The 135,624-nt window shown below is 49.9% G+C and overlaps 3 protein-coding genes across 12 annotated transcripts; 1 reads left to right on the top strand and 2 right to left on the bottom strand.

Annotated features, from left to right (window-relative positions):
* Positions 1-5,738: 5,738 nt before the first annotated feature.
* RBM22 (RNA binding motif protein 22) lies at positions 5,739-16,524 on the top strand. Of its 3 annotated transcripts, XM_004280342.3 has the most exons (11): positions 5,749-6,007; positions 6,437-6,490; positions 7,459-7,488; positions 8,089-8,221; positions 9,497-9,597; positions 9,702-9,874; positions 10,690-10,890; positions 12,071-12,235; positions 12,989-13,077; positions 13,282-13,413; positions 14,187-15,309. In XM_004280342.3, the coding sequence occupies exons 1-11, from the start codon at positions 5,954-5,956 to the stop codon at positions 14,315-14,317; spliced, it is 1,263 nt and encodes a 420-aa protein (XP_004280390.1). In that variant the 5' UTR covers positions 5,749-5,953; the 3' UTR covers positions 14,318-15,309. The 3 variants fall into 3 exon arrangements, with proteins under 3 accessions (XP_012392391.1, XP_004280390.1, XP_033262622.1); XM_012536937.3 differs by lacking the exon at positions 12,989-13,077 and having other exon boundaries at positions 5,739-6,007; positions 14,187-16,524; XM_033406731.2 differs by lacking the exons at positions 5,749-6,007; positions 6,437-6,490; positions 7,459-7,488; positions 8,089-8,221; positions 12,989-13,077 and adding an exon at positions 8,231-8,477 and having other exon boundaries at positions 14,187-16,524.
* Positions 16,525-20,381: 3,857 nt separating this feature from the next.
* Positions 20,382-34,247, bottom strand: MYOZ3 (myozenin 3). 2 transcript variants are annotated; one of them, XM_049707849.1, is made up of 8 exons: positions 34,037-34,244; positions 33,709-33,903; positions 32,217-32,278; positions 26,073-26,227; positions 25,055-25,108; positions 24,812-24,950; positions 24,208-24,370; positions 20,382-20,990 (listed from the first exon to the last, which is right to left on the bottom strand). In XM_049707849.1, exons 3-8 carry the CDS (start codon positions 32,275-32,277, stop codon positions 20,822-20,824), a joined length of 741 nt encoding a protein of 246 aa, XP_049563806.1. In that variant the 5' UTR covers position 32,278; positions 33,709-33,903; positions 34,037-34,244; the 3' UTR covers positions 20,382-20,821. The 2 variants fall into 2 exon arrangements, with proteins under 2 accessions (XP_049563806.1, XP_049563807.1); XM_049707850.1 differs by lacking the exon at positions 24,208-24,370 and having other exon boundaries at positions 34,037-34,247.
* Positions 34,248-35,916: 1,669 nt separating this feature from the next.
* Positions 35,917-89,507, bottom strand: SYNPO (synaptopodin). 7 transcript variants are annotated; one of them, XM_004280345.3, is made up of 4 exons: positions 89,428-89,507; positions 72,005-72,624; positions 43,719-46,057; positions 35,917-38,656 (listed from the first exon to the last, which is right to left on the bottom strand). In XM_004280345.3, exons 2-4 carry the CDS (start codon positions 72,399-72,401, stop codon positions 37,967-37,969), a joined length of 3,426 nt encoding a protein of 1,141 aa, XP_004280393.2. In that variant the 5' UTR covers positions 72,402-72,624; positions 89,428-89,507; the 3' UTR covers positions 35,917-37,966. The 7 variants fall into 7 exon arrangements, 6 of the variants coding, with proteins under 6 accessions (XP_004280393.2, XP_033262623.1, XP_049563745.1 ...); XM_033406732.2 differs by lacking the exons at positions 72,005-72,624; positions 89,428-89,507 and adding an exon at positions 66,281-66,386; XM_049707788.1 differs by lacking the exons at positions 72,005-72,624; positions 89,428-89,507 and adding an exon at positions 65,463-65,658.
* Positions 89,508-135,624: the final 46,117 nt, after the last annotated feature.

A 135,624-nucleotide genomic window follows, 5' to 3' on the forward strand; every position in this document is an offset into this window, starting at 1 on the left:
CAGACAACCAATATTTGTTAAATAAATTAATACCATCTTCCTTTTCCTTGTTTACGTAGCTGTTGGTCTTTTATCTTTTTTAAAAATATATATACATATGCCTCTTTTTGTCATAAGCCAAATATCTTAACTTCCCTTGAGCTCTCTTGTTCCAGTGTTAGCTCAACCTAGGCTACTCCCTAGGTATCCTACTCCCATCTAGATGTGGTCTTAATCTGTAGTACTTAACCTCTCCAGGGCATTTACCTCTGCCTAGTATTGGGTTTTGTATGTGTATAGTTCCTTTGCTGTAATGCACACCCTTGCAGAGCCAAATCCAGGCCCCTTTGTCATCTCTTTCTCCTATATTCCAGTCAAAGGGTAGCCTGGAATAAACTCAAAAACTCAGAGCCAAGTCACTTGCTCAATTGCAATATAGTTGATCCTTGAACAATGCAGGGGTTAGGGACACTGACACTGGGGCAGTCAAAAACCTGTGTATAATTTTACAGTTGGCCCTCTGTATCCAGGGTTCTGCATCCATGCATTCAGCCACGTGCAGATCATGTAGTATTGTATGTATTTAGTGGGGGAGAAAAGTGTGTGTAAGTGGACCCACGCAGTTCAAACCTGTGTTGTTCAAGGGTCAACTGTAGTTAGCTTTATTTATCCCCATTTTCTGGTGGTCAGGGACATCAATAGTGGAATATATTTCACAATACAAACCATCTACACAAGACAATGACTTCAAGTGTTAAATGAAAGTAACATTAAATGATATGGAATCAAATAGTGAGAAAGTTGTATCATTCTCATGCCCTGCTCCCCTCTCCCCATCCTTCTGTCAAATAAGGATAAAGTATCAGTTCTCTTATGTAGCACTTTTTTTTTCTTTTAAACATAGGCTTCTGTCTCAGAGCCTTTGGCAGACAACAGAGGCTTACTTACTAAAAAATATTGTTTCATTTTCATTGTACTTGTTCTTAAGGCTACATCTACACAAGTGATACTAATTTTCCATTTACAGAAGTGATAAAAAATGTTCCTCTTAAAATATATTTAAGTAACATGAGGAGACTTAGGAGTTCCACTTGTGCCTATGATGTAGATGTGTGGAAAGAGTGTCACCCTGACTCAAAGTGGATAGATGACAAAATCATAAATTTTATTGGCTCTATATCAGATAGCTGATGTGGCAGGGCAGTCAACTAGCCTGAATTTCAAGGAAGGACAGACCCCTCCAAGGAGAGGTGGGATGTAGACTGGCTCACCTGTAGCAGAGCATGGGAGGAAGAAGTGTTGACCAACATATAAGCAGGTAAGAGGAAATCAACTAAAAGAATTGCTAAAGGCCAAACTGGGGCTAACATGACAGTATAAAACCCCTGGGAGCCTGAGATACTAGGGGACCTTGCATGCACTGACAAGCTCTTTCCAAAACCTCCACCGGGTGTTCATGAGAAAGACCTGGGGGGAGTGTGGTGCTGGAGCTCTACAGAGCCTCCCTTGGTTTGGAGGCATGCAAAGGAAGGAGGAATAGGAAAGGCATGAAACCTTGCCTCCCCCTGGCTAGGCCCTTCCCTCATTAGGAGCAAAAAGGCCTAAGCCACTGGGGGAGGAGCAGAAAACCCTGTCTCCCTAGAACACAGGTAAAGACCCATTGGTGCTGGGACAAGGTAAGAAAAAACCTCTACACTTGGGAGGGACAGGATTCAGTCCTGAGCCCCCCCCAGGATTTTATACCAATACCATTAAAGGCTTCTTGCCAGTGCAAGAAGGGCAAGAAACTCTCCCCCTTCAAGACCAACCAACCACAGATACAAGTCAGGGTTTGGCTGCCACAGAGAGAAGGGGCAAGAATGCTGAGAAAAGACCCATTCCCAAGGCCTGGGCACGAAGGACCTACTAAAGACTGAGGCTTTGGGACTTCCCTGGTGACGCAGTGGCTAAGAATCTGCCTGCTGTACTTCCCTGGTGGCGCGGTGGTTGAGAGTCCGCCTGCCAATGCAGGGAACACGGGTTCGAGCCCTGGTTCAGGAAGATCCCGTGTGATACAAAGCAACTAAGCCCGTGCACCACAACTACTGAGCCTGCGAGCCACAACTACTGAGCCCGTGAGCCACAACTAGTGAGCCTGCATGCCACAACTGAAGCCCTTGTGCCTAGAGCCCGTGCTCCGCAACAAAGAGGAGCCACCGCAATGAGAAGCCCGCGCACCACAACAAAGAGTAGCCCCTGCTCGCCGCAACTAGAGAAAGCCCACGTGCAGCAATGAAGACCCAACGCAGCCAAAGATAATTAATTTTTTAAAAATTAAAAATAAAAAGACTGAGGCGTAATTAGAACAAAGAATCCCTGAGTCCTCCCTGACTCCCAACGTAGCAAGCAGCTGCTGGGGGCATGGGCAAAGGCATAGAGACTTAACCATATGGTGCAGGTATGCAGGACAGCTGAAAGCTAAGGATGAAGTATGAACACTTGAGAAAAATTCTTCAGCTCCAAAGCACAAAATTAGTGGATATGAAACCTGTGGTTTCAAACACTGAAGGAAACCATCGCAACAACAAAACCCAAACCTAGCTCAATTTCTCACCAGGATGACCAAACCCCACACGAATGGCCTGACAGAAGAGGCTTGCCTATTTCCAAGCATTAATAATATTGATTTCAGTCTCTGCTGTTACATAAGTAATGACTGGCATTCAATAAAAATTTTGAGATACACGAAGCAAGAAAAGTCAACCCATTTGTGATAGACAATCAATGAGACCCTATACAGGTATGACCCAGACGTTGGAATTATTGGTCAGGGACTTAAACTCTGATTAACATGTCGAAGATCTAGTTGAAAATAGGGATAATATGCATGACAGATTTCAGCAGAGAGGTAGAAACTATAAGAAAGGGACAGATTGAAATGAAAACCACAGGATCAGAGATGAAGAATATTTTCTCTGGGCTCATCAGAACACCTTGTCATACCTGAGGAAATAATCAGGAAACGTGGAAATGGATCAATAGAAATTATCCAAACTGAAACTCTCAAAAAGAAAACAACAGCATATTCAAGGTCTATGGGATGATATCAAATAGTCTAACGTGTAATTGGAGTCCCAGATGGAGAAGAAACTGGGCAGAATATTTAAAGAGATGACAGTTAAGAATTTTCAAAATACAATGAAGGACAACAAATCACAGATGCATGAAGCTCAGATAATCGCAAGCACTTTCTTATACAGGAAAAAACCATATGATCAAGTAATCCCACTCCTAGGTATTTACACATGCAAAATGAAAACCTATGTCTGTACAACAACCTGTATGTGAATGTTTATAATGCCTTTATTTATTTATTTATTTTGGGGTTTTGTTTTTATTTTTTTTAACATCTTTATTGGAGTATGCTTACTTTACAATGGTGTTAGTTTCTGCTTTATAACAAAGTGAATCAGCTATACATATACATATATCCCCATATCTCCTCCCTCTGTGTCTCCCTCCCACCCTCCCTATCTCACCCATCTAAGTGGTCAGAAAGCACCGAGCTGATGATCTCCCTGTGCTATGCGGCTGCTTCCCACTAGCTATCTATTTTACATTTGGTAGTGTGTATATGTCCGTGCCACTCTCTCACCTCGTCCCAGCTTACCCTTCCCCCTCCCCGTGTCCTCAAGTCCATTCTCTACGTCTGTGTCTTTATTCCTGTCCTGCCCTTAGGTTCTTCAGAACCTTTTTTTTTTTTTAGATTCCATGTATATGTGTTAGCATACGGTATTTCTTTTTCTCTTTCTGACTTACTTCACTCTGTATGACAGACTCTAGGTCTATCCACCTCACTACAAATAACTCAATTTCGTTTCTTTTTATGGCTGAGTAATATTCCATTGTATATATGTGCCATATCTTCTTTATCCATTCATCTGTCGATGGACACTTAGGTTGCTTCCATGTCCTGGCTATTGCAATAGAGCTGCAATGAACATTGTGGTACATGATTCTTTTTGAATTATGGTTTTCTCAAGGTATATGCCCAGTAGTAGGATTGCTGGGTCCTATGGTAGTTCTATTTTTAGTTTTTTTTTGTTTTTGTTTTTGTTTTTTTGCGGTACTCGGGCCTCTCACTGCTGTGGCCTCTCCGGCTGCGGAGCACAGGCTCCAGACGCGCAGGCTCAGCGCCCATGGCTCACGGGCCCAGCCGCTCCGCGGCATGTGGGATCTTCCCAGACCGGGGCACGAACCCGTGTCCCCTGCATCGGCAGGCGGACTCTCAACCACTGCGCCACCAGGGAAGCCCTATTTTTAGTTTTTTGAGGAACCTCCATACTGTTCTCCATAGTGGCTGTACCAATTTACATTCCCACCAGCAGTGCAAGAGGGTTCTCTTTTCTCCACGCCCTCTCCAGCATTTATTGTTTGCAGATTTTTTGATGTCCATTCTGACTGGTGTGAGATGATACCTCATTGTAGTTTTGATTTGCATTTCTCTAATGATTAGTGATGTTGAGCATCCTTTCATGTGCTTCTTGGCCATCTGTATGTCTTCTTTGGAGAAACGTCTATTTAGGTCTTCTGCCCATTTTTGGATTGGGTTGTTTGTCTTTTTGATATTGAGCTGCATGAGCTTATGCCTTTATTTATATTCATTCAAATCTGGAACAACGCAAATGTTCATCAACTGGCAAGTGTGTGTGTTGGGGGGGGGCGGTGTGTGTTTAACCCCAGGTGCATCCATACAATGAAATTCTCAGCAATAAAAAGGAACAAATTACTGATACATGTAACAATATGGATGAATTTCAAATACAATATGCGAAGAGAAAGAAATCAGACCCAAAAGGCAATACAGGATTCCATTTATGATATTCTGGAAATGGCAAAACTATAGGGGCAGAACACAGATCAGTGGTTGCCGTGGATCAAGCATGGGGAGAAGTGGATTCACTCAGCACAAGGGAACTTTTGGGGATGATAGATGATAGAACTATATTTGTATGACTATATGCAAAAATTCATAAATGTTCAAGTAAAAAGGGTAAAATTTTACTCTACACAAATTATGCTTTAAACCTAATTTTTAAGACATAAGGTGGCATAAATAAAAGTATTTGATGATAGGATATGTCAAAAACTATGAAAGTGATACCAGGACGCTTGAAATTCATAAAATATCGGCAGTGTGGTTATGAGTTGTTCCAAAAACGATGTAACAATACATGTGTTGATCCACAGGACCCTTTTCATTTCAGAAGTTGGAAACACAGCACTATTGTCTTTGGATTTGTGGCTTCACCATTTTCTAGCTACACGACCAGAAGCAAGTTACTTAATCTCTCTAAACCTCAGTTTCCTTCTATAAAAGAGGTACAATACTACTTGCCTAGAGGGTAATGGTTGCCAGATAAAGTACAACACATCCTGATAAATTTCACTTTCAGAAAAACGAGTCATTATTTAGTGTAAGCATGTTTGGAACATATTTGGAACTAAAATAGGGTTCGCTGTTTATCTGAAATTCAAATTTAAGTAGACGTTCTGGGTTTTCCTTGCTAAATCTGGCAACCCTACAGAGAGAGGGCTTATTGTGGGAATTAAGTAAGACACGGTAACGGCAAGACGTTACCCCACCGTTTGGCATAATAAGCGCTCAGTGGGGACCAACGCTGTTTTAATCCCAACCCCTCATTCATTACTTGTTCCTTTATTCTTTCACTCAAATATTAAAATAAACCGATTGTACTTGTGACTCTTCGTCCCTTGCTGTCACCACTCTGAAGAAGCACCAGGAAGCCAACTATCAAGCGAAGAAATTCTGAGCGGGCGACGTCATGACGCACAACGCCCGTCCCCCGCTCAAGGGCGCACAAGACGCGTAAATAAGACGTCGACGGCCGGCAGGCAGCTTCGGGGCCTGACGGGATTGTGGCGGTCTTCTCTCCCAACTCGGAAGCTGCGGCTACCTCCAGACGCTCTCAAGATGGCGACCTCTCTGGGTTCCAACACCTACAACAGGCAGAACTGGGAGGATGCGGTGAGTATGCCTGCCGATGGAGGACGGAAAGAGGCAGCGAAGCCAGGCTTCCAGCGGGCGGGCAGGGACATGGCTGTGGCGCAGCCGAGGGAATTCCCGGGAGAAGCCAGCACCGCGGCCTAACTCTGCCACGGCTGAAAGCTGAAGGGCGGCCCTCCTGCGGGCTTGGAGGGAGAGGGCTTAGCCAGGGTCCGGCAGCAGCCCCCTTTCCATCCCTACTCCCTCCACTCTTTTCGAGCGGGTCTTTTCTCCCGCCGTCTGCCGGAAGTGCAGACAGCACCCCGTACGCGACCCGGCCAGTGCTGGACCTCGGGTTCCTGCCCTGTTCCCCAACCTCGCTCCTCGTCCCCTCCCCCCGCCCCATCACTGTGGCCGAGATGGCAGGGTCTTCGGAGCCTGGCGTTCGACCAGATTTCCCATTTTCACCAGGACTTCCCTATTCTGTGCCAGACGTGTCTTGGAGAAAACCCATATATCCGAATGGTGAGTAATCGTGTGTGAAACGGGACTTACTGTCTGTGTTCTGTCAGTGTTGTGGTACTTGCACACTGTCGGTGATGTGTTTGTCTTAGCTGAGAAGTAATAATGCCACTTTACTAACCCTAAGAGTACGACGAATTTGCAAAGGACTGTCATGCTTGTTCTCTCACTTTGGAACTCAGCAACAGTCCTGTGATATAAGAGTCATAATAATAGCTAATATTCGTTGAGCATTTACCTAGGAGATAGGTCTGTTAACCAGAGGCAAAGGGAGTTTATGTCTTTTCAATATAGCAAGTAAGGTGTGGAGCTGGGATCTAAGTTCAGATATTCTGACTCCAGGTACCTCAGCAAATTAGGCGCAGACCCAGGACTAAAAATCTAGGTTTCCTGACTCCTAATCAAGTGCCTTTTGGCCTCTGCACTTTGTAATCTGTTTAGTATAAGGTACCCTCTATCCTTACAAATAAGGATAAAATTAGCAGCAGTTAACATTTAATACTTAGATTAGGGCTGTGTTGTGATCAGTCTTGGAGGTATTGGTTGACTATATGCAGGGGACCAGCACAGGATGAGTCTGTAGTAGTTAACTCTGACTAAACTTTGTAAAATGGGCTGGCCATGGCTGCATCCTCCATTTAGGGACTGTGGAAACCATTAGGAAATTGTTCTTGGGAGAGAACTTCGGAGCCAGAAATGAATCTAAGAGTTGCCTTGCAGTTGTGGAAAGGTACATACTTACCTGGTGTTAGATCTGTAAGATTCTTAAGAGGTTATAACTTGTAGGTGACTAGATTATATCCCCAGCCCTCCCTTACCCCCCCTCCCTCCCCAAAAGGGTGGATATTTTCCTCCTCTCTTCAAGATGCCAGGGATTTCCAGATAAATTTCTTAGGTCCTATTTAGAGAAGGAGCAGGCATTAGGTTTTCTTCTTTCCATAACTCATTCTTTTCTATTTTTTCTATTTCAGACCAAAGAAAAGTACGGGAAGGAATGCAAAGTAAGTATATTTAAAGAGTAATGATTTAATTTTATTTTCCGTTTCTCCTCCACTTGTTGAGGTATGAAGTCCTTTATAAAAGTGAGTGCTACACAGACATTCATGTATCATTTACATACTCATTGGCTGTTAACTATTTAGTGTAGGGGTAAGAAAATGAGCCCTTTAATGTAAGGATTCTTAACTTGGTGTCTGTGGTTGGGCTTTGAACCCCCTGAGACTGTATATACCAAGTATTGTTTGATTACGCACATGAGCATTTTAGCTGAGGAGGAAGGTCATAGCCATCGTAAGATTCTCAGAGGAGTATATGACACTCCCTACTCACCCCGTAAAAGATTAAGGGTTATATCATTAATGGTGGTGACCTCTAGGGTGGGGAGGACTTTGATTTTTGAGTATTTTATTTCTGTACTATGTGAATTTTTTAACTACTGGGGAAGGGTGTTGTAAAGGATTGAAACATCATATGGTGTTTAGACTAGATGATTGCTAAGATCTCTTCTACACCCTAGATTCAGGGATCCTTTTATTAAATCTCCTGGATTGATTGTCCAGATCAGGACCATTAATACTCTGTGGCTTTATTTTGTGTTCCAGATCTGTGCCAGGCCGTTCACAGTGTTTCGTTGGTGCCCCGGGGTCCGCATGCGTTTCAAGAAGACTGAAGTTTGCCAGACCTGCAGTAAATTGAAGAATGTCTGTCAGACCTGCCTCTTGGACCTAGAGTATGGTATGTTTGCTCTGTCCCGTAGGTCTGAAAGTGTGCAACTACTCTACACGACAAACCAGTTTTCTTGTCTCCCACTTCTCACCCCTTCTCTGGTTCTCACCCACTTTGGAGTGTCTGCTGTGCTCTGCTTTTCCCAAGAAGAAAAGAACCATACTAATTTATTCTAGCGTTCTGAACAACAGTAGGGACTTAAAGAAAAGTTGGTAATTGATCAGCACTGGCCGAAACCTCCCTTCTGTATACCTTTGTAGCCAAGGTAAGTTAAAGGCATTGTTGCTATGATAGGTAATTTCTTTGCCTTTGGCTTCTTTCTAAATCCAGAGCTTTTTTTCCCACAGTACCTGACAAAGTTCTGGCTAATTGTGCTCTAGATTTTTGTATCAAATATATTGTTAGGACTGATACACTATATTGCTACTGTTTCAGAGTAACTGCTTTTGGGAGTGATTTTTTTAACTGCAGATGACTATTTATGCGAAAAATATTCTTTCAACAAAAGTTTCTACTATACAGTAAAATAAAAGGGAAAAGGAAAATACAAGTTTATCTATGTGAAGTTCAGAAAGTTGACTCTGCTAATCAGAGTCCTGGTCACATATTGTTTAATATTATTTGTATGTTTGTTAAGGGGGTGTTCTGATTCTGGAATATAATGACCCTTACATGACTGATTATCCAGAGGATGTGTAGGACAAGCCTAAAAATAATTCCTTTTTTTATATTTATTTTAAATAAATTATGGCATATTAAAAGCTAGATGCATTATTAATTGCAGGTCAAATCTAACTATAGTAAAAGTTTGTTCGTCTAAAAGATTTTCTAAAACATTAATTTCATGAAATTTCATGAAAACTCAGGAATTTGGATAATTTCTTAGAATGCTCTGTAGTAGTATTGGCCTGATGGTGCTAAAGATTTTGAATTAAAATAAAGCCTCTGGGGCTTCCCTGGTGGCACAGTGGTTGAGAGTCCGCCTGCCGATGCAGGGGACACGGGTTCGTGCCCCGGTCCGCGAGGATCCCACGTGCCGCGGAACGGCTGGGCCCATGAGCCGTGGCCGCTGAGCCTGCGCATCCGGAGCCTGTGCTCCGCAACGGGAGAGGCCACAACAGTGAGAGGCCCGCGTACCGCAAAATAAATAAATAAATAAATAAATAAATAAAGCCTCTGGTACCAAGTAAGAAAGTGGAGAAAATGATGTATTCTGTCTACATATTCAGTTTGGATATGGTTTAAAATGTATTTTGAGTTTTTTCCTCCTTTCCTTTGTTCTAGGCTTGCCCATCCAGGTTCGTGACGCAGGATTGTCTTTTAAGGATGACATGCCAAAGTCTGATGTCAACAAAGAATACTATACACAGAATATGGAGCGAGAAGTATGTTGCCACTTGCTTGATGTAGTTTTATATTTAATGAAAGAATCCTGGGGGATTGATACAACCTGTGTAATTTATCTTTTGAATGTGTCATTCCTTTATAGATTTCTAACTCTGATGGAACACGGCCAGTTGGCATGTTGGGGAAGGCCACATCCACCAGTGACATGCTGCTCAAACTGGCCCGGACCACACCCTACTACAAAAGAAATCGGCCCCACATTTGCTCCTTCTGGGTGAAAGGAGAATGTAAGAGAGGAGAGGAGTGTCCATACAGGCAAGAGCTGAACTGCTTTTTCAGTTTTTGCTTTCAGATGATTAGTCATCTAAGAAGGGGGAGGTGCTAGCTTAAACTATTTCTGCTTTAAAATGTAGAAGTTTATAGAACTAGTGTCATATGTCTTATATCTTAGGACTAGAGCTTGATCAAATTGTTTTTACTTATAATGGAACTTTTACTTACAACCAAGCCTTGGGAAACTAAATTGCTCTGCCATAAAATATCAATGTTGACCTCAAAAGTTTCTGCCTAAGATGTAAGTCTTTGCCATCAGGGTATGATTGGCTTGAATCTCAGTGTATAGTTGAAATCAGATTAAGACCAGACTTGTAAAGAATGTGTAAGCGTGTTTGACTCAAGACTGCCAGGCATCTGGATTAGGAGTTCTTACTTTGGGGTTGGTGAAGCCTACACCCAACAAAAAGCTAGTAGCTATGTTTTTTTCTGGGGTTGGGTCCATAGATTTAATAAGACTCTGAGTGGAATGCAAGACCTCAGACACATTAAGGACCCTTGACCTAGAGGAGGGTAATCATGTTTTGGTTACCTTTTGTTTTGGAGTGGATTGTGTCAAAAACATTTCTTTATAAGGAAACTCTGCCATGCTGTGGCCGTTTAAGTGGCTTTTCGGAGGCTAGCGAGTCCTTGTGTGATACAGTAAATCCCTTGATATTAGCTCTGTTTTAATAGTATGTTTTGGTATGGCCATGGTTTCTAGATCAAAAGGGGACTTTTGTAGCTCCTGTTGGGTGGTATCTGTAAAATTTTTTCCCTTGTTTCACCTTTATGCATTGTTCTTTCCTGAACCATAGACATGAGAAGCCAACAGATCCAGATGACCCCCTTGCTGATCAGAACATTAAAGACCGATATTATGGAATCAATGACCCTGTGGCAGATAAACTTTTAAAGCGGGCATCAACAATGCCTCGTCTGGACCCACCAGAGGACAAGACTATCACCACACTGTATGTTGGTGGTCTGGGTGATACCATTACTGAGACAGATCTAAGGTTTGTGAATATAATTTTATGAGTTGTTTTTGCCTTCACCTTCCCTAGAATTTTTTTTTTTTTTTTTTTGGCAAAAACATGATAATTCTGTATAAGGTACATTTTTCTTTAGTTGCTCTAGAGTTAGTATCATGCTGACTGGAATTTTTATAAAGTTGTCCTTTGTGATGCCACATAATGTTCCTCAACAGTGCTTATTCCATGTTTGTGTAGGGTATTAATTACATGAGCTTCCGTTTGGCCTAATAGCCATTAGAATTTCTAAAGATGGCACATATCCAAGTATGATTAATTTTGTAGGGGAGGGAGAGCTTTGCAATTATAAAACCTTATGGTTTAACTTGTTGGCTTTTTAAAGAGATTGGTATTTGGTCAATTTGTGTTATTCTTGGCGTGTATGTTGCATGGCTAGATGAAACATCTGGGCAGATACTGATGGAAATTGCCTCTTGCAAGGAGATAGAGGGGAGAAGAAACTCTTATAGGTGTACAACCTGCCCTTGGTAGCTTGTCTGCATTAAACCCTAAGTGAGCGAGAGTGTCCCCAGGGGGTGGCAGACTTTTTCCCACCTGCTCTTTCTCTTCTTCTTTTTTACAACCTTAAAAAAGAATTTTTTTAAAAACGTTCTTGGCTCATCAGCCATGGGGGCTGTAGTTTGCCAACCCCTTATCTAGGGTTTAAGGTCTTTAGGGAGCCTTCTGGAGCCCCTTTTCCTCCATGGGAAAAACCCTGAGATGTTTGATAGCCTTTATTTACTCATTATTTTTCTTTCCCTTCCTCAATACACAGCACCCACAATAGGGTTTGAGGTATGGGGGAACCACCTGCAGGTAATTAGGCAGATCACCATGGGGCCACCTGCCTTGTGGTGAATCAGTTAAAGAGTTAGTAATCCAGGGCTTCCCCGGTGGCGCAGTGGTTGAGAGTCCGCTTGCCGATGTAGGGGACATGGGTTCGTGACCCGGTTCTGGGAAGATCCCACATGCCGCGGAGCTGCTGGGCCCGTGAGCCATGGCCGCTGAGCCTGCGCGTCCGGAGCCTGTGCTCCGCAACGGGAGAGGCCACAACAGTGAGAGGCCCGCGTACCGCAAAAAAAAAAAAAAGAGTTAATAATCCATATTCAACTTCCTGGGAATGTCTGTGTTATTAACTCATTTTTCTCTACCTGTATCCCTTCAGAAATCACTTCTACCAGTTTGGAGAGATCCGGACAATCACTGTTGTGCAGAGACAGCAGTGTGCTTTCATCCAGTTTGCCACAAGGCAGGCTGCAGAAGTGGCTGCTGAGAAGTCCTTTAACAAGTTGATCGTCAATGGCCGCAGGCTCAACGTGAAATGGGGAAGGTGAGCATTAGACTGTATTAAAATAGCATTATTGAGATTTTCAAGAACCTTTTCATTATCTGGGGACTAGTAAGCTTTCGGTGAATAGGCTTAAATCAATAGGACCTTTAAAAAGAATTTTTCATTCTGTCTGGCACTCCATTCCTGTGGTTATTAGGAAGATGCTACTTTGGAAATTTATTCAGGGTTTTGGTGATCTGATCCTTTGAAGGTTCATGTGTTTTTTGACCAGCTATTACAGGCCAAGGCTAATGCCAGGGCATGAAATGTGGCCTGAGAGTTTACACAGGAATTAGAACCTAGATTCTGTCCTCTGTAGGCCAACTATCTAGTGAAGAAGAATAGCTAACATAAGTTTGAAAGTGGTGATTGCATAAGAGAGACACAAGTAAAATGCCCTGGACATTCAAAGGTGGAACGTGTTTCTGGCTTGGAGCCAGGGAGACCTTTCACAGCAGCAGCAGCAGCAGCAGCAGCAGTCCTCACGGAGGGCTTTCTGAGCACTGGGCTCAACACATGGGTGTTGCCTCCTCCATCCCCTACAGCAGTTCTAGTGAATTTTGAACCCAAGTCTTTCTGGCTTCAAAACCTTTGCTCTTATCCACTGTGCACAGTGGCATTTATGGGAAAAGAATGTGTGCCGAAAAGGAGGCAAGGAGTGAAGGAAATCCGTTTGTCTAGGAAACATGAGAAGCAGAGGTGTGAGAGAAGGTGGGACCATGTGCTGATGGCGTAAGGGTCTGTGTCTCCCAGGTCCCAAGCAGCCAGAGGAAAAGAAAAGGAGAAGGACGGAACCACAGACTCTGGAATCAAGCTAGAGCCCGTTCCAGGGCTACCAGGAGGTGAGTGCAGACTTTCTGCCTACCTGGTAGCTTGCTAACTTCAGTTGCTCACACTGCCCTCGTGTCCCACGGACGTTAGAAGAGACCCAGGTCTCTGGCTCCCAGCAGCTGTGTTCTCCCAGCAGGACCTCCCAGGATTTCAAGGCAGTGGAAGCACTGTTGCACGGTTGTCCTCTGCTCTAACCAGCTGTTTCTCTTCTTTAGCTCTTCCTCCTCCTCCTGCTGCAGAAGAAGAGGCCTCAGCCAACTACTTCAACCTACCCCCCAGCGGTCCTCCAGCCGTGGTGAACATCGCCCTGCCACCCCCGCCTGGTATTGCCCCGCCCCCACCCCCAGGTAACCAGCTTCCTTCTGAGGAAATCGGGAAACCCTGGCAAAGTCCTGTAGGCTGTGGGTGTGTTTTAGCTTGCAAAGCCTTTACTACCTGCCTGCAACAAGGTAAGGAGTTTGCACCAAAATGTAAATTCGTCAAGAAAGTCGTGTTACCAAAAAATTGTCAGATGAACTAAACAGTGTGCTTGGTCATGTAATGAAGTTACATTTTGGCTCAAGCTCTTTATCTTGTTCATGACAAGTAATAAACAGTTCAGGGACTTGCACTTTGTATAGCACTGCTCTTTATAGCACTGTCAATGCCAGTATGAGCAGTGTGAGTAAATCACAAGCAGCAGGTTCTCCTGGGCAGAGTTCCCATACTCTCTGGAGAAAGTTCTGGTTTCTGAACACCCTTCACTCGAGTATAAAGCATTGAGGTTAATGATGACAGGGTCTTGCCATCAGCCTGATTTCTCCCTCACCTCCCCAATTCTGATCAAATCCTGTCTGATAGGCTTGGCATGTTTGATAGATAGCAGAGGCTCAGATGACATACTAGCAATACCCGAGACATGTGGAGTTTTTTTTTTTTAAGCCATCTTGAGGGGGAAGGTTTCTAAAACCAAGGAAGTCATGCAGGTAGACATTCCTAAGCCAGTCTTGTGAACTGACATTTTCTGAAGCCCCATGTCAATTTGATTTATGTGTAGGTGGTATTGACCTTAGAAAATTCAGGGTTTGAAAGGTTGTCAAGAGAACTGCAAGCCTAACAGACTTTTCTCTCCTATCTGTAGGTTTTGGGCCACACATGTTCCACCCAATGGGACCACCCCCTCCTTTCATGAGGGCTCCAGGACCAATCCACTATCCTTCTCAGGACCCTCAGAGGATGGGCGCTCATGCCGGGAAACACAGCAGCCCCTAGCACATTATCACCACTCTGGGGCTCTACAGAAGAGAGGGCGCTTAAAAATCCCAGTAAATGAATCTTGGAATAAATATATTTTTCCTTCCTTTGTAGTTTCCATGATAGCGGAATGTATTCAGATGTGGGCAGTTGGAGAACAACAGCCATGCTTTCCTACATGTGCTCAAAGGATTGATGGACCTGAAATAAGCTGCCATTAACATATCTGGTTACTACTATAACATTACTAATAAAGTTTAATGTCTCTTCCCCTTATCTGTGTGGGGAACAAGCAACTGGGTAAATTGGAATGTCCAGCGGAGTTACCATCCCAATTAAATGTTCATTTGTATCTTTTCTGGGGGGAAAAAGTTGACCTGCAGTAAAAAAACAAACAACTTTGACCATTTTTATGTCCATTGGATATATTCCTTTTTATCATCTAAAAAAAGATTACTAGTACTAATCATTGTAGTGGCAAGAGTGTGATTTAACGCTTCTAAAGTCACACTCAGAAAGACAAGTAGAAACCAGCACCCAGCACAGCCCAGGTCTTTTCTCATCTCTCCTTTCCTCATTTATTACTAAAGGAATCTGGCTGATAGTTTTACTTCTTTATGCTACCAAAAAGAGACAAAGATAAAAATTACTTTTTATTCCTGTCAATCGGATGGAAACACAAATGTCATGGGGTTTTGTATCATTGAAGAAACCTGGTGTCTAGGATGAAATTATTTTAAAGAACTTCCAGTAAAACACTTGAACAAACTGTGAAAGGAAAAGAATTAGAGTGTGTTTGAATGGAAGACTTGTGACCTATAGCTGGAACTTTGATCTTCAGCATTCACCTTTGTGTGACTTCAGCGTCTCGTTTTAATTCCCTGCTTCTGGGCAGGGGACTCCGGTCTTAGAATATTTGGATATACCTGAATTGTAGATGGCAAAAAAAAAAAATTGATGTTGTGTTGTGGTTTTGTTTTTAAAAAATTAAAACGGGTCAATTTTCTAAATGTTGTCATAGGTTTATTTCTGTTTTCTTTATCCTTGGTAACTGAACTTGAGGTCAGTGGGAGTTAGAAACAAGTTATATATAAATATGTTTTTGCTTTAGACTGTTTTGATTCTGATCTCTATCCATTCTGAAAGAACCAGGCCTTTTTAGTACTTATGTCAAAGGTTAGTTGTGGGCTTGAAATAGGAATACACAGAAGGCACAGCACAGAGCCTGTCATGTGGTTGTTGATACATGGTAGCTTTAAAAAGTTGTCCTAGTATTATACACGTCATTTTAAAAGGAAACAGGAAAAATTTATCTACAAGTGCATTTTTCCAGGAGCCAATTCCCATGTCATTTTTATCTAAAATACCTACTTACAGAATGGATATACCCCTTATTACCCTATTTTAGCTTCTCTGGAGAATTTTTGTTGTTTTCTTCGAGAGGACTTTATCTTGCCTTTCTTTTTTTAAGATCTAAAATTAATCTAGAAGCACTTAGAAATTTTTATTTTAATTCTAGTAATATCAGATGTGAAGCAATGTAGGGGTACTTCCAAGTATTTTGACACCCTTTTGGGTAGGGTTTTTTACTTTTGAGCAGGTGAGAGGTTTTTAGCCAATTTGTGAATAATGTGAAACATAGTGTTTTAATAATTGCTAAATTCAGTTATATCTATACATGTTATATACACATGTAAATATGACTATCCAATTTGCATATTCTTGCCTTTTTGCGAAAGATTCTAAATTTTGTGCCCTTACCTGGCTGTGGATGTGTATTTGTTTTTAAAGCATAAACCAACATAAATTGAAGTATAGAATAGATGCTTGATTAGTCTTTCTTATGGAAATCAGAATTATGAGCAATTAGATTTTGGCGAAAACTCGTAGGTGCTTACCAAACTCCATTTCCTTCTCTAGGGCATACAGCCAGGGGTACACTTGGCAAAAAGTAAACTTTGCCATTCCCAGACCTCGGTAAAAAACATCTCACCCACCCAGTCCTATGAGCTCTTTCCCCATCTGCTGGCTGAATGCACAGGAGGATGATCCCTGGAAGATGGCAGAGTCACACAATGGAAGGAGCCTGGGTTACTTTATCACTGCTTCAAGGAGAGCATTGTGATAAGAGGAATTTTTGTTACAGTAAGCCATTGAGACTTGGGGATCTGTCTGTAACAGCAGCTAGTGTTACTCTCATAAAAGATGTAGTCAGATCTGATCACCCATTTTTGTACTGAGTAATGGTGATTTCTTAAATTTATTTTTATTCAAGTATAGTTGATTTATAATGTGTTAATTTCTGATGTACAGCAAAGTGACTCAGTTATATACATATATACATTCTTTTTTATATTCTTTTCCATTATGGTTTATCCCAGGATATTGAATATAGTTCCCTGTGCTATACAGTAGGACCTTGTTATTTATCCATTCTATATGTAATAGTTTACATCCACTAACCCCAAACTCCCAGTCCATCCCTCCCCGCCCCCACCTTGGTAACTACAAGTGTGTTTTCTACGTCTGTGAGTCTGTTTCTGTTTCGTAGATAAGTTCATTTGTGTCATATTTTAGATTCCACATACAAGTGATATCATACAGTATTTGTCTTTCTGACTTACTTCACTTAGTATGATAATCTCTAGTTGCATCCATATTGCTGGACATGGCATTTCACTTTTTTATGGCTGAGTAGTATTCCATTGTATATATGCACCACGTCTTCTTTATCCATTCATCTGTCAATGGGCATTTATGTTGTTCCCACGTCTTGGCTGTTGTGACTAGAGCTGCTATGAACATTGGGGTGCATGTATCTTTTTGAATTACAGTTCTGGCCAGATATATGCTCAGGAGTGGGATTGCTGGATCATACAGTAACTCTAGTTTTAGTTTTCTGAGGAACCTCCTTACTGTTCTCCACAGTGACTGCACCAACTTATATTCCCACCAACAGTGTAGGAGGGTTCCCTTTTCTCCACACCCTCTCCAGCATTTGTTATTTGTATACTTTTTAAAAAATAAATTTATTATTTATTTTTGGCTGCATTGGGTCTGTTTCTGTGTGTGGGGCTAGTTGCGGCAAGCGGGGGCTACTCTTCATTACAGTGCGCAGGCTCCTCATTGCGGTGGCTACTCTTGTTGCGGAGCACAGGCTCCAAGCACGTGGGCCTCAGCAGTTGTGACACGTGGGCTCAGCAGTTGTGGCTCGCAAGCTCTAGAGTGCAGTCTCAGTAGTTGTGGCACACAGGCTTAGTTGCTCCGTGGCATGTTGGGTCTTCCCGGACCAGGGATTGAACCTGTGTCCCCTGCATTGGCAGGCGGATTCTTAACCACTGTGCCACCAGGGAAGTCCCCCATTAACTTTTTTAAAAGGAGGGATTGTCTTGGTAAAATGTAACTCATGTACAGAAAAAGTGCATAAACACAGAAGCACAACTAAGTTAAATATTTTTAAGTGAATATCTGTGTAACAATCACACAGATCTAGAAATAGTCCAGCTTTCCCCAGAAGCATTTTATTATGTCCCTTCACAATCACAAAGCTTTCTTCCTCCAAAGTACCACCATCCTGACTTTTATATTCAACACCTCCTTGCATCAGTAAACATATGTTTGTATATGTGCCTTCCTTTGCTCACCATTTTGTTTCTGAGATGCATCCATATTGTTGTATGTAACTGTAGTTCATTCATATTCACTGATGGGAACTGCCATGTCTATTGTCAGGTTTCCCAACGTTTGGGCTATTCTCAGCCCTTTTCATTTCCATGTCACGGTCTGATTTCATTCATGTATAGAACAAAAACAGGCCAAAGCATAGAGTTTATATGAAGGGCCTACTAGGCCCCCAAATTACATGAAAGGTTAATGACCTGCTTTTTCAGGATCGAAATTTTACTTGTTGAATGAAGAAGCAAAACACAGAACAACAAACACTGTATGATCCCATTAAAAGGAAGATATATCTTTGTATTTATGCATCTATATACATGTAAATATTTATTCAAATAAGTCTAGAATTCTAGAGCGACCAAACTATTACCACTGGTTACCTCTGGTATATGGGAACGGGGCAGAATGCAGGAGAGTGGGAAAGTCTATGTATGTGCATGGGAGGAGCTATGTGGGCAGATACCTTCACATTTTACTTCTTCATTTATTTATTTTTACAGTAGGCTTCTTTTTTTTTTAAAACAACATCAGCAAAAGTCACATCAGAATAAGGAAGGAATGAGAATTTACTTTGGGGTGCAGCAGGCTCCCTACCAGCCTCTCCTCTTCCGTCCCTGGTGGCTGCCGTTACCCTCAGGGCACAGCAGAGCCAACCCAAGGCAGACCAAATCCTCTCTTCTGTGTTTCAGACACTTTAGTGGTTGGCTTTCAGCTCTTGGAAACATGACTTTAAATGGAAGCCCCCGAATTCAAGCCAACACATCAACTGCAAGCAAATCTGAGTCAGCTGTTGGCCCCTTGAAACTGTGTGGGGCAGAGTGAAACTCCAGAGCAAAAGGAAAATGCAACCACTATCCCGTGCACCTGGGAACCAGCTAGATTCCCAGCCTTCTCATCTCCCCAGGAGAGGGCGTCAGGGTGGAGACCGAGGGAAGCAGCGGGGAAGGAGGTGAGCCATGTGCAACAGAGCCCTACGGTGATCAGAGGCTTTCCTTCAGGTTTCAGCTTTACGGACCCCCAGTGACATTTCCACGAACCTGCTTCTCAAGGTGCACTCACTGCAGGAACATCTTATCAGCCAAGAGTAGCAGCTGCGTGGAATCTGATCATGACTGAGTGCTTATCAGGTAGGTGTCCATAACTATGCCCACAAAACTCTATGCAGGGGCTTCTACTCTCGTCCTCATCTTACAGGTAGAGAATTAGAGGCCCACAGGCGAGAAATGACTTGAGTTCACACAGCCAGTGGTGGCATTAGAACCCACCCCCTCCAGTCTGACCCCCAGCCTGTACTCTTAACCTCTAAACTCTAAAGCAGGGCACCATGACTAGGTGATTCCAGAGTGAATGGGCTTGGCTGCCCAGTGGGGTGAGAAGAAACATCCACTGGAATCGGACAGATCCCCACTTGTCCCTGGACAAGTCACTTCCCCATTGTGACCCTGAACATGCACATCCGTAAAACGGGACCATACCTTCGTCTCAAGGTTGTACTGAAAATTAGAAATGGGGTATGGAGAGAACCTACTACCGGCCCAAGCCCTGAGGCACCCAATAAGAAGCAGCCACAATCATCATCATCACCACCACCTGCAGTGAGGCGTTCCTTGCCCTTCTCTTCCTAACGAGCCAGCGTACAGGCCGAAAGACTCCTGGCGGAGACTAGCACAAGATCTACCCTGGCGCCTGCTCTAAACGGTGAGTGGAAGGGGCTGGAAAGGGGTCGTCCTTGTAAGCACCCTACTCTGCACCTGTCCTGTGAGGTGCCGAGCGCTGCCCCTTCTTTCTGACCCCATGGCCGCCTCCCTAGTCCAGGCCTTGTTCCTTCAAGGATCCTGGCGTCCAGCTGTACTCCTCTCCAGTCTGTGCTGCACACAGCAACCAGCGAGACCCCTTGCTCTCCAGCCTAAGAACCTCCCCATCTCCTTAGTGCAGCCCACCCCACTCTGGCCCCCTGAGGAGTCACTGACTCCTCTGACATCGCCATCTCCCTTCTCCACAACACCTGCCCCCATGACAATTCTGTACCTTTGCACTTGCTGTGCACTTGCCAGGAATGCCCTCCCCATCACACTCTCCCCATCATACCCCCTTCCTTTGACGGACTGTCACTCCTCTGCGGCCCCACTCGAATCCTCTGGGAAGCTTCCCAGAATCCCACCCCACACGCAGGGTTAGAGAACCCCTCCTCTGCTTCACTGGTACTTTGTTCCTCAGTAGTCAACTAGCGTGCTTTAGGGAAAATTAAGATGACTTCCTGCTTTACAAATCTGTCTCCTCTACTGTCTTTTCCTCCCTAGGCTAGGGCCTGGGCTTACCACACCCTCTCCCTGGAGCTGGCCCAGCGGCTAACACACAGTTGGTGCTTAGTAAATGTTAACAGCGTAAATAAGGACCATCTGTGTCTCAGTAAAAGGAAAATCTAATTATCAGAGTGATTCACAGGTAAATAGGCGGCTAGCGAGCTCCCTGTCATTGGGGCAGCGTAGCTAGACTACAGGAGCAGGAAAGAGTGGAGGCTTGGACGTGAAGTCATTGGTGGTTTGGATTCCTAAAGATACAAACCGGGGACGAGTTTTCCTGGAATCAGCTGGGAGTACTGGTTACTAATAGAGACCCTCCACTCAGGAGATTCTGATGCTGCAGGTTTGGGACGGGCCAGAAGTCTGTATTAAAACACCTCCAGGTAATTTTGAAGCACACCACATTTGGGAACTGCTGAACTTCGTGACCTTTGAGGCCATTTGTGTGTGATGGCCCTTCATAAACTGTGAAGTGCTGTCCACGAGTCTTGGCTCCAGGTGTTACCCAAACTCTGAGATGGGGGAATTGAAGCGGCTGGGGCTACAGCTCCTCAGACTCTGGGAGGTTGCGGACCCAGCCCTGGGCCACCCGGTTGAAGCTGGGTCTGAGGCGGAGGAGTTCCAAGCCACTGGTGAGCTCCGGGACGAAGGGGGTGCCTGCCCTCGGAATGGTTTCCCCCAGCAGGGCTCCTCCAAAGGGCACTGGTGTCCTGGGGAGAGAAGAGCAGCAGGGGAGGAAGGCTGTGTGGGAAAGGGTGGCGGAACAGACCTGTGGGTCGCCACGGGAAGCCCTTCCCCTCCTCTCTCTGGGCCTCAGTTTCCCTGCTGCTCAGCAAGGTTTTGTACTGTCTTTAACAGGTTTCTCCAGCTCTGCCCATTCTCAAATCTGCCCCTAGTGGGATGGCTTCTTGCTTTGAAATAGGAGTGAGGTTTTCAGTGAGAACTGGCTTGTCCTGGCAAAACTCTAGGTTCCTGTTAAGGAAGGTCCAGAAGGGTGTAGAATTGGAACAGAGTTTTTCCCTCCTCTTGTCATCTCCCCTTAAAACAATATATCACAGGCTGGAGAGAGAAAGGGGGGTTAGAAAGAACACTGAGAATCAGAGACTACAGATTACCCCAGAGACATGCGACTTCTCACCCATAAGAATGGCAAGAATAAGTGATTTGGTAATGGGGCAAAGTTAGTGAGGCGGTGGGGCAAAGTCTTACTCATATACTGCTGGTTGGAGAGTAAATTGGTGTTGCTCCCTTGGAGGGCAATTTGGCAGGATCTTTTTTTCTTTTTTTTACATCTTTATTGGAGTATAATTGCTTTACAATGGTGTGTTAGTTTCTGCTTTATAACAAAGTGAATCAGTTATACCTATACATATGTTCCCATATCTCCTCCCTCTTGCGTCTCTCTCCCTCCCACCCTCCCTATCCCACCCCTCTAGGTGGTCACAAAGTATTGAGCTGATCTCCCTGTGCTATGCGGCTGGCAGGATCTTTTAAACCTGAAAAATGTGCAAATTCTGTCAACCGGCGCTCTACCTGTAAGCATATGGCTTAGGGAAGCGTATGCACAAGGAAGCAGATATGAGCAGCGATTAGTGACAGACCAGAAACAAGCCATATGCCCACTGGCAGAGGAATGGATAAGATAAATATAGTATATTCACATGGCAGAGTACTATATAGCAACTTAAAAGGAATGAAAAGAGATATAGTATTAGAAAGAGGAGACTGAAAAGACATAATGTAGAGTGAAAAAGCAAGCAAGTTACAGGATGAAATACAGAGTAGCAAAACACACACATGCACACCAAACAATGCTACATCCCCATAGGTATGCAGCTGCTGGTAGAGAATGTTCTCTTGTAGAGAATGTTCTGAAAACGTACATACCAACCTGACAACAGTGTTCCCTTTGGGAAGGGAGCTGGGATTGGAGCATGGGGAACAAAGGGGCCCTACCTTTATTTGAAGTTGCCTAGGGTTTTTTTTAAACATAGTATAAATACATGATTTTCAAACTATTTTTTAATTTTAAGAGAATAAAGAGCATTGCTCATTTAGTGTTCTCCCTGCAGCCTGGGACCAATGGAGAGAGGGGAATGCCTGCTCTGGGGTAAAAAGGCAAACCTTGGGCCAGAGCCTGGGTTCCAGCCAGGACAGTGTTTCTGCCTGGACCACCACAGCTGTGATGGCAACAGCCAGGGCCCCGCAGGAACAGGCTGGGCTGTTTCCAAGTCAAGCAGGCCTCACGGTTGGGCCCTTGATCAGGAGCCCAGAGCCCTGGATCCTGAGCACAGCTTGGCCACCAACACTACAGTTCCTTCTCTCTCTGCCTCAGTTGCCTCTTCCGTCCTAGGAGGGGTCTGGGTTCAGGGGTCCCTAAGACCCTCCTTATTTTTGTGGGAACGTGCCTCAGCCTGTCAGAGCTGAGGCATGAGATGGGTGGGGCTGCGACCTGCAATGGCCAGCCTGGAAGCTGGCTGCTAGCCCTGAATGTCAGCTGAGGGTTTTAAAGAGCTGGACAGGCAGGGTGTGAGGGCCCCAGGAGGACAGCAAAGTCCTGCCCGGCAGGAAACCCCCAAATGTCTGCCAGTGGCTCGTGGTTCACACGAGGCCTGTCGGGCCCATTCTTCCCATCATGGTCCTCCCTGGCTCTCAGCTGTTTGAGGGCAGTCACGTCCCTCCTGAGCAGTCTCCTCTCAAGGCCCATCACCCCCAGTTCCTTCAGCCCTTCCTCAGAGGGCTTGGTCTCCAGGCCTAGCAAGACAGACACAGTCTCCATGTGTGGTCTGAGCAGGTGCCAGAAGCGCTGGACTGTGGCCTCCTCTCTGTGGACCCTCCCCTTTCTCACTTAATCCAGCCCAAGCCAGAGGAGCATTTTTCACGAATAGCAGCACACTAAGGAAGCCAATTGAAATGCGGTTGAAATGCGTCCCCCAGCCCACAGCCTTCCTTCCTGCCTGCCAAGCTCCTGTCCTGACTGCTGTGATTTGTTTTCAGGCCCCCAGGGCGGGATGTTAATCTATCCCTTTTAAGTTCTCCCCTGTTGGCTTTTCCAGCCATCATTTCAACCTGTAAATAAGAATAATAATAATGGCAGCTACCACTTATTGAGAGCCAGAAATTTTGCCTAAGGCCTCTCATGCCATCCTCATGACCATCTTATGAAGCAGGTACTGTAACAGTCTCATTTTACAGGTGGGGAAAGGGAGGCCCAGCGAGGTTAAGCCACTTGCCCAGGGTCACACAGCCAGGGGTGGAGATTGCATTAAGCCCTCCTCCGTGGAGGGCCCACTGTGCTAAACACTGTGAGTCACTGCTTTGTGGCTCTCACCTCTGGTGTCCAACATTTCACTGTCACTCCCCACAGTGGTACAGCCTCAAGATCACTTTCTAGGCCTCTTCCAGACCACTGATGAAAGTGAGGAAAACGCTGAGCTGGCCTAGGACTAGTGAGATCTGGGGCCCCCACCCAGGGAAGGACCCGCACCTTGATGTCCATCAAGGAGATGGCACACAGCAGTGATGGAGAATAAGCAACTGGACTCTGGAGTCAGACAAAACCAGACTTGGATCCCAGCCCCGCCACTGCTTCCTTGCTTTGTGATTTTGGGCAGATTGTTGATGATCCTCTTCTCCAGCAGAATAGGAAAAACTGTGGCACCTGCCCCACCCTGTTGTGGAGGAGAATCCAGCAAGGCGTGTGCCACATTCACCCATTTATTCCCGGTACATTTATTGGGCACTAGTTAGTTGTGCTAAGGCAAGAGCTCTACTGTTTTAGCAGGGGCTCAATAAATGTATATAAGGCGTTGGGGTAGAGCCCGGCCTGTAGAAAGCGCTCAGGAGATGCAGCTACTGCTGTGGTTGTGACTGGCTCCAGCGCATCCTCCCTCCAGGTCTCTCCCTAAGCAGCCCGCCTTGTCTTACTTGTTGAAATTTCGATACTCCTCCAGGCTGGGGGTATGACTTCTGCTTTCACCCAGGTCGTCCTGGTAGCTGACGAACTCCTGCCATGGGCAGCTGTAGCCCTTGGGGATGGCCGTGTGGTTGAACTTCTCGGGAGGGACGCCCTTCAGTGGCTCGGCATAGCCTAGGGGGTGGAGCATGGCACGTGGGAGGCGGGCGAGCGGGACGCCTGGGTTCCTTTTAACCTTGCCGCCACGCCCCGCTGCAGACACTGTTGGGGGGGGGGGGCTAGGAAAGGGGAGTTGGGGGAGGGGGTGGAATGTGATGCTAAAGTTGCTCCAGCAAAGAGGACCCTTCCCCATCCCTGGAAACAAGGAGGACGGAGCAGAGGAATTGCAAGTTGGGGCGCAGACTCTGGTCTTGCCTCGGACCCTGGCTGGCTCTGTGACCTTGGCGCATTGCTGCGCTACTCTGGGCTTGTGTTGGGTCTTTGGAGTGGGGTGAGTGTGTGTGTGTGTGTTGGGAAGGAGGTGGACTAGACGCTCTCTGGATGCTCTTCCTGCCCCACCGTGGAGCTCGCCCACGCTACGGTCCCCTGGTCCTGGGACGCGGGCAGGCCACTTACCTGGCGCCAGGGCACTGGGGCTGTGGGCACTCACTGGCCGGGCGGTTGTGGGCTGGGCATCCTCAGGGCCCCCGTGCCCTGAGGTCGGGAAGATGTGGAGCTCAGAGCGGTAGTTCTGCCCCTCGGAGCTATTGGCAACCTAGGCACAGGGGCGGGAGCTCAGAGGTGGCGGACCGGGGAGTCTGAGCTGCCTGGCCCTTTCCCCCAGGCTTCCGCCACTTCGGGGTCTCTGTGCACGCTCACCATCCCAGGTTCCGCTGTTCCAGTCACCTTCTCCTTGGCGCTTCCTGCCACGAGCTGGGGGGAGGGGAGGGGCAAATAAACCGCAGGAAGGCTCAGCGGGGCAGGAGGCCAGGGTTCTCCCTCCACTAAAAAAATGGCAGGGGGTGGTGGGAGGTCATAATGCTAGAGCCCACCTCCCAGGGATGTTTTGGGGGGAGGATGAATTAATAGTGTAGAGCGCTAAACCCTGGAACAGAGAAGTGCTCTTATATACGTTAGTTGCTATTATAGTATTGACCCTGGGCATATAATACTTAACCTCTCTGAGCCACAGTTTCCTTCTCTGTAAAGTGGAGATGATGATAATATCACTCTCTGATCATTAAATGAGATGATGCATGCAAACTGCTTAGCTAGTACCGTCATAAGCACGTAGCAAAGGTAGGTGTTTTGTCATTTTTATTATTCTGCCACATCGATCCCTCTCATCATCTCCTGTTTCATCCAGAAATTGAGTAGGATGAAAGTCCCCTGAGTTCATTAGAAGTACCTGAAACTGCCTGCCACCTTTTTGAAGCCGGGGGACAAGCCATTCTTGCCTCCTTTCTCTACCAGCTGACTCTCTCGTGGCCTTTGCCTTCTTCCAGTGGGAAAAAGGACGGCATTCTGCATTTTCCATCTTAGATCAAGCTCAAGTGTAATCTAAATCCTGCTTCCTGCAAATTCAGCCCAGAGCACCTGACTATTCTTCTGCATTTTTTGTAGGAGTCAGAGTCCCTTCACTCCATGGGGCATCCTGTCCGATACACTTTATGTATTGTATCTGGGGAAAGGTGCCTAAAGGGCTAACCCTTTTCTAGGATCACCTAGCAAGGCAGAGGTCAATCTGATGGCAATATCACAGCCGTCCCCGGCTGGAACTTGAGGGACCCCCCCATAGAGGGCAGAAGTCCTATCTGGCGCATTGTTTGGCTCTAGGCTAACGATTGGCCCTCTCTGGGCCTCAGTTTCCCTGTGAACACAATGGAGGCTTACTCACCGCACGCGGGCTGGCTGCAAACTCAAAGGTGAATTTCTGCACGCGGCGCTGTCTCTTCTGGAAGAGGAGGGATCCTCGGTTGTTACGCAGTGATAGCTCTTCCATCATCAAGTCCTGGGGCACGCTCAGCTTCTTGCCCAGGTCCAGCAAAGGGACTGCCCAGAGAGGCCAGAGGGAGCTCTTACTACCAAACCCTCCGGGCACTCCGGGTTGCTGCCTGTAGGGGGACCTCCGCACAGCACCATCCGCTGTGTATGAGAGTGCCGACTTTGCCCCACACTTGCTGACCCTGGGTGTCATTATTCTTAGGAATCTTTGCCCACCCAATGGGCGGAAATGACTCCTCTGTGTTTAATTAGCATGTGTTTGACACTCAGTGAAATTGAGCATCATTTCAGGTGTTCTTTGGCCAGGTATATTTATTCCATGCATTTCCCATGAAGCTCTTTGCTCATAGTGGTGGAGGTAGTGAGTAATGATCAGATTCTAGGTATCTTTTAAAGGTAGGCCATGGGTGTGGGATGTGAGAGACAGAGAGAGAGGTGTGGGAGGTAAAGGCAAGGTTTCTGGCCTGAGCCGCTGGGAGGATGGAGTAGCCGCTCTCTGAGATGGGAAGGCTGGAGGAGGAGGAGATGTGAGGAAAGACCAGGCATTCCGTTCTAGACATGTCTTCTTCTAATGTTAAAATAGCCTTTTATTATTATAGAGACAGCATATAAGTGCATTGAAGAAAGTTAGAAAATATAGACATAAAAGAAAAGAAGGGCTTCCCTGGTGGCGCAGTGGTTGAGAGTCCGCCTGCCAATGCAGGGGACGCGGTTTTGTGCCCCGGTCTGGGAAGATCCCACATGCCGCGGAGCGGCTGGGCCCGTGAGCCATGGCCGCTGAGCCTGCGCGTCCAGAGCCTGTGCTCCACAACGGGAGAGGCCACAACAGTGAGAGGCCCGTGTACCGCAAAAAAAAAAAAAAAAAAAGAAGAAAAACACCATTTTCTACCATCCAGAGGTTGCCACTACTAACACTTTAGTGTATATCCTTTCCCGTCTTTTTCACTGACTATGTATTCATATGTGACTTTTTAACCAAAATGAAATCATAGCACAGCTGCTTAGTAACTTGCTTTTATCAGTTAAAGATCTCCACCTTTCCAAGTGAATGAATTTTTTTATATATATAATGCCTAGTCTATATTCAAACTCCCCTAATTGTCTCCAAAACTGAGTATAATGTTTGCAGAGCCTTGTAGGCATCCCAGCGGAGATGCCGAGTAGGGAGCTGGATATATGAGTCTAGTGTTCATGGGAGAAAATTGACCTGGACGTAAAATTTGGGGCATCAGGAAATACAAATGGTATTTGCTGTTGTTGTTTTTTAATGAAGACTGTCCCGTTTATTTCTTTTCTCATAGTGTTAGGACCAGTCATTATAGCCATGTAGACGGATTCCAGGGCGGATGACCATCCTTAGTAGTTTGGTAGCCCATCCATATCCTTGGTGCTTTCCCCACCAGCAAAACACATACTCTTATGTTGGTGCCACAAGGGAAGACTTTTGGAAGAAAGGTGAGGCATGGTGAGGACGTTGGTAGGAGAGGGATACGTATGGGCAGCACGGGAAGACTTGTCATCTCTACAATCAAACACACATAGGTTCATATTCCAGCTCTTTGAATGGTATTTGGAGCCTGGAGGCTAGGTGAGATCTCCAAGGATATGAGAATGGATAAAGAGATCCAAAGACTGAGCCCCGGGGCCTCCAACATTTAGACTGAGGAGATGAGCCCCAGCCCTGGAGCCTGGGAGAAAACACCCAGCAAGTTAGGAGGAAATCTAAAGACTGTGGTGTCCTAGAACCAAATGATGAAAGCGTGTTAGGCAAGATGGACTGATCAACGGAGTCAAATGTTGCTGATATGTCAAGTAAGAGGAGGGCTGAAAACTGACCATTGTATTTAGTAACATGGGGTTATTATTGGCAGTCGCCGCAAAAGCAGTTTCTGTGGAGTATTTGGGTGTGAAAGCCTTATTAGACAGGGTTCGAGAGAAGAGGACAGAGGAACAGTTTGACACAACACAAGGAAGCAATGAGCCAAATCTAGGATGTGGGACGTTCTACAGGGCAGGTGGCCCGGTGTCTTCAAAGGAGTGAATGACATGGGAAAAAAGGAGGCGGGGGCAGTGTTTTAGATTAAAGGAGATTTAAGAAACATAGCTACCAAATAAAAACAAGGGCCCTTGAGGGTACAGTTATTATGCTAAGTGAAATAAGTCAGATAGAGAAAGACAAATGCCATATGATTTCACTTATATGCGGAATATAAAAACAAACAAACATAACCCAAAATAAATGATCAAACCAAACCAAACATCAACAAACATGTAGATACAGAGAACAGAGTAGTGGTTCCCAGAAGGGAATGGGGGTGGTGGGGGAGGGTGAAAGGGGTAAAGGGGATCAACTGTATGATGAAGGATAGAAACTAAATTTTTGGTGGTGAGCGTGCTGTAGTGTATACAGAAGTAGAAACATAATTCTGTACACGTGAAACTATCAATATGTAACGTTAAATATGAACCAATGCTACCTCAGTTAAAAAGTGTCTCTTATTTGGATCCCCGTTAACTAGAAAATTGGAGAAAGTTGACTATAGGACTGGCTATTAGATAGTATTAAATCAACATTTACTTTTGTTCAATGTGTTAATATCTTTGTGGCATGTAAGGAAATGTCCTTTTTATTACTTTCTGTGAAGTATTTGGGGGATGAAATGACATGCTCTTTGGGATTTGCTCTGGAACCCAGGAATAAAAGGAGGGCCACAGGGATTTGCACTCTCAACGTGTGTGTGTGTGTGTGTGTGTGTGTGTGTGTGTGTTTAAGTTGGTTAATAAAATGTGAAAAAGAGAGAAAGAGAGGAGGGAAGTATAGACAGCTGCTTTGAGGAGGTGTGCTCTGAAGGACCATGGCTGGGGCAGCTGTGGAAGCAAGAGTGGTTTGCTCGCTTGTTGGTTTGCTTGCTTGCTTGCTTGTTTTTAAAGAGGGAGGAATAATAGCATGTTTGTTAGCTGATGAGAAAATCTGACGATGCAATAAAGAGAGGGGAGAATTACTGAAGGAATGTCTTGAGCAGGAGAGAGGGCAGGGAGGGTGTTCAGTGCCCAGCAAGAAGGGTTGGCTTCACACAGTGCAAGGAGAGTTCATCTATCATATCAGGAAGGAAAACAGAGAACAGGGACACAAATACAAACAAGTGGACAGATGTGGAGGCGGGAGCTTGCAGAAGTTCTCTTTTGGCCACTTTACTTTTCTCGGTGAAATAAGAAGCAAGGTCATTAGCTGAGAATGAAGGTGGGGAGGAGGTATTGGAGGTTTGAGAAGAGAGGTTGCTAAAGTTATCTCAGAGAACAGTAGGGGAGAGTGAATGGGTCAGGGATGGGTGATGTGGTCACCAGGCAACACTGAGGGCCATTCAGGTGCTGTGATTCATCCCATTCAATGGAATCCTAAACAGCCTTTTAAAAAAGGAGGCTGATGTTTCTTTCATTCTTACAGCAAATATAGAGACAGCACCTTCTACATGTTAGGATCAGAAAGAAATCCACTGTAGATTAAAAGGGGGAAAAAATGAAATTTCAGAAGAATCTGTATTCTAAGATCCCACTTGTATATTTTTAAAAATAAACACATGTTTATGTATGCATTGAAAAATCTGCAAGGAGATATGCCAAATATTGGCAGTGACAATTTGGGGACCTAGGAAGGAGGAGGGCTGGAAATTGTTTGCATTGTTTTTGTATTTGAACAAGAAAACCTACTGCATATTTAAACAGATGAAAGACCACATATACCTAAATACATAATAAAAGTCCCCTGGCATCATATTCTCAAATGCTGTTCAGATGAACTGAGCTCAATATTAAAAAAAAAAAAAAAAAGCTATAGATAAAACCTATTTGACTAAGCAATTCTACTTCTAGGCGTTCGTCCTCGGGCAGAAAAGATGAATAAACATGCCTGAAGATATACATACAAGGATGTTTACTGCAGTGACTTTTCGAATTGTGAAAACTGGGAATCAGTCTTGCGGTGCATGCTGCCCGGATGCCCTTTATCAGTGACTAACAGCTCACAACTGCCACCTCTACAGAGAACTGCCCTGGTGAGTAGAGGCTGCAACAGCCCCCTTGCTGAAGATGAGATGAATTCTGTAGGGCAATTAATTTATGCTTTGGAGCCCACATCCTTACTTAGCAATTTCCTCTGCCGGATTGTGCTTTTGTCACTTCCCTTCTCCTAGGAGTGGGAGCTCAACAAGTCACTTGTTTGGGAATCCTCAGGCTCTACTCCTAAGGGTCCCAACCTGGGCTGAGACTTCATGGCCTCCCTTAGGGGATGTGCATGTATAAATATATATAATATCTTATATGCTGGGGGAGCGAGGGGAGGGGAGGGGTGAGATAAGTCATACTAGGATGGAAAGAAGTCTGTGGTGTGCCGCTAAGTGAAAAAAATTTAAGATGATGAACACAGTGTATAGTATTTAGCCCATGTGTGTGTTTATATAAATACGTTTATATATGAACAGAAGAAGGATTTACACAAAACTGTTAATAGTGATTCTCTCCAGATGGTTTTGTTATGAGGAACTTTCACGTTCAAAGTCATTCATGTCTGCTTTGTCTGAATATTCTATAAAATGAATGTTTCATTTATATAACCGTGTGGTAAAGGAGCAGTTTTGGAGACAGATCTGGGGTCAAATCTCAGTTCTACCACCTACTATATATGTGACTTCCTAGCTTCTCTGACCCCTGTTTTCTCATCTGCAAGATGGGTGTGATCGTATCTAACTTACAGAGTTGTTGTGAGGGTTATATATATACCGAAAGGTACAAATGCTCTTAGCACAGTACCTGAGACATAGTGAGCACACAGTAACGGTAAGTGTTTTATGATTATTATTTTACGATGGCTATCTTTCGGCGGTGACACCATGAGATTTTTTCCTTTCTACTTTTCTTTAGTTTCAAAATTGTCCTTAATTAATACCTTAGCAATCGTCAACAATTCACGTATTTCCAGTCTGGCGTAAATGTTGTGTGTCAATATTTGGGGGTCTGTAACTAATTAATTACTTAGACAAGAGAAAAGAAAATGCATTGCCTGATTCTTCTAGTTAGAGCATCGGTACCTCACAAAGCTTGTGTATTTCAGCACAGAAAATCATGGAATAAAAAAAAAAATGATACCAACAAAAGGAGGCAAGAACATACAAAACAAGTTAAAAGTACGACTCACACATAAAGTCATACACATGATTAAATACTTCCTAGAACACTGAAGGAGTTAAAAGTGCAGCAATGCCCTTAGACAGGGGTTTATCAGAGCTTGGTTCACTTCCCACCTGCATCAGAATCACCTGGGTACTTGGCTAAAAGGCTAATGTATGGCCTCCTCCCCAGGTCCCCTGAATCAGAATTCCTGGGGGTTGATGCTGGGAATCTGTATTTTTAACCAATAACGCCATGTCGCTGCGATTCACAGTGAAGTTTGAGAGTCCTGACTTAGCTTAGTTTGTTTTTAAAATATTTGAAATGCTCTAAAGTAGGCCAAATCAACAGACTCCAAAATTATGCCAAGAGGTCTTGTAAAGTTGATAATCATGTATTTTAGATGGTTTATGCATTGGATGAATGTGCTTTTAAGTGAAATGGTTTGAGATCGGGCAGCCTATTCCTGCCCCCCTGCCCCGCTCTCCCCTGACCCCTTGTCTCTTGCCATGGGGGCTCAGGGAGACGGCCCAGTTAAAACAAGCAGGGGCTATCTGTGGGACGCTTGGGCCATTGTTAGGATTGAATCTGGGGCCAGAGCCCTCAGAGCTCCATCTGGGGCTGAGGTAAGGACTTAGGTGGGGGCAGGATCCAGTCTAGGGCACTCAACCTCAGCTCTTGGGGGTGCAGGCATCAGAGCAAGGCCCTTCCCAGTGCTTCGGGAAGCTTCCCAGCCCAGGCGGCAGATTCCACAGGCCGGCCTCGTACTCACACCTGTTTGCCCAGGCCTGGGGCCAGCAGGCCTGAGTGGCTGCAGCCTGGGAGCAAGAAAGCATGGGATCTGAGGAAGGCTCACGGGCTGGGTCAACCTTACCTGGTTCAGTGAGGTCCCCCGTGGTAGTCATTACCGGCCCCTTCTGCTCCTTGGGAATCATCCTGTGGAGGAGAGACCGCCACAAATGGTCCAGGCTGCCTCCGTGCCTCCCCAGACCTCCCAATCCTTGGTCTACCCAACCCCGGCCCTGCGCAGCCTTGGCCCACACCAAAGTCTCAAGCAAGGGTGTCTGAGCTGGAAAGAGGAGGCTGAGGTCCATGGAAGAAAAAGGAGATGCTCAGGGTCACACAAATCTGCTTCCTTGACGCTAGGGAAGCACACACGCATTGGGGGCAGTTTCTGGGACCTCAGGAGAAGGGGAGGCGAGGGTCTCTGACTGTTGTTGTCCACTGACTCAAGTGAGCGCTAATCAGAGGCTGAAGGAGGTTGGAGGTTGAAGTCAGGGGGAGAGGAGCACGGGTGGTTAGGCTGGCGCTGCACTGGGGTCTGCGAGGTGCGCCCCTCCTCTCCTCAGGACTCGGCCCTGAGGCTTGAGGGCGCAGGCTGGTCCAAGGACACTGAAAACAGCCATCAGCCGCCTTCCTACCCCCGTCCTTCAGCTCACTTACATGGTGTCCTTTTCTCCCTCACTCCTTCTCTCCCTCTTCCTCCATCCCCCCATTTGCCTCTTATGGCGTGTCCCAGGAATCTTGGAGGTGATTTACAAATAAAATGAGGTCCAAAGCCCCAGAGAAGCCCTGCAGGCCCCAAGTCCAGATCCCCTAACTCGCCCCCAGGAGAGAAGGCAAAGTCCTTGAGCCTCCTGACGGCCTTACCAACCCTTGTGCCCCTCTGCTTGGCTTCCAGGTTTTTCTATATTTCTTCTTTTAGAGAAACAATCTGCCTCCATCTGTGCCCCCCACGCCCATACCCAGCCCCAGGTCCGTGGGCGCTGAGCTGGGCGGCCTGGCTTCTGATCGGTGTCCCTGACTCCCTCGGTAACTGTGAGCAAGCTCTCCTGTAACCTGAGGAGACTGGGCTACATCGTGGGTATCCATGGATGTGCTTCAGGGCGTACACGGACCCCCTCAAACTGTGTGCAAACATGAGTACACATGCATGCCTTGGCGGCGATGCCCACGAGCTGGTGGCCAGTGCTCCAGCTGGGACCACTTAGGGTTCCACAGTCCCCGGATCTGTTTCTTGACAAACACTCTCCTTATAGAAATTCACAGACATTGGGAAGGACCCCGCCCCTCATTTTACAGACAGGGACCCTGCTTCCCTCTATTGCTGAAAGATCTTGGAGTCCTGAGCAGAGCCATTACCTACCCCAACCTTGAACCCTAGCCACCCCCTCTCCACTTAACCCAGAGTAACCCAGAGCTTAGAATCCCTCCCTTCCCAACTCAGGATCCAGGCTTCCACGAGGCCCCACCCTCCCCGGACCCCCTTGGGCCCTTCCTCTGCTTGGGGGAAGGGGCTCTGGGAATTGGCTCCCCCCCACTGCCCACCCCCGACAGCGCCTCGAGCTCCCCTTGAGTCCTGGTACCTGAGAGATGGAACCACAGTGGGCAGGAGGGAGTGTCAGACCCTCAGATTAACACCTCTGTCGGGAAGCTGAGAGTTGAGTGGTCGGTGTCTGCGCAGGCGGTCGTCAGTGAGCTGGGTATGCCGTGCCTCTGGCTCTGGCCTCAGCTGACGAGAGTTGTCCTTGCCTTGTCGTGGCTCATAGCCTTATTTCGGGCTGCAACAGGATCCAGGGACAGATGCTAAAAGCACCAGGCCCCAGGGAAGACAGGTGCCCCAGCAGCAGGCCCTTGCAAACAGAAGGCCTTGCACACGTACAGTACACATACATATGCACACACCAAAGTCACCTGGAAACGCTGAGTGAGTCACCGGTCCCCTGAGCTTGCGAATTGTATCCTTAGGGCCTAGATCGGGGCCTGGTAGGAACTCAGTAGATATTTGTTGAATGAATGATTGAATGGGTAGATTGATGAATGAATGAATTGTCCCCCAGTAACTTTGCTTGACTTGTTCATTCCCCCTTTCCTTTCTTCCTCTGCTTCCTTCCTTCCTCCCTTCTTCCCTCCCTCCCTCCACCTTCTCACATTCTCTGAGCCTCTCTCTATGGACTGAAAATAAATAAGGCAGGGCTCTGTCCTCAAGGAGCTCAGCCAGGCCTGTGTCAGACCTGTAAACAGCCTTTGCGACGCATCACGGAAAATGATCTGGGAGGGCCAGGGAAGGGTGCCACCAGCTCGGCCTGGGGGTGGGGAAGGCCTCCCAGAGGAGGAGACATTTGCGCTGGGCCTTGAAGTCTGAGTGGGAGCTCACAGGCAGAGAGGGGCACGGGCACTGCAGGCTGAGGCCATGTCACCCATAGGATGTGAGGGGCCAGCGAGGAGAGCTAGAACTGGGGGCTGGGGTGGTGCTGAGAGATGAGGCCAGACAGGTGGGCAAGGGCCAGATCACAGCAGGCTTTTCAAAAGTACCGTGTATCTTATAAAAGGGCTGTTGGAGTTTAAGGCGGTGGAACGGAGCAGTCACGTGGTCATTTTCCAAAGATATCTCTGGCTGCCCTGTGGAAAGTGGGTTGGCGGGAGTTAGTCTTCAGGCAGGAGGATTTCACTGTGGTCAGGTGAGACCTGGGAGTGGCTGGACCAGGGAGGTGACAGAGGGCATGGAGAGGAGGAGAGGGGCTTGAGGGGTATTTGAGGGATCACCAGGTCCCAGTTAGAGACTGGATGTGGGAGGTGAAGAAAGGGCCGCTCCCGTTTCTGGATTGCGTCATTCAAGGAAAATAATGGTGAGGAGTAGGGGGGATGGGGGCAGCTTGGGGTTGGGGGCAGAGACTGAGTTCAGTTTGGGGTGAAATTGGTTTGGCGTGTCTGGGCACCAGGATCACCAGTAGGCAGGGGGATACTGTGCTCAGGAGAGGTTCCTGCTGAAGATAAAGATTGAGTCAGAGGTGCACTAACCACTACCAGGGAAGGGTGGGATCAGCAGGGATGCGCCGGGTCCAGGGCAGGGAGCTCCTGTACCTGTGTGCTGGATAGACTGTCCAAGGGCATATCTCTTAAGAAGAAGCCTGGACTCTGCTGTGGACCACCTGAACTCAGCCTCCTGCCCGTCAGAGTCCTTTGCCCAGCCTCTGCAGGGCCTGAGCTTTTAGAGAGGAAGGTGAGGGATCTTGGCCTCACCTGGGAGTGGGGCCCCAATCCCCTTCTCTGGACAAAGGACGCCCCCATCAGGAGAGGAGCACTCCTGATGGTCTGGATCCTGAGTTCTCTAGGGTTGGCTGGACTCTGATGTTACCTCTTGTAGGGGCTCCTCCTCCTGTCTGAAGCCCCGACCTGCCATCAGGAAGCAGCCCCAGAGCACTGGGCCCTGCTGCAGCTTGGCCCTGGCCACTCCAGTGACAGTGTCCTGGGATCAGGGCCTGGGCAATACCACCTTGAGACATCACCTCACCAACTCACTCATTACACAGATAGGGAAGCTGAGGCCTGGAGAAGGAGTGGGTTTACCCAGGGTCACCCAGCTAGTAGATGATGGGACCAGAACTTCAACCCAGGGACTTCTATGGCCCAGAGTGTTTTCATTGTTCCCCATCTCTGTTCATGATTGTTACTTCCCAAGCTCCCATCCCATGTGTATCATTCTCATCCACCCAGAATCCCATGGACTGTTCCATGGGTGGGGAAAAGGGAAGGGCTTTAGACATAGCTGAAAATGACACAGGAGACAGAAAGATGCAGGAAGCATTTATTGACAGGCAGAGCTGAATTCTACAGGAGGCAAAAGGCATGACACAGGCAATTTCTAGTGGGTTAGAGGAGAGGACTGGGAGAGAAAGCAGTTACAGGGAGAGAACAGCCAGACAGAACTGCAGCTTCCCAAGGCTGCCTCCTGCTGGCTCTTTGTGGGAAATGCAGGTAGAAGTGGATTTTCTCTGCCACTGCATCAACTAGTGGCCTGATAGTGTCTTTTCTCTGAAAGAGGCCCTTAGCCCCAGCCTCCCATGCTACAGGGGTCCCTGAAGCAGGTGGGGTCTTCAGTAATGTGATCACTCATCACTGACAAGTTGGAGCACCCTCTCATCTTCCTACCAACAGGGCCTATGTTCCCAATCTTTAGGCCCTGGGAATCCTTTGGGATCAGTCCTTTATTCCAAAGCACCCCACCCTCACCCTGACTCCCATCCTAACCCCAGCTTGCCCTAGCCTCAATTAGGGGTTCCTGGTCTAAATCACCCTGAGGGATGGGTAAGTCTCCTCCTAACCCCAAAATCACCCTCTGTCCCTCATCTTTAGCAACATCCTGGTATCCTTTCACTTACATACATATCTTTGATCCTCAGCCAATTCCAGCCCCCCTGCCCCCCCACCCCCACACACTTAGTTTCCTGAAACTGATATTCTGAACCTCTAGAGGACACCACCAGCCAACTCTGGAAACTATAGGACCGAGGTACATTCCTCCCTGTGTCCCTCCTGGGGATTGGAATCAGAGTCACTATAGCCTAAGGGACAGGCTAGGGCCTGCAGCCAGGCTCCCCAAGGTCACTGGGCACCAGACACTGGCTAGGCCAGAGTGTGATGGGAAAGAGATGAGGCAGAACAGGGCCCCATCATCTGGGCACAGTATGGATGCTGGGGCCTGAAACTGAAGAGTGGAGTACTTCCTAAGGAACCAGAAACACAGGCAGACTCTGGTCTAACCCCTCACTCACCCACCCAAGCTCATCTCCCTAGCCAATCCTCCAGCACTACTCTCCCTCCCTTCCTAATACTGTGGAATGCATTTCAGGACTGGAAGAGCCCCCAGAGGTCATCTGAGCCAGTCCATTCCCTACTAGAATCTCCTCTATGCATCCTGGCCACTGCTGGTATACCACCCATAACAAAGAACTCTTTGCCTCCCTCTTTCCAGATGGGCAACCTCAAACTCAGGGCTACCAGGTAAAGCCAGAGGATAACAGCTCCGTATCAACTCTTCTCTGCCCGGCTCAGCTTTGAGCCCAGAGCCTGCCATGAAAGGGCCCGGAAGGGATAGATGGGTTGGAGACACCTATAGCATCATTCCTGGAGACCCTGGGAAGCCTGAATTGGGATGGAGAAAAGCCTGAGAGGGATCTGAGAGGAGGAATCTTCCCTCCTCTTCTCTCCAGAGAAGCCAGCAGGGCACCTTGAGCTGGCCTGGGAGACCCTCTCTAAAGGTCACCATGGTAAAAATAGAGCTTGTCTGGGAAGGGATGGAAAACAGCTGCTCCTGCCTGGGACTTGGTGCCAGGGAGGCAGATGGTCAAGCCAGGGCCTGGACAAGGAACTCAGGCGTAGGATCCTCTGAACACACCCCTCATTTACCAGACTCCAGACATCAGAGCCAGGAAGGGGGGGTGGGGGCGGAGAGTATGGAACCCTGCAATGCAGCAAGTCTAGGGGTCCATACATACAACACCCTGCCTCTTCCAAGGCACTAGTGTGTGTGTACTGATAGAAGGGGTAATTTAGAAGTTTGGAGATTGCCTTGGCCAAAGCTCTATTAAACAGATGGGAAAGCTGAGGAGCAGAAGAAGGGTCTTTCCCACAATGACTGAATGACAGAGCAAGGGCTAGAACCCAAGCTTGGATCACCACCCCACCTCCAAGCCCAGAGCTCTCCTCCCCTGACCCCTTATCTCTGGGGCTATCAAAGAGGCCAGACCCTTGGGGACATGGTGCTGGGAGCTCCCAAGCCCCACGACACTTCTTCTCGCTCGGCTCTCCCGGGGCAGGGATGGGGTGTGGGCGGGGAAGCCTTTAGGTGGTGCAGGAGGCCTCCGTGGGTAGGTTGCCACGCTTGAGCCTCAGGCTGCCGTTCCATCCGCGGGGACAGATGTTGTAGCCGAGGATGCCGGGCGACTTAGCCCCAGAGTCCTCGGAGTCGAGGGACACATCGGAGTCCGTGGGCGAGCGGCGGTAGGGGAAGGGCCTGGGTCGCGCGGGCAGCGGGCTCCGGGGACTAGCGCAGGGCGAGGGCCCGGCGGGCAGTGGGCTCCGGGGGATGGGAGCGAACGTTGTCCCGGGGTCCGCGGCCTGGCCGGGTCGGGACGGCAGGGGCGAGCGCATGCGCGGCGGCGGTGGCGGCGGTGGCAGCGCTCTCGGCGGGGAGAAGGGCCGAAGGCTCTCAGCGCCCGCCGGCCGCGGGGAGGCGCTCTTGCGCCGGGCCGCGTTGATGATGTTTCGCGCCAGGAGCGCCTGCAGCTGGCGGCTGGGGGGCCGCGCCTCAGTCTCATGTCGCAGAGGGGATACGGAGCGCTCGCTCCACGAGGGGGACATGGGCGGCGGCGGCGGTGGCGGCGGCGGCGGCGGCAGCGGCGGGGGGCTGCTCAAGCTGCTCCCGCGGCCCGGCTCCCACGGCCCCGGGCTCACCCAGCCGTCCAGGCTGCTGGGGGGCCGGGACGCGCCCGGCGTCCAGGGCGGGGAGGTGGGCAGGCTCTCTCGGCGGTCCTGGAGAGAGAACAGAGAGGGTGGGGGCAGGCGTTAGTGCTGGGCTCCTCTATACCGGGGTTTCAGAAGGGACCGAGTTGGCTGTGTCCATTGTACAGAGTCGGGAAGCCAGTGACCAAAGTCAGGTAGTGCCTGCAGAAAAACGCAGGTGCCCCAACTTTCATCTTTCAGGTGCTTGAACGAGCCCACGCTGCCTGCCCCTGCGCTTAGCAGGGAGGCAGATGACTGGCTGTTTAAGAACGCTCGCTTTGGAGACAGACCCCTTTGTTTACTGAATGAACTTGGGCAAGTTGCTTCAGCAAAAGAAGCAACTCGAAGCCCCTGGGCTGCAGTTTCCTCCTATGTGAAATGGGAGTATAATATCAGCATGTATCCTATAGGATTGTTGTGAGGAGTAAATGAGATAACTTATAGTTATAGTGATAGTCACTATGTGATAGTCAAAGACTATCACAGTATGAGAAGGTTCCCTAGAAGAGAGTAGGTGCGCAATAGATGTTAGTTACCTTAAAGACATACTAGAATGATACACATGAAACTACCCAGAGTGCCTCTCTGTTAGGAAATGGGGTGAACAGGGCAGGGGACACAGCCACAGGAGTGGGAATAAGGCTTCTAATGTATTATATACTTTTTATATAAGTTTAAGGTTTTGAACCATATGGATATAATATCTATTCAAAAAATTACAAGCAAAAGTATTGATCATTATTACTAAAGTTGGACTTAGGGAAAGGCCCTCTCTGTCTCAATCCCCCTGCCATGTTGCCATGGTCACCTCCTAATTGTTCCTTGGACACCTTGAACAGGGAGGAGGTTCCCACTGACAGATGGAAACATAAAAGGAAGTTGGGTCGTACCTCCCTAGGCAGCACACTCCCCTCACTGGACTTCTTGCCAGCATGGGGTGGGGAGTGTGGGTTCCGTGAGGCCAAGTTGGTGAACCTCTGTGAAGTTATACACTGCTCTGCTATACACTATCATACCTGCTTCCTACCTCCTTAGGAACTTTCCAGTCTACAAAGTTCGGTCTCATCCTTACTCTCTCATCATATCCTCACAACAGCCTGGTGAAGTAGCTGGTATTATCACACCCATTTTACAGTGATGAAAATGAAGTTCAGACGTGTAAATAACTAGCCGGTGTGTTCTGCCCCACCAGGAAATGTGTGTGACTATCTGTTGCTTAAAGGTGGGAGGCAGGCTTAAGCAGTTTGAACTGGTTTGAAAGTACAGGGCTTGGGGATCCAGGCCCAGCATGTATCTGCTAAACCATCCACCTGTTCAGCCAATCAGATTCCAGCAACAAGCCAGTCCACTCAGTAGTCTTCAATCCAAATTCACCAGCAGTCATCCCTCAGAGTCCAGAACTAGCCAGTCCATTCAGTGCCTCCTACCCAATCAAAATCTAGAACCTCTCATAAGATCCATTCTCTCATCCAATCAGTAACCAGCCGCAGCCAAGCCAGTCAGCTTCTCATCCAATCAGAATCTAATTTCTCCCAATCAAAAGGAAGCAATAAAGTACATGTATTCTCCAAAAATGCAGCAGCTACCAGATGAGCCCAGACTCAGAAATGGAGCCCTTTAACCTATAGAGGAACGTATAGCAGTCTGAACAGATTTTTCATGGGATTGGGAATGTTAGGAACCTCCCGGGGACATCCAAGGCCCCAATCATCAAGCAGGAAAGTTAAAGCTCAGCATGGGCTCCACCCCTTTTACTCCCAGGGTCAGTTGTGTATATGTGAGCCAGAGACACTGGGAGCTGCTGTCTGTGAGCCATCTCAGGAATCTTTCAGTGAGCCTGGCTGGGGGGAGCAGGGCCAAGGGGTCATGCTCCAAGTCCATCAACAAGCACGGAGGCAGAGCAACCAGGGCTTTCAGCCAGGCGCAAAGCAGGCTGGGGCAAGAGAAGCTATGATAACTGTCTGAAATCTCCAAGGATGGTCTGCCTTTAGTGGCCAGCAAGTGGAAGGAGTAACAGAATTTACTTCTCAGAATGCCTGGGTTGGAATGTTGGGGGCAGTGGTAAGCAGCTCCTCACCCTTTGGAGGTGGGCCAGGGCCTGACCTCATCGAAACTGCCATGTCTGGGTACTGACTGTGTGTGTGTGTGTGTGTGTGTGTGTGTGTGTGTGTGTGTGTGTTGGGGGGCGGGGGAGCAGTGAATAATACAAAAAGGCTGCAGGGAATCAGAATTATTCGCTTTCTGAAAAAGTTCTCAATGTACCATATACACCAGAACTCCTTGGAAATGCACATGGGTGAAAATTCAGAGAGGAGCACCCACTTAACCCAGCACCAGACCCAAAGCAGGACACATGTGTGGGCTGAAGGTGCGAGTAGAGCAGAGTCAGGCAGGAACTATCAGAGATCAAAGAGAGCTAGCTCCCAGACAGCTTCTGTAATCCTCTTGTTGCATGGAAGGGGAGACTGAGGCCCACGGGTTGTCTAAGGTCACACAAGGAGTCAGATGCAGATCTGGGCCCAGCACCCATTTTTCTGGCTCTTGATGGCCGTACGCTCCTCTCCACGAGGGCAGAAACTCATTTTATGCAAGAGCCCGGCAGTGATGACTGTGGAAAGTGGCCGGATTTAGATAATGGGGGCGACGGGGAGGTGGCGGGGGGCGGCTGCTGAGGGAACCAGAAAGTATATATGCTCTGGCTAAAGGCACTTAAATACCACTTTTAAAGAATTCGAACAAACCTGGACCATAAGGGGCATGGGTTTTCCCCCGTGCTCTATAGGCTTTTTGGCCAAACTCTTAAGGAAGGAGAAAACAGAACATGATTTCCACAGGATTCTGGTTCCCTCAGTGCTGACCCAGGGAAGAGAGAGGGCAGCCCTCACTTTCAAGCCAGCACACATCTGTACCCATGGCAGATCCAGACACTCAGCAGATGCAGGCAGCACGTGGACACACACCACAGGCTCACACGCCGTAACTAAGCAGTCCCACCCCACTTCTCAGGCCAGAACTGGGGAGGAGGGAGAGGGCCCTGACCACCAGCCAGTGAGTGTGGAAGAAAGAAAGAAGCAAGACAGATTTGAGGCAGAGTGTATTGAGAACAGGAGAGAAAACAAAGTTGAGGGAAGAGCTCAGCCAGCCTGATCACAGGAGCTGCAGGATGGAGGGTGGGCTCTTCCATTGCTGGCCCTCAGGGGTAGAAGGGAGCAGGGGTCCGGAACACGGGCTTCACTCTGCCCTGGGAGGGGTTTGGCGTGAAGGAGCCGAGCTCCCTCGCGACTCTCCCATTGCATGCCCCCACGTTCTGGGCAGAATGAACTCACTGGGAAGGCACCCCCTGTTGCCATGGAGACGAGCCGAGAGCTCACGAAAACTGCAGGCTCAGCCCGGCATGGGCACCGCCTCCACCACCCCTCGCCCCTCTGGGGAGCCCAGAAATAGGGCTGGGAAAGAGAAAGTGGGTGGTGCTCGCCCCCGGTCTTGGGAAGCTTCCATCTGAATTCTGCCTCTTGCGTCTATGTTCTCTAACCCCCACAAAGTGTGGTTTTGGGGGGCTGCAGCACATCAAAGGTGTCAGAGGTGGTGAGGATCTCAGACTACCTGACTCAAAACCCTCACAGTATGATGGGGAAACTGAGACCCAAAGCTGCACATGGAGTCCATCTTTGAGAATCCAGATCTCCTAAGTCCCAGCCTTTTCTTCTAAACCTTAAGGTCTCCTTTGTCCCTTCCTTGAGCTGCTGTGCTCCTGCCCCAGCCCTTGCCGTGTTCCCACTGTCTCCAGGCGATCCTGAGCCTGAGCAGTCCCAGCCTAAATTTCTGATCTCCTGGCCTCCTGCTGCAGCTCATTCCAGCCACACCCTCCCAAGGACACCCTTACATCTACTCACCATCTGTCCTATGGCAACTGTCCCATTTCCTTCCCCTCTCTTCCCAGGGGACTGTCTTATCACTTACAGGGCCTTTCTCCCAAAGCACCAGCCTGTCCTCTCATTCCTCACAGATTGTCCAGCTAGGAGGGCCCTCATCGTATAAATTAGAAAACTGAGGCACAAAAAGGGAAAGTGACTTGGCCAAAGTCGCACAGCAAACAGCAGGCTGAGATGCCTCTCTCCTTGCGGCCCCTTCCACTGCGCGTAGACGGCTGCTTTCAGTCGTGCAGATCTTGGCTGAGGTTGAAGGCAAAACAGCTGACGGATACACTGCTAGGGGCCTCTCTCCTAGCTGCACACCAACCTCTGCGCAGCCTCCTACAGGGCTCTCTGTCTCTCAGGGGTCCCCTGGGACCTCCCACATCCCAGAACGGTGAGGGCAAGCTAGGTCGAACCAGGACTGAGGTCTGGGATGAACTGCGTTAGCTGTCTCGAAAGCAGAGCTAGATGTTTGGAGCGGGCATGAAGGCAGCTGAGCAGAGGGCCAGGAAGAAGAGTGTCAGACAGCAGTGGTGGGCTGAGTCCTCATCCAGCAGAACCCGAGAGAAGAGAAAATGTGGAGGCCGAGGCAGAGGTCTCTGAAGCAGCGGAGAGGAAACAGTGTCCGGAAGGCAGAGGTGGGTGGAAGAGACAGACCTGTGGAGGTGAGAATCCAGCAAGAGGCAGAGAGATGCCAGAGCTGGGGCCACAGTGAGGACGGCCCCACCGGGGTGGCTGAGGAGGCAGACCCTTGGCTGGCTGGTCCCACAGGCCAGGGCAGGCTCTGTATGCTGCAGAAGCCCCTCAGCAAGACGCTGGCATCCCTACAGCTCACCAAGGCCAGGTGAAGCCCCCCAGCCTCGTTAGGGCCTGCCAAGGGAGTTCTCTCTCCGTGACCCTCCTCCCCCTGCAGTGGCAGACTTCAGATCCCTCAGACATGGAGTCGAACCACTCTGTGGTAGGGAAGGGGCGGCTGCAGCTCAGAGAGGGGAGGTGACTTGCCCGATGTCACAAAGCTAGCTGGTGGCAGCATCAGCCCTTGAGACCTGAGTCCCCATACTCCTGACTCAGCCCTGTGCCACTTCCTGCTCTCCATCCAGCCCTCGGAGAGCGGGCTCTGACAGGCAGCGGGATCCCTGTGGGGTCCATTACTTGAAGCAGAAGGAGGGCTTCCACACCTGAGCCTCGATCCCGGCATTCCGGGTGGAGAAGGAGGGCCTGGGAGCTTGCTTGGCTCGGGGAGACCACGCCCTGGAGGGAGACACGGGCGAGACATCACTGCTGTAGGTAGGGCTCAGGGCAGTGGGCTGGAGGCCATCCTGGCCGGGGGAGGAGCGGGAGGGCCGAGGCAGGGCAGGCGACGGTGGGAGGGCCGCCTTGGGCAGGCTGGGCGCCAGGTCCAGGGAGCTCGGCTTGGCAGGCGAGGCGGCTGTGGGCGAGGACTTGGCAGGTTCCTTGATGGGTGAGAGGACAAAGAGCGAGGGCCGCAGCTGGCAGGGTGGCTGCCTGGAGGGCTCCGGGCGCAGGACCCCGTTCTCAGGCAGGTAGCCGTGATAGAGGGAGGCAGGCGGGGTTCGAGCGGGGCTTCGGGACGCCACTCGGAAGCCGCCGGGCGCGTGGGTGGGGTACTTCCAGCACGAAGGCAGGGACATGGTGGGTGAAGGGCAGCGGGCCCGTTCCGCGTGGCCCGAAGACTCGATGACGTACTTCTCCATGCGGGACTGGCGGCGGGCGTAGAGCTCGGCCCCCTTCCCAGAGGCCTCGGAGAGGTTCTGGTTGGGTTTGGGCTTAGGCTTGGCCTGGATACGCGGTGACTTGAGGCATGAGGCCCACTCGGGGACAATCTCCTCGGCACCTGCGGGGCTGGCCCTGTCCCGGGGTGCGGGCTCCTGCTGGAAGTTGGAGGCCTCGGCCCCCAGCGCAAAGGGCTCCTCCTCCACGCCCATCTCCCCCTGGTCCCTCTGCCTCCGCTTCTCGTCCGCTGTCTGTACCAGATCCAGCAGGTCCGGATTCGGGGTCACCTTGGGCTTCTCCACGAAGGTGAACATGGATTTCCGGCTGCCCCTGCGGGCCATCGACTCCTCCAAAATGCCCGTCTTGCTGGCAGGAACCGCCTGGCCCTTTAGATGAGAAGGCTTGGGGTCGGAGCTGGGGTACAGGGCAGAGTAAGAGGGGGGAGACCTAACCCGGGAAGTCAGGGGGGCTGTGGACAAGGTCTCGGCATAGGTTGGGGGCGGGGTGAAGTTCCCCAAGGGGCGTCTCTCCAAGGCGGGGCTTCGCTGTGCCACGGGCCTCCTCTCCAGCATGGGGCTATGGGACATGATGTGTCTCTGTGGCCGAGGGCTCCTGTCTGCCACGCTGGGGGGCCGGGGAGCGGGGCCCTTCTCTCCAAGATGTCGTCTCTCTACCATGGGGCTTCGTTCCATCTGGCTCATGCCGCCCGGTGCCTGAATCCCAAAGGGCCTGGCCGTCCTGTTGACCACAGATGGGGGCTTGGCCAGCGTGAGGTGGACCTCGCTGTACAGTTTGGTGGGCGTGGTGGCAGCTGCCTGCCCGGACATCTCTTGTTCTGTGGATGCCACTGGGGCACCAAGCTGGATGTCAATGAGCAGGGAGCTGGACACGAAATCTGGGGCTGGGGACCTGGAGCTGGAGATGGGAGTCACTTCTCTGGAGAAGGTGCTGGTGGTGGTAGGTGGAGCCGATACCTTGTCAATTAGCAGTGTGCTGGATCTCACCTCCGCGGCTGGCTCCTGGGGTTGCCCACCAGCACACGGGGTGCTGGGTTTGAAATCTGGCACCGCACCCTTCGGCGGGAGCTGTGCCTGTGAGGAATTCTGCTGGACGCTGGACAGTGGCAGGCTCTGCGGGGTGACAGTTGCCGGTGGGTTCTGCTCGACATCTGTGGCTGGCAGGTTGTGGTTGCTGTTGGAAGCTGGCGTGATGAGCGTGGCGCCGGGTGAGGGAGGGTTTTGGCTGGCATCTGTGGCTGGGCTGTGGACCTCCGCCGGAGGTGGAGTTGGGGGTGTCTGCTGGGCTTCTCGGTTCTGGGACAGGTGGAGCCCATTGGCCGTCAGCAGGGCCGCGTTCTCCTTTAAATAAACCACCAGTGGTACCTCCTCTTCCTCACTGGCCACCTTCTCCAGGTGCCGCAGCAAGTTGGCTTCCTCTGAGGAGCCCTCCATGCTGTGACCAGGGACCCCTGTGTCAGCGCTCTGGCAGGCGGGGTTTCTCGGAGGGCCTGGTTCAGGGAGGGAGGTGGGACTCAGGCTGAGCCCTGGGGCATGGCCTGTGGGGCTGGCGGGGGGCACCCTGAGGGACTCCTGGCCGGGCTTCTGTCCCCTCTGGCCGTGGCTCTCCAAGGTGAACTCGTTCACCCTCTGCCGGCGCCTGTTGAAGAGCTGGACGCCGCGGGAGTTGGAGCTGGGAGGGGTGGTCAGCTGGGCTGCGATCTGCTGGCTCCTCGCCTTGGCCTCTTTTAGATCCTTCTCGGTGAGGCTAGTGCTCCGGCCCAGCGCTGCAGGAGGGACAGAGGCCGAGTCAGCAAATGGGATTGCAGAGCCACAGGGGTACACACACAGACAGACAGATGGTCACCCATGCCCCACTACAGATGGCCTTTTCCTCCGGAATTTGATCTTTACTCACCGTGTCCTAGAATCCCTCATAAAGATCCCTGACCCAGCCATCATGGCCCAACTCAAATAGCCATGTAAAACCTCCCCTGATTACCCTTTTAGTATTAACTGCCCCCTTGTTTGGATTCCCGCTGAAGGTTGTTGACATGGCATTTACCAAACTCAGCAAGAACACCTCACCCTAGCAGTCAAGGCCCCACTCCATCTCGGACTCATCTTGTGCCACCTTTCTCTCTCACTGGGCTCTTCCTGGCTGGCTTTCTGTTCCTTGAAAACGCCAAGTGTGTTCCTGCCCCAGGGCCTTTGCACCTGCTGTTCTCTCTGCTTGGAATGATCTTTTCCCAAGTGGCATTCCATGTTGGTTCCTCATCGCTCAGGACTCACGTGAATGTCACCTCTCTGGAGGGGCCTTCCTCTATAATCAGCACCCCCCCCAACCCATCTCTTTGTTTTGTTTTCTTCATAGCATCCAACACAATTCAGTATTATCTTCTTTACACGTTTCCTTGTCTATTACCTGTCTCCCTCACCTAGAACGCAAGCTCTAAGGGGGAAGTGAACTTGCTTGACTTGTTCATCCCTCTAACCCCAGCCCCTAGAATAGTGCCTGGCAAAAAGTGGGCACTCAGGAAGCATTACTGAGGGCATGAATGAACCTGCAGGATATTCACATGCCTAAGTGCATATCTTAGGGCCCTTTACACTTTCAAACTCATAGTATAGTCATTTCTTAACACTAACACTTCCTCTTTTTAGAATAGGTAATACATTTACATGGACTGAAATTTTTTTTTTAACTTAAAAACATAAAAAAGTATACAGTAAAAAATGTCTCTCTACCTCTGTGTGCTCCGCACCACAAATCAGGTAACAACTGTTAATAGTTTCTTCCAAGTCCTTGCAGAATGTCTTACCATTTTCATTTAAACAATCATTGAAAAATTCTCATACTTTAATGTTATAAAAGTAATAAATTGGGCTAATTTCAGCAGTGACTCTACTAGAACATTGCATTACCTCATTTTATCCTCACAAGAACACTAGGACACAAGCATTACTTGCTCCCTATTTTACAGAAGTGGAAAATGAGGTCTAGAGACTTGTAAGTAACTCACCCAAGATCACACAGCAAAGGGTGGCAAGGCTGGAGTCAGATCAGAACCATTTCTCTCTGGGTCCACAGTGCATGCTCAAGCTGCCTGCTTGTCCCAAAGGTCCCTTTGGGACATATAGGGGACAGAGTCGGTGGGAGTCGGGGTTCAGTCTGGGGCTGCAGGCTAGGACCGGAGTCTGGGGCCTGAGGTCAGGGATCAGGCTGGGGGTCAGGCCCTATTAATCTGTAAGTTCACTACAGGGAACCATTTCTTTCTATATCACCAGTGCCCGGCTGGCACAGAGTCAGTGTTTAATTTGTGCTTATTGAATAAGGAATGAAGAAATGGACGCATGAACAAATGAACTTACGGACAGATGGATGGGACAGCCTGTGGCCGGGCTAGCAGCTCAGTTGGTGGCTGGGAAAATTCCTCCCTTTGTCACCCCACCCCCATCGAGGGAAGCTAATTAGTTCTAGAGGAATCTGACCCTGCCCTTCCTCCTATCTTGCCCTCATTAGCACTGGCCATGACATGCTGAGTGGGTCTCCAGGGACAGTTTTTCTAGGCATCTTGCCAGCGAGGCTCAGAATTCATGGACTCTCAGAGCTGGGAGGGCCCCTATAGAGGAGCTGTTTCACTACCACCCCCATTTTATAGATGAAGAAACCAAGGTTCAGAGAGCGGTGCAGGGTAGAGCTCACACTAGGGTCAGCGGGGAGGCCCACACAGGACAGAGTGGCTGCCGACAGCTGCTTCACTGGGACCAGGCCCAGCAGCCACAGGCTGTCTGGCCCCAAGCTCCTTCTTCCCTCCTCCCATCACGACCTGGCTCCCCACCACACACACCTGTGGCCACAGGTCCAGAACAGGGACAGCACACAGCCTGCCCCATGCGCCCCTGACGCCTGCTTCCTCCTGGTAGGGCTCCTCTCCTGCCTGGATCACCCCATGATGAAGGCTTTGGGGGTTGGGCCAGGCTGCTCCCCTGTGGGGAACTTAAGTAGGGGACAAGCCAGCAACACAGGAGGAGTTGCTCAGCTCATGTGATGTCCATCTCCTCTGGTCTGCTTAGAAGCCAAGCCTCCCGGCCCAAATCCAGGCTCTGCAATTTGCTAGCTGCGTGACCCTGGCAAGTTACTACATCTCTCGGGGCCAGTTTCCTTAGCTGAGAAGAAGGTAATAAAAGCACTGACAGGGGCTTCCCTGGTGGCGCAGTGGTTGAGAGTCCGCCTGCCGATGCAGGGGACACGGGTTCGTGCCCCAGTCCGGAAAGAGCCCACATGCCGCGGAGCGGCTGGGCCCGTGAGCCATGGCCGCTGGGCCTGCGCGTCCGGAGCCTGTGCTCCGCAACGGGAGAGGCCACAGCAGTGAGAGGCCCGCGTATCGCAAAAAAAAAAAAATAATAATAATAAAATTAAAAGCACTGGCATTAGGGTTTGGAGGCTACACTGAGATCGCGGATGCCAGGGGGGTTACTGTCATTCAGCCCAAGTAGAGAGGACCGAGGGCTCATGCTACTCTGGGATGGAGTTGACGATGACCCCACGTGACACCCTGGAAGGGGTCAGTGCTTCTTCTAGCAAAGGAGATTCACCCTACAGATCATGGTCCTGAGAGGGGTGACTGTCTTAAGGTCACAGAGCAGGGGATTCTAGAGTTATTGGGAGGCAGGGATCATTGCCCCAAATCACAGAACCTCAGAATCTCAGAGATGGCTGTCACCGGGTCCAATCCCCCACACAATTCCTGCGTCCCTAAAGCCATGTCCCTGCGTGTACAAGCCTCTGTTTATACCCTCAACTGACAGGGAGCTCACTACCCTGAAGATGTACCTTCTGCTAATTAACATTCTTTCTTTAGCTATAAAGTCACTCCTCATGTTAACTCCCACCTCTTGACATGACTCTGCCCCTCACCGCCACACAGATAAAGAGCTTTCTCTTTCCAACCTGACAGCCCTGCAGAGACTCAGGCACAAATCACATCCCCACGGGGCACGGTCAGGATGAACATCCCTGGTCCCACCAGTGGCTCTTATGACACAACTGCAGCCATCGTAGCTCACACTGATTGGGCTCTTACTGTGTCCCCGGCTAGCGGGTTCCCACCGTGCCAGGCTCCTAGAAAGGGCTTCAGTGTTTGTGTAATTCAGACCTCCCAAATCCCTGCACTTTTCTCTTTTTTCTCTTCACCTCTCTGCTTCAGTCCTATCCCAAGGTTGGTTCTAAGGGCCATGGGGCTAGAAAATGCTCCAGTGTCAGAGAGTGAAGGGCCCTCAGGGATAAGCTGGCCTGGGAGGCTTTAGAGAGGGAAGGGGTTGCAGAGGAGGCCATGGGCCAAGACCTGGTCTGCTGACCCCCAGCCGGGCTGGGAACGTTCCCCACGCTGTTGTTCTGGGACAAGAGGAACCCAGCAGAAAACGCCAGGGGGTGAGAGAGCCCTGCCTCCGAGGGAGCTCCCGTGCCCCCCATCCCAGCCTGCAATGACTCCACGGAAAAGGAATTTGGCAGGAGGCTTGGACCAGACCCAGCCAGCAATCCAAATGACTTTTGCCACCCTGCACAAACAAAGCTGGGAGAAGGGGGGCTGGGCCAACTACGGGCATCCCAGAGTCCCCCACTGCAGGGTACTGGAACTGCCACCTCTAGTGATGCCCCAGCCAGGTGGGTCCAAGATTGTGGTCCCTGGTGTCAGAGAGGCAAGAGGTGGCCAAGGGCCACAGGGGAGAGGCCCCTTGCTGAGCCCCCAATCTGCTTGTCTGCAGCCTGCACCTGTACAAGTCCTAACACCCCCTCTTCCCTCAGCCTCTTCAGGGCTGGTCCTTGAAAGCCCCACCCTGGACAATGGGTGAGGAGCTCTGAAGACCGGCCTTCCAGAGATGGAGGGGTGAGGGCAGACTCAAGGAGGAGCTGCCCAGCGTCAGAAGACCTGGGTCCAACAGGGTTAAATCCCTAAGTGGGGAAGGCGGACAGGAAGCCCTGAGTACAGCCCTTCGAATGAAGAGCGCAGTGGGTGCTATAATTAGTGAGCCCTCACTACTGCCCAGTATAAAGTGCTGTGCCACGCACTGTAGACCCATCGTCTTGTTCGATCCTCCCGATGACCCTAAGAGATAGGTACTAGCGCTCTTCCCAGTTTGCAGATGAAACCAGAGCTCAGAAAGACCTGCCCAGGGTCATATGACTTTTAAGCAGCAGAGCTGGGATTCAAAACTCAAAATCTGGCTTTGCTGAATCTCATTTCTTAACCACCCTGCCTTCCGGATCCTGACTCCGGTGGGAGGGGCACCCACAGAGACTCTGGTGCTCCTGGATGCTGGTCTGAAGAGCCCTCTGTTTGCACATCTCGTGATCAGTGCCCGCGGCAGTGCCCTCGCCTCTTCATATTCAGCTGCCCAGAGCAACTCATGCTTTGTCGTCCTTCTTCCTCTCGGGAGAAGAGCTGATAAACGCATTGTGACTAAGGTAGAGATGACTGCTAGGACATAAAAAACTAGTGGAGTAGAAAGCACGGTGTGGGGAGTCAGGAGACCTGAGTTCAAGTGGTGCTCAGGCAGCGTATATAAGCCCTTTCTCCCACCCCATTACTTCTGTAGGCAGCTGCCTGTTCTGCCGGCCATCAGGCCTTTTGGACAGAGGATCCAGAGGAGGGAGGCAGGGCAGGGGAACGGAGGCCAGAGCAGAAGGTCAGGACAGGGAGAGAATTCAAGGAAATTCTTCTTCACACGGCTGCCGTCAATGGGAGTGCCCAGGGCCCGGGCAGGGTGGAGTGGGACAAGGAGCCAGAGGTAGGAAGAGAGACTGGCTGGAGACGGCCCATTGTGGCTGCCTGGGAGTCTTGGCAACGGGACAGGTAAACAGGCTGGGATAACTGCCCCCCTGGTGGTGTCAGGAAGGAACCAATGGCTGGCTGCTGCACAACCTCGGCCTCAGCCGGGGGCAGGAAGATGAACTGGACCTGAGTAATGGCCTGACTACCTTGCCAGCCCCTGCCCCTGCCCCGCATCCTCCCTGCTGAAAGGAGGAAATGACACAGCCTCCTTTCCCTGGGGAGTTCTCCATCCATGCCAAAGTCCTGGTGAGTGCAACCTGCCTGAGTCCCAGCAGACTGCCAGGCCTCCTTGCAGAGAATAATTCATACCAAGGTGGGAAGGACTGCCAGTCACGGGAGATGCACAGGAATGGAAGTGAAGAGCCCCAGACCTAGCTCCAGCCTGGCCACCCACCGGCCGGCAGAAGTCATGGCATGCCTCTCCCTTAATGCCCAGCGGGAACTGAGACCACAGGAGGATGCTGTACGCCCTAAGTCACACACCCCAAACCACAGAGGCACCTCTGGGTGCTCGCTTTACTCACTCCGGCTGGGTCCTCCCTGCAGCCCAGCTTCCCTCCGGATGCCGAGCCGGCCTTGCTTCTCAAAGCCTCCGCGAAAGGCAGCCAATCGACTAGCTGACACAGAGGAAAATCCCACGTTGACGGCAACGCGGAGGAGCTGGATGTGACTTCTCTCCTCCACAGATGACTCAGCCTAGCTCTTTATCAGGAAAACCGATTTCGCAACAGCCTTTTAAATGGTCCCTCCGCCCCCAGTCTCTCCCCCGACAATCTACCCACCCCACGCTGCCAGATCCGTCTTCCTCCTGCCTGGCTCCACTCTGTGTCGGGCCTCTCTCCTCCTCTCCAGGACATGGGGGATCAAGCAGCCAGTCCTCGTCCTGCCATTCAGGGTCCCTGACGTCAGGGTCTGCCCGAGAGCTCGCTCACCTGCTCCCTGCGCCCTCAGCAACCGTCAGAGGGAGTCCAGCGGCTCGTGGTGCCACACCTGCCCTGCGAGTTCCAGCCTCTGCTGTGGGTTTGCGCGCATCTCTCCACCCGGAACCCGTCTCTGTCTCCTATCCTTTCTACACGCTCAATCCCCAGATCATCAGTGTTTTATCTGCACCGCTTAATAACCTCATCACTTGGCATATTATTTGTTTTAGTCAGAGTTTTCACCGGGGCGTGCTCACCACATGCCCCGTGCCAGGCCCTGGCTTCATTAACAGCAGCCAGGAGGTCAGCAGTCCCCTCATCTCCATGTTAGAGGAGAAACGGGCTCAGAGAGGTGAAGTGACTTAAGTGGTACAGCTAGCCAGAGGCAGAGTTGGGATTCGAACCCAGAGTGGCCCCGCACCCAGCCCAGGACCCATCACATGGGCCCTGCTGCCTCCTCCCAACATCTTGCTTTGCAGCAGTCAGGGTCTGGGTCTTATCTTCCCCCAGAGAGTGCAAGAGCCGGGGGACAGGGCCCTCAACTGCTTCCGCCTTGTCCCCTACACCTTCCCCGGGGGCTTGCAGAAAGGATGGAGTCAATGGGGATGACAACAGCCAACACATGAGGAGCTCCAGATGCTGCCAAGCTAAGGGTTTAGCATATATTTTCTCACTGAATCCTCACAGCAACTCATAAAAGAGGCCCCCTTACCTCTGTTTTATTGATGAGGAAAACGAGACCCAGAGAATTAGCCAACTCACCCCAGGTCTTACAGCCAGCAAGGGACAGGCAGAGCAGAGCTGGAGCCGGGAGTCTGACTGATCCCAAGCCTGGGCCCCTCCTTCTGAAGAGCTCAGCCCACAAAGCACACTCACTTTCCCACCTACTGTCCCAGGCCCAGCCCAACTGCCACTTCCTCCAGGAAGCGTTCATCAATCCATCCAGACTCCTCGATCAGTGCCCCTCCCCTACTCGACTGGGCCCAGGGGCCTCGCAGCAGGAGCAGGGCTTGAAGGAAACAACGGGTTGAGGAAGCTCAGGAGCCAAGGCCCAAGGGGAAGGAGGCTGGGACTGGCCCAACGCCTGGTATCTCCCTGACAGGGGTTCGGGATCATGCAGGGCAGGGTGGGTGGGCTAAGTCAGGTCGGCATGGGTGTTGGCTAGCAGGTATCCCTGTAGGCCACAGGCACTGCTCACTGCTGGCTGACGAGGGCCCTGCTATGCGGTCCTCCTCTCCCAAAGGCCGGGAGCCACCACCTTCCTCCTGCCTGCTCTACTGGCCTAAACACTAATCTACAGTTAGATTTTCAGGGACTTGGAAATGGTGACCCAGAGAGAGGCAGGTTCAGTTCCAGGTGCACAACAAACTGGAAAGGGCTGGTTCACTGGGAGCCAAGTTCAGACCCAGGCTCCCACCTCCCCCAGTCCGGCCCTGGTAAGCCAGGCTTCCCCCGTGACCCCCAAGCCCTCTCCTGCTGCATCAGCCTCCATCATCCCAGCCCTGGGAGCCTTGAGAGCACAGAAAGGACTACCACACCCTACCCTTCCAGAGAAAACAGTGAATCCAGGAGACGTAAAGGTGGTGAGCCAGGGCGGGAGAGAGAGCATTTCCCCTAAACTATGCCTCTGCCAGGAGCAGGGCTGAGCCTAGTCTATCTCAGGGTCCCCAGCACCCAGCCCAAGGCCCTTGACAAAGATACAGCCCTTCCTCTTGGCCCTGGGGCAGCCTGGGGCTGGAGTTGGTCCCATTCTCTCTAAATTCCCCAGACTCAGCAGAGGCCGTCACCCAGGAGGGGTTCACTAAGTGTTGACTAAACAAATGACTGAAGGATGAGCACTCCCACAGTCCAAATCTACCTTCACATGTTACTCCACCATTCACCCCAGGAGACAAATTCTCGATGTGTCTAGATCCCAGAGTTATGGAGATTCTAGGTCAGAGACCTAGAGGGTGGTTCCTCGAGGAAGGGGAGAGAGGAAGGAGGGAGGTAGCAACAAGACTTTGGGTGAAGAGGGAGATGAAACCTCAAATGGCAGTGTTAGATCCAAGAGGCAGAATATTCCATTGAGTGCCAGGAGAATACAGAGCTTAAGAGAGAGATGAACGAGGATGAAGAAATCTGGGAAGTCTTCCTGGAGGAGGTGGCATATGCCCTAGGTCTTGAAAGATGGAGATGTGGAAGTATTTCAAGCAATGGGACAGGCCAGTGGAGGCTGGAAGGCTCAAGGTGGTCCCCACCCCATCCTCTACACCCCTCCACTCACACCTCCAGTCAAGACAGCTGGAGAGGAAGGCACCTCTGACAGAGGAACACGTCCACCACTGGGCTTGCCCAGAGGCTAAGGGTGACTGGGGTGGTCCAGGTAGAGTTCCAAGGGAGCTATGTACATGGGAAGGCACATGCCTAGAGCTCAGAAGCACCGTGGTATCTGCCCTGGGCCTCTGGGTGGGTTACATAACCGCCCCACCGGGGCCACAGATTCAGCCGGGACCCTCCTCCGCCTCCACCTCCCCAGCCATCTGTCTCTGCTGCTTCCCTCTCATAGAAGAGGCCGCTGCACTGCCCAAAGCAAGGCCAGCGCCCTGTGGTAAATTCCCCACATTCCTTCCTCACAGAAAAATAAATAACGGGGAGAAAAAAATGCTGGAGGAATGATAATGACGGCCCCAGCACGCTGCAGTCCCAGCTCGCCTCCCCACCCTGTAGAGCAGAGCCCCATCCTGGGCTGGGGCGGGGATGGGGACGCTGCTGCTTCTCCCTGAGGCATCCTCACTGCCAGGCCCCGGGATAGACGAGCTGCCTGCAGCCCCTCACCGCTCCCCCAGGCCTCTCAACCCTCTTTTGTTCTCAGGGTCACTCATATCTGCTGAAGAAGGTGCTGGGAAAGGTGCTGAGAATCTTTCGGTTGTGGCAGGTGACCTCCGAGGGCAAACTCGCCAGAGGCTGGGCGCCCTTCACTTTTACTACTCAGGTTGTTGTTTACTGAGCGCCTCTTATGTTCCAGGCATTACTACATTATGTTTTGATTTATCTTTGCAAGCTGTGAACTGGAAGTACTGTCATACCCATTTTACAGATGAGGAAACTGAGGCTCAGAAAGGTTTTATGATTCGCGAAAGTAGTTTGGCCAGTGAGTGGTCTACCCTCTCCACTCCTGCCTCTTACTCCCGTATCTATTCAGCCTGTCTGTCCTCCCCCAGACAGCCCTCCTTTACCAAATCCAACCAGAGGTGCAGCCTGTTCCCTTCCCACGTCCTGCTCAACAAAGCATCCTGTGCGGGCTACCTTTAGTAAGTCACCTCACCTCTGAGTCTCAACTTCCTCATCAGTAAACCAGGGATGATTATAGCTGCTTTGCAGAGTCACTGCTGAGCAAATGAGATGCACAAATTATTTCTATAGCATAAAGCATTGTGCACACCTGAGGGGGATTTAACTTCAGCCTTTTGCACAAACCTACCTTTGTATAACTGTACCAGGCTAGGGCGCTGTCTGTCTCCCTCCCTTCTCCAGCCCTCCCTGGAGCTGGTCTCCCTCTTCTGCTCATAGTCAGGCACAGCCCAACCTTCCCCTCCCCCTCCAGCATCCTCTCAGCAAGGGAACCCCAGTGTCAACCTCTAGCTAACTGTGCTGTAGCAGGAGAGAACCAGGTTTGAATACCAGGTCTGCCTCTTACTGGATGTGAGCACCCAGGCCCCCTTGGATGGCCCCAGACCCAGACTCCTGGGAGGGAAGGTATGGCCAAGGCTCCCACCACTCAGTACGCAGTCCTGCAGCCAGGAGGGTGCTGTGGTCCTGAGCGGGCAGGAAGCTACCGACCCTGCCATCCCCTCATGCCATTCGCCGGTTACCGGGCATGTGTGGCTCCCCTCCAGCTGGAGGAGTCTCCAGCCAGAGGGAGGCTGAACCGTCCCCTTGTCCCTCAAACTGCAAAAGGAAAGCAGGCTGGAGGTCAGGGGATTTGGTTCCAGTCTGTTCTGTCACAATATGGGTGAGATGCTGGACTAGTTCCTGACCCTCTTTGGGTTTCAGTTTGTCCATGTGTTTGTTTCAGAGAAGGGATTGGCCTGGACCAGTGATTCCTAGAGTGTGGTACCCCCACACCTCTAGTGGGAGCAAAAGGATTTAAGTGGTACCCTGATACTTAATAACATCTTACTAGTTATGTAAATTTCACGTGTATTAGAAAAGGAGGATAATAAATCCATCAAAGGTACAGTACTGCTTAGGGAGAGGTAAAAGTGGATATTTCAGCAACAAAAGTTAGACAATTTAAAGAAAACAAGTATAGGTGGTGTATGAACTCATTCACTCAACTGATATTTATTGCACACCAACCAAGGGCCAGGCACTGTTCACAGCCATGAAGAGAAACAGATAAAGCCCTGCTTGCATTCTAGCACGGGAGCCAAAAAATAAGACTATTTCTATAATCTTATTATCTTATTATATTATATATCTATAATCTTATTCTATTCTATAATAAATTCTGTAGAGAAAAATAAAGCAGGGGTGGGAGATATACAGACTGCACAGGGTGGGGAGTGGTGTGCAAAGGTGAATAAGGTAATCAAAGGAGGCATCACTGAGAAGTCCCATCGGAGTGAAGAAGGTGAGGGAGTGAGGCTTGTGCATTTCTAGGGGAGGAAAGACCAGGCAGAGGGAACAGCTAGTGCTAAGGTCCCTAGGCAGGCTCGCACCTGGCAGGTTGAGGATGGTGCACGTGATGTGGAGGTGGGACATGAATAAGGAAACCAGCTTCTCTAGTGGTCTTTCTAGTGGCCTGCAGGGTCTCAGGGATCCCCCTGCATTGCAACCATTTGTGCCTGTGCGCACACGCACACACACACCCCCTGCAACACGCACATTCTGGACAGCTCCCTCATGCTGGTGAGAGCCTAGCCAGCAATAGTATATCTTCCTCTGCACACACACCCACACACAAAGGTGCTCTTTGCGTGTGCACCCGTAGAGGGGGAAGAACCTACACACCAGTGTGTGCACGCATAGCGCCCGTCGGTATGCATGTGGAGACACACAGGTACTCAGGTGGCACACTGACGCAGATGCACGTGTAGCGGGTACACACCTTATGAGCGGACATATGTGTCTCCCTCCTGCCAGCCTGCCCTGTCTCTGAGTTACCAGACCACCCTTGCCTGGAGGGCAAGTGCCCCGATGGCGTGGTTTCAAATTCACTTCTCCGTATCTCTGCACCTCAGTCATGGTTTCCCATTTCCAGGGCTACATTAAAATCGGCCACCTGCTGCTCAGATGTCCCAAGGGAGCACGTTGCTGTGGAGCATGTCCCCTTTTCTACCCCTACTGCAGTTAAATAGAAAAGCCATGGAAAATGCCTAGCACAGCACTGTAAACAGGATCAGCCGCTACTGGCATCATCGCTCGTCACAGTCATCCGCATCCCTGGCTTCATGCCTTTAGGGAGCTCAGGGGGCAGCTGATGAGTAGAAGGAAAAGGCCAGACTGCGAGCTTCAGGCCTGGGTTTTAGTTGCAACCTGGTCTCCAACACATCGTGAGGCCTCAGGCGAGTCCTGTCCCCTCTCTGGCCCAGATCGGAAACCTGTGGGTGCGGCAGAATTTCTCAGGGAGTGTGTCCAACATGCCGATTCCTGGGCTCCGCCCCAGACCCAGGACCACAGAATATGCACGTTAACAGTCTCCCTGAGGGGTTCTGAAGCACAGCTAGGTTGGGGACCCAGTGGGCTTTAGAGCTCATGATTTTATAAATGTGTTTATAATTAAATGAACATAGAGGGAAATGCTTGGAACATAGGCTGGCAGATAGACCCACGTCAACAAAAAATAAGTTTGAGAAAATATATTTACATAAGTAATTCTATGTAGTGATACACCATCCTTGAACATGCACACACGTTTATAGTTTTCCTAGCAGCTTCACATCCGTCAGAGAAAGAAGCAGAGCAGGGATTGTGATGCTATTTTAAAGACTAGAAAACTGAGGCAGAGAAAGGTCAGGGGGCCTGGCCGGAATCTCACAGAACACAGGTCTTTGGCTCCCAGCCAGGGTCCTTGGGCCAGCTTCGTTAGATGCACCACCTCGGGGCCTTGTCACGTTTTGCCTCCCAGCCCACAGTGTGCACTGTGTACACAGCAAACACAGTCCTTCCACTCCAGGTGCACTGACTTTTCCAGTCACTTGGGGTTCGCTGACAATGGGACAACCTCAGCCGGTTAATTTCCTTCCAGCTGAAATACCCTTCTCACTGGGCAGGGCAGGGGCTTCCCAAAGCCCTTATGCTCCATGCTACCGTTTGATCTGGAATGGTGTTTCTGTTCCAGCCAACCTGAGTCCAGATCCTACCTGAGCAGATCACTACCTTGTCTATGCTAAGCCTCAGTTTCCTCCTCTGCGAAGGGGTCTCCTAATTCCTATCCTTCGGGGTGATTGTGAGGATAAGGTCTTTTGTGCAAAGTACCCAGCACCTCGCCTGGTACCCACGCTTCTGCAATGCTGGAGCGCCACTAACTTGCAGGCTAAAGTGTGAGCTCCTGGAAGGCAGGAACCCACAAAGCGGTCATTAGGGCACCCACACCTACCACGTGTCGTAGGCTCGGTTAATATGCACCCGAATGGGTGAGAAATGAGATATCGTCTCGAACTTCTTCCTGATCCCAGCTCATCATTGTCTTTCATGACCCATTTCCCAGCGTGGGGGCTGGATGCACAGAGCAGAGATGCTCGGGGCCAGAGGGATGGGTCACGGGTCCTGGGAAGACACTGATGAAGGCCGCTGGGGAGGGCCGTGTTCTGGGAGACCTGAGTGCAATCCTGTTGACTCAGAGGCATAAATAATGCACTAGCACATTCTCTGCTCGCCATCCTGTCATGCTAAGAATAGCACCAGCTACCCTTTCAGGGATTTCTCAGGGAAGAGAGAGGAGGACACCAAGATGGGGACAAGCAGGAAAAGGCATCGCTAGACTGTGGCCCATCAGGTGCCCTTTTCTTCAGGCCCACCTTTCCAAACCCATCAAACTGATGACCCTGGAGGTCTGAGCTGAAAGGGCTCCTGGGGGCACCTGGTCAGGAGAGGCCTGAGGAGACGGGGCACCACCCACCCTCGCCCACTGGGGCTGTTTCTTTTCCTCCTCCCTTCTGATGCCCATCCCAATAAAGCCCGTGCCCCTAACCCATACCCCGCGATCCCCACCCCCAGTCATGTGATGAACAGAGTGGGCGGTTCCCCGCTTAATGTGTTTTCATCTGTAAGACTTTGGAGAGAAAAGAAGATTCTATAGCTGTTGATTAAAAAAACTTTTTTAAGTTAAAAATGACTGACTTAGCGCTTCTCATACTTTAATGTACATTAGTAGTTACTCAGGGTTGTTGTTAAATTGCAGATTCTGATTCAGGAGGTCTGGGGTGCGGCCTCAGAGTCTGCATTTCTAAGGAGCTTCTGGGTGACGCTGACATTGCATACATGATTGCCATACCATGAGTACAGAAAAACTAGAGTATTTCCCTATAAACTAGATGGAGAAACCGAGGCCCAGAAAGGAAAAGGGATGTGCCCGAAAGCATACAGCAGAGCTAGGCTCAGAACACAGGCCTCCTGAATCCTCCTGGGGCTTGGTCCTAGAGGGGCTCTGGGGTTGAATGGAGGTGGCTGGAGTGGGACAGGGGACAGACAGCAGTTTCAGGCAGCAGGAGTCGGTCCGGGGGGCGGGCCTTCATTCAGCCAAAAGCTGAACCTCCTGGGGTCCACAGTCTCCCACAAGCCATAAGAGGAAATAAGAATCCACCGGAACAGAGGCGCTCAGCTGAAGTGGCTGCAGCCCCTTGCTCAAAATCATGCCCTCATCAGTTTGCATTTGAGGCCCGAGGGGCTGGTACCCTCCTGGAAGGCAGGATGAAACAGGGGGCTATTAAAATGCAAACAAGATCCAGACAGAGGAAGATGAGGTCTGAGCACTCTGCATTCAGTCATACTGAGAAGTGGCTGGGGGAGTGCGCGGTGGGGGGGCCCACTACACTATCAGGATGGGCATCGGAAGGAAAGCAGAAAAGAAAGGAGGCAAGATCAGCCTCTAAGACCAACACTAGGAACAGCTCCTCCTTCCTAGGCTTGGCCTCAAACCCCTTTGCAGACTCCAGGCCCCACTGCCCCTCCATGCCAGGCTGCAGCTCCCCTCGTGGTGTTTGCTCTCCCTACACGCCAGCCACGCTGGCCTTCCTTCAAGTGCTCAGACAGGAACCAAGCACTTCGCACCTCAGGGCCTTTGCACTGGCTGCTGCTTTTGCCTAGAACCCTTTCCTCCCATACCCCTCAGTTGTCCCTTTCTGGCCATACTTCTCCTCCTTCAGGGATGTTTGCAGGTCTCAGGGAGGGTGCGCCTATCCTGGGAGGTCACATTCCTCTGCCACAGCACCCTCTATCTCTCCTCCAAACTCTCATGAGATTTGTAATTCCATCGTCATTTGTTTTAGTGTCAGTCTGCCCTGCCGCATGGTAAGGAGGTCCCGCCGGGCAGGGACCTTGGCTATCATTTCTCTGCTATGTTCCTGCCCCCGTGCCTAGGCCACAGCTGGGCTCAATAAACATTTCCTGACTGAATGAGGGAATAAATGAATAAAACCAGTGCTGACATCTACCTGCATGTTTCCCAGTGACCTCGCTCACCCTGGAGAAGTTGTAAAGGACCAGGACTTGCAAGATTATGTGGGTCTAACCCTCTGCTCTGCGACGCTCCAGCTGAGTGGCCTTCACAGGTCATATCACCTCTCTGAATGGGGAGCGCTGTTTGTCGGGTCTAAATGAGAGGTAGAATCTGGGAAAGGCTCTGAAAGCTAGAAAGAGGTTTAACTGGTAGCTCTACTCATCCATGTTTGAGGCCCAGAGAGGGAAAGGGCCTCATTCAAGGCCACACAGCCAGTGTGTGGTGACGCCAGACCCCCCGTGGCACAGCTTAAAGCCAACAGGCCCACCCAGACTCAGTGAGGGCACCATCTGGCTGGAGGCGGGGCAGGGGTGGAGGAGGAGAGGAGAGGAGGTGGCTGGGAGCATCCAGCCTCAGGCCCAGAGCCAGGGTTGGGGTGGGCGGGGCCCCCAGCAGGAGCCCTGAGTGGGGCCTGGCAGCTGGGCATAGGGGAGCCAACTGGCTCAAGCTGTGTGGTGGCAGGCCTGTTCCGCATGCGCGTGACGGTCTATTTTTTAATCAGCTCCCTCCCCATCCCCCAACTTCATGTGCCCTCCTAAAGGGTACATATTAGGAACCACGTCCTGGCTGAGACCAGGGGCCAGCTTGGAGATTGGTGGGAGGGTCCCCAAGTCCCATATCGTCACGAAACCCACAAGTCCTAAGCAGCCCAGAAGGCAGTACAGGAGACTCAGGGAGCCTGTGTGGGCTTGGGCCTGTCCCTGGACTCTCTGACCTCAGTTTACCCCGTCCGTACAGTGAAGAGAGTCATGCCAGACTCCATGACAGTTTATTACAGCTCAGGCTCTTGGGATCCACTCAAGCTTCACGACACTAATGACGCTCACTTGTCAGGCCCTGGCAGAGCCTCCTTTGCCCACAGCATTCCCAGGGCACACATGATCCTCCCTGACCTACTCCCAGGGGATGAGGGGAGAAGATAAGAGGCTGAGCTGGCTCAAGGGTCAACCTCAGAACCCCAGGCCCCAGACGCAGTGAGGCTCCCCCTTCCAGCACCTGAGGGGCAGAGATGATGAGGATCAAAGGGCAAAGAGGTGTGTTATTAAGCACGTGGCTCAGCCCCTCTGAGCCTCTGGCACTCCACCTAAGGCAGGAGAGAGCATGTTGTGCAGGAGTTAAGCACATGGGCTTTGAGGCCAGAATGCCTAGGTTTGAACCTGGCCAGTTACCACTGTGTGACCTTGGGAAGCTCACTTAACCTCTCTGTGCCTCAGTTTCCCATCTGTAAAATGTTGATGATAACAGGACTTACTTCATAGAGTTGGTGACATGTAAAGTACTTAAAACACCCTGGCACATAGTAAGTTACCATAAATGTTAACTATTTTTCAAGAACTTTGGCTTTTACCTATCGAACACTCTTTGTCTCCAAAAGATTTTATTCCAGAGGACGACATGCAAGAGTGTCACGTCAGCCCACTCTCCTGTCTCTGAGGCTCATCCAGCCTGCCCCTTCCTGCCAGCCCAGTGGCTTTCGCGTCTGTCGAGCTCTTTCACACTCACGATCCCCTTATATCCTTCTTAGTCCATTTCATAGTAGCTCAGAACCAAAGCCTGAGTCCCAGAGGAAGCAAATGATTTGTCCAAGACCACCAGCTTGTTGGCTAAGGTTGGAGGTTCAAGTATCCATTCCTGAAGCTCGATCCAGGCCCTCTTCCACGATACTGTGCCCATCCTCCCACTATCAAACCTGTTCCTGGCTAAACGTCAAAAAGTAACATATACTGAGATATGAGTCTTCAGCGAGTGTCCCTCTTCTCCAGGGCTTGCTATTTTAAAAGAGATCAAAACATTATAATACTATTTAATAGGTAATAGTTATTTTTATCATCTCATTTAATTTTCAGAACAACAGTACAAGGTAGGGTCTGTGATTGTTTCTATTTTATAGATGAGGAAACAAAAGCCTAGAGAGGTTATATAACACACTCAAGATCTCCCAGCAAGCTGGGGAGAGAATCCAGGGGTCCAACCACAGGATCTGTGTATTAGACACGCAGGAAACAGCTAGCACGGGAGTAGACCGAATTTTGCGTCACCTGCAGCAGCCCTGGGAGGCTGGACAGAGAAGGGTAGGGTAGGGTAGGGTCAACACAGCACTATACTATACTGCCTCACTGAGTGGAAAAGATGAAGCTAGGATGATGGAATTTCAGGCAGCGGCCAGTTGGTAAAGATTTCATTTCGGAGAGAGAGGGCTTTTGTGAGCCTCTGGAATTACAGGGCCTGGAGGCTGTCCCCACATTGACTTCTCCTCTGGCCACACTGGGTAGCAATTGAGCCACAGTGTCCAGGGACAGTTCACAAAGGACTCTGAGCACACACACGCACACACACACACACACACACGCACGCACGCACGCACGCGCGCACGCACGCACGCGCCTGGTAGAGCCCAGCTGCCCCTGTGACCCGATCACAGGCCTGGGTTCCTTTGGGTGGACAGCCTGAAGCCCTGAGGAATGAAGGCATTTTCATAACCTACAGCCAATGCCCACCCCACTCCCATCCCCCAGCTCTTAGTTTAGACCTTTCACCAGCCTCTGAAACACCCTTTCTCCCAACCAAATCCCTCCCATTCTTCTAGACCCAAGTTCTGGACATGCCAACTCCACAAAGGCAGCCATGACCACACCTTCAAATAACATTCAGGGTGTTGATCCAACGCCACCTCCAGAGAGAGGCCTTCCCTAACCACCAAGACAAAGAACCCCTCTAAGTGCTCTTCATCTTAGCAATGTGGCTTTTTGTTTGTTTTTCAGGCTACTTTTATCTATCTGAAACTATCTTGCTGATTTCTTTGCTTCTCTTTTTCTTGTCTATTTCCCCAATTAAAGAGCAATCTTGAGGGCAGGGACCAGTCTATCTTGTTCACTATTGTAACCCCACTGCCTAAGGATCCACGCACCCCATTGCTAGACAGGGACACTGAGGTCCATAGAGGGCAAGGGATTCACCCAAGGTCATACAGCAAGCAAGTGGCAGAGGTCGGTCTAGCACCTGCAACTCTGCACTACGGCCCAGAGCACTTGGCCTGTCCCCATCCCCACCCCAGTTGACCCTCTGTTGGCCTATCTTGTCCCTGCCTTCACACTACAGTGGGGCCAGAGCCTGCCAGTCCTTGACAACAGCGTCCCTCCACTGCCCCAGGGGCCTTTGGTGCCCCATTCTGGGCAGCCCAGCCTGCTTCCCCCTCTGTCCCTCCCTTCCTGGCATCAGCATCTCCGATGAGCTCATGTCTGGAGGCCTGGGAGCTGCCCTGAAGGAAAAGGTGCCTCCCAGGCCGGGCCCCTAGGTCTGGAGGTGTGTTCAGCCTTGTGGGATAGCAGCCCTGGCGGGTGGAGAAAGTGTGATGACCCCTGCCCATCCCAGCACCCAGGGCTGTGCAGTGGGCTCAGGGAGACACGTGTCATCCAGGGAGATAGACCACGACTAGGGGTAGAGAGGAGATGGAGAAAAGGTTCCTCCTGTGCTTCTCCCATCTCTCCAGGTGCTCCTCTGCCACACTGGCCCCTCCTGCTTGTCAAGGAGCTGCTCTGTCCCAAGGAAAGGGGGCTCTGCTGCCTTCTCCTCACAGAACCACCCTGAGCGAATCTCTTTCCCTCCCCGGCCTCAGTCTCCCCAACTCTAAAATGGGGAGATTAGATAAAGTGCTGACTGCAGAGGCTAGGGATCAGTTGGGAACCAGGCCCCGAATGCCACAGGATTTTTTTCTTTTTGCTTTATTATTATTTTTCTTACCTTAGAGGAAAGGCAACAGATAACAAGGGAGGGAAGGAGTTAAAAGGCCTTATTTTAATAATGTAAATGCTGATTCCAACCACAGTTTAATTTAGGTACTAGTCTGGGGGCGGGGAGTGGGGGGAGCCGTTTCAAGGCCTGCAAAGTGGCGATGGGGAGCCAAGGTAGCATAGCAGCAAACAGTTTGCTTTTGGGAAGTTCTCTGAATATCAAACCAGAATGATCCTAGTCCGTTCCCCTCGTTGTACAGATAGGAGAGAGAGGAAGAGGAACCAACCCAAGATCCCACAGGGAGACGGAGGCAGGTGTTCCCCCACCTCCCAAGCAAACAAAGTATTTTCACCTCCCTTGAGGTCCCATTCCACTGCCTGAGATAACACAGCAAAGCACTGGGAGGAGGACATCAGTTTGTTTGTGGTGCTGTCCCCCAACACAGGGTGGGGGCCAGGCCCGGGGGTGGTGACAGTCAGGCTGGCACCAGCAAGGCTCCCAGCCCCCTACCCCAGCATACCCTGGTCCCTCTGAGCAGCATCCTATCTCATCCTAATCGTGCAACATGACAGGGCTGGGACAACCTCCGACTGCCACTACAGCCACTACCAGTGCTGCTGTCTCCAACGCAGTTAGCCCCTCAGGGGCCACCCGCCCACCCTCTCACTGGGAGCCAGAGAGGGCAGGAGGCTTGCCCCAAGATCACAGAGCAAGGTGGTTTACTCCAGTGCCACCTGCCACTCAGCGTAGGACGGGGACTGGGGCGCGTGCTGCTTCCCCACTGGCTCTTGTCCCTGTGAACAACCCAGGCATGGAACACGGGAGGTCCTATCCCCATCCAGAGTTAGCCTATAACTTGGGGTGGAGTGGGGAGGAGGGAGACCTTTTCTCCCGAGTTCTCAGAAAGGTCCTGTCCGGGCTCTGGTTGGAGCCCCCTGATTCCACGGTGTAGTGGTTAGATAGGAGCCCCGCCCTTCACCTCTAGGGCCTCCGCGCTCACCTTGGCAGACTGGGCAAACTGTGAGAATGCGGTGTAGAGTCCTTAGGACAGGTCCCCCTCTCCCCCACAGGCACTCAGGAAAGGCCTCGATTTCCCCAGGTGGGGCTCGCGCCGGTGTTCCCCGCGGTCTGCGTGTTCCGAGTCCTGCGTGCCTCGCCCGCACAGCCGGACCCGGGCGCCCCGCCCGCGGTAAGGGGTGAGGGCCCGGGCCCAGCACACGCCGTTCCCGCTGCCCCACAGGCGCCCATGTTGGTCAACCCCCGGCAGAACCCAACCCGCCACTTCCCGGAGTCAAGCCGTTTCGCCCTTCCCCAGAGCGGGCCGGGGGGCGCAGACCTCCGGAGGGCTGTCGCCCGCCCGCCAGCCCGCGGCTGACCCGGCCGCGATCTGCTTGCGGGCTGGGGCTCGAGGGCTGGAGCTCCCACGCAGCCCGGCTTCGGGGCGTGCTGCTGAGCTGCCGCGGAGCTTCGAGATTTCCCCAGGTCCCCGCCTCCACCCCACCGTACAGGTGGGGAAACTGAGGCCCAGAGTGTAGCAGCGACTCAGCCAAGGTCACCCTGCGTGTGGGGACTGGAGCCCAGACGTGCCACCTCCACATGGGCGGCGCCTAGACCGGCACAGGTGGGAAGGGGCGAGGCTCGCTCGGCACCGGCACCCCTGCCCGGCCGGCGCCCCTCACTCACCTCCAGCCTCCGCGCGCGGTCCCCGAGCTCACCGGCGCCACCACCTCCGCGCACCTGGCCACGTCCGTCAGCGCGCCCCGCCCCGATCGAGACCCCCACCGACCCCCCCCCCCGCGCCTGGCGCCCCCTCCTAACCTCCGCCACAGCCCACTCCACCGCCTAGCAGGCTGCTCCGGGACCGGGAGCCGGGAGGGCTGGGCGGGCTGGCGAGCCACGCTCCTGCCGCTCGCTCCCCGGGGCCCTAGCGCCGCCCTTCCCGCCCGCCCCGCCCAGCCCTCGGAGGTGCGACTCCCTCCTCCACGGGCTAGGCCTCCCATCTCCCCTCGGGTCCCGTCTCTCTGCCTCTTTCCTCTCCCTGGCCTCACTCTCTGCTGCCTGATTGTCTGTCTCTCTGTTTCCTCCTCAATTTTTGTGTCTCTCGATGGGTCCCTGAATCCTTCTGCTTTCTATTTCACTCAGTTTCTTCATGTCTCTCCCATCTATTTCATGCCCCCCTCTTTTCTCTATCCTTCCCACTAACCCCATTTTAAGTCTGTCTTTGTGAGTCCCCATAACTGACACCACCTCCCATCTCCCCAGCCCATTTCCTTTCAGACCCAGATGCAGTACCCTCTTAGGCCTGTCCTCTCCCTTCTCAGCCCCAGTAACTAGAATAACTGTCTAGGACTTAGGCAGGTAGGACTGCCTAAGTAGGCCTTGGCAAATAGAGGTTGAGGAAGGTTGTCACCTCCCAGGCAGTCTGGGGCCATCCACTGTCTTAACTAGTGGGCCAGCAGCAACAAGGGCAGTGACGTTCAGAGCCCCATGGCAAGGGTCATTGTGCATCAGAATCTAGTGGGGATGCTGTGAAAAGTCAAGATTTCCACAATCACGTGCCCCCTCCCAGTGGTGGAGGGGCTAGCAATGGGCTTGGAAACTGGGCTGATAAGAAGCACCTTTCACGCCCCCAACAAAGCACGTGGAAAAACGCTGTCCTGGGTTTTCACCGAAGTTTCCCTGGGTTCCAAGTACCCCACCCCTTTAACCAGGGTGGTTCCACTTTTGTGTCCTTTATATCAAGGTTCTATGTTTAGATTTCTGCTAGAGGAAGTTAGAAATGTGCTGATGTAAGCCCACTCACCCAAGGTTCTGTGAAAGGCAGAGGTGTAAGTGGCCTGGTTTTGAGACGTCCCCTGTCCCCAGTGGGTGGACTTAGAGTGCATGGGGTCAGGTGACAGAAGGGACAAACCCTCCCTGGCTGCTGACCCTCTGCTTGGCTTCATGGCTTCAGAGAATCCCTCTGACCCGGTGGCTGCCCCAGGTGACAGTGGGGGGGTGGAGGTGGGCACTGAAGGGGTCCTGGGGATTGGCATCAGGCAGGGTATTGCCTGCTCTGTGAGTGCACGTGCTATAGCCCAGCCTGTGAGAAACCAGGAAACAAACTGTGTGGGAGAGAGAAAGAGAGAGAGAGAGGGAGGGAGGCTAGGATTACTGTGTGGGTGGGTATGAAAGTGAAAGAGATGGGGGAAAGGAAGGACAGAAAGTGGTTCGGTCTGTATGTGGGTATGTGACAGTGGGTGTGCAGAGTGGATATGCCTGTAGGAGAGAGTGTGTGCATGCAAGAGAGATTGCACAGTGTAGGTGTGTGAGCAGAAGAAAATGGAGAAAGGAACATGCTTTTAACCTGTATCTAAGGGAGGGAATATGTGTGCTTGTATGTTTTCAGGTGGGACTGCTATGTATGCAAATCTGACACATGTGTCCACATGTGAAAGTTAAGCATGCATGGATGAGGGGGGCATCTGTGGGAGGGTGTGTGCCAATGTCTACCCCATGCATGGGTGTGTTGGTGTCTGAGAGCATGCATGTGTGTGCATGTGTGTGCAGTTGTGAATATATACACATGAGCATTTGCATAAGAACATGGTGTGTAGATATCATTGTGCATACACGTGTGTTTGTAGGGAGTGTGAGCGAGTATGTGTGGGTACATGTGTGAGGTCTATGAGAACCTGTGAGCCCTGCTCCTATACCATCACCCCTATTAGAGTCACTGTGGTCGGGAGGTGGGGGGAGGGAGAGTGGGCAGCACCTTGCCTTTCTGTCTGCCCTCTTTTCCACGGGCCTGAGGAGCAGGGACCTTGTCCTTGGCCCAGGGATCAGCTCTCATCGTGGGTGCTGACTCCTCTGCCTCAGCAAGATAGACATGGCCAGGGGCAGGGCTCCTCTGACAACCCAGATCCACACCCCCATCTCCACCCCAAATGCTTGGAGCAGTATCCAGTAGAGTTGGAAAGGTCTCCACATTCTCCAGATAACCTGGACCTCCAGAACAATGGCCTGGAGAGGAGGGAAGGTGGGAATCCCAAAGCCAGGGGCAGAGGAGGGGCTGGATTGGCAGTGGGTCCCAGGTCTCCCTGAGTGTCTCCAAGGAGGAAGGGGTATGGCTTGTCCACCATCCCTCAGAGTCTGAACAACCTTTCCCCAGCCCCAGGTGGGTGGAAGAACACAGCCTGCTGCCTTGTATCCATGGAGACAAGGCAGCACAGAGGGTGGTTGAAAGCATGGGCCAGACCTCCCAGGGTTCACATCTCAGCTCCTCCACCCGCTGGCCTGATACTTTGACAAGTCACCTTAACTTGTTATGCCTTAGTTTCTTCATCTGTCAAACAGATAAGAAAATGATGAACTTCAGAGGGTTGTTTAGAGGATGAAAAGAAAGAACCCATGCAAAGCATTTAACACAGGGCCTGGCAGCTGAATTGAGGGGCAGAAACTCTGGGTTCCAGCTATAGCTTTGCCACCAGCTTACTGTGTGACCTTGGACAATTCACTTGCCATCTCTGGACTTAGGAATCTCCACAAGATTATCTATAGAATAATCTCAATAAGCCCTGCCAGTTACGACCAGCTGAGACTCTGTGGGAAGTACAGCGTGGGTCTCTCTTGGTGAGCTATGGACTAACCAGCGCTGATGAGGAGCCCTATGGGACACTTTCCTTCCCACGTATCTTCTCTCAAGTTGGCAGCAGCTGATGGCAGGAAACTTGAGCTGCAGGCTGCTGCCCACCTCATCTCTTTGCATCCCCTGACCCTCCAGCCTGCCAAGGACCCCCTTCTGTTCTGCTCAGCTTGTACTCTGGCCTGAGCAAAATGTCACTGAAACCCACCCACCCCAAGTGGTGGATACCCAAGGCAGAAGATGCCGTGACCCATAGTTAAAACTGTCAGGGAGCACTCAAGAGAGGCAGGTATAATTGCGGAAGGATGGGTGTAACTGTCTGAAGATGCTTATAATCCTTTGGCAGTAACGGGAGGAAGTTTTAAAAGGACGCCCTAATCCGCTATTAACCTGGCAGCCACAGGCCCCTTCCCTCCAGATCTCCGCATAGAGAGAAGGGACTCTGGCCACTCCCTTTCTCAAGGGAGCAGAAAGGCCAGTGTAGGCTCTGACCCAAGACCACCCGGGTTTCTACTCTCTCCCAAGACCCAGCTTCCTTTCTGCCTCCACTTCTGAGAAGTCTCCCCTGCCCACTCCATCCTCCTGAGGTTACTCCTACCTCTTCTGTCCCTAGAAATGTTCAGGACAGAACTAGATAACCATCTGGCTAGTTGTTAAAGAGAGGCATGAACCAGACTGTGAGCAAGAAGAACAAGACCATAGTCTCAGCTCCAGCGCTGACTGTGACCTTGGGCAAGGGACGTAAGTCTCTGAGCCTCAGTTGCCTCACCTGTACAATGGGGAGAATAAGAGCTGCCTTGAAAGATCAACAAGAATGAGATACCATGAAATGGGCCAGCTCTGTGTGAGAAGCCAACAGGAGTCGGTACTGGTAGTTTCTCCACATATGGTCTCTTCCCCTCAAGGGTGTCAGCAGACAACTCTCGCCCGTGTAGATCCAGAGCACAGTGGTAGCCAAGAGCAAAGCCCTACATTCAAAACACTGTGATTGAATCATGGCTTTGCAGCTTGCTAGCCATGAGTCTTGGACAAGTCACTTATATTCTCTGAGCCTCAGTCTTCTCTTCTGTATAATGGAGATAGTAAGAGTATGTCCCTTACGGGAATTGTTATGTGATTAAATGAAGTGATCTGTGCAGAGCTGTTAGCACAGTGGACTTGGCACATGAGGGCTCAACAAATAATAGCTCTTGTATTGTTGCGTTGACGATGATCATTGTAGTTGTTATCAACATCCCTTACATGCTTATCTAGATTACCCTGCAACCTCCCGATAGCTCTATGAGGTAGATAGGGCTCCTATTTTTATTTTATTTTCACAGATGAAGAAACTGGGAAGGGATTTTTGGGGCCTTGGCTAGTTGCATCAGGTCCAGAAGCAGCACCCATGTCTCCTGACCCCCAGCCATGGTCTGTGAGAGGGAAGGGAGCAGGTCCTGAGGCTTCCAGCTCTAGGGGACCTGGATTTGTGTCGACTCTGGTGTGGAGGCCTGTCTCCAAGTTCAAGGCTGCTGGATCCCCCTGGGATCCTCCTCCTACCTACCCCAAATGCATTGAAGGCCCCTCCTTGTTCCTGCCTGGTTCCCTGTGTGACCCAAGCCTGGGGGCCACGGGGATGGGGAATGGTGCCCGTGGGGTGTGGTCAGAGCCTGGAGAGAATTATTTCGGAAAAGGGAGTGGGTGGGAGGCTGGTGAGACGCCAGGCTGGGTGTCGGCGACGCCTGCACAGATATGAAGTGCTCCTTCAGTTTCCTGACGCACAAGCCCTCCCAGGCCTGTGTCCCCCGCACGCCCTGCACCCCCAGGATCTGCTGGCAGCGGCTCCCGCCTGAGCGAGCATGGCCCGGCTCATGTCCTCCCCATCTGGACCCACTTCAGTGTTGCCATGGACCCAGCGGTGGAGGTGATTCAGTGTGGGTTTCCCTGTCCCGCCCTGCTCTGCCGACTCTTGCCGCCTGTGGGAAATTGATCTTCCTCCCTTCCTTCCTTCCTCCTGTGCCATGCACACCGAGCTCTCCCCTACACAATGTCACTGAGTCATCACTGCAGCCCAGGTGACGTGCCTCTGTCGCCTCTAACAGATGGGAAACCAAGGCCTGGATGAGGAATGTGGGCTCGGCTCAGCCACCGACAGGCCGAGTGACCTGGAGCAGTCTCTTCCTCACTCTGGGCCTCAGTTTTCCCACCTGTAAAATTAGGAGGTTGGTTTAGATCAAAGGCTCAGTCTCTACCTCCAAAGCACCGTGAGGGCAGGGACCACATCTGTTTCGCCCCGTGCTGTATCCCCAGCACCTGCAAGTAGTTGGCGCTTAGTGTGTTCAGCAAGGTGGTCCTGCCCCGTCAGTCGCTCAGACTCTAAGGTCATTTGTTACCACGAATGATCAAAGGGCAGACAAGGGGCTTCCCTGGTGGCGCAGTGGTTGAGAGTCCACCTGCCGATGCAGGGGACACGGGTTCGTGCCCCGGTCCGGGAGGATCCTGCATGCCGCGGAGCGGCTGGGCCCGTGAGCCATGGCCGCTGAGCCTGCGCGCCCGAAGCCTGTGCTCCGCAACGGGAGAAGCCACAACAGTGAGAGGCCCGCGAACCGCAAAAAAAAAAAAAAAAAAAAAAAAAAAAGGGCAGACAAGAGCGTGTGATGGGCTTTTTTTAACCAAGCATGATAACGTGGCTTTCTCTCGCTGCCTTCTCACGTGCCCTCTTTGGCAGAGCAAAGAGTGGACTTAGATGTGGTACAGCTGGAACGACACGTATGGCACAGCCTCCCCTGTCTCCCCACAGCTGTTAATCTGGGCAGGCCCGTGGGACTCTGATGGTCTCTTGTGTACCATGGGAAAATATGGTCAGGAGTGCCTGTGTTAAGCACCTGTGGGGTCCCCCATGACTCTGGCAGTCCAGGGGAAAAGGGCCATGAGCTTACCTGGTTTCTGGGCAACCCTGGGCCCAGGGCTGGGGCTGAGGCCGGCTGTCATCACCTGCTGGGCCTTCACCGTGTCCCAGTCCTGGCTGGCTCTGTTGTCATGCTGGGAACCCCCTCGTGCCTCCCTGGAGCAGCTGGGTGACTGGATGCCCCGGGGTCTGGGAAGCTGTGGTGCCCCTTGGGTGGCTCTGCAGGCATTGTCCTCACTCCTTCTGGCCACTTCGTTTTCCTCCAAGTCTGTGAGCCCCGCCTCTCCCTGTAGGCCCTCCTCGCCGCCGCTCTCCTCGGCCTCCAAGGCCAGACACCTGTAGCTCCCGTCAGGAAGCCCAAATGTGCAGGGTGAGGACTTGCCTTCGCTGGGCCCCAGGGGTGGGGTTGGGAGGTGAGGGCCCAGCATGGTGCTGCCTCTCCTCAGGGACACAGAGAAGCTGGCGCCTGGGCTGAGGCCAGGACTCGAGGCTCCCGAGTAAGCCCTGGTCTCTGCTCTTCTCGGGGCCTTCTCACAGAGCTGGAATGGGGTTCAACTGCTAGACTTCCTGGACTGGGTGGGTGGTGGCCCCCCAAGCCCTCCTCCTTCACCCGTCTCTCGCCTGTGAGGCCTCCCCTTCAAGATGATCTATCTGCAGAGGGAGAAAAGAAACAGTGCATGAGATGGTTCTCTGCGTGTTCCAGGCTGAGTCTCTGACTCCACTTTAGGGGAACCCTGAGAAGTGAACTGACTGGTGTTTGGGGGTACAGGCCTCACGTGTCCATAGGAAAGTCCCAAGCTTCAGTCATTCGACATCCCAAATTTTTGCCCCAATTTTTGCCATATCCTTATGCCACTTACACTTTATTTGCTTAATATCTTTCCGTAAATCAACTTTAAATAACTTACTTCTATTACTTTAGACTTAAGCAATAATTGCAGAGAAACCACAAATACGTTGTGCTAAGTCGTTTTCCCCCTTAATACACATTAAATAAATACCTAGTTATTTAAAAATATTTATCTGGGCACCTCCTAGAAAAAATTCTCTCATGTGTCACCAAAGGTACATATGCCACAAGGAATCACAGCAATGGTGGCACAGAGGGTGCAAGACTGGGGCCAGGACCCCCTGAGGAGGCTGTGCACCAAGGGATGGGGCGCAGTGATGTGCTTACATGCCCAGGCTTTGAGCTAGAATCCCACCTCTGCCACCTGTGTGGTGGGCAACAAGTCCCATGACCTTTGTGAACTTCAGCTTCCCCATCTGTAAAATGGGAACCGTAATATTTCCATCATAGTGTTGCAATGAGGACTAAGTGAGAAAATGCATGCAGAGGACTTAGGACAGTTTCTGAGACATAACTTAATACATGTTGACTATTCTTTCATTCCACCAAAAACTTTTGAGCTCCTGTTTACATTTTAGACACTATAAAATGTACTGGGGCTACAGTGGGACTAAAGAAGACATGGTACTCTGGCTTGTGAAGCCTTCAGATCTGGTGGGGAGAGCTGTGAATGACAACAGGGACAATAATAATAACAGTATGATTATTTAGAAATGTTAAAAATGATGGCAATCCAGGAGAGAGAGGATGGAGTCTTTCTATAGGGATGCACGGAGGGGATAGATGGGAGAGAAACTTGGGCGGAAGAATTGGCTGGGCGGGGAGGCAGATGGAGAGTGGGTGTGAAGGAAGAGGGAGGAGGCTAGGATGCAGCCCAGTTCGTCACTCTGGTGACAGTGTGATTTCGTTAATAGAGATCAGGAATAAATGGTTAGGAGCAGGTGTTCAGGGGAGCAGGGAGATGAGTTTGATTTGGGATTTCCGGGGGAGCTGAGCATGGTCAGCTCCACAGGGAGGCCTGAAGAGCAGGGGAGAGGTCCAGGTTGGAGACAAAGATTTAAAAATCATTTGTGGAGGCCCCAGGCAGAGGTGGGCAAGATTCCCCAGGATGGGCAGGTAGAGCTTAAGTCAGGGTCAGTGACCAATTGCACTCGGGAGGAAACCTTGAAGTTTATAGATATTGGTTAACAGATCTTGGATTCCACCACTGCTTAGCTGTGTGAACTCTGGAGGATCTGAACTCTCTGAATGTCACTTATCCTGTTATAAAACAGAAAGAGAAGAATCCCCCCCACCTCCTACTGGCTGCCCCATGGGCAGTGAGAATTCTGAGAATTGTGAAAGACTGTGGATGTTGGCGACCTCAGGGCCTGGGCTGACCTCTGCTGCTATGGTACCTGGAGGCCATGCCTCCGCCCCCAGGCAGGGTCAGGCATCCCCCACCCCAGTAGGCTCCTATGAGGGAGGTACTGTTATTATCCCATTTCAGAGGTGGGGAAGTTGAGGATCAGAGAGGCGAGTGACTTCTGGCCTGAGTCACACAGCTAGCAAGTGATAAGGCTGATCTCTGAACCCATCTCTGGCACCTTGACCGTGATGGTGGACACAGGGAAGAGAGGTTCCAGGGCCTCATTCGTCTCCAGATTCCTTCTCACTCGCCAGCTCCTGCCAGATTTCTGCCATTAGAGTTTCAGAGAATCTTAGAATCTCACGAAGGGCTGGTAGAATTCTGAAGAGTCCTAGCTGGCTGTTTGACCCTGGGCAGGGGCCTTCTGTACTCGAGTCGGTTTGCCCAAAGGCACCATGGTGGGCTTGAGCCAGATGATGCTGGAGGGTCCAGCCAGCCCTGGCATTGCAGGATGCCATGATCCTAAGCCTTTGGAGCCCTCCATCACCACCGCCACCCGCCCCACCATGGAGCCAGATGGCAGGAGGCAGGAGTGGGTGTGGGGGGCAGGGCTCCCTGGGACGCCCCACAGGGCCTCGCCTCACTCTATGCCTGCTTCTGTTTTGCTGTAGTTGACGGTGGCCACGGTTTCCAGGAAAGAAGACAGAGGCGGAAAAGTTAACTTTCCGCCACCCACACAAATATTTTTGGCCGGCGTTGTCTTCGCACTGCCAAGCCGGGAGGGAGGAGTTGGCAGGGGCGCTCCAATTCAAGTCTCCCTCCCAAGGAGGGAAGGCTCCCAGCCCAGCTGGGGGGTCTGGGCAGGCCCCATTGTGGGCCCAAGCCCTGGAACACCCACCCTGCTCCGGAGCCTGGGGAAGGGGCGGGGGTGTCAGGACCCGGAACAGTAATGGCGGCTGCCCCTTACTGAGCATCTGCTGGTGCTTGGACAAGGCTTTGACCTAACGCTCCTGTAGGACAGCCACGTGAGTGCTGTCTACAGATGAGGAAACTGAGGCACGGAGAGAGAAATTCTGCATCCAGGGTCACGGGGGGCTGAGTGGTAGAACTGCTGGGCCCTGTGCTCTTACCCGCACTCTCAGTGGCTGCAGACTTGACTCCAGGGACCCCGCCCAGCCCCCGAGCTTGCGCGCTCAGACGCAGCACACCTGTCTGTGTGGGCACGGCTCCACCGTGGGCAGGGGAGCGCCTGCTCCGGCCTCCACAGAAACGGGAGGGGGAGTCCTCTAATACCAGCTTCCCCAAATCCACAGCCCTCCTCTGGCCACAGGCCCAAGGTTCCAGGCCATCCACCCTCAGCTGATAGGGCTGACAGAGTCCAGCAAACCCACTGCGTTCATCTCAGAGAGGGGAGCTCTGAGCCCAGAACAGGGAAGGGATTGCTTAGGTTGTACAGAAGGTTCAGACACAGGCCTGGCATTAGAGCCCAGGTGTCAAGACACCTACCTCCAGCCTCTTGCACAAGCCCTGCTCCCTCCTGAGCGGTCAGCCTCCTGTCCTCCCTCCCCTCGCCTCCCAGGAGTCCAAGCAGGGCCCCCAGGACCAGAGGCCTAGCTGAGCATCAGATCTCTACAGCCCCTGTCCGTGCAGCTCTGAGGGTCTGCCGAGATCTCCAGAGGCTTCTTCAGTGGTTGGCTTCTGCCATGAGTGGGCCCAGGGGACGTGGCCTTGGGAGCCTCACGTCCCTATGTGGTGGAGGAAGGGCACTGGCTTTGGAATCAGATCTGGGTTTGAATTCTGACTCCTCTGTTCAGTGGCTGCCCGACTCTGGGCAAGTCTCTCTGTCTTTGTGAGCTTCAGTTTCCCCTTCTGTAAAACAGATTAACACAGAGCCTACTTCACAGGGTTGTTGAGGGATTAACTGAAAGATACAGGCTCGTTCCTTTAGTTGGCAGGGGGTGAGGGAGCAGGGCCGGGTGCTGCTCACCTATGGGGCTCTGGGGATGCTTGGCTCACAGGCCAGGTGAACATGAAGCACAGTCTGGCCTGCCCTGATTCTTCATCGTCTTCAGTGCCCTCAGCCTGCTTTGCAGCTGCAGAGGAAATAAAGGGAGTGAGGAATGCTGAGGATCAGGGCTTCAGTAGACACATGGCAGCATCAGGCATGGGGTCCTAGTTTTGACTTTCCCCCTGACTTCCTGAGTCAGTGCTGGGGAAATCACAGGATCTGATTTCGTAAGGGGGAGACTAGAGTAGGCAGAGAGGGGATAAGCAGCCCAGGAAGCTGAAACCCTTATTCCTCTGAAGGACTCCATACCTGGCCTGCCTACCTGCAATCTCTCCCTGTCTCCATCCTCTACAGGATCTGGTCCATTCTTCTAAAGTGTACCTCTGAGTGTGTTGCTCAGCTGCTCAGGAACCCTCCGTGGCTCCCCATTGCTCATGGAATAAAGAAAAGTTGCAAACAAAGGGAAATGCAGATTCAGAGGCAGATCTCATGATTCTCGACTGAGGGGAAGGAAGGAGGGCTTCCTGGGGTTGATGGACGATGTTTCAGTTGAATTTGAAGGATTTTGGCAGGAAGCGTTTGGCAGTCTGATGAATGGAGGGTACTCCGTCCATCAAGGCCCCGTGGAGGCAAGAAGGAAGGACCATCTGAGGACGAATCTGGAGAACCACAAGGGCCTGGATAGGCTGAGGCTAGGGCACGTGTGGCAGGGCAGAGGGAGGTGAGGCTGGGAGAGAAGGTGGCCAAATTGCGACAGGCTTCAGCTGCCTGGACTCTCTCCTGCTGGCTTGAGAGGTCATGTAGAGGGTAGCCCTATAGGGCTGCGGGAGCCACGGCAAGGCCCAACTTTGGGGGTGGAAGTGGAGGCTGAAACAAGGGCTGGCGTGCAGACGCCTCTGTGAGAGGAGCATTTTGAAGCAATTTCCTCAGCACTTGGCACAGTGCCAGGCACATAATCACAATGACAAGGATGATGGCTGAAGTTTATGAAGTGTTTACTACATCAGGTGTTATTCCAGACACTTAGTGTACATTGACTCATGTTATCCTCATCACAACCCTATAAGGAAGATGCTATTATTATCCCCATTTTACAGATAAGGAAATTGAACTTATGTGACTTGCCAAGCTCACACAGCTAGTGAGTGGCTGAGTCGGGGGTCAGATCCAGATAGTCCAGCTCCAGATATCCCTCTTATCCACAGGCTGCACTGCCTTAATAGTTTAAGTAGTTACTAAATGAACAAATGAATGAATGAGGAGGAAGAATGGAAAGATGGGAGGATGGGAGGGTGGAAGGGAGAGAGGGGAAGATTATCTGCAGTGCTTGGTACACTGCCTGGAACGTAGGAGTCACTAAGTAAATATTTATCAAGTGCAATAATGGACTTGGAGTAACTGAGGTACTAACTGTATAGCCTAGGGACAAGATTGGAGTCACTCTGGGGAAAGGGGTAACCCAGAAGTGGTCCAGATGGCTCAGGGTGCCCCTACCCACCCCACCCCTGTCTGGCAGCACCCTGGCATTAGGAGTGGGGTGGAGGGTAGTGTCTGGACTGTCCAGAGCTGAGTTCTCTTGGCCACTAGGAAGAGAGCTTTTGTTGTCCTCAAGGGTCTGAGCTGAGAGTATGTTCCTGCCTTAGTGCTTTTCTCTCAAGGGGGGATGGGAGCTAACGTGGGTGGGGGTCTCTTCCCCATGGCTCCAAAGGGGGAGTCTCAACCCCCTCCAACCTCCAGAACTGGTGAGAATGAGGAAGCCTGGCATTTGGAACTATCTTGCTATGTGTTCTGGAAGAGTCACTTCCTTTCAATGGGCCTCAGTTTCCCCAGCTAAAAAAGGCCTTGGGCAGAGTGGTTGGTGGGGATGGCAGTATCCACGATTGAAGGTATCCCTGAATCCTCCCTGGACTTGCCCTCCCCTGGCATTTTCCAGTGGGCAGAGTCAGTCCCAGAGGGATGTGCAAATGTGACCCCACATTACTGACCCCTCCCTCCAGACCTGCAGGACAGACTGACCGATCGTGGCCTCCTTTCTTCTTGCCTTGGCCTCCGGCCATCACCACCCTGGCTGCCCAGCCTGCTCTGACTGCTCTTCCTTCTTCCCCACTTCCCTTCTCCCCACTGTTCCTGTCCTACTCCTGGGACCTAAGGGACCAGTGTTGGACGAGTGTCATGTGAAGCTGGGAGAAGTCTGGAAGCGTCAGGAAACCATCCCTGGAGAAGAGGTAGCTGTGAGGGCCTGGGAAGAACTCCTGAGCTGGACACACTGGGTGGTCTCAGGAGAGATGAGTGTCAGCCAGGCCTCAGTTCAGCCTCATGATAGCTTGGTAACTTTGGACCAGTCACTCATCTCACTGAATTCCAGTTGCCTTCTTGGTAGGATGGAGACGCACACATTCACTTATTCATTCATTCTTTCTTTTGACACATATTCACTGAACACCTGCTCTGTGCCATCCACTATTTTAAGCCCTGGCAGTACACAGTGAACAAAAGAGAAAGAAACCCTGCCCACGTGAAGCTCACACGTTAGTTGGGGTGGACGGACAATAAATAAATAAGAAAGTATGTCAGAGGGTGATAAGTGCAATGGAAAAATAATTAAGCAGGAAAGGGGACTGGGGAGTGCATGTATCATTAGGACAGGAAAAACAGTGGTATTACTAGGATGCTATCTTCTGTTTTGTATGGCGTATGTATTTCAGGTTCAGTATTACATTAAATTCTCATATACAATTAAAAATATGTAAAATCAACATTAGGTGGCAAACTCAGGAACACAAACCCTGCAAGCCCCTGGGAGATGTCTTACGCTAACACTCTGATTATTCAAGCATTCACCACTTTAGAACCTTCATGTTCCACTACGAGCCTGTCTACCATCTAGGATTGAGCATTTTTATGGTCCAGTATATAAAAATGTGATTTCACATATTAGCTTTATTTCTTTGAGGGCGTTCTTTTCCAAGTTCATTAAATGGATAGAGTGTCTCCTCGATGCAAAACACATGCTATACAATGAGTTTGGGGATAATAATAATGATATCCTATAGGTTACTTTTGTTAAGGGGTGACTGAGGATATAAGGCACCACTGACCGAACACTGACTGTGACTGTGTGCTGGCACTGTCCAGGTATATGATATCAAGCATGACCTTGTTTATTCCCCACAGTAACCTTAGAAGGCAGGTACCTACTACTATTCACATTTAACAGATGGAGAAACAGAGGCCGAGGGAGGATAATCTCTGCCCACGGTCCCAGAGCAGAAAAACAACCAAACCAGGACCTGACAGGTACCTGGCACCTGATATGATCACTCGTGGAGGGGGCGGTCTCCCCAGGGTCCGGGGAGAGGCCATTTTGCACAGTGCAGAAAAACTCTTTATTCTGGGCCTGTCTCTGCCATGCCCTCTGCACACCTGGACATGTCCCTTCACTCCTGGGCCTGAGTGACCCCCAACCACACAAATACAGGGCTGGGCTTGGAGTCTCCAAGCGCCCTTCCGGCTCTGGATTGCCTGAGTCCTGGTACCCAGGGTGCTGGGAGCTTGAGTCCATTCCAAATGGACACACCAAATCCAGTCTGCTCACCAAATCAGCCAAGTTCCCTGCACGTCACATCTATTTCTGCCCTGCTGGGTTTATAAATATGTGGTCCAGGGAACTAGCTTCAGTGGCACTGGAGAGACTGAAGTCATGGTTATAAATACAGGGCCAAGGCTGGCTGGGGTCAGGCAGGGGTGCTGCAGGGCCAACACCAGCTTAGAAAACCACACCCTGCGGGTCCCACGTGCCGTCCAGGCTCCTCCTGGACACACAAAAAAATGGAGGCCCAGAGGGGCAGGGACTGGCCCAAGGCCACCCGGGCAGTGAGGTCAGAGGTAGGCCTGGACCACATGGCTTCTGGTTCTGAGTGGAGGCTGCTGTTCACGCCACCTACTGCCCATTATCATAAGTCTCCACCCCGCCCTGGGGCTCACCCAGTTTAGCAAGAGCAAGATCTTATCATTTAAGTTTATAAAATAAACCTCTACTGATAACATACTGCTTTTTATCTGTTGGAAATATTGGGGGCTTTCAAATTTTTCATTTGAGAAAGTGTTCTATGACTAAAAATTCAGCAAATTACTACAATATCTACCTCCTACTCAAAAGGATCCCCCCCCTTCACCGTGCCGCGTGGCCCAGCCACATGCTGGAGCCCAATGTACTGACCCGACAGCCAATTGTGTGAACCACTTCCCAGCTCTGTGCTCAGTGACATCACTTTGGTAGCTTGAAATCAGCCATGGTGGGAGTCATTCCACCATGGATATGGGCAGATGCTACAAATCAGGGCCTTTGTTTTGGCTCCAGAGAGCCAGTCGTTAAACATTTAACAGCACACCACTGGCTAAGACCATGGCTAGTAAATCCCTACCATGCCTGTTTCCTGGCTGTCTGAACTTGGGCCCGTTATTTTACCTCTGTGAGCCTCCATCTTTCCATCTGTAAAGTGGGAACTATAACCACACCAGCATCCTAGCTGCTGTGAGGACTAGATGAGCTTGTGCCCCAAAGGGTTAGCACAGCAGTTCCCAAAATTGTGTGCCTGATAGATCTCCCGAGATCTTTTACACATTCCAAAGCCCCGCCGCCGCACCCTATGCCAATTCAATCAACCTCTGAGGCATTGGTATATTTCAAAATTTGCCAGGTGATTCCAATGTGCAGACAGGTTTGGGAACCACTTTGCAAGCGCTCAGCAACCGTCCAGGAACCACAGAGGGATAGGGGGCAATGCCAACCCCTTATCTCTGTTCCATTTAACTCGTGGGGTTTCATGAAAAAAAGAAGTATTAAAACAATGTGTGGGGATTTGTGTGTTTGTTTGTTCTGTGTAAAGACCTAATCTGCCCAAGGCGTGCAGGAGGTGCTGCTTCCAGAGACCACAGAAGGAGGGGCCTTTGTCCTTTTCCTTCCAGATGTGTACCTGGCCACCCCACACTCCACAGCAGATGGGCCACAGGCTTATAGACCCCAAGGAGGCCTCACTTCATGTGGTACTCAGCTGGCCAGCTGGGGAGATGGAGAGACCTCGGCCTGGTCTCTCCCTCACCTCCTAGAGAGAATTAGGCTGGCTCTTCCCAACCCAGAGGCCAAGGGTGCACAGAGCTTGGCTTAGCCTGGGAGACATCAGGCTGCTGGCTTGGAGGACTCAGATTAAGAACAGAAACATCAGTGCTTATGCCAAGGGCTTGGGGCCTCGGCCCAGCTTCTCCCTGGACCACCACCAACAACAGCCAGTGATAAAAATAATCATAACGGTGCCTGACATTTATTGGATTCTTCCTATGCACTAGGATATAGCATAGCAAGCACCTTGAAAGGCAGTCTAGTACACAACTGTGTGGTCCAGTATGGTGGCCACTAGCCACATGTGCCACTAAGCTTTTGAAAGGTGCTGAGTTCAAACTGAGATGTGCTACAATGCATACCAGATTTCCAAGGCTTAGAACCCAAAGAAGAACGTAAAGTGTCACATTAATGAGTTTTTTTAGATTTATTACATGTTAAAATGATACTATTTTGGATTTAAGTGAAGATATTATTAAGATAAATTTCTCAGGTTCCTTTTTTTTTCACCTGTTTCTTTTTACTTTTTTAGTGTGGCTTTTAGAAAATGTAACATTACATGTGTGTTTGCATTTATTTCAATGGACAGCGCTGGCATAGAGGTTAGGAGGGCAGGCTCTCTAGGGCCCCACTCCTGGGCTTCAAATTGTATTCTGTATTCTCCCACTTACCAGCTGTGAGACCTTGGGCAAGTTATACAACTCTCCATGCCCCGGTTTTCTCATCTGTCCAACTAGGATAATAATAGTACCTACCTCTTGTGGCTCTAATGTGCCTGGCACAGAGAAAGTACTCAGGAAAGACGAGCTGTCAGGGAACCACCTGGCCCTGGGCTAAGTGATATCCTTGGATCATCTCATGCCTCAATAGGTGCTGAGCTCCCCATCACTGGTGGTGAACAAGCAGAGCCTGGGAAACTCCTTGGCGGGCTGCTCTGGAGGGAGTCCCAAAGTTGAATGTGGGTGGGGGAGGCACTGGGTGAAACGGTCTTTGAAGTTGGCTCCCAGCACTGACGCTGCGTTATGCTGCTGTCTGCCCCTTGCTTAGTGTTCTCTACTCATCCTCTCTTCCTCACCGTGTCCTCTTTTCCTTTCCCAAATCTTTATTCAACCCAACTGAATGTAATAAACGTTTATAGGTGCCAAGGAAGGTCAGCGCTCTGCAGGACACAGGGGAGAACAGAGGGAAAGCAGAAGTGGTTCCTGCCTTCCAGGAGTCTAGTGTGGTCAGAGGGGCATGAGACAGGGGCTTGGATAGTTATAATATAAGGTGGGAGGTGGCAAGAGCCGTGAGAGGCTATTCAACCTCTCTGAGCCTCAGTTTCCTCATCTGTAAAATGGGGCCAATGATAGCACTACCTTCTAGGCACTGTTGTGAAAATTAAATGAGATGATGTGGGAGAAACACTTGGCACAGTGCCAGGCCTATGGACGGGCTCAGGAAGTGTTGGTTGTTACCCTGGCTCCACAAGGGCTGGCATCGCGTCAGTTTTGCTCCCCATTCACTCATTCAGCAAGCAGTTTATAAACATATCCTATGAACCCGGACTGCTCTGGGAGCTGGGAGTACAGTGGGGGCTTGGATGGGTTGAGAGCAGGGCAGGGTGGCACAGGGAAGGCAGGGAGTAAGCCATTAGATGAATAAATAAACCAAGTAATTTCAAAACTGAGAAGTGCTCTGAAGGTGACAGAGGGAAGAAGCTCACCCCCTACTCTAGTGCAGCCACTATCACATCACTAAGTGCTAGCATAATGCCTGGCATCTAGTAGGTTCTCAATAAATGCATGTCAAGCAGATCTCAAATGAGAGACACTATGGGGTGTGGAAAAGAGTGGGACTGATTCTGACTGGGAACCTTCCCTGACTAGGGTCCACTAATCGGTCCACTAGTGGTCCCTGTCGGTCCACTAATGACCTGGCAGGCTCGGAGGCAGGAGCCCAGGGGTGGAGGTCTGGGTTCAAGGTGGAGTTATGATCACCTCGTACAAGCCACTGACTTCGGGCAAACCCTTTCTCCTCACTTGCCTCCATTCACCCCACCATACAGGGAGGGGGTGGACAAGGTGCTTCCCAAGGGTTCCTCCAACCATGTGGATTAGCCTGTCCAAGACTTTGTGTCCTGGTCCTGGTGGGCCGTGGGGCAGGCGTGGGAGTTGAGGCTGTGCAGCATGGAGAGACCGGGGGTGGGATGTGCTCAGGCCTCCCTGGGGACCCCTCACCTTCAGCACAACCTGTGGGAAAAGCTGGAGTGAGGAGACACCGACTCAGAGCGGCTCGGTGTTGGGACTGGAAGGGAACAAAAGCCCCCATCTCAATCTCAAATCCCCTTTCACTAAGGCCTCCAGCCTTGTGCATCTCTGGTGTCAGTGGCCTCACTTTCCCCAGAGGCAGCTCATTCATTCCATCTTTCGCATCCCTTTTCTAGAGAGGTGAAATCTCCCCCCACTCTACCCCACTGATTTTAATCCCATCCTCTGAGTATTTTCTATTCCCTTCCTCAAGCTAAACCTCAGTCGCTTCAACTATTCCATATAGGGAAGAATTTTCCGACCCCTTCTCTCCTGTTCACACTCCTCTACTCTCAACCCAGTCTGTCAGATTCTCAGAACTAAACTGACCACAGTAATCCAGGAAAATCAAACCAGCGTAGACCAGGGCAAGGCCATGACTTCCCTCATTCTGGGCACTCTATCTTTATTAATGCAGCCTAACATCAGAGTAGCGTTTCCCCCCTTTCAACTGCGATATCTCTGCTGAATTATATTGTCTTTATGCTTCACCAAGACATCACTATACCACTGCTGCTTTTGAGCCACATCTCCTACACCCTGTACATGTACAGTTGGCATTTTGAGCCCAGTGGAGGACTCTGATATGCATTTTAGTGAGTTTGGCCCTCGACTGGAAAGGATTCTCAGTGAATGGTGGAGACAGGGTAAAAGAAAATAATAACCACCACCACACACATGCAGAATGAAATAAAATAATGGAAGGGAAATATGTTTTGTCAACAGGCATCCAATGCTATTATTAAGAAGCTCAGGACACGCTCGTTGAGGTAATGGCTGGCTGGATAAACTAGCGTGAGGGTGAGAGATGCTGGATGGTGAGGTCTAGGGGATAGAGGTGAGTCTCGGGGTTGGGGCAGGTGATGGAAGGGAGCTATGGCAGAGACGCTGGAAGAGGAGGCTGGAGGGCACTGAGCCTACTTGTGACGCGAGAGTTTGTCCGACCCCGACCCCCTGTCTCTCCTCTCCGCACATGCAAAGACATCCAGCCCTGTGCCCTCCACTCTCTGTGACTCCCCTTCCTGGGGCCTGAGAAGAGGGCAGCATCATGTTGCTGGTCACATGGTGTGGAGAGTGGGGGCAGGGTGAAGGGGCTGATCCCAGGGCCTGGCACAGAGACAGGGAGGGGCACCACGCTCTGGGCCCTGCCACTCCAAGCCCGCTTTCCCATCTGCAGACTGGGGCTGATTACAGTGCCCACCTCGTGGGGTTGCTGTGAGGCTTAAACAAGTTCATCCAAGTAAAGGGCTTAGAGCTCGACAGTAAGTGCCTGGTAGGTGTTACTATAATTGCAGCAAGGGGCTGGGCTGCTGTGTGCCGTGGCTGTGTGGGAAGAGAGGCGCCCAAGCTGGAAGGGGCTGCGGAAGCCCTCCGTCCCAGCACCTGCCCTCCTGCTCGGAGCTCCTGCGCCCTGCCTCTGTGCATACGTGTGTGTGTGTGTGTGTGTGTGTCTGTGTGTCTGTGTGGGACTGTGTGTGTGTATGTGTGTGTGTGTGTGAGCGCGTGTGGCGAGGGTTGCTGGAATCTGTCTGCAGAGCAGCTGCGAGTGGCCCAGGAGGTGGTCAGCCAGACCAAACAACCCCAGCGCTTGGAGCTCTAGGCTTTTCTCTGATTCTGTTTGCTTTCTTTCTCTTTTTCCGGTTCGCCTTCAACCGGTTCCTGCTTCCAGGGAACAGCGTTAGAAGGAAGCCCTGGCTGGGTCGGTACAGGGCCCTCCCCGCCTCCCTCTCCCCACAAGGTTTCCCACCCTCTCGCCTGCACCCCTCCAGTCCCCGCCTCACCTCCGCATGGACCCCACACAGGCCCCTTCCCTCTTAGAGCCTCAGTTTTCCCAGTTTCCTCCTTTCTCTCAAGATCCTTCAGGTAGGAAGCCAACTCACACGCCTGCTGGCCGTGATAGTGAGGTGTACTGTTACTGCCCACCCTCTGCCTGGGGACAGGGACCGGGACAGAGCACCCCTCTAGGAGATGTTTTTGGTAGTGTTTGTGGCAGGACCTGAAACCAGTCCAGAGGGGAGATGCCCTCCAGGGCTGCAGAGCCTCTGATTGCCTGACCTTCCTGCTCCAAACGCTGTGGCCCCAACTGGGGACGAGTGGGATGATTTGAAGCAAGCATTTTGAAGGCCCTGGCCCCTGAGGTCAGCCCAGGACCTGGCTTTGGTCCTCCAGGTTCCCGCTCAGCTAGAGTAGTGTTCCCTGAGAGCCCACTACATGCCAGGAGTTTTAGGTTGGCTCGTTTAATCCCCACAACCGCCCGATGAGGTCCCTAGGTGCTATCCCTGGCCCAGTTTTATAGCTGAGGAAACTGAGACTCAGAGAGTGAAGGAACCTGCCAGCAGGCACAGAGCCAGCGGAACCCAGGCCTGGGAAAGAGTTGGTGCTCTACCCTCATCTCACTGCACGTGGCTCTGAGGCCCCTCCCCTCTGTGAAGTGGCGATGACACACCCTCCCTAAGTCAGCAGAGTTATCCTCAGGCCTGATACCTTTGAGCTGCTATTTATCGAGTGCCGGCTACAGTGTCTGCCAGGTCTTCTGTACCATCATCTCCTGACTCTTCATGACAACTCATTTTACAGATCAGGAAAGTCAAGCTAAGAGAGATGCAGGGACCTGGCAAGGTCCCACAGCTGCGGCCGGAGCAGAGCGCAGGTCCAACTGATCTCTCTCTTTTTTCTTTGTTCCTAACCCAAGAGCAAACTTCACCTTTCCTTTGCCTGAAAATATTGTCAGTAGATCTGGGTGTGACCCTATAGGTGGACTGCTTTGTCACCACTCCACACTCTGCGTGTAGCAAACCCAGGAAAAAGAAATCAAGGTGAAATCTAAGGAAGTGGAGCCCCCGGGGCATCACTTTGGGTAGATGAGCCAAGTTTAACTGGAATCCTCTGCCTCGTTGGAACCCATGGCAGAGCCTGCCATGGGGGACATGTTTAAGCAGACAGTGGTCGTATGAAGAGTTTCACTTTCCAAATGAGAATGTTTCCTTAGGAAGAGGTTGCTCTTTAAGTCCGTGTCCTCCCCAGTAATCAGTGCCGCCTCCCACTCCCTGGCCAGGTTGATCTCTCTGTAACGATGCCCATGAGGCTGCCCACGTCTCTACTTGCCCTTGGCCTTGGGTGTAGCTGCTGGTAGCTCCCAGGGCCACTGAAAGCCAGTTAGAATGTGGTAAGTTCTGCAAGCAGGGACTTTGCCCCTGACCCCGGCCAGCTGCTTCCCCAGAGTTCGAGACAGCTAGTCCAGCCCACAAGGGAACCTGGGCTCAAGGAGTACGGATGACTCCATGTGGCCCATCCCTGCTCAAGGAGTCCTTCCCCAGACTCCCAAGGTTTGTCCCCCGCTCCTTCCCTAGAAGGGCCCTCTTCTAGAGGAACAAGAACCCTCTAGAGGTAGATGGGTGTTGCTTCATCTTAGGACAGAACTAGAAAATTACTTTAGCCTCACTGAGGACAATGTCTCCTGGGGGCGGTAGGGACACTGAGACCCCAAAAGGTCAGGGAGCTTGCCCTGGGCTCCTTCGTGGGCACTTGCTGCCTCCCCAAGAAGGGGCCATGCATTCATCCCCACCGAGGATGCCATCCCCATCCTCGAGCCCTCTGGATGCCCTCTTCCCAGTGCAGGATGAGACAAGTCAGACAGTCTGGGAAGGTGCACTTCCTGCCGCAGGGAAATGCCGTGCTGGCCTAGAGGGCTGGTGACGAGACAAGTTACCAATGAAGATCCATGAAAAAACAAACATTGTCCTGAGTAACAGTAACAGCGAGCCACACAGTGGGCTGGGGGTGAGGGGCATGAGGAGCACATGCTCAATGGCGCCAGACCCAAGCAGCCCAGCCTGCAGGAGTGATGAGGCCTCCGCCCAGGGGCCTCCCACACGCCCTGCATCCTCCCGGGGCACCTTTCCTGGGCCAGTCCTGGGTTGGCACATAAAACGCAGCCAAGTGGCCAGGGAGCCAGGGCTGAATGACAGGAAAGGCTGAAGTTAGGGCGGGCCCTCGCCTACCCACCCATCCCGGCGATTCAGTGCAAGGCTGAGGGCGGACAAAGCGCTTGAAAATGTCAGTCAGGCAGGGAACAATCTCTTTCCCCAGCTCCCTGCCTCTGACCTTGGGCACCTAGTCTCAACCTCGGATGGGCTAATCTTTTCCCCAGCTCTGCCCATTCCATTCCCAGTCCCTTCCCACACAACATACACACACACACACACACACACACACACACACACACACCCCACACCACACCACACCACACCACACCACACCACACCACACCACACCACACCACACCACACCACACCACACCACACTCCAAGGTGACACAGAATAACAGGGCTGCTAATCTGTGGAGGCCAAAAAATGATCTACACAGCAGATCACATCTTTAGGTCCCAGATAGCCGGAACCAGCACTCTCATGAGCATTTAAAATGGTAGAAACGTAAAGCGGGCCTGTTGCTAAAATGGAGAGGACCCCAGGGATCTCCTAGCGGAACTCAGTCTTCATTCATTTGGGTTGTTTATATTTTTACTTAAATCCGCTCCCTGGTTTGAGGCGCTTTTATGTATTTTCCCCTAATGGAGGGGGTGAAAATAACACACAACCCTTGTTAAAATGAAAACTGGCAGTCCCCGTGGCATCATCTCCTCAGCCGCTGGCGCCGTGCACACCACGCTTTGGGAAATACTATCTTGCTCCACACTTGTCTTTGTGGGGATGGGGAAACTGAGACCCGGAGTCAGGAGGAGACCCATCCAACTTCCAGAGCAAGGCAGTGCCAGGGCCACCCCCAGGGCCCAGAGCCCAGCTCCCGGCAAGGCTGGCTCTTTAGGGAGAGAAGACCCAGGACTCAGGTTACAGAGCTCCCCCAGAGCGGGGTGCCCCTATTTGCCCTAGAATCTGAGTGCAGCCTTTTTCCAAGGAGCCCTTGTCCCAGTCATCCCCTGACCCCTGTGGGTTCGGACAGCCCCCATACTCTCTCCCTCATGCCATGGGCAAGCTGTTCCCTGTCTTGGGCTTGGTTTCCTCACCTCCAAGGGCTACAGTGAAGATGCCAAGCTCCTGGAGGCGAGCACTCTGAAAAAAGATGACGGCGGACGTGGGAGAAGAGATTGTTGTCAGCCCCTTGCTCCACGCCTCAGCCTTTCTCTCTGGGAAATGGGTAGAGGTTGTGCAGGCGTGAGGAGACTGAACTGGGCTGGAGGCAAAAGGAAGGAGGGCGGTGGCTACAGGGTAGTCTCAGCATAGAAGGACTGCCACCAGCTCGGCTGGGTGTCTCCTCACCCCAGAGGACCCTCCCAGGAGGCAGCCAGCGGGCTCCCAGGCTCTGGGTGTTAGGTAGGAGTCCGCCCAGGACTCAGGCCACAGGAGGCCAAGGGGGAGACTCATTCGGTCCTGCGAGCAGGGACACCCCACCAATCAGCAGACACGCTTACACACACACACCCCCACCGACACACAGACCACCCACCCATGCAACATGCACACACACAGAACTCAGAGTCACGCACGCTCTGGTACACATGCAAATGACCCCCACCCTCCCTACCCCCGCAGCCGCCCCGGGGCACACAGTGGGGGCCAGCCTGCATCTCTCCTCCCCCCAGTCCCAAGCGCCAGGCCTGGCGGCGTCTCTGTCCCGCTGCCTGGGAGACACATGTGGTTTCCGTTAGCAGCAGAGCGGGCATTTCCGTCCCAGACAGCCGGGCCCTGCCAGGGGCCCTGCCCCACAGGCGCCCGCAAGAAGGGCCACCTTGGTCCCCACTCCTCCACTGGCCATCCCAGCGACCCTGGAGGCCCCTCTCCCCTGGAAGACCCTGCTCCCGTCCTCCATGGACTCCCCCTCACCTGGAGCCGGAATCCGCGCCCACTCTCGCAGGGACCGGCTGTGCCCGGGCTCCAGCCCTGCCCGCCTGCCTCCTGGCTCCTGCTCTGTCTTGATCAGGCTGAGCGGGATGGGAGGAGGGCAGGGTGTCAGGGGCGGGCGGGAGGGAGGGGAGGGGGCGTGTGGAAATGAAACTTTAATAACAGAGCCCCTTTTGTTTCCGAGCATATGGGATATTTCATACATACTGAAGACATTAGCCGTCTATATTTTTAAGGGCTCGGGCTAAAGGATGAATAAATACAGCCCATATTCTGCTCCGCAAACACGCACATGTAGAGTGCCGACTTCTGGAGCATTTCAAAACCCAAAGAAAAAGCCCCCGGTGACACCGGACACTTAAAAATAAATGTTTCCAAAACCTCAGGCTCGCCTTGCCCCCTCTTACAGCCACCTGGAGGCCTTGGGGCTCCTTTTCTCCCACTGCCCTCCTTCCACCTCCTCCACCTTCCACTCAAGAGCAAGGCCCTGGAATCCAGCTCCTATCCCAATTCTCTTTCTCAGGCCCCTCAACCCCCAGCAGGATCCCAGAGTGTCAGAGTTCCCAGAGAGCTTGGAAATCTTTGCCCTCCTCATTTCAGAGACAGGGGTCCAAGGCCCAGAAAGGGGCAGGGACTTGCCTGAAGTCACACAGCAAATCAGGAGCTGGAAGCAAGGGGCAGTGCCTCTTCTTCCAGCAGGAGGGATCCCACACTTCCCCATCTCGTGTAGGGGGTGGGGGAGACCCCAGGGCCCCAGAGGGAGGGCTGAGGTGTGGGCTGGGAGAGTGCCCGCCTGCCTTTTCCACTAGAGTGCTGCTCTGGGCACCCATCCAGGGGAGATGTCAGCAGGGCTGGAAACTGGGCTGGCCCCAGGAAATCCCCTTCAGGTTCGCAGATCCCAACAGGCCTGGAGGCCTCAGGTGAGGGAGCCTCCCTCCCTGACAGCTCGGCTCCCAGTTCCCTTGTGCCTTCCCTCTGTCCTCTGTGAGGAAAAACAGAGGCCCAGAGAGGGCCAGACCTTGGCCAAAGTCACAGAGCAAGATGATGGGCGAGTGGGAAAGTGAACTGGCATCTTCAGACTCTGGGCTTGCTGGCATGCTTTGCTGGTGAGCTATTCCCCCAGCTCCCTCCAGGAGGAGGGCCCCTTCCTCCTGGTCTGCACTTTCCCCCACTGATGTTTATTCAACCCTCACTCTTGTTCGAGTCCAGGCTCTCCTCGCCAACTATCTAACCATCCATTTAGTTGAGCAATTAGCGTGGTGCTTGGCACAGAGTAAGTGCCCATCATAAATGTGAACAGTTTATTAGGATGGTATTGACTGAGTTTCTACCCTGCATCAAGCCCCATGCTAGGCACAGGAGACGAGCCCACACCCTCCCAGCCTCCCTCTTTGGGAGAAAGTGAGGCTCAGAGAGGTTCTGATGCTTCCCCAGGCCACGCTGGTGGTAGGTACTGGGGGTGGGCCTCCAACCAGGATCTCCTGAGTCCAGAGTCAGTGCTTGTAACCCTCTGGGGGCTCAGTCGTCCCTTGCCCCACCCTCTCCCCTGGTCCCAAGACTGCCCAGCACTGTGTTATTATTGAAAGTCTCTATATGCAATAAGAGCAGGCAGGCAGAGCACCCCCAAACCCTTCTTAAAAAGGAGCACCGATGCGGGAGCTGGAGCCCTGGGTTCTTGGCCTTGTTCTGCCATTAACAGCTGTGTGAGGTTCCATTGCTAAGGACACGGTTCTTCTCCTCTGTAAAGCAGAGATAGATGTTGTGCTGAATTAGGAAAATCATGTGATATAAAGGATGCGAGAGGGGGGCGCTTTGCCAGGTACATGGTGATTTCCCTGTCTGGAATTTTATGTTGTGGATGGATCCTGGCACTGAATCCTGTCTAGGTTCCAACACGCCGTGACTGGCCTCCTTGGCAGTCAGTGGCCCTCACTGGGACTCGCATCAGCCTCTAGAATCAGCTTCCTGAAGAAGCCCCTTCCTCTCGTCCCTCCCCCATAGTGACCCCACAGCAGCCCCGTTTGCCCTACAGCAGCCAACGAGTTAGAGGGGCAATCAAGACCCCCAGGAACCTGGTCCCCACCTGAACCTCCCCCTCCTTCCCAGCCCAGACCCTCTACCCACGTCGGCCTGGCATCCTTGGGCCTCCAGGAAGCCTTCCTGCCTCCTAGTCATCTGAACTAGCATCACCACCACCCACCCATCTCTCCCGCTTCTGTCATCAGTTTACTGATGAGGAAGGTCCATGAGCTTCAGGGCACAAACTTGCCACACTTTATTGGTGACAGCTCAGAGGGCTTTTTAGAAAGGGGTCTTCCGATGAGTTCTTGGCTGGGTTCTGTAAGGTAGGAAGGTTTCCAGGCAAGTGAGAGGTTGTTGGCTTGATGCTAATTATTTCATAAGATAATAATCAAACAGCCATTCGCGGAGCACTTACTCTGTGCCAGGCACTTGGCTAGCGTTTCAAACGCATTGTCTGCTTGCTCCTGACAACCTGACAATGGCAAGAGGCAGGCAGGGTGGCTAACCTGTTGGCCTGAAGCCCTCCCCCTGCACGGGGTAGAGCCGCACTCACCCATGGCCTGCCCAGCGCCAGCCTGGGCTCCTCACCGGCTTTTAGGTCAGTGTTTTCCATCTCACTGACAGTGGGAGCCTCTGGGGGAGTGAGATTCGGCCTCAGAGCTTTCGTCCTCCCCACAGCAGTGCTTTGCTCTTAACCAGCGTGAGTGAACGGGCTGGATTGAACACTGGACTGATCCCGGTGAGATTCTCTGATGGAAGGAGGTGGTGTGTCTGTACACGTATGCGTGCTGCCTCTCCAGCCTGGCGAGGCCAGCCCAGCCCACGCGGAGCTGTGACGATGCTGTGTCACCCGGAAGGCAGTGGGCACTCACATGTGATCCTGCTACTGCTGAGCATGAGGGTTTTCATCCACTGTGCTTTCAGTCCTGGCCGGTTCATCCCTCCCGTGGCAACCTGGTGGTCCCTGCTCCCAGGAGGTCACTATATGGAGGGGCACGGCGCACTAGCGCCTGGAGCGTGGGTAGGGCTCGGTGACCCTCCTCTGTATGTGGATGGTGAGGGGTAGGGAGGCTCCACGTCCAGGAAACCAGTTCTTGAGCAATGGGCTCAGAATAAGGGGTGTTAAATGCAGACTTGAAGAAACAGGAAACCTCAAAGCCCACTGCCCCCCACTCACCAATTTAGCAGAAGCCACAGGAAGATGGCAGGGATTATCTGGATCCCCCGAGGAGGGAACACCAAGACACCACACTCGGTTCCCAAATCCTCACTCTCGCAGCCCTGCAAGTGAGAGGCAGCCCTCACCTTCCAGGCTGCCCTGCTAAGCGGTCAGATTGTAAAGAGGGTTCACGAGGGTTGCCACCCTCACAGGCACCCCTGAGTGGACACTTGGCTGTAACAACTGGTGTAAAATTGCTACACCGCCTTCCTTCACCCTTCAGCCTTTGTGCGTCGATCTGGGTCTTGAAGGAATCGGGCCCGGGACGGAGCAGGAGGTGGCAGCCGATTCTGAGTCTCCTGCTCACCAGGCCCCGTGTCTTCAGGGGCCAAAGGAAGGCCCCCCGGGGCTGCGAGAGGGGTGGATCACAGGGATGGGGAGCCCTCATCTCTGGCAGAGCAACATCACCAGGGCCCCCTCTGACACATGAGCCATCCTGATCAAATCACCAGTAATTGAGTTGCTTTGGGGGGTAAATTCCATCCAGATGTGGAGGGCGGGGTGGACTTCCTGAGCAGAGCAGGGGCGGGGTCCTGATACACGGGGGCCGTGCAGCCGAGTTGCCAAGCGCCCAGGCGGCCTGGGATAGAATATCGTCTTCTGAAAAAGCCAGAAGTAGAATTTCAGGGCCGGGGCATCTGAGTCCAACCCCCTGCAGGGGCAGATGGGGAAACTGAGGTCTGGACTGCTTAGAAAGCAGAAGGGACTGGTCCAGCCATGACTGGGGGTCCCAGATTTCCTGCCTGGCCAGATCTCTTAAATCTGGGAGGTTTAGATGGAAGTAGGCAGGGTAGCCCCTTCCCCAGTAATTCCCATCAGCCCTTGAATTAGGAGGTCAGAAGTGGGGGTCAGGGAGTAGGGAATCTTTGGGTGGAGGAAGCTCTAATCACCTCCAGCTCAAACCCCCAAACCAGAGAGAGCTCTGCGTTCCATCTGCAAGGATTGGGACGGTGGGGGAAGGCTGCAGGGGAAGCCCTCCCCTCACCACCCACCCCTGCATGTTGCTGGAGAGCCTGTGGCCTGGGCCTCTTTTCCCAGGGGAGGCCCCTCCGTGCTTCTCTCCTTTGACCTCCTCAGGCCACATACCTTCCTGACTCCTTTGGGCTGACTTACTGGAAGGCAGGAAGAGGCCAGCCAGCCGTGGGGCGTGGAGGGTAGGGAGTCGGGGCGGGGGGGGGGGGGGGCATGAGAACTTGGAGAGAATGAGAGGAAATGAGGGGGGAGTGGGCTAGGGTTGGGGGGAGATTAAGAAGGGAATTTTTTTCCTCCTGCCTCATGTTTTGGCTGCCTCAGTGCGAACATGTCTGGGCGCCTTATCGCGAAGGCCAGCCTGGTCTGCACGAGAAAGAAAATAGTGTCTGCGGTGAGAAAAATTACATCTTGATAAAGTATCCTTTTGGAATGGCATTGTGGGTCTCTTATCAGCAGGCGGCTGGGCCCTACATACCTCTTGTCTGACTGTCCCTGGGGCCTGCAGCCCCTTCTGTTTCTTCCCCCTCCCCTGCCCCTCTACTCTGTTGCCTCCCCAGAAAATGGCCTGTGCTGAAAATATCTGGGAAGTCAGGATACCCAAGTTCTGGTCCTGTATCTGTCTCTGTCTCTGATGCTGTGTGACCTGGGCCAAACCCCTTTCCTTCTCTGGGCCTCAGTAAAGGTCAGGGAGGGATGCATGAGCCAGATGTTTTGTAAAAATCCTTCCAGCATCAACACTTTGTGATGCTGACATTTTCATACCTTGCGGTTCTCTGTGTTGTGAAAATTTCCAACTTCCACCCAAATGCCATCACATGCTAAAAACTGTGCAAATCGCCTTCATTTCCATTAGACACATGAAGTTCTTACCTAAACCCAACCCAGAGCTTATGCAGCTGAGAAGCGGGTCCTTTCCAGCTCCCATCTGAGAACGCCCGGAAGAGCATGGGCTTTCAATTCTTTTTTAGACACAAATATTTTTTCCTCAAAATATTTCCTACATAGAAATCCACATGGAACACAGACAAGTGAAGCAATTGTGCCCATTCTGACCCAGGCCCCGTGTCTCCCACACTGTGGGAGCGTGCAAACCAGTGTTTCACATGGATGGAGGTCTGGACACAGCCATAGGAGCCCTGGCTCAGCCACCACCTTGCTGTGTGAACTTGAACGACCCTTTTGCCCTCTCTGAGCGTCAGTCTGTCATCTGAAAAAAAATTAGGGGACTAGCACTCACCATGCCCACCTTACTAACCACCCAGTTGTTGCGAGATAAAGTAAGTGGGAAATAGGGAAGTGCTCTGTAAAGCGTAAGAGCTCATCGTCATCACTGTTGAGAACTTGTAGTCTGTAAATGTGAGACCTGGCAGGGCTTTTAGAGGCTGTCTATCCAAGTCCTTCCTCATACAGTTGGGGAAACTCAAGCCCAGAAAAATGGGAAGGAACTTGACAAAGGTCACACGGTGAGATGGCCGCAGAACAGAGGTCAAAAGGAGAGAGACAGGGAGATGGCAGGACCCCCTTCTTTGCCCATCTGCAAAGTCAGAGATGCCATCTGTCAGGAAAGCCTCTCTGCAGGCTGGAGGGAGGACTTGTCGATTTGTAGAGACTTTACCCGGCTTGGAAATTCAATCTGAGCCCTCTGAGATACTCAGAGTCTGGGCTCTCCCCTTTTCCGCCTCCTGGCCCTGCAGGGCAGAGAAGGGGAGAAAGCCCCTTTGTGTGGAAACCAAGCCCCAGCTCTGACCTGTGTTTTTGTTTCCTAAAGACCTGCCCCCTGGCAGAGGAGCCCCATCTGCACTCCCTGCGCCCCACCCCGCCGGCCTCCCATGCCGCCTTCCACACCACCCTCAAGCCGTGAGACTTGGCCTGCTCACAGGACTCCACAGAGCACCTCTGTCCTCCGGCCCTCTGGGTGGCAGGGTGTGGGCTGACACGTGTGATAGTCTGCAGGCTGGAGAAAGACAGGACAAAGGCGAGCGTAATCACGCAAGGTACCTCCCTCCTTCCAGCAGGGACGGCCACTGCCCCATATCTGAGTTCACCGAGCACCTCGTTTTGTCCTGCTTTGTCATTCCAGAGCCAGGCACTGCCAGAGCTGGCAGCCCCCTCCAGGCCGCAATTGGTCCTATGCAGCTCCTGGACTACTATGCCACTGCCTACACGTGGCCCGATTTCCCTCTGGATCCAGACGTTGCCTCAGAATCCTTCTTATCACAGAAACCCAAGCCAGCACAGCACCAGTCGATCAGAACAGGCACAGATGTTTCTACTTGTAAGAATAGGCCGAGCCGTTCACAGTACATAAAGCAGAGAGCTGAGGCCCAGAAAGGAGAGGGCACTTGTCTGAAGCCACACAGCAAGTTAGGGACTGAACAGGGAACGGAGCCCAGGGCTCCAGCACTCTGCTGCAGCTCCCGGAGGCTGAACATCTGCAAGAAAGGAACTTCCCTCCCTGTCCTGGTCTGTCCTCGCCTCAGCTCCCAGCATTCCCCGCAGACAGCCTCTTCCCTGCTCCCTGCTTGTACACAAGTCAGGGCTACCCAGACATTTCCCTACAAATGGGGAAGCCAGAAACCAAGCCATAAAGGGTGCAGTTCAAAGAAATGGGTCTATTCAGACTCCAGTGGGCTATCATTATGGATGATAAAGCTCTGAAGGACCGTCATGGGGCAGAGGGGAACATTTTGTTCAGAGGGTCAGAGTGAGTCTACAGGAAGGCAGATTTCTGTTCATACTAAGGAAGAACTTTCTCACAATCAACCCGCCTAACGATGAAAGAGGTTCCTTAGGAGGTAGTGAATGCCCCACCACTGGAGAAATGCAAGCAAGTTTCAGATTTCCACATAGGGCGGGCAGGGACTGGGGGTGGTGTGAGAGGAGAGGCCCTCAAAAGCCCTTTGGTGTCCTGAGAGGGTGTGATTTGGGCAAACACACAGTCATTCATACTCACAAGCCCCAGTCACGCCAACACAAGCCCCTCTGTCCTCTGAGAGCAGAGTCAAGACTTGATCCCTGAGGAGTGTCCTCTGTCGCTCAAGCCCTGGCCGATGGGGGGAGGGGTGCTCAGAACTCCAGCAAGACTGCTGCCCTGCACTCGCTGGCCCCCCGTAGAGTCCAGCCCCAGTGCCTCCCTCTCCTCCGGGGAGCCTTGCAAAATTTCCCCCAACTGCAATGCTCTTCCCCACCTCCAAATTCCCACACTAGTGTGTTTTGTTGCTCTAACTCCACCTTGAATCAGAACAGTTTTTCTCAAGATTATTTTTGGTAGCATAGGGACACCACATGCAAACATCTAATCTCTCAGCAGAGAGAAATTTATTCTTTTAAAAGGATAAAAGAATAACTCATCAAGGATAGGGTTGCCAGATTTAGCAAATAAAAATACATAATGCCCAGTTCAATATGAATTTCAGTTAAACAACAAATAATTTTTTTTTAGTCTAAGTATGACCTATGCCATATTTAGGACATACTTATACTAAAATATTAGTCATTGTTTATCTGAAATTTAAATTTAACTGGGCATCTTGTATTTTATCTGGCAGCACTAATCAAGGAGAAAGTCTTAGCTGGGTGTTAGCCTGTCCTTAACACAGCTCTCATACTTGCTTATCTCCCTCTACTTTTATTTTTAATCAAAGGAAGCAAGTCTCAGGCTCTAGCTAGAATTTAACATTGTTTATTGTACTTTATTTATATGGTTACTCTGTATAACAAGTGATACAAGTCTTCCATTTACAGTAGCAAATACGAAGTCCCTTTTTAAAGAAATGTATTCAAGTTTTTAAAAGTGAGTCAATTTAAAGAAAAAAAGTTATATAATAAAATCACAGGCTAAACTCAGACATGACCAAAAACCAGTAAGGTGGCAAGAAGGGATAAGTCTTGGGGCTACCTGAGAAGGTGCTTCTCTCCTTCCCCATCAGTGGGCTCCCAGGGGCAGGGTCCCTCCCTCCCTGGCTCAGTCCTTGGTCCCCTGCTGGCATCGGCTGGAGGATGGAATTCTCCCACCCCCAGGGCAGGCCCTTGGGAAGTGCAGCGGTTCCGTCCACCCGTCCGCATGTGTTGCAATTCTGGGGGAGAGGTTTCAGCCCATCCTCCATCTCTGAGGTCCCCGGAGCCCCTTTATACAAAACAGTCTTCCCAGTCCGGTCTCAACTTCAGAGAGGCTGTTTCTGTGGAGGCAGCCGCCAGGGACTTCTCAATGTGTTTCCAAGTCAAATCCAGACCTTTTCAGCTGTGCCAGGAAACCGCCCCTCCTTTCCCACTCTGGCTGCCTCCTGGAGTCAGGGCTGCATGGGGCGGGGGGGGGGGGGGGAGCGGGGCTGCAGGGCCACATCCTCCCACAAACCCCTCCCCCAGGCCTCCCGGCCCAGACCCCATCGGTGCCCCCACTCCAGGCCTGGCACCCTCTCCCCATCCACACCCCCCAGTTGAAGCTCAGAATAGAGCCTTGGAATTGGAGGTGGGGAGTTGGGAGAGGAACAGAGAAGAACCTAATTCCCTGGAGGGCAGCGATGGCCCCCAGCGCCTCCTTAGAGCACCACTGGGCAGGAGTGGAGACCTGTATTAGCAAGTCTACTTCACACTAGCCCCCTCTCCTTAGAAAGCCCTTCCCCAGTCTTTTTATCATCAACAAGTAATAAGAGCTCATTTCTTTTGAGACTCTGTATCAGCCACTGTGCTAAGTACCTTCTTTTTTTAATTAATTAATTTGGCTGCGTTGGGTCTTCGTTGCTACGCGTGGGCTTTCTCTAGTTGCGGTGAGTGCGGACTGCCCTTCGTTGTGGTGTGTGGGCTTCTCGTGGCGGTGGCTTCTCTTGTTGCGGAGCACGGGCTCTAGAGTGCAGGCTCGGTGGGCCTAGTTGCTCCGCGGCCTGTGGGATCTTCCCAGACCAGGGCTCGAACCCGTGTCCCCTGCAATGGCAGGCGGATTCTTAACCACCGCGCCACCAGCGAAGCCTGCTAAGTACTTTCTTGAATCTTCTCATTTCACCCTTACAAGGACCCTCTGAGGTAGGAATTGTCTTTATCCTATTCTACAGGGGAGAAAGTTGAGGCTCAAGGAGTTAAGTAACTTGACCAAGGTCACACAGCTAAAAGGGATGAACCCAGGATTTGAACCCTGGCAGGGTGACTGCAGACACCGTCACTGAACCACCCGCCTCAGCTGCAGGGTGTTAGTACCAGAAAGTTTCTAGGAAGCAAAGTGGGAAACTGAGAGACCAACAACCAAGGGGCCACTGGTCTCCACCGATCCAGTCGGAATCCCTTCCACCAGTGTCTGCTCCACCTGCAAGGGAGCGCTTCACCAAATTGCTGTGTGGCCTGGGGTAGCCCCTTGCCTTCTCTGGGCCTCTGTGTCCCCTCTGGGCTCGATCACAGGGGTCTTGGTCAGGCCGTGATGGTCCCTGCACTCTCCTCCAGGAGCCTTCGGTCTCAGTGAGAGTGGAGCCAGGGGAACACGTTGGGCAGGGAAGGCCTGGGGACCATCTCAGTTTGACTCCCCTCTTGATCCTCAGCAAAGATGCTTCTCCCAAAGGCAGAGGCAGGCTCGGCTCAGACATCAAAGGGCCTGCACGGCTGGAGCTTTGATGCCGAGCCTTGTAAAGTAATAGGAAACATGAGGATGACACTGTGCCCAGCCCAAAGTGCAGGACTTGGAAAAATGAAAAGAAGAAACTCTTGGCAGCCCTCTGCACGGGCTTTGGCTGAACTCGTGTCCCTCACAGCTGCCGGCAGCCTGTCCTCTCCCCGCTAGGCTGTTTGCAGCCCCCCTCGGGGGCGGGGAGGGGAGCGGGTCCTATGCACGGCCTCCAGTCTGGAGGCCTCTCCCCACAGCAAAGGAACGTGTCATCCCTTCCTCCCAGGCTCCAGAAGGCACTGCGGAGAGCACAGAGCTGGGAGCTCACAAGTGGACCTTCATCTGAAGATCCTTTAGCCCATTTCAGACCTCGAAAGTGTGTGGCTCATAAGCCAGTACCTTGCTATTTCCATCCCTGCCTCAGGAGCTACTGACCAGACTGTGGAGGCCTGTCATTCCCCTGCTTGAAACCTTCTGAGGGGATAAATGGGGGGTGTGTACTGAACGCTGAATGCATGTATCCTTTGACCCAGCAATACCACGGCTAGGAATTCATCCAACATATACTCGCCCATGTATTCAAAGGTGGAGGTACAAGGATATATTCATTGCAGGACTGTTTGTGGAAGCAAAAGTCTAGAAACAAATGTCATTGTCCATCAGTAGGGACTAGGTAATGAAGTGCAGAGTGTCTGCATAGCCGGACGGCGGCACATGGTGGTAAGATCTGTGCTAAGAAATCTGCAAAACATACCACCCTACAGAATGGTGTGTGGGGTAGGCTTCCATGGTGTAAAAAAGAGGGTCGGATACATTGAACAAACATAGCCTAGAATACCTCTTCAAGGATATATAAGACCCGACGATAAGGCTGCCTTCTAGGGAGGGAACTGGTGGCAGAGAAGAGAAATTTATTTTTTACTAAACATTCGGTTGTACTATTTTCTTTTTTTTTTTCACAATAAGTGTGCAACATAAATTTTTTTAGTGTCAAAAGAAAAATGTGAAAGCCTTTTTAAGAGAATGATTCCTTACTCTAGAGGATAAAGTCTAAAGGCCTCAACATGACTTTATGGACCCAGGAACCCCTATGACTGCCACCCCAGCCTCCTCTCCTCGCCCCCTTCCTACACCCCACTCCACCCCACACCTCTGCCATGGGGCGTGGGGCTGTCTCTCTCTCTCTCTCTCTCTCTCTCTCTCTCTCTCACACACACACACACACACACACACACACACACACAGAACGAGATCTCCTCCTCTTCTGACTCCTGCAGTCCTGTGTCTGGGGCCTCTGAGTCCACTTAAGACCTACCTTCTTCTGGTACAGCCACAAAGGCCCTTCCTTGCTGACACGTGGATCCCCTTTCCCTGGGGCTGGGCCAGGCACCCCAAGGCCAGCTCTAGGGGAGTTCTCCTCCATGAAACACACTCCCCCCAGCTTCAGGGGCCGGGGTGCAGGTGTCCAAGTAGGTGAGAAAGTTCCAGGCAGGATATGTGGAGCCGGAAAAACTCACTGGGGGGCCCTTCCACAACCTGCAGCCCTCAGGGCACACCTGAGGGTAGAAAATCATACGCTGAGATACGGCTGATGGCCAGGCCGGCTCAAGAGGGAGAGGGAGGCTGGTCCTCCCCCTGCAGACCTGGGGTCTCATGCACCACACTCCCAGGGGCTCGGAGTCCACCCCGACAGCTCCACCGGGCCTTGACGAAGGTGGAGGGTGTCTGTACCAGGCCTGACAAAATCCAGAGAGGCTGGCCTTCCCAAGAATGCGAAGGAAACCCTAGATTTTGCAACCTCTTCTTTTAAAGGGAAAATAGAGGTCCAGTGACTCATCCCAGATCACACAGAAACCACAGAAGAGACAGGACTGGCACAAGGGATTTTGACCCCATTTTCAGAGGCTGTTTTTGTATGATGGTTAGAAAACAGGGATTTAGAGTCACCAAATTTGCTGTGTGATCTTAGATAAATCTACTTTACCTTTCTGAGCCTGTCCATCTCTTATAAGAGAGACTTGAACTCTGTAATTGTCCCTTCTAATTATAATGCTGAGCTGTCTTATTCTAATGATATAATAAATAAAAAGCATCTGACTTTAGCAATCTAGAGTTGTATGATTATAAACGTTCTAACAATCTAATTTCTGAAGTTCCGCCTAACCATCCTTCTGCTCATGCTTCTGTCCATCCACCCATTCATCTACCTTCCCACCCAGGACCCATCCATCCACCTATCCATCCATCCGTCCATATATACATACAACCCGTCCACCCACCCATTTGTTCAACAAATATCTATCAGGTTTTTCCTATTTGCCGGGGCCTATAGGTACACCCAGTGAACATGACAGACACATCTCCTGCCCTCTCAGAGCTTGAAGCTAGAAGGTACCCAATATCAACCAAAGAATCCCACAGATGAGAGTATAATTACAAACCATTCTAGGAGAAGCCCCGGTTCTGTAAATGCCATTCCAGAGGAATTTGGCCGCACCTCCAGTGTGTGGTGGGGCTTGCGGGCAGGTATCAGGGTGGGCTTCCCCAAGGAGGGGTCGCTTGAGCTGAGACCTGAAAGAGGAGGGGGCGTTAACCAGAAGACGGGAAATCGGGGTGGACAGTGACCCCACAGGTTGTGGTTTAGGAGGTTCCTGCCTGAATTGCCCTCTGCTTCTCCTACAGTGCGATGGATTCTAACCCCTGTGCCTTGGGGATCAGGCTGAGCACATCACAGTGCTGGTCTCAGCTGCCCCGGCCTAGACGGAGACAGCTGGGGAGGTGGGGTTCCCCTTCTCCCTCCTCCATTCCCAGCCTTTGCCTGGCACACTGGCCTGCAGTCAGCCCTGTGCCAGGGAGCTTGATGTCAATGTGTCCCAAGGACCTTCAGAGCCTGGTACCTGTACCACCCGGCAGTGTCCCTCTCTGGGGGTGGCACAGCCACTAGGGGCCTCTTGGCTACTCATGGTCCGCTAACCATGGGTCCTGGTTAGTGACACCAGGGAGACCTTTGCCTGGCTAAGGGCCTCCTGTGGTTCCTCCAGGGCCAACCCTGGCAGAGTCCCCAGGAGCAACCCAGACCAGGGTACCAGGGTCAGGCTTGCCTGTCGGCCCCTCCTTCAAGAAAGAAGGAGGATTGACAAAGGTCTGTGTGACTCCCCAGCCACGAGCCTCCCCTCAGGTTGGTCTGTCCCCTGGCTGGTGCGGGGCTCACAGGGACATTCCATCCCTATCCCTTGACTCAAGCCGTGCCCACTTCCTAGAATGCTCCTCTCTTTCCTCCCATCCTTTCCCCCATCCTTTTAAAAGACCGCTCAAATCCCAGTTTCTCAAAGCCATCAACTGTTTGGTGCCCCAGTCTCTTCCTCATTCAAGCCAGTGAGTGCAGCCTAGTGAGAGAGCTTGGGTTTTGGAGGAACAATCCTGGGTTTGAGTCCTGAATGGCTGTAAGCTTTGGTTTCCTTATCTGTAAAATGGGGGAAAGATAGTAATAATAATATCTACCTTAGTGGGTTCCTAGGAGGAGTAAATAAGAGAAGCCATGAAAAGTACCTGCCACCCAGCTGTACCCAGCTACAATCAGTGTTCGTGCTGCTCTGATCTCCTGTAGTGTTCCATGTCCGAGCCCCAAATTCGGAAAGCAACACAACCGTTAGTTCTCCTGGCGGGGAGAGGCTGTGCTATGTCTCCTCAAATAAAAGCCCCAGCCTGGGCGTGGGGAGACTTCGCTATTAGGCCTGCCTCTGCCGCTCACTCCTTGTGTGACCTTGAGCAAGCCCGTCCTCCGGGCCTCCTATGACTGACGGAGCTGTCAGTCCCTCAAGGATGGGAACCTGGGCTACCCTCCCCACTATAGCCCAGCATTGACCTCAGTGCCAGGCACACAGGAAGTAGGTCCTCAAGGTTGGCTTGAGAGGGCAAAGGAGGAGAAAGAGGGGAGAGGAGGAAGGGAGAAGGGAAGGAGGAGGGGGAGACCTGGGAAGGTAAAGGACTCAGGGACGGGGTTGGGGGTGTGGGGCTGCCCCTTTCCAGCTCAGAAGCACAGGGCTGGGGAAAACTCTGGGTCTACACAAGAAGCTGAGGAGATGGTTTACAGCCTGGATTTACTGCATCTCCAGCTGCCTGAATCTGGACAAGCTAGGTCTGTTCATTGTGTACCAAGGATTGGGAGAGGTGTGGAGGGATTTGTGTGGCCAGCACCCAGCCTGGGCAGGAAGGCAGCAGTCAGGGAATGGGAGTGGGCCGGGTGTGTGTGCGCCGAGGGCGGGGCTCCTCTCTCATCTGTGCAATGGAGACAGTGATGGTGCCTGCTGTTGGGAGGATCAAACAGTGCCTGGGAAGGGCCTGGCACGTAGTAAATGCTCAATCAATGTATTAGTAAAAATATTGTTTTTTTATCATTATTATTAATTATTATTATTACGCTTATTGTGGGTCTAAGTACGATCGAGCGTGCAAGGCAAGGCAAGTATAGGCTTCAGCGTGCGTGTATGCGCATGCCCACACATGCGCACATGTGAAGGAAAGAGATGGCTGGAATGCTTCGGGAGTCGTTGATGCTGAGTGGGAGTGTGCAGGGGAATGTGTCACGAAAGGTGCGGGGAACTGATGCTGAGTGGGAGTGTGTCACCAAAGGTGCGGGTTCCACGCAGTTCACGGGATTCTTGGGTTCCAGGAACTCTTGAGAGGTCACCTCCAAGACCATTCGCCTTGTCCAGTGTTTTTCCGAGACATCACGGCTCCTGCCGAACTGTCACACACCCCTCTCCCCAAGGACCCCAGGGGTCTTCCTCAGCGACTCGCTCGAGGCTGCACTGCTCACCCAGTCTGGTCTTCCGTGTCTGTCGGGGGTAAGCAGGCCTGTCAGTACCCAGGCCCAGGCCTGGGGTAGGTGCTCAGGAGATGATGTCCTGCCCTCGTGGCTGCCACCGTCCCCACCTGAGTCACAGAAGTCCCTGCCAGCTGGGCGGGATCATAGTGGAGATGCTGTGGTTCACAGACCCTATGAGCTAGAAGAGAACTGTGATACCGGCTCCCCCAGTTTGCAGATGGGCAAACTGAGGACCAGACAGGACTTATCCAAGGTCCCCTCAGTTCCCATCCAGGACCCCCCGACCCCTAGCTGCCTTCTTAAGAACAGCAGGGAAGGATGTGTTTCTGGTCCCACAGGCAGACCCCTGCAGGCACGGCCAGCCACCTGCCTCCAAAGGTGGAGCCAGGCTCGGTGGACATGGAGGGCAGGTCCGGGATGAAGCAGGGGAGCCGAGTTGGGGGAACAAGGGCCTGCGTGTGTGCGTGAAATAGGCTCAGGCTTTCAGGAAGTCGGTTTCATCACGCGTCTCCCAAACCCCATACAACATACTCTTCAACCGACCAATTTTACTTCTTGGAATTTATCCTAAGGAAATAATCCACATGTGTACAAAGGTATAGGTATTATACAGAGGGATTCAGTGTCTCACTGTCCACATTAGGGAGAATTAGGAAATCACCCAAAGCCGACAACATGGGGCAGCTGCACAATGGAAAGGCACCAAGGCTGCCGTGGAGTTCCTGGATGCGGCCAGGTGGTCTTCGTGGGCTGCTGAGTGGAGGAAGGCAGGTTACAGGTCCAGGAAGCTGGACGCATACGATGAGCCCACTTTTGGGGAAACTGCAAACGTAACTGTTTATATACATAAGCCCAGAATATAAGTAAGAGTTTACACAAATATGTTAGCACTTAATTATTCTCCATGGTGAATCTTGGGGTGATGTTCTCTTTTTTGTTGTTGTTCCTTATATGTATATTTTTCCTGTTCTCCTCTATTACGTGTGTAATACAACAAATCATTAGCAGGCCTGGAGATGATGCCCTGTAAGTCTTTGCTACAGTCATGGGACTTGAGAGGAGCACGAGGCAATAAGCCTTGGGTCTTATCTTAGTGCTGGTGGAACCACCTTCTTGCCCAGAATCTGCCTTCAGCCCCACTCCCCAAATCACAAATCCGGGGGCCTCACTGGAGTCTCCTGACCCCATGGAGGGCTCAGGCCCCGGTCATACCTCTCCATGTGGCTCTGGGGGGAATAACACAAGAGCCTTGGGCAGGATTTGGGGAACATTTTTCTCTTTGGACCTTAAAGCCCTTTCCTGGGCAGCTACGTGCCTCTCCCAGCAGGACAGGGTAGGGGAAGACCATCACCCCAATTCTGAACAGAGTCAAGTCCCAGGGAGATGTGGCCACTGGCCCAAAGTTCAAAGCAGAACCAAAGCCACCTGAGTCCAGCTGCCAAAGAGGAGGAGGCAGAAGCTCGACTTCAGGGCGGCTGCCCCCTGGCCCACTGCCAGCCTTCCCTGCCCCCATCCCCGGTCCCCAAAGACCAGGAACATCTGGCTGCTGGCCTTGCTCCAGGAGGGGTGAGCGGCGGAGGGGCCTCCTTCCGCCAGGCCCTAACGCTGCTGTGATGCAAGGCACATCAATCAAGCCTGCAGGGCTGGCTGGTGCTGGGAAGGGAGCCGGCTCCTTCCCACCTCCTCCCCAGACATTCCTGCGTAATGGAATCTCCTTTCCTGTCCATTTATTACCAACCCACAGAGCTCTGCCAAGCACAGTCTGCACATTCAAACCTCAGCAGCCCTGCCTTTTCCTGGGGAAAGGGGTTCCCCAGGGGGGACCTAGGAGGAACGCCAGACCCTAACCCTCACTAGCATGTCCCACCCTGTCCATGGGTTTGCTCAAGGGGCCGGATCTAAGCTAAGCACTTCACATAAGGTTATCTCGCATGTCCATACCTGTGAGATGGGCACTCTCTCATATCCTTGTGTTAACAGATGAGAAAACTCAGGCTCAGAGAGATGAACTCACTTGCTCAGAGTCACACAGCAAGACAATGGCAGAGACTGCCTGATACCCAAACCCAAACTCCTTGCTCTTCTCTTCTTGAAAATACTACTCTTTCCTCATTGAATGGTCTTGGTGCCCTTGTCAAAAATCGGTAGAGCGCAGATGTATGGATTTATTTCAGGACTCTGACTTCTATTCCATTGATCTAAATGTCTAGCCTTGGGCTGATACCACACCTGTGTGTGATACCACACACAGCCAGGAGTTTGATAGGCATTGCATTGAATCTGTAGATCAGTTTAAGGAGTATTGCCATCTTAATAATGTTAATGGGGTCTTCCAACCCAGGAATACATGATGTTTTTCCACTTATTGAGATCTTTAGTTTACTTCAGCAATGTTTTATAGCTTTCAGAGGTAAATTTTGCATTTCTTTTGTTGAATGTATTTTATTCTTTTGGATGCTATTGTGAGTGGAATTGTTTTCTTAATTTCATTTTCAGATTGTTCATTGCAAATGTATAGAGATACAATCGATTTTGGTACATTGAACTTGTATCCTGCAAACTTGTGGAACTCGTTTTTTAGTTCTAATAATTTTTCTTTTTTAATATTTATTTATTTATTTATTTGGTTGTGTCAGGTCTTAGTTGTGGCAGGCGGGTTCCTTAGTTGTGGCTTGCCACCTTCTTATTTGTGGTACGTGGGCTCCTCAGTTGTGGCAGGTGGGCTCCTTAGTTGCAGCTCACTGGCTCCTTAGTTGTGGCATGTGAACTCTTAGTTACGGCATGCATGTGGGAACTGGTTCCCAGAACAGGGATCAAACCCTGGCCCCCTGCATTGGGAGCACAGAGTCTTAACCACTGCACCACCAGGGAAGTCCCTCTGATAGTTTTTTAGTGAATTCCTTGGGCTGTCTATATACAAGATCACGTCATTTGCAAAAGAAGATTAGTTTTACTTCCTCCTTTCCAATCTGGATGTCTTTTATTTCTTTTTCTTGTCTAGTTGTCCCAATTAGAATATCCAGTACAACACTGAGAGAAGAGGCAAGAGCAGGCATCCTTGCCTTGGCCCTTCTCTTCTGTCTGTACCGTGTCTCCCCTTCCTTTCTCAGGCTGCCTTTTCCTCTCCTCCCACCCCAAACAGGGGTGAGTTTAGGGGTATCAGGAGAGAATGTATGTACAGGTAGGTGACAAGTGTAAAATGAGAAAAAAGGAAATCAACTGGACACCTGAAACTTCAAGGAATATATCAGGATCCCCACTGTATAACTGAGAAAACTGAGGCCTAGAGAAAAGATGTAATATTTATTGAACACCTGCTATGTACCAAATAGTCAGGATATAAAGATGAATCAGGCACTGAAGGGTCAAAGCTGGAATTCAAACTGAGATCAAAGCTCAAGGAAACCCACTTTACCATCTTGTAAAGAGGGAAAACATAAAAGGAATCTAACATCGTCACTCCAAAACCTCTTTTAGTTTCTAGAAGTGGCAGGCCCAGAGCTGTCATGAAGGCAGAAGGGGGAAGAATCTGATTCAGGTTGGGGCCCTGCTCCTTTACTTCCTGGCTGTGGGGTCTTGGGCACACAATGAGCTTCCCTGTGACTTAGTTTCCCCTTCTGTAAAATGGGGAGAATTATAGTACCTACTTCAGAGGGCGTTATGAAGATTAAATTAGTTAATATGTTAAGTGTTTAGTAGAGGTCCTGGTGTGCAGTGGAGCTATGTGTGTGTGTTTGGCACCCATAGATGCCAACCTAGTTATGGTATGGGGTCGTGAAGCTGCTTGTTTCTGGGGACTTGGGAAGGGTCTCATCCTTGTGGCTTGGGCCCCTTTGGAGTCATGAAAGAAACTGACATGACTTCTGCTCCCTTATAAGACAGGGCTCCATGTTATTTTTCCAAGAGCCTACTGTGTGCAGGCCCACTGCTGTGGACTTCTCAGAGAAGATGATAGTGACTGTTTTATTCTTATTTTAGTTTACTATGTGCAAGAGTCAGGGTCCAGCCAGAGAAACAGAACCAGTAGGAGGGACATATTAAGAGATTTATTACAAGGAATTGGTTTATACAACTGTAGCAGCTGGCTAGGCAAGTATGAAATCCATAGGTGATGGTTAATTTCATGTCAACTTGATCTGGTGCCCAGATATTTTGTCAGACATTATTCTGGGTATTTCTGTGAGGATGCTTTTAGATGATATTGACATTTTATCAGTAGCCTGAGTAAAGCAGATTGTCCTCCCTAATGTGGGTGGGCTTCATCTAATCAGTTGAAAGTCTGAGTAGAACAAAAGTCTGAGGTCAGCCTTGTGAGTAAGGGAGAATTCTTTCTGCCTGACTGTCTTTGAACTAAGACATTGGCTTTTTCCTGCCTTTGGACTCAAACTGAAACATTGGCTCTCCCGGTTCTCAGGCTTTTAGACTCAAACTAGAACTACACCATCAGCTCTCCTGAGCTTGCCAACTCACTAGACGTGTGTGTTTGTGTGTACATATGTATGTATACATTCTATTGGTTCTGTTTCTCTGGAGGACTCTGCGTAATACAGTAGGGCAGGATGTCAGGAAGGGCAGGCTGGAACTCTCAGGCACAGGTGGAGTATCTTCTTCAGGGAAACCTCAGCTCTGTTACCAGGGCCTTCCAACTGATTCAATCAGGGCCACCCAGATTATCTAGGATAATCTCCCTTACTTAAACTCAACTGATTATGGACTTTAATTACATGTATAAGATACTGTCCCAGCAACACCTAGATTAGTGTTTGACTGAATAACTGGGGACGGCAGCCCAGCCTGGTTGGCACATAAAACTGACCACCACAGCATTGGTCAGATGTAATGCCAAGCCCAAGCCGGCCGGTTTGCTTTTCCAACAATCCCATAAGGAAGATTTTTTTTAACTCTTCTTTTCTAGAAGAAAGTAACTTGCTTGAGCTCACACAGCTGAGAGGGGGGAGCTGGGGCTTGAACCCAGGTTCCCTCCAGCGCATTGCTCCCACCTCTCTCCGGTTCTGCATCACAGCCCTCGTTATAGCCCTGTGTGGTGGATTCTCTTCTCTGCTTTAGAAGCAGCTGGAGGCCCAGAGGAGGGTACGTGGCCGCCCCAGGCACTCAGCTGGGAAGTGGAGGGCTGTTCCACATCAGCTCAGGTTCCTCTCTTCAAGACAGCCATCTGCTCGCTCCCCCTACCTCAGCCACCCACCCTAAAGGAAAATGCTTCTGCCCCTGAATGCTCTGTGAGACACGGGCCCCACTCCATCCTGGCCTCAGTATTGCCCTGTGTCAGGAGGGGCAGGGCTCTTCCAGGTTTGTCCTAGGAAGGCCTGGCCTTGGAGTACAGAGTGGAGTCTGGGGACCCCTGTCTCCAGGGAGCTCGATTTGGGGCCTAGTCTCATCCTTGGGGATGTCTCAAGGGCATCCCGTGGGAGATGCCCAGCCAGGACCAAATGCCCTCAGAGTGTCTGTCTCCCGAGCCTCAGGCCAGACAAGGCCTGAGCTGCCCAGCAGAATGTGCATTCCTTGGGAAACCAGGGCGCCTTCTGGGACACCAAGCCCCTGAAGGGTCCCAGCTCAGCCAAGCCTGCGGTCAGTGCTGGCCGTGGCCTGGCCTGCCCACCCCTTCCTTTGGGGGCCTCGGTGCCAGGGAGGAGGCCCTGTGAACAATGCCCCACTCTGTTCTCGGCCCGGGAGGGGGTGTGGCTAATTCAGCCGCACTTCACACTGGCTGGGGATCCAGTGCTCCCCGGCTCACCCTCACTAACTGGCACCTTGGGCCTCAGAGGAAAGCCAGACACACCCTCCCAGACACACCCTGTGCTTAGCACCCTCCCAACTCCCAGACAGGCCACAGCTCAGAGGTCAGGAGTCAGGGCTAAAATGACTTCAGAGGCCCTGGGGCTGGGGGCTAGGGCCCAAACCCCACCCCAGAGTGTCCTTGCTTGGGCGTTTTGACCAGGCCCCAGGCCTCACTTGGTGAATGAGGAGAGGAGCTCAGAGAGGCTGGGCAGCGTGCTTCGGGTCACACAGCCAGGAAGCAGCAGAGGTGGAACTCCAGCCCAGGCCTGTGAGCCTCCAGATTCCATCAGAGAGCCCTATGGAAGCCCTGAAGTGACCATGAGTCCAAGGGCTCAGGGCACCCTCCATGGAGGTCAGCACACGGTGCACACACACGCACAGGCACACGCGAGCACACAGTCCTCAGTTGCCAAACCCTGCCAAGGACAGCCCTGGGAAGGACCTTGAGGTGCTCCAGGCCCAGTTCCCCACCCTCACCTGGAGGGGCCTCTGTACTTCCCACATTCCCAGCCTGGGCACAGGAGTCAGGGCCGCAGCCCAGGGACCCCTTGCTGTGTGCATAGCAGCGGGGAGGTCAGTCTTGCACTGGAGCTCCCGCCAGCCCGCCAGACCTGTGGGTCAGCTGGACCTCCTTCCCCAGGGCCCCCAGGCCCCCGGCCAGGCCCGGCTTCCGGAGCTGCCGCCACCTTGGCCGGCCTCACCACACATGGTTTCGATTAGCAGCCTGCCGGGATGAATGGTGCCTTGTGAGAGCGAGGCAGGCTTCACCTGCGCACAGGCTGGGCCAGGTGGGCAGCCTTGGAGAGGGAGGAGTGCAGGGGCGGGGGGACCTCAGTGGGGGCTGTGCTGGGGGCGACAAGGCAGCACCCCAGGTAAGAGCCAGGGCCTGTGGTCAGACAGAGGAGGGCGGGGTCCTGGGCCTGCCACCCACAGGCTCCGTCTGGGCGACACACAGAAGTTTTCTGGGCTGTGGCACCAACCTCCGTGTAAAGGGGGGTAACAGAGCCCCTTCCCGGGGCTGTGAGGATTCAGGGAGACGGGGCTTGGCACGGAGAAAGGGCCTGGCACATAGCGTGCACTTTGTACCCAGAGTCCAGCCTGTCAGGGGCTCGCAAACTCAATTTAATGAGGAAGGGTAAGGACCCCAGCTTGGAGCAAGGGGGCTGGTCTCCGTTGTGACTTCCTTTGTGACGCGGGGAAGGCTACAGTCCCCTCTGTAGTTCCATCAGCTCCCTCCACACTTCAAAAGGCCTCACCCAGGGAGCTTGAGAAGCAGACCTCAGCTCCATGAGGAGGCGGGCCAGGAGGGGCTGGCTGGCCTCCCACCTCCATTGCAGCGGGAGAGGCTCAGGGCAGACAGGACGGGAGTAACGAATGTCCATTGAGCCCTTGCTGGGCGCTGCGCTCTGTGCATTGCATGCAGCATCTTACTTAATTCTCCTCCTCCTTCGATTAATGTTTGCATTACACAGAACCAAACGGATTCAGAAAGGGTAAGCAACCAGGCTGCAGCCACACAGCTGGGGAGAGGCCGAGCGCACAAGGAGCTCCAGAGCCCGGGCTGGAGCTTCCACACCACCTGCGGCACGGGTGGCCGGCACAGGGCAGCCTGCCTGAGGGAGCTGAGAGCTCCTTCCCTGAGGGTCTCCAGTGCCTGGGGCTTTTGGAGGGCAGTGGTCCCGGCTCAGATTCCTTTCCCACCCACAGAGCTTCCCAAGGCCCAGTCTAGAGGCCCAGAGGACCCGTGTGCTCCTTCCAGCACCCAGCACAGCCTGGCACAGAGGAGAGGCTCCTGGGCATCTGAGAACAGAGCGGAGGGAGGAGGAAGTGTCTAGGGGAGGCGCAAACCTTGTCACGTCTCTCTGTACCAAACCACGGTGGCAGTCCTGCCCCCGTCTGGATAAAGCGCAGACTCCTTGCCGCTTGGACGAGGTCCCAAGGACCTGGCAAAAGTCTCTGGCTTCATCACCCTTCCTCCCTCACCCCTGCCCCAACCTCCACTCCCCAGGCTAAGGCCTTCAGCTTCTCGGTAGCCCTTGGTCCTCTGTCCCTCACCTTCAGGCTTTGCTCCTGCTTCCACCTGCCTGGAACCTTTCCTTTTCCACCCAGGCTAACCAGGCCTTCAAGCACCTGGTGCACCAGGATACCCCATCTGCCCCACTGGGCTCCAGAGCATGCCCTCCCCCCTTTTCCAAGGGCCAGGAGCAGAGCCCTGGGGCCTCGTGGGCCATTCTGTGGGCCTGGCCCCAAATTCCGAATCTATCTCTGTGGAGGAATGAGAGGCTTCCTCTCCCCTCTGTTGAAGATGGGGCACTGCCTCTTTAGATTGGTCTTCTCTGGGCCTCTTCTAACTCAACCATCTAGGGAGTCCAGGGCGTCATTTGCTGAACGGGTCCCTTCTAGCTCTAAGCCTTTCAGTGGTTCTGTCAGCGGTTCTCTCAGCTCTGCTGAGAAACCACTTCCGGAGGATGGTTTTATGATGAGCCGTCCCTTTTGTCTGTTCCACATACTACGCTGTCTCCCTCAAAGTGAGCTGAAGCAGGCAACAGCTGGTGCTCACATCTCACTCGTTGTCCTCCTTCACCCTGACCCCCATGCCCTTTGGTGTGAAGGGTCAGTGAGGGCCATTGGAGAAAGCAGCCCTGTGGAAATAACTATGGATGTGCTTAAGAGTTAGGCCGCAAAAATATTGAAGTGGCTTTGTTTATGATACTAAAAATCCATCATGTTCAACAATTAAATAAGAATGGGACAGTCACAAAATTGACTCCCAAGAATGTTTAATGATACCAGGAGACAGAGAAAAAAAGCAAAAGAGGAAAACCCCCATGCAGACATGTAGAAGTAAAAGAAGCAGGAGGTGCAGTGCAAAAGCATAGACTCAGAAGCTACAAGGCCTGGTCCAAAGGCAGAGTCTGCCACCCTGTAGCCAGGAGACGATGGACACGGCACCAAACCTCAGAGCCGAGTAGCATCACCTGTAAGATGGGGATGACACTGCTTTTATGATTATAGACAGCGAAGTGTGTTCTGAGTGATTTTAATTTTCTTAGGTTTGCTTATTGTATTTAACTTTTTTTCTGTAACGAATGTGTATTACTTGTATTAATTTGAAAAATAAAAACAAACATGACTTCCTAAGGAAGCAGACTAGTGGGACTCATGCCTGTGTTTCCTGCCAGCATGTTTTTGAGGACATTGCTCATTATGATGCGCTGATGAGATTTTCTGGGAGAAACTGATCTGTTTTTGGTACCAGGTGGTTTCCCTGATCACACTGGCTGCCCGTGGGCTTCAAGCCACAGCCAGGCACCTAACCCCAGTGTTCAGTGTGAGGGGATCATTTAAATAAACTACAGCACAGCTCTACAGTGTGCGTAGGAGAGCGTGTGAAGGAGTCCCACCAAAGAGTTAGAAGTGTTAGCCCAGGGACCGGGGCAAGAGAGACACTTATGCTTTGGATTTTGTGCACTTCACTGATGACTGCAATTCTTTCACAATAATCTTGTATCACAATAATAATAGAAATAAGTTGATGTAGTAGAAAAATATTTAGTAACATGTAAGGATGTTGACAATTTATCACGTTTAAAAAGAGTTTTGCAAAATAGAATGTTGGTATATTCTCATTTCTACAAAAACGATTTTATACATCAGACAGAAAGGAGAAGTCCTAAAATATGAACAGTGGTTATCCTGGAGTCATGGGGTACAGACATTTTCATTCTAATTTGTCTGTATGTTCTCAGTTTTCCACAATGGACATCTATAACTTTTGTGATTTAAAAAAAATGTATTTTCTTAAAAGGAAGGATATGGCCCAAGGCTTTGCCTGCATTAAGTGTCTAAGTCGCGGCAGCCTGCATTTTTAGCCTTTTTCTCGCCTCTACTTTCTCCTCCTTCTCTGTGCGCCTGTTTTCTCACCCACTTTTAATTGGTGCCATCTTGCTGTCCTTCCTGCGTCCTTGAAAGAGGTCTGAAATCCTTGTTAAACCGAGGCTAGGGGGCTTCCCTGGTGGCGCAGTGGTTGGGAGTCTGCCTGCCAATGCAGGGGACACGGGTTCGAGCCCCGGGCCAGGAAGATTCCATATGCCGCGGAGCAACTGGGCCAGTGCACCACAACTGCTGAGCCTGCGCTCTAGAACCACGAGCCACAATTACTGAAGCCCGCGTGCCTGGAGCTCGTGCTCTGCAACGGGGGAGGCCACCGCAATGAGAAGCCCGCGCACCACCACGAAGAGCGGTCTCCGCTCGCTGCAACTGGAGAAAGCCTGCGAGCAGCAACAAGGACCCCGCGCAGCCAAAAATAAATAAATAAATAAATTTATTAAAAACAAAACAAAACCGAGGCTAGGCAGAAGCCAGGGCTCAGGTCCAGCCGATGGTTTCCCATCCAGTGGTCCCCCAGCACCCCATGCCGCCTCCAGGAGTATTGTTCTAATTAGAGTGGGGATGCAAAGCAGACCCGAAGGCGGAACTATAAACACCAGAACTATAAACATCTGGGTAAGTGACTGCAGCTGTGTAGATGGCCCTGGCCCTTGTGCACACTGGGAGCTGGATGGGGGCTGGGCTGACCATTGAGGACTTGCCTTGGCCTCACCTCTTTAGACCACAAGCTGCTATGAGCTGGGCAGTCAATCGTGGGTGAGCGGGTGAGCTTACATCCAAGTGAGCTGGGGGTGTGGGGGTCAAGTATCCTCAAAGTCATTTGAATTCTATTATCTATTCCCCTTGGCCTCAATATCCCCTTCTGTAAAATGGGAGAGAGAGGAACCAAGAGACTAGACGGGCCTTCTCAGCCCTACCACATCATGCTTGACTCATAAATCTAGGCACTGGGACTAAATGCCTGTAATTATCTGTAATATAATAAAAATATATACCATGTGATACTATAAACATGGTATAATAAATTATCTCCAGTATAACTCATACATTATATTATATATTATATTACCATATCATACTCTTTAATATTATATTTCTATATTTTTAAAGTGACTGTGAATATCTGTGATCAGAGAGTATGTAGAGGCAAGCCAGGAAGACTTCCTGTAGGAAGAGAGATTTAAGGGTTATAAATTTGACAGGCAGAGGAAAGGAGAGCAGAAAGGGAAGAAAGAGACTTGAAAGAGAGATTTATGGGTCTTTTTGGAGGGGTCATCTGGGACAGGGATCCATGTCTATATTCCACCCCAGAAACACACAGCCTGGTATAGTGGAGGGCAGGAAGAAAGCACACTGGATTAAAATGATCAAGACTTGCCAGCCCCAGCAGCTCCCAAACCTGGCTGCACAACGGAAACCTTGGGGAACTTGGTAAAACACAGATTCCTGGGCCCTTTGCAGAGTTCCTGAATTAGAATCTGGAGCAGCAGCGCCAGGTATTTGAATTTTGGAAATTGCCCAGTTGATTCTGAGGCCAGAAGTGTCTGTGTCTGGCACAGGTGGGTGTTTGGGAACCTTGGCCCAGAGTTCCCAGTGTCTGTGGATAGAACGTGGGGTGGGAAGTCACTCACAGTTCTCACATCCTCCTCTGTTCCTGGCTATCCACATGCAAAAGAATGAAACTGGACCTCAACCCTACACGCTATACAAAAATCAACTCAAAATGGATCAAAGACCTAAATGACCTATCTGTTAAGGGTCCAGTATCCAGAATATATAAAGAACTCTTACAATTCAAGAAAAAAAAAAGACAACCCAATTCAAAAATGGGCAAAGGGAGACTTCCCTTGTGGCGCAGTGGTTAAGAATCTGCCTGCCAATGCAGGAGACACGGGCTCGAGCCCTGGTCTGGGAAGATCCCACATGCTGCAGAGCAGCTAAGCCCGTGCACCACAACTACTGAAGCCCGCATGCCTAGAGCCCGTGCTCCACAACAAGAGAAGCCACCGCAATGAGAAGCCCGTGCACCAAAACAAAGAGTAGCCCCCGCTCACCACAGCTAGAGAAAGCCTGCGCGCAGCAACAAAGACCCCATGCAGCCAAAAATAAATATTAAAAAAATAAATAAATTTACATTAAAAAAAGAATGAATTAGAAAAACGGGAAAAGTTCTTGAATAGACCTTTCTCCAAAGGCATACAAATGGCCAACGAACACGTGAAAAGATGCTCAACACCATTAGTTACCAGGGAAATGCAAATCAAAAACCACTTTGCACCCACTAGGATAGATACAGTTTTTAAAAATGGAAAATAAGTTTGGGCAAGGATATGGAAAAACTGGAACACTTGTACATCGCTGGCAGGAATGCAAACTGGCTTGGCCACTGTGGAAAACAGTTTGAAGTACTGATTCATTCTACGATGTGGATGAACTTTGAAAACATTATGTTTTAGTGAAAGAAACCAGACACAAAAGGCCATAAATTGTAGGATTCCATTTATGTGAAATGTTCAGAATAAGCGACCCATAGAAACAAAGTAACTGAGTGTTTGCCAGAGGCTGGGAAGCAGGAAGAATGGGGAATGGCTGCTAATGGATATGAGCTTTCTTTTTGAGGTGATTAAATGTTCTGGAATTCGATAGTGGCGATGGCTGCACATCTTTGTGAATACTAAAACCCACTGGTTGTACACTTTAAAGGATTATTTTATGGCATGTGAATTTTATCTCAATTTTTAAAAACCAGAGCTGCCTTTAATGCTGTATGTGTATCTTTATTGTGCTAAAAATATATATATCATAAGATTTCCCATTTTAACCACTTTTAAGCATTAATTACGTTCCCAGTGTTGTATAACCATCACTCTCTATTTCTAACATTTTCCATCACCCCAAGCAGGAACCCTGGATCCATTAAGCGACAACTCCCCATTCCCTCTCCCCTCAACCTCTGGTAACCTCTAATTTACTTTCTGTCCCTATGAATTTTCCCATTCTAGATATTTCATATAGGAGGAGTCATACAATATTTGTCCTTTTGCCTGTCTGCCTGTATGGTCAGGCCACTCAAGATGGCTGTTCTCTTGCTTTGTGTACATCCCCTGCTTGACCAGTCTCTGCTTCTCCTGCACCTACTCACTCGAACGTGCTTCCCCCTGCTCTAGCCAGTGATTGTTGTAATCCTCAAGCCAGAGTGGCTCCACCTGCTAGTTTATTAAAGGGAAACCTCTGCCCTGGTGATGGTCATTAACCTGAGGGCTGTGAGGGCGGTGCCCCAGCCGCTGGTTTCCTTGGTAACTGATGAGCCAACGTGACGTCACTTCCCCTATAAATGGCAGCCTCCATCTCCCCATAGCAGTGCAGATAGCTTGTAACGTCCTGCCTGCCGGTGTCGTTCGCAGTGGGGGTGTTGCTCCAGGCCCCTTTGTTTTGGATGTGTAAGATTCCCCCGTCCGATAAACCACTGATGTCTCTGTCACTGTTTCCAGGCCCTTTCTTCCGTCTCGAGGCTGAGCAACTACAACACTTGCTGGGGTGCAGCCCAACAATTGGCAAGCCAGCCAAGGAAACTCCTGGGAGCCTTGAGATGTCCGGAAATAAGGACAGGGAACGGAAGGTTGTGAGAGTGATCCCCGGGGTGGCCGTCCACTTGCATGGGGGAGCCCTGTGGCAGCTGACTACCATGAGAAACGTCTTTCTCTTCCGTTATGTTGATGCTATCCTGTTAAACCTTCCCAGTTTAAAAGTAGCAGCCCTGTGCTCGTGGCTCATCTGACTACGTGAGGTTGGCTGGTGAATACAGACAAAATGTAAGAACCTGGGTTATCTTGGATGTTAACTGGTTGGGTAAAACAAGCATACCCCCGACCTACCATCCCTAAACAATTACAGACACAGGCTTTAGGGATTTAACTCAGGGACAAGCTTGTGAATTGGACATGGCCAGTTACCTGGAAGGATTTGGGTGCAGCCTGCAGCAGTGGCAAAATAATATGAGTACCCTTGGTCCCAGCTATGGAAGGGGGCAGAGCCGTGGTATAGTGTGATGGAACACTATCTATACACGGTCTACAATGTGTTACAACAGGTGAAAGACGTGACGAAAGTCAAACAATGCAAAAAGCCACTATTTTGGATCTAGAACAGCTGTGCGTGACATACAGGACCTCCACGGACATTGACAGCGACCAAGGAACCCACTCTACCAGCCGTGAAGTTCAGGAATGAGCCGATAAAAATGGCACTGGCACTTCCACCTGCCTTACAAGCCCACTGCTGCCGGGCTATGAATGGACTGAAACGACTCTAGAGATGGGAAACCCCCTCTGTCAACACATGGACACATCGCAGGAGCAATCCTCCCAGTGCTCATGCCATGTTAACCCAGAGGCAACCAATCAACACAATCAGAGTTCAGCTGTTGACCACCAAAGGACTGTTGACCACCAAAGGACCGTTGCCAACTATTCATCAGGACAACAACTAGCTTCTGCCCTTTGCCACAGCATCTGCCCCCAGAGGAACCCATTACAAAATGGCCCTGGAACTGGCAGGTAAGTGTCTGGTGGTTTGGGTTTGCCGCCTCGTGGGGAATAGGATTAGAAAGGGATTTACAGATTTCACCTGTGTTCTACCTGGCCCCGCCTAAGACTACTAAGGTAATTAATCTGGGCCCCTCACCGGAGAAAGGCACCATTATATTAACCCTGTGGTCTGTTGTTAAACTACCTCCCCGGTATTCCGCACTGGCTGTGGGTACTGAGGGTGGACGGAGGGTATGGTAAGGCAGGCCAGGACAAAAACCACAGGCAGGGCTGCTATTATCTCAGAATCCTCTTACTTCTTGTATTTTGCTTAATGGTCATGATCGTCCCTGTGTTGTGCCTGTTAAACAGCTTACATTTCGTCCTGTTACCGAACCAAACTTGGGTCCCCTTGCCCACATTGCAGCAAAGCCAATGTACCGACACCAGGTTGTGATGAAGGAAAGTGCAGTGTTGATTGCAGGGCACCGAGCAAGGAGTCCAGCAGCTATGCTTAAAAGGCCCGGATTCCCCCAGGGCTTTCAGGGAAAGGTTTATTAAAGACAGGGCGAGGGAGGGGGTTACTGGGTATGCACCTTCTTCTGATTGGTTGGTGGAGAGGTGATTGGGAGTCAACACCATCCACCTTCTGGTTCCACTGGGTCTGGGGTCTACATGCTTGTGGTCAGCATACAGTTAACTTTTCCACCTGGTTGGGATTTCAGTATCTGCAAAACAGCTCAAAGGACTTGGCTCAGAGTATTATCTATAGCCCTTGAGGAGGGGCTAAAGGTCCTTGACTTTGTTTCATAGCTAAATTATTATTTTGTCTTGCTTGACTGTTTTCCTTTTGTTTCTGCATTTTCTTACTTCTCTGAGTAAATTTATGCTGTGGAACTTGGGGAAGGCCTAGGAGGCTCAAGTTTTTCTACAAAGAGATAGGCAGAGGAGACTCTGTCCAGGAAGGCCCCATTGGGTCCTGCTCACTTACGGTCCATAGTCTGAGGGGAGGGAATCTGTTGGCCAACTGGGGGGCAACGGTGGCCTCACTGCGAAAATACTCTGTTTGCTGGGTCTACAGTGAGATGCTGTTGTCATCCTCCTCGAATTCCATGAAAAATTGATCCGATATGCGCCTGGCTCCAAAGTTTGCCCACCTCTTAGACTCTAGACACTCTCTAGCTGCTGGTGTCTGTATTGCATTTGTGGTATTTGGTTGCAGTGCGCCTCTGCACACCTGACCTCATGGATAGAGTGGAAGACGGGCGGACTGAGACAGTAAGGGTCGTGCAGGACATAACACGGGTGGAGTGTGGGGTCAGGCCACTCAAGATGGCTGTTCTCTTGCTCTCTGTACATCCCCTGCTCGACCAGTGCCCGCTTCTCCTGCACCTACTCACGTGAACATGCTTGCCCGCTGCCCCAGCTGGCGATTGTTCTAATCCCCAGGCCAGAGACGCGCCACCTGCTAGTTTGTTAAAGGGAAACACCTGCTCTCCTGACGGTCCTTACCCTGAGGGGCTGTGAGGGAGGTGCCCAGGCTGCTGGTTTCCCTGGTAACTAGTGAGCCAACCTAATGTCAATTCTCCCTGTAAATGGTGGCCTCCGCCCCCGAGTAGCAAATTGCTACCGTGGCCTGCCTGCCGTCTGCCGTACTTGGTGGGCTATCCATCTAGGACCCTTAGTTTTGGAGGTGGAAGATCCCCTGTCCACAAAATCTTTATCTCTGTCACCGTCTCAAGGCTCGCTCTTCTGTCTCGAGGCTGGGCAAATACAAGCCTTGCTGGCTGGTAGGGTACAGCCCAACACTGCCATATTTCACTTAGTATAATGCTCTCAAGGTTAATTCACACTGTTCACATGTACCAGAACGTCATTCCTTTTTTTTGACAGAAACGTTTCACCGTATGTACATACCACATTTTGACAGAAACGTTGCACTGTTTGTATATACCACGTTTTGTTTATCTGTTCATCTATTGATGCTTAGCTTGTTCCCATCTTAGGCTATTGTGAATCATGTTTAACTCTTTGAGGAACTGTTTGCCATAGCAGCTGTACCGTTTTAGAGACACCAGCAACGTCTGAGGGTTCACATTTGTCAACATCCTCAGCAAAGCTTTTCATTTAAAAAAAATTATAGTGATTCTAGCAGGTGTGAAGTGGTTTTGATTTAAATTCCTTTATGACTAATAATAAATTTCCTTGATGTCTACACTAATGCAGTACCACATTTTTGCAGGATTATTTTGGCCCTTTGGCCTCCCTTGGAACTCCATATGAATATTAGCATCGTTTATCCCATTAAAAAAAACACTCTGAGATTTAATAGGGATTGAATTGAATCTGTATATTGTTCTGGGTAGTTATTATTATTTGAACAATATTAAGCATTCTAATCTTTAAACATGGGTTATTTTCCATTTATTTAGGTCCTCTGTAAATTAAGCAATGTGTTGTAGCTTTCAGCGTACAAATCTTTCACCTCCTTGATTAAATTATGTAATATATTTTAAAAAATTTTTATTGGAGTATAGTTGATTTACAATGTTGTGTTAGTTTTAGGTGTACAGCAGAGTGATTCAGTTATACATATACATATATTCACTCATTTTTAGATTCTTTCCCCATATAGGTTATTCAAAAATATTGAGTAGAGTTCCCTGTGCCACACAGTAGGTCCTTATTAGTTATCTATTATATATATATCTATCTATATATATATAGATAGATATATATATATAGTAGTGTGTATATGTTGATTCCAGTCTCCTAACTGATCCCCCCCCCGCCCCCTTCGGTAACAATAAGTTTGTTTTCTACAACTGTGACTCTATTTCTGTGTTGTAAATAAGTTCATTTGTACCATTTTTTTAAGATTCTGCATATAAGCGATAACATGTGACATTTGTCTCACTTAGTATGAGAATCTCTAGGTCCATCCATTTTGCTGCAAATGGCATTATTTTGTTCATTTTTATGGCTGAGTAATATTCCACTGTATATATGTACCACTTCTTTACCCATTTGTCTTTCGATGGACATTTAGGTTGCTTCCATGTCTTGGCTATTGTCAGTAGTGCTGCAGTGAACACTGGGGTGCATGTATCTTTTTGAATTATAGTTTTCTCCAGATGTACACCCAGGATTAGTATTGCTGGATCATATTGTAGTTCTGTATTTAGTTTTTTAAGGAACCTCCATACTGTTCTCCATAATGGGTATACCAATTTACATTCCCACCAACAGTGTAGGACGGTTCCCTTTTTTCCACACCCCCTCCAGCATTTATTGTTTGTAGATTTTATGATGATGGCCATTCTCACTGGTGTGAGGGATATCTCAGTGTAGGTTTGATTGGCATTTCTCTAATAACAGCAATGTTGAGCATCATTTCAAGTGCTGTTGGCCATGTGTTTGTCTTCTTTGGAGAAATGTCTGTTCAGGTTTTTGGCCAATTTTTGAATTGAGTTGTTGGCATTCTTTACATATACTGGATATTAAACCCTTAGCAGACCTATCGTTTGCACACATTTTCTGTCGTTCTGTAGGATGTCTTTTTGCTCTGTTGATAATGTCCTGTGATGCACAGAAGTTTTTAATTTTTATGAAGACCAATGTATCTATTTTTCATTGTTTTCTGTGCCTCTGGTGTCATACTTAAGAAACCATGGCCAAATCTAAGGTCATGGAGATGTGCACCTATGTTTTCTTCAGTAGTTCTCTAGCTTAGCTTTAAAATTTAGGCCTTTGGTTGATCTTGAGTTAAGTTTTGTATATGGTATGAGGTAGGGTCCAACCTCAAGGTTCTGCATGTGAGATCCAGGTTTTTCAGTACCATTTGTTGAGTCTGTTCTTTGCCCAGTGAGCAGTCTTTGCACTCCTATCAAAAATCAAGTGAAAATCGATGTGAGGGTTTGTTTCTGGGGTTTCAAGTGTATTCCATGGTCTGTACGTCTGTGCTAATGCAGTACCACAGTTCTGCAAGATTATTTTGGCTCTTCGGCCTCCCTTGGAACTCTATATGAATATTAGCATTGTTTTTCCCATTTCTAAAAAAAAAAAAAAAAACAACTCTGCGATTTAATAGAGATTGAATTGAATTTGTATATTGACCTGGGTCGTAGTATTATTTGAACAATATTAAGCGTACTAATCTTTAAACATGGGTTGTTTCCATTTATTTAGGTCCTCTTTAAATTAAGCAATGTGTTGTAGTTTTCAAGATACAAGTCTTTCACCTCCTTGATTAAATTCTGTAATATTTTAATTTTATTTTTTAATTTTTATTGGAGTATAGTTGATTTACAATGTTGTGTTTCAGGTGTATAGCAGAGTGATTCAGTTATACATATATTCACTCATTTTTAGATTCTTTCCCCATATAGGTTATTAAAAAATATTGAGTAGAGTTCCCTGTGCTACACAGAAGGTCCTTATTAGTTAATGTATTATGTATATAATAGTGTTTATATGTTGATCCCAATCTCCTAATTGACCCCTCCCCCCTTCCCTTTTGGTAACCATAAGTTTGTTTTCTACATCTGTGACTGTATTTCTTTTTTGTAAATAAGTTCATTTGTGCCATTTTTTTAGATTCTGCATATAAGTGATATCATATGACATTTGTCTTTCTCTGACTTCACTTAGTATGAGAATCTCTAGGTCCATCCATGTTGCTGCAAATGGCATTATTTCCTTCACTTTTATGGATGAATAATATTCCATTGTATATAAGTACCACTTCTTCTTCACCTGTTCATTTGTTGATGGACATTTAGGTTGTTTCCGTGTCTTGGCTATTGTAAATAGTGCTACAGTAAACATTGGGGTGCATGTATCTTTTCAAATTATGATTTTCTCCAGATGTATGCCCTGGAGTGAGATTGCTGGATCATATGGTAGTTCTATATTTAGTTTTTTAAGGAACATCCATACTGTTCTCCATGATGGGTGTACCAATTTACATTCCCACCAACAGTGTAGGACGGTTCCCTTTTCTCCACACTCTCTCCAGCATTTATCCTTTATAGATTTTTTTGATGATGGCCATTCTGAATGGTGTGAGGTTATATCTCATTGTAGTTTGGACTTGCATTTCTCTAATAATTAGCAATGTTGAGCATATTTTCATGTACTTTTTGGCCATCTGTATGTTCTTTGGAGAAATGTTTAGATCTTCTGCTCATTATGACTGGGTTGTTTGTTTGGTTTTTTTTTTGATGTTGAGCTGCATGAGCTGTTTGTATATTTTGGAGATTAATCCCTTGTTGGTCACTTCATTTGCAAATATTTTCTCCCATTCTGTGGGTTGTCTTTTCATTTTGTTTATGGTTTCCTTTGCTGTGCAAAAGCTTTTAATTAGGTCCCATTTGTTTATTTCTGTTTTGATTTTCATTACCCTAGCAGGTGCATCAAAGCAGATATTTCTGCAATTTATGTCAGAGAGTGTTCTGCCTTTGTTTTCCTCTAAGAGTTTTATAGTATCTGGCCTTACATTTAGGTCTTCAATCTGTTTTGAGTTTATTTTTTTGTATGGTGTTAGATAGTGTTCTAATTTCATTCTTTACATGTAGCTGTCCAGTTTCCCAGCACCACTTATTGAAGAGACTATCATTTCTCCATTGTATATTCTTGCCTCCTTTTTCATAGGTTAGTTGACCATTGGTGTGTACGTTTATCTCTGGACATTCTATCCTGTTCCATTGATCTCTATATCTGTTTTTGTACCAGTAGCATACTGTTTTGATGACTGTAGCTTTGTACTATAGTCTGAAGTCAGGGAGCCTGATTCCTCCAGCTTTGTTTTTCTTTCTCAAGTTTGCTTTAGCTATTCGGGGTCTTTTTTGTTTCCATACAAATTGTAAAAATTTTTGTTCTAATTCTGTGAAAAATGCCGTTGATAATTTGATAGGGATTGCATTGTACCTTTATTTTGCTTTGGGTAGTAGAGTCATTTTGACAATATAGATTCTTACAGTCCAAAATCATGGTATATCCTTCCATCTGTTTGTGTCATCTTTGATTACTTTCATCAGGAACTTATAGTTTTCTCAGTACAGGTCTTTTGCCTTCTTAGGTGGGTTTATTCCTAGGTATTCTTTTTGATGTGATGGTAAATGGGATGGTTTCCTTAATTTCTCCTTCTGATCCTTCATTGTTAGTGTATAGGAATGTAAGAGATTTCTGTGTATTAATTTTGTATCATGCAACTTTACCGAATTCATTGAGCTCTAGTAGTTTTCTGGTAGCATCTTTATGATTTTTTTATGTATAGTATCATGTCATCTGCAAACCTTGACAGTTTTACTTCTTTTCCAGTTTGGATTCCTTTTTTTTTTTTTTTTTTTTTTTGCGGTACGCGGGCCTCTCACTGTTGTGGCCTCTCCCGTTGCGGGGCACAGGCTCCGGACGTGCAGGCTCAGCGGCCATGGCTCACGGGCCCAGCCGCTCCGCGGCATGTGGGATCTTCCTGGACCGGGGCACGAACCCACGTCCCCTGCATCAGCAGGTGGACTCTCAACCGCTGCATCACGAGGGAAGCCCTGGATTCCTTTTATTTCTTTCTTTTCTCTGACTGCTGAGGCTAGGACTTCCAAAACTATGCTGAATAAAAGTGGCAAGAGTGGATGTCCTTTTCTTGTTCCTGATCTTAGAGAAAATACTTTCAGCTTTTCACCATTGAGAATGATGTTAGCTGTGGATTTGTCATATATGGCCTTTATCATGTTGAGGTACGTTCCCTCTATGCCCACTTTCTGGAGAGTTTTTATCATAAATCGTGTTGCATTTTGTCAAGAGCTTTTTCTGCATCTGTTGAGATGATCGTTTGGTTTTTATTCAATTTGTTGATGTGGTGTATCACACTGATTGATTTGCGTATATTGAAGAATCCTTGCATCCCTGGGATAATTCCCACTTGACCATGGTGTATGATCATTTTAATGTACTGTTGGATTTGGTTTGCTAGTATTTTGTTGAGGATTTTTGTGGCTGTGTTCATCAGTGATATTGGCCTGTAATTTACTGTTTTGTGGTATCTTTGTCTGGTTTTGGTATCAGGTTAATGGTGGCCTTGTAGAATGAGCTTCGGAGTGGTTTTTCCTCTAATTTTTTGGATGAGTTTCAGAAGTATAGGTAGTAACTCTTCTATAAATGTTTGATAGAATTTACCTGTGAAACCATCTGGTCCTGGACTTCTGTTTGTTGGAAGTTTTTAAGCCGCAGTTTCAATTTCAGTACTTGTGATTGGTCTGTTCATGTTTTCTATTTCTTCCTGGTTCAGTCTTGGAAGGTTGTATCTTGCTAAGAATTTCTCCATTTCTTCTAGGTTGTCCATTTTATTGGTGCATAGTTGTTTGTAGTAATGTCTTTTTTTAAAAATTTTATTTTTTTTAAACAACAAGTTCTTATTAGTTATCCATTTTATACATATTAGTGTATATGTGTCAATCCCAATGTCCCCATTTATCACACCACCAGCACACACACACCCCCGCCACTTTCCCCCCTTGGTGTTCATACATTTGTTCTCTACATCTGTGTCTCTATTTCTGCCCTGCAAACCAGTTCATCTGTACCATTTTTCTAGGTTCCACATATATGCGTTAATATACGATATTTGTTTTTCTCTTTCTGACTTACTTCACTCTGTATGACAGTCTCTAGATCCATCCACATCCTTACAAATGACCCAATTTCCTTCCTTTTTATGGCTGAGTAATATCCCATTGTATATATGTACCATACCTTCTTTATCCATTCATCTGTCAATGGGCATTTAGGTTGCTTCCATGACCTAGCTATTGTAAATAGTGCTGCAATGAACATTGGGATGCATGTGTCTTTTTGAATTATGGTTTTCTCTGGGTATGTGCCCAGTAGTGGGATTGCTGGGTCATATGGTAATTCTATTTTTAATTCTTTAAGGAACCTCCATACTGTTCTCCTTAGTGGCTGTATCAATTTACATTCCCACCAACAGTGCAAGAGGGTTGCCTTTTCTCCACACCCTCTCCAGCATTTGTTGTTTGTAGATTTTCTGATGATGCCCATTCTAACTGTTGTGAGGTGATACCTCATTGTGCTTTTGATTTGCACTTCTCTAATAATTAGTGATGTTGAGCAGCTTTTCATGTGCTTCTTAGCCATCTGTATGTCTTCTTTGGAGAAATGTCTCTTTAGGTCTTCTGCCCATTTTTTGATTGGGTTGTTTGTTTTTTTAATATTGAGCTGCATGACCTGTTTATATATTTTGGAGATTAATCCTTTGTCTGTTGATTCGTTTGCAAATATTTTCTCCCATTCTGAGGGTTGTCTTTTCGTCTTGTTTGTAGTTTCCTTTGCTTTGCAAAAGCTTTTAAGTTTCATTAGGTCCCATTTGTTTATTTTTGTTTTTATTCCCATTACTCTAGGAGGTGGATCAAAAAAGAACTTGCTGTGATTTATGTCAAAGAGTGTTCTTCTTATGTTTTCCTCTGAGTTTTATGGTGTCCAGTCTTACATTTAGGTCTCTAATCCATTTTGAGTTTATTTTTGTGTGTGGTGTTAGGGAGTGTTCTAATTTCATTCTTTTACATGTAGCTGTCCAGTCTTCCCAGCACCACTTATTGAAGAGACTGTCTTTTCTCCATTGTATATCCTTGCCTCCTTTGTCATAGATTAGTTGACCATGGGTGCGTGGGTTTATCTCTGGGCTTTCAATCCTCTTCCATTGATCTATATTTCTGTTTTTGTGCCAGTACCATATTGTCTTGATTACTGTAGCTTTGTAGTACAGTCTGAAGTCAGGGAGTCTGATTCCTCCAGCTCCGTTTTTTCCCCTCAATTCTGCTTTGGCTATTCGGGGTCTTTTGTGTCTCCATACAAATTTTAAGATTTTTTGTTCTAGTTCTGTAAAAAATGCCATTGGTAATTTGATAGGGATTGCATTGAATCTGTAGATTGCTTTGAGTTGTATATTCACTTTCACAATGTTGATCCTTCCAGTCCAAGAACATGGTATAGCACTCCATCTGTGTGTATCATCTTTAATTTCTTTCATCAGTGTCTTATAGTTTTCTGCATACTGGTCTTTTGTCTCCCTAGGTAGGTTTATTCCTGGGTATTTTATTCTTTTTGTTGCAGTGGTAAATGGGAGTGTTTCCTTAATTTCTCTTTCAGATTTTTCATCATTAGTGTATAGGAATGCAAGAGATTTCTGTGCATTAATTTTGTATCCTGCAACTTTACCAAATTGATTGATTGGCTCTAGTAGTTTTCTGGTGGCATCTTTAGGATTCTCTATATATAGTGTCATGTCATCTGCAAACAGTGACAGTTTTATTTCTTCTTTTTCAATTTGTATTCCTTTTCTTTCTTTTTCTTCTCTGATTGCCGTGGCTAGGACTTCCAAAACTATGTTGAATAATAGTGACTAGAGTGGACATCCTGGTCTTGTTCCTGATCTTAGAGGAAATGCTTTCAGTTTTTTACCATTGAGAATGCTGTTTGCTGTGGGTTTGTCGTATATGGCCTTTATTACGTTGAGGTAGGTTCCCTCTTCGCTCACTTTCTGGAGAGTTTTTATTATAAATCGGTGTTGAATTTTGTCAAAAGATTTTTCTGCATCTATTGAGATGATCATATGGTTTTTCTTCTTCAATTTGTTAATATGGTGTATCACATTGATTGATTTGCATATATTGAAGAATCCTTGCATCCCTGGGATAAATCCCACTTGATCATAGTGTATGATCCTTTAAATGTGTTGTCAGATTCTGTTTGCTAGTATTTTGTTGAGGATTTTTGTATCTATATTCATCAGTGATATTGGTCTGTAATTTTCTTTTTTTGTAGTATCTTTGTCTGGTTTTGGTATCAGGGTGATGGTGGCCTCATAGAATGAGTTTGAGAGTGTTCCTTCCTCTGCAATTTTTTGGAAGAGTTTGAGAAGGATGGGTATTAGCTCTTCTCTAAATATTTCATAGAATTCATCTGTGAAGCCATCTGGCCCTGGACTTTTGTTTGTTGGAAGATTTTTAATCACAGTTTCAATTTCATTACTTATGATTGGTCTGTTCATATTTTCTATTTTTTCCTGCTTCAGTCTTGGAAGGTTATAGCTTGCTAAGAATTTGTCCATTTCTTCCAGGTTGTCCATTTTATTGGCATAGAGTTGCTTGTAGTAGTCTCTTAGGATGTCTTTTTTTTTCTGTGGTGTCTGTTGTAACTTCTCCTTTTTCATTTCTAGTTTTATTGATTTGAGTCCTCTCCCTCTTTTTCTTGATGAGTGTGGCTAATGGTTATCAATGTTGTTTATCTTGTCAAAGAACCAGCTTTTAGTTTTATTGGTCTTTGCTGTTGTTTTCTTTGTTTCTATTTCATTTATTTCCGTTCTGGTCTTTATGATTTCTTTCCTTCTACTTACTTTGGGTTTTGTTTGCTCTTCTTTTCTCTAGTTGCTTTAGGTGTAAGTTTAAATTGTTTATTTGAGATTTTTCTTGTTTCTTGAGGTAGTCTTGTATTGCTATAAACTTCTCTCTTAGAACTGCTTTTGCTGCATCCCATAGGTTTTGGATCGTCATGTTTTCATTGTAATTTGTCTCTAGGTATTTTTTGATTTCCTCTTTGATTTCTTCACTGATCTCTTGGTTATTTAGTAATGTATTGTTTACCCTCCATGTGTTTGTGTTTTTTACGTTTTTTTCCCTGTAATTGATTTCTAATCTTATAGTGTTGTGGTCAGAAAATAGGCTTGATATGATTTCAATTTTCTTAAATTTACTGAGGCTTGATTTCTGACCCAAGATGTGATCTATCCTGGAGAATGTTCTGTGCGCACTTGAGAAGAAAGTGTAATCTTCAATTTTTGGATGGAATGTCCTATAAATAGCAATTAAATCTATCTGGTCTGTTGTGTCATTTAAAGCTTGTGTTTCGTTATTAATTTTCTGTTTGGATGATCTGTCCATTGGTGTAAGTGAGGAGTTAAAGTCCTGCACTTTTATTGTGTTACTGTTGATTTCCTCTTTTATAGCTGTTAGCAGTTGCCTTATGTATTGAGGTGCTCCTATGTTGGGTGCATATATATTTACAATTGTTATATCTTCTTCTTGGATTGATCCCTTGATCATTATGTTGTTTCTTTCTCTTGTAACATTCTTTATTTTAAAGTCTATTTTATCTGATATGAGTATTGCTACTGCAGCTTTCTTCTGATTTCCATTTGCATGGAATATCTTTTTCCATCCCCTCAATTTCAGTCTGTATGTGTCCCTAGGTCTGAAGTGGGTCTCTTGTAGACAGCATATAGATGGGTCTTGTTTTTGTATCCATTCAGCAAGCCTGTGTCTTTTGGTTGGAGCATTTAATCCATTCACGTTTAAGATAATTATCGATAAATATGTTCCTATTACCATTTTCTTAATTGTTATGGGTTTGTTTTTGTAGGTCCTTTTCTTCTCTTGTGTTTCCCACTTAGAGAAGTTCCTTTAGCATTTGTTGTAGAGCTGGTTTGGTGGTGCTGAATTCTCTTAGCTTTTGCTTGTCTGTAAAGCTTTTGATTTCTCCATTGAATCTGAATGAGATCCTTGCTGGGTAGAGTAATCTTGGTTGTAGGGTCTTCCCTTTCATCACTTTAAATATATCATGCCACTCCCTTCTGGCTTGTAGAGTCTGTGCTGAGAAATCAGCTGTTAACCTTATGGGAGTTCCCTTTTATGTTATTTCTCGTTTTTCCCTTGTTGCTTTCAATAATTTTTCTTTGTCTTTAATTTTTGTCCATTTGATTACTATGTGTCTCAGCATGTTTCTCCTTGGGTTTATCCTATATGGGACTCTCTGTGCTTCCTGGACTTGGGTGGCTATTTCCTTTCCCATGTTAGGGAAGCTTTCGACTATAATCTCTTCAAATATTTTCTTGGGTCCTTTCTCTCTCTCTTCTCCTTCTGGGACCCCTGTAATGCGAATGTTGTTGCGTTTAATGTTGTCCCAGAGGTCTCTTAGGCTGTCTTCATTTCTTTTCATTCTTCATTCTGTTCTGTGACAGTGAATTCCACTCTTCTGTCTTCCAGGTCACTTATCTGTTCTTCTGCCTCAGTTATTCTGCTATTCATTCCTTCTAGTGTATTTTTCCTTTCAGTTATTGTAGTTTTCATCTCTGTTTGTTTGTTCTTTAATTCTTCTAGGTCTTTGTTAAACATTTCTTGCATCTTCTCGATCTTTGCCTCCACTCTTTTTCCGAGGTCCTGGATCATCTTCACTATCATTATTCTGAATTCTTTTTCTGGATGGTTGCCTAGCTCCACTTCATTTAGTTGTTTTTCTGGGGTTTTATCTTGTTCCTTCATTTGGTACATAGCCCTCTGCCTTTTCATCTTGTCTGTCTTTCTGTGAATGTGGTTTTTGTTCCACAGGCTGCAGGATTGTAGTTCTTGCTTCTGCTGTCTGCCCTCTGGTGGATGAGGCTATCTAAGAGGCTTATGCAAGTTTCTTGATGGGAGGGGCTCGTGGTGGGTAGAGCTGGTTGTTGCTGTCATGGGCAGAGCTCTGTAAAACTTTAATCCGCTTGTCTACTGATGGGTGGGGCTGGGTTCCCTCCCTGTTGGTTGTTTGGCCTGAGGCGACCCAGCACTGGAACCTACGCAGCTCTTTGGTGGGGCTAATGGTGGACACTGGGAGGGCTCACGCCAAGGAGTACTTCCCAGAATTTCTGCTGCCAGAGTCCTTGTCCTCATGGTGAGCCACCCCCACCTCTGCAGGAGACCCTCCAACACTAGCAGGTAGGTCTGGTTCAGTCTCCTATGGGGTCACTGCTCCTTCCCCTGGGTCCTGATGTGTGCACTACTTTGTGTGTGCCCTCCAAGAGTGGAGTCTCTGTTTCCCCCAGTCCTGCCAAAGTCCTGCAATCAAATCCTGCTAGCCTTCAAAGTCTGATTCTCTAGGAATTCCTCCTCCCATTGCCAGACCCCCAGGTCGGGAAGCCTGACGTGGGCCTCAGAACCTTCACTCCAGTGGGTGGACTTGTGTGGTATAAGTGTTCTCCAGTTTGTGAGTCACCCACCCAGCATTTATGGGATTTGATTTTATTGTGATTGCGCCCCTCCTACCATCTCACTGGGGCTTCTCCTTTGTCTTTGGATGTGGGGTATCTTTTTTGGTGACTTCCAGCATCTTCCTGTCAATGACTGTTCAGCAGTTAGTTGTGATTCTGGTGCTCTCGCAAGAGGGAGTGAGCACACATCCTTCTACTCCGCCACCTTGAACCATCCTGCAGTAATGTCTTATGATCTGTGTATTTTTCTGGTGTCCATTGTAACTTCTCCTTTTTCATTTCTAATTTTATTGATTTGAGCCCTCTCCCTTTTTTTCCTGATAGTCTGGCTAAAGGGTTATCAATTTTTATTATCTTTTCAAAGAACCAGCTTTTAGTTTCATTGATCTTTTCTATTGTTTTCTTCATCTCTCTTTCATTTATTTCTGCACTGATCTTTACAATTTCTTTCTTTCTACTAACTTTGGGTTTTATTTGTTCTTTCTCTGGTTGCTTTAGGTGTAAGGTTAGGTTGTTTATTTGAGATTTTTGTTTCCTAAGGTAAAATTGTATTGCTATAAACTTCCCTCTTAGAACTGCTTTTGCTGCATCCCATAGGTTTTGGATCGTCGTGTTTTCATTGTCATTTGTCTCTAGATATTTTTTGACTTCCTCTTTGATTTCTTCAGTGATCCATTGGTTGTTTAGAAGCATATTGTTTAGCCTCCACGTGTTTGTGTTTTTTACATTTTTTCCCCCTGTAGTTGATTTCTAATCTCATAGCTTTGTGGTCAGAAAAGATGCCTGATATGATTTCAATTTTTATTAAATTTACTGAGGCTTGATTTGTGGCCTATGATGTGATCTACCCTGGAGAATCTTCCATGTGCACTTGAGAAGAAAGTGTATTCTGCTGCTTTTGGATGGAATGCCCTATAAATATCAATTAAGTCCATCTGGTCTGTTATTTAAAGCTTGTGTTTCCTTATTGATTTTCTGTCTGGATGATCTGTCCATTGGTGTTAGTGGGGTGTTAAAGTCCCCCAATATTATTGTGTTACTGTTGATTTCCCCTTTTATGGCTGTTAGCATTTGCCTTATATACTGAGATTCTCCTATGGTGGTTGCATATATATTTACAATTGTTATATCTTCTTCTTGGACTGAACCCTTGATCATTATGTTGTGTCCTTCCTTGTGTCTTTTAAGAATTTTTAAAGTTTATTTTGTCTACGAATTGCTACTTCAGCTTTTTTTTAATTTCCATTTGCATGTAATATCTTTTTCCATTCCCTCACTTTTAGTATGTATGTGTCCCTAGGCCTGAAGTGGGTCTCTTGTAGACAGCATATATACAGGTCTTGTTTTTGTACCCATTCAGCCAGTCTATGTCTTTTGGTTGGAACATTTAATCCATTTACATTTAAGGTAATTATCTATATGTATGTTCCTATTGCCATTTTCTTGTTTTGGATTTATTTTTTTAGGTCTTTTTTCTTCCCTTCCTCTTTTGTTCTCCTCTCTTTTGGCTTGATGAGTATCTTTAGTGTTGTGTTTGGGTTGCTTTTTCTTTTTTGTGTGTGTATCTATTGTAGTTTTTTAGTTTGCAGTTCCCATGAGGTTTTGATATAGCAGTCTATGTATATATATATATATACAAGGTTGTTTTAAGTTGCTGGTCTCTTAATTTCAAATGCAATTCCCATTTCTCACATTTGTACTCTCCTCTTCTCATGGTTGCTGGTTTTGATATCATATTTGTGTGTGGATGATTTCCTACTTGACGTATTTTATTTTTTGATAGTATTATAAACTGAATTCTTTTCAATTTCCTTTGGGTTATTGATAGTGTACAGAAGTAAAATTGATTTCTGTGTGTTGATTTTGTCACCTGCAACTTTACTGAATTGATTAGTTCTAAGGGTGTTTGTGTGTAGATTCTTTAGGGTGTTATAGATATAAGATGATGTCATTTCCAAGTAAAGATAGTTTTACTTCCTTTCCAGTTTAGGTGTCTTTTATTTCTTTTTCTTGCCTACTTGCTCTGGCTAGAAATTCCAGTACACTGAATAGAAATTCCTGATCTTAAATAGAAGGGGGAAAAAAGCAGTCAGTCTTGTCTTTGCCCGATCCAAGGGGAAAAGTTTTCTGTTTTATAACCATCGAGAATGATGCAAGCTGTGTTTCTCATATATGGCCTTTGTTGAGAAAGTTCCATTCCATTCCTAGTTTGAGTGTTTTTATCATGAAAGGGTGTTGGATTTTTCCAAATTTTTTTTTTTTTTCTGCATCAATTGAGATGATCATGTGGTTTTTCCACCTTCATTCTATTAATGTGGTATATTACCTTGATTTTTATATTGAACCACCTTTGCATTCCTGAGATAAATCCCACTTGATACTGGCATATAATCCTTCTAGTTAGCTGCTGAGTTTTATTATTATTTTGTTAAGAATTTTTTGCATATGTTTTGATAAGGGATGTTGTAGTTTTATTTTCTTGTAGAGTCTGTGTCTAGTTCAGTATCAGGGTAATGCTAGACTTACAGAATGAGTTAGGAAGTGTTCCCACCACTTCAGTTTTTTTGGAAGGAGTTTGAGAAGGATTGTTGTTAATTCCCCTTTAAATACATGGTTAAATTAATCAGCAAGGCCATTTGATCCTAGGCTTTTCTTTGCTGGGAGTTTTTTGATTAGTGATTCAATCTCCTGACTTGTTGTAGGTCTATTCAGATTTTCTATTTCTTCTTGAGTCACTTTTGTTAGTCACTTTTGTTTGTATTTCTAGGAATTTGCCCATTTCATCTAAGTTATCCTATTTGTTGACATGCAGTTCATAGTGGTCTTTGATGATCCTTTGTATTTCTGTGAAGTTGGTAGTTGTATATTTTGAGGGGTCATTCTCAGTGTCCTAGATCACCTAACCAATTTGATTTCAAGGGTCCCAGAAAGAACAGTCATATGCGATGAGTTTCCACTTTGGGTGTGCCTCTTGGCCCTTCAGCCCCATCTTCATCAGCCTCAGGACAAAGGTGGCAGTGCCACCCCCAGGCTGAGTCATGGGAGCTGCATGAGTCTGATGACAAGAACTGGATCAGGCTTTACTGAGCGCTCAGCATGAAGCAGGTTCAGGTGAGGGCTTTCCAAGCACTGGAAAAGTAAGGCACCCCTTACTCTTCACAATAGCCCTGGCACCTGCCACCCATTACTATTCCCATTTCACCAATGAGAAGACAGCCTCAGAGACATGAGGTACTTGCTCAAGATCAGATAACCAATATGAACCTATTTGACATCAGGTCTGCCTATCTGTGCATATTTCGACAACTATGCTATGCAGCCTCCTCCCTTCCCGAGGGACAACACCCTAGAATGGGGCAAAGGCTAGAGAATTTAAGCTCCAGCCTGTCCCTCCCTCCCTCCCTAAAGGTTTGACAGAGTGGAGCCTCCCCAGGTACCTCTAGCGGAGGAGAACCTCCATCTGTTACTACACAAAGCAGCAAATACCCCTCTACCCAGTCCCCAGTACCAGTGAAGAAGTGAAGTGCAGAATAGCATGAGGAGTACGAGCCAGCAGAGGATGTATGTGTACTTAGCTACTCATATTTGTAAAAAAAAAAAACTTCTGGAAAGATCCACAGAAACTGGTGGTAGTGGTTTCCCCTGAAGAGGTGAGAGGGGGGTGGGTTAGAGGTGAGGGTTGGGGGTGGGGTGAGCTGTTTAGAGGGAGACTTAGATCTCACTGTAGGCAGTGTTTGCTTTATCTTTGTGGATATATATATACACACATACACACACACACATACATACATACATACTTTTAAATGTCCAGCCTGGAGAGGGACAGGGTCAGGCTCAGTGAGTTCTCCCCACTTTGCCTCATGACAGGAGGCAGGACTACCCAGGGGGCTTAAGGCGGTGGAGTCTCACAGACCAAGGACTCGCAGCTCTGTGACCCTGGCAGAATCACTTAACCTCTCTGAATCTCAGACTCCTCATCTACATAATGGGAATGATGACAATCCCTCCCTCAGAGTTGTGGCAAGGATGAAGAGAGACAGCACTTGACAAGCAGAAGGCCTTCCCGACAGTGAGAAATAGTTTTTATTATTCATGTCATTGAATTCTTTATGATATCATCACCTCAACACCATTAACTACCAGCCCAGTCTTTCCCGGGGAGGCTCAGGCCGACTCTAGCCCGTCAGAGACTGGGATGACAGTGTCCCCTGGTGGACATGTTGTGAACTGCACCAGATAAGTCTGACCCATTGGAAAAAGAACATCAGTTAAAATTCAGCTTTATTTTTCCCTTTTACCCATCAA

This window comes from Orcinus orca, chromosome 3 (genome assembly GCF_937001465.1).
Source record: "Orcinus orca chromosome 3, mOrcOrc1.1, whole genome shotgun sequence".
Lineage (NCBI taxonomy): Eukaryota > Metazoa > Chordata > Mammalia > Artiodactyla > Delphinidae > Orcinus > Orcinus orca.

Excerpts from the sequence above, each read along its gene's own strand:
- MYOZ3 (XM_049707849.1), bottom strand. The coding sequence starts at position 32,277 with ATGATTCCCAAGGAGCAGAAGGGGCCGGTAATGACTACCACGGGGGAC. Across the intron at positions 24,951-25,054 it reads GAACAGCGGAACCTGGGATG|GTTGCCAATAGCTCCGAGGG; the intron begins GTGAGCGTGCAC and ends CCCTGTGCCTAG. Across the intron at positions 24,371-24,811 it reads CCCCAGTGCCCTGGCGCCAG|GCTATGCCGAGCCACTGAAG; the intron begins GTAAGTGGCCTG and ends TCCACCCCCTAG.
- SYNPO (XM_004280345.3), bottom strand. The coding sequence starts at position 72,401 with ATGCTGGGCCCTCACCTCCCAACCCCACCCCTGGGGCCCAGCGAAGGC. Across the intron at positions 46,058-72,004 it reads CAGGGTTGCCCAGAAACCAG|CGCTGGGCCGGAGCACTAGC; the intron begins GTAAGCTCATGG and ends TCCCTCCTGCAG. Across the intron at positions 38,657-43,718 it reads ATGCCGGGATCGAGGCTCAG|GACCGCCGAGAGAGCCTGCC; the intron begins GTGTGGAAGCCC and ends TTCTCTCTCCAG.
- RBM22 (XM_012536937.3), top strand. The coding sequence starts at position 5,954 with ATGGCGACCTCTCTGGGTTCCAACACCTACAACAGGCAGAACTGGGAG. Across the intron at positions 7,489-8,088 it reads AGTACGGGAAGGAATGCAAA|ATCTGTGCCAGGCCGTTCAC; the intron begins GTAAGTATATTT and ends TTTGTGTTCCAG. Across the intron at positions 13,414-14,186 it reads TGCCCCGCCCCCACCCCCAG|GTTTTGGGCCACACATGTTC; the intron begins GTAACCAGCTTC and ends TCCTATCTGTAG.